The following is a 121,021-nucleotide window of genomic DNA, read 5'->3' as shown; positions in this document are numbered from 1 at the left end:
ACTGATAATTATAATCAATTTGCTACATTTTCACCTGCAAAGGCAGACATTCAGGCTTACTCAATGCAATAAGAATAGGTATAAAGAACAGCATTAATGCACAACAGGTGTGTTGAAATCTGGATTTAATTCTTAAAAGTAAGGTCATTCTCACCAACTTTCCATTTACCTGGAATGCCGCAGGTGGTTTTAACCCTACCAGCCTGGTTCCTGGGCTCTACAAAATTCCATTGTCATTTGCCAGAGTAGCTGCACTGAAAGTGGAAGCATCTTTTTAACATGTAGCTAAAATACTATACAGGGAAAGGAGAAAGAGGACAGATACTAATCCCCCCCCACCATTAGAGTGTTCCTTGCAATTGGGCCCCCGTGAGAAGAATAGATTGGGGGAGTAGAAGAAAGTTCAAGGATTAAAAGATTATCATTTGCTTTGCCTCATTCTGATTTCTGGAAAAGACTAGTGATCCAATAAAGGAGAATATTTGGAACTCAGGGATGAAATGTGGTGTCCTTAGGGTCTGAGTTGGTTGTTTTCTTGCCTCTTCAATGCACTGATGATCTTACCGAATTGGAGTAATGAAACATCTGCAAGAAAACAACCAAACTCAGAGCACCAAGGACCCCCTAAGACCCCTTTAGTGATGGATTCCTCACATTGCTTTACCTCCTGATGATCAGTTCATCTTCATCATTCCTTATAAACATCCCTTCTTTCCAAATTGGCCTTTCAATTTATGTGTCTCCAATTTGTTCTCTCAGGGCTACTCTTAGCGCCAGCATCTGGGAGGAGGACAGTGTGCAGGGGCAGAAAGATGGAAACCAAATCAGGCCTTTGTGACACAAGCACACACATTTGACATTGCATTGTTTTGCATGTACCTATAAAAGGGGGGAGCTCACAGCACAACAGTGCCACACTACTTAGCCATTTTGACAAAAGCAGCAATCCTGTAAATATCCAAGACTACAGCATCTTGGATCATATTCTGTTCCAAACAATAAAATTAGAAGCTCTTCAAAAAACAAACTAACAGGTATTTAAAAAGTATAACTTAGAAAGCTCCAGCAATAATTTCTATATACTTTGGCTGCTCTTAAACATATTTAAAGTACGGGTATGTTTTATAGATGTAGATAAATTGGAAGTGTTAAATCAATAAAAGCTCATTAAATCTGTTGTTGATAATTAAGGAAATATTTCCCTGCCAAACAGAGAACACTGATGCAAGAAGATAGCTGACCTTGAAGCCTGGTCTGTCTTGCCGCCTCCTTCAGAATACAAAGGATGCTTTTGTTCAGGGGGAGGCATGGCTAGCTTCAATCTGTTATCACCATTTTTTAAAAATAAACACAGGGCCCCACGACTCACATCCTTCTACCTATGATTCTGCTAGCCTTCAGAATAGACAAGTATCAGAAGCTTTATGAATTGTCTAGCAATGCTTTGCCAGAAATAGTCATTTTGTATACACTACCTATTTTTCATAGGGCTCAAGGTTTAGAATCCTATGTAATAAAACATAAGTGTTGTAAGGAGCCCATCGGCCTCCTGAATGATCTCTGAGTAAAAACCTGCTTTTAAGGTCCTTAACAATCAGGTTGTCAGGACAGCCACCAAGTAGCCCTCATGGGATGGGAATCTTCAAGTCCTTTCTATATGGGTATGGTCTTGTGGGTCCTATATGTGAGGGAGACCAGAGCTGTCATGCCACTAAATGCTGGGACCAAGGCACAGGGCCTCCCTTCTGGGCCTAGGACAACTTCCTATGGCCAACTCACTGCAGCCAACTCACTATGGCCAATTTGCCATAGCCAACTTTCTGCACTTAACTCATCACAGTCAACTCGCCGCAGGACAAGAATTACAAAATATTTAAGAATTGGTGGAATAGAATCATTAAAGAAAGGATGCAAAAGGAAGGACAAAATGAAGTGCAAATGACAAAAATTAAAATATTTTTAAAAATTATTTTAAATTAAATTGAATTGTTGAATTGTCCCACAGCAAGTTGTCCCTGAGTGAGTTGGCCTTGGTGGGTTATTCCGTTCCGCTCTCTTCCTTAGCCCTACTCCTCCTGCCTTTTCCTCTGTGCTCTGCAGGGAAAGAAGTCTCGGGTCTTGGAAATTATTGCTCTTTCTACATGTGCAGATTAGATCACATAAGTGATTAATTAAGGGGCACCATTTAACACAGTCTCTTAAATAAAATTACCAAGTCATTAACTGAATTCATTATTCAGATTCCCAATATAATTTGACCCACAATGTACAAGTTGAGCCCTTTTTCATACTTTCCATCTGCCCTATATTTCACACTAACATTTTTCAGTTGTGTCTCAGGAAAAGTGCTACAATTCACTCAGGAAACAATGATAATCCTGTGCAAGTTCTGCAAAATTGAAAATAAGGCGAGAAAACACATCATCATTCACTCCTAATGTTATAAGGTTGACTATCTCCCCATATCAAAACAAAATAATGCAGCTATCGGAAAATAAGTTTTATTTCAGGAAAAGTGATGCTGTATTAATACAAAGACCAACAAAATAATAGTTTTTTTTCAAAATGCAATTTACAAAGTTTTCTCTTTTCATAAAAGAAAATACACAGAAAATACAGAGTATGAACCAAAACAGAGAGCATAACTTCTGGCAATTTTTGATCAGTACAGATTAAAAAAAAAGACGAAAAGCAGGCATGGAATGTGTTTTGTGTTGGTTCACATGTGAGGCTTTTTTATATGACCTGTAACAAGTACAAGTTATTATTTAATAGCACCATGGTGACATACACTTATTAAATGACAAATTAAAACAAAAATAAAAAACACACTAAACTAAATGCCAACACATTGTACAAAGGTAACTTATAAAATAGGCTATGATAAAACGAGACATATTGTGTATAACTACAGCATTAATGAACATTCTTATTTTCCAATATGTGTTTTTTCCATGCAGCATGAATAGTGTACACATATGACAATTCTGCAATAGCTCAGCCATGTTTATTTCAGGATGAATTCAAGCCAGCACCACTTAGAATGAAACAGATGTTCCCTTCTAAGAATACATGATTTGTAAATCAGCTGCCTACAGTAATGCAAATATGTCAAGCACCTTTTGTTGTAGTTAATGAGGTTTGTGTGATATAGTGAGGTTACCTGAAGGAAATACAGTACGGGTTGGCTTGTGATACCAAGGATATTCACAAGCATTCCAGGTATTTTGTTACAGTGGTTGTGCATCATTTCTGTGAATAGTCTTCTCTGATAGAAAAATCTAGTTTGTATGATGTGCATGTTGAGTATCAGCACCAAGTTTAAAATTGAAATTCTGATCATGGTTATTTAAGATAATGCATTATTTATCTTGCCTAGGGAAAAGAAAGCCCTTGGGTATTATATTACAGTGCTCATTTGATCACGTGATTTTTTAAAAAAATGCTTTGTGGATAATAGGCACAAGACTGAGAGGAAACTTTTTCAATCTATTCGTTTGTTTTTTTCTAAAATACCTAATATATGTAATAGTTCAAATCCATAAAATTGCAAAGAAAAGCAAGTGCTTTCTTTTTCCTTTTTAACACAGATTGTTAATTTCTCCATATATTATTGCATTAAAAATAAATAAAATCTCTATTTTTAATTTAGGAACTACAGCAAAATCATCAATATGCTAGAGTGCTTATAGGGAAAAAAAAGTAACTCACATTTTGTGCCATTTAATGCCATATATGAATTTTTAAGCACCACATTTTCTTTTTTTAAAAAATATATATTTAAAATTGAGATTATATAGACAATATAGTAATCATGATTGTTGGCATTGTTATCAAGGTTTTGGTAATAGAAAGGTTGAGGTCTGTTCTTCAGTCTTATTCAGGACAGAAGGATGCAGAGGTCACTATTTGCAATTTTGGGTCTTCTGAAAAAGTAAGTTACCGACCCCTTTAAAGCTTTCAAAACCAAAGTATATGATATGATGCGTGAAGAGAAGGGAATCCTTCATGATGGGAGTGAGGAAGGAAGGTTTTAATAGAGTTCAATCCAAAGTTTCATTTTAAGAGCTTCTCCAAGTTCTCCTAGGAGGTAGTTGTCCTCGTTGCTTTCTTCCAATTTCTTTAGTTCTTCCTTTTTGTACAGAGGAATGCTAACTATTTCCAGTGTGTAAATACCAACTGTGGCTTTTTTCTTAGCAACCTGAAGATAACTGAGCCCATCTTTCTGGTGTATCCGGAAGGTGCTGTTGTGATTACCAAAGGAGATAGCGTAGCGGTTGTGATTTGTGAGGCTCTGTATTGCAGGCATGAGATCTAATATATGTTCTTTATTGCCAAGGCCAGTTACGCTAAATCTCATCTTCAATGGAAGATCAATGTCCAAACTTTCCAAACTGATCTGTTAAACCAGAAAGCAAAGGTAAGGGCAAAAGGTGTAGGCAAACCTCAATATTTCTGTTTAGACTTTTTTTTTTAACCATAGATCATTAATTATCTTATTTTCCATCATTGCTGCTATCTGGCTATAGAATGGTACCAAGACCTCGGGTCCAGAATCTGCATTTCGGACCATGTATGGCCCATCTAATGGACATCTACCATTCTTTCAGAATATTTCATCCAACATGAATTTTACAGAAATAAGTCTAAATATCATCTTTTGTGCTCTACTAATTTACTGGGTAATTTATTCAATAGGAAAATATAGAATTTGTGTAGGACCTGATCAGAAATACTGATCAACACAGAAGCTGAAGAAGCTTCTTGGATGAGAAGTGAAACGTTTTCAAGGAAAAAACAAGAAAGTCCAATTGCCTTTTGAAAAAGCACCTTTGGGATAATCGTGACCTGGATGTTTGAGAATCTCCAAGGACACTGATCAACATACTTTTATCATATCACCAAAGCAACCTTCCTCACACACAGGCCTTCAGATGTGTGAGATTTCATTTCTTATGTTTTGTCAGTTAGTAGGAGCAAAGCATACATGGTGTTAAATATCAACTAAACCAAGTGTTTATCTAGAGGAAGGCCAGCATGAAGTAATTCCCACCCCAGATGAGAAAATCTCATTTCACTGTTCTTTCATTTTAATAAAACAGTTGTGGGGAAAGTTTGTGTGATATCCACAAATATATGATAAATTGGAAAGTTTATCACTATGGAGGTTTACATCATCTGTGATGACATAATCAAATGGCACAAAATCTTACTTTGCGTCACTTGTGTGATGATTAATCTCTGCACACATTAAGACATTTATACCATTACCATAATTATAATTAGGCAAATTATATAAACTGCAGTGAATGTTTGATCCATTGCATACAATATCTATTCCATTATGAACTGGAATTTCATTGCAGTAATAATGATTAATGACTAATGGTGAGAATAACCATGAAGCATGAAAAAACAGTCAAGAATTGAGAGATTCTGACAAATTCAGTGGATGATATTGTTTAGATCTGGTTTTGGAACAGCTAGTGCAAATCAGTTGGGCAGTTTTTGCTTACCTCTACAGGCTCAGATTGATTGAGGCTTCTTTTCTTCCTGCTGTCTTTTTGGGAATATCCATTAATTTTACACTCATAACATGCTTCTGGGGACAAAGCATTCTCTTCACCTTGATCCACTGGTAGATACTGCCCTTTACTAAATCCCATACCGGAGACACAGTGCCTGGTAAATAATGTCATAATATTAGCACCTGGAGAAAGAAGCCTTTTTGTTGCCAGGTTGATAATTCATAAGAGAAAAGAATGATTTGTTATGCAGATAAAAACACAAGCTGTAATCATTTTGTACAAACAAAATGTATATTTTAATTGTGCATTTCCTTCTCAATGTTTTCAATCTTTTACTTTTCACCTTTGTTAGTAACTTAGCTTTAGGAAGGGACTTATTCCTTTCTAAACTTTTTATGTATATTACATACCTATTAAACAAAACAAAACAAAACAAAACAAAACAAAACAAAACAGAACAAAACAAAAGCAGTGACACTAACACAAATAGAACAAAAATATGTAAGACAAAGGAATAAATTTCCATTTCTTTCTGCAGAGCGGCAAGTCACTGATATATTTAAAAAGGTAATGTAAATGGAATTAAATATATTTTTATTGTCAAGGTTCTCAATATACATTACTGATATTTTATATATGAAAATAAGAAATTGTATAGTGTCGTCATTCAAGGTGATGTGATACAGTAAATACCTTCCTGGATAATGATGATATATTCCAACATTAGCTTTGGAATTATGGTCATAAGTTATGGTGGCCGTAAAGCAGGTCACCACATGATCTGACTCAACTTTATGTCTGCACTCTGACTTTCCAAGCTGTGGTTGTTAAGCAAACGAAGCAAAAGAACTACCTGACCAAGGGGGACAGGCAGCTCCCCTTTGTGCACAGAAGGGAATTTGTTAGCTTCTTTTTTTCCAACCCAGTGCTGCAGTTTCCCTCCTGTTTGTCAAAGAGACAAGCAGCATTTTTTTTCTCTCAAGGAGCTGGCTGAAAAAGGTCTGTCCTGAAATCCACTCTTAGATTTTGGATGGATCTTTTTCAGCCAGCCTTCAGGAACCAACCAGGCAGCAACAGCTTGAGATCTTGTAGACTTTCTGGAAAAGCCAGCAGGGAAGTTTGCCGATGGCAATCACATGATTGCAGGGCACTTGACAAACCGTCCTAAGTGTGAATGAGTTGCCAAGTGCCCAGATCACAATCCTGTGTCTGCATGGGTGCTGCAACAACTGTAAGTTCGGGCGCTGTTCAAAAATCTCTTTGTTCAGCGCCGTAGTAATATTTAATGGTTGCTGAACGAATGGTCATTAAATGAGGTCTATCTGTAATTGCAAGCCAATTGCTAACCACTAAATTGTAATCAATGACTGTGGGCATGCTGTAAGGGAAGCAACTTCTAGGATCGGATCAAAATGATTCAACAACGTTGGAGAGGAGGCATACAATACCACAGAAAATAAGACTATTATCTCTTACATAATTAGGCAGCTGAAAAACTCTACTGATTAAATCTACTCCTGCTGAAAAAGGCTATTCTGTCAGTGGTGGTTTTACTCTGGATCCAGTTCACATATTTAATTTTCATTTAATCTGAATTACACATTGTAAACTCTGTATAGTTCCAATGTAAGCACTACGGCTGCCATCTTATTCAGTTTCATAAATATTTTATGTTTAAACAAGAGGTATATGATTTGTCTTACAAAAACCTAACTGGAATAGCCTAAATTCAGTGCAAGTTGGAGAACAGTAGAGCAAATGAGTTGGTAACTGGCTGGTGGTATTGCTTAAAAAAGTGATGATAATCAGCACTGAATTGGGATTGACTAGAACAGATGTTACAGATACATTCCTTTTTTGCGGAGGAACACAAATTATAGTTTCTCTCTAATAACTGTTTTAAACATTCAATCTTTCATGAAAGCATAATATGAAATCATAGATCACAGATCACAGACTTCACTAGTAGAAAATATTAACTTTATTAATGAATTGAGATTTGACTCTTCCAAGATAATGGAAATTGCTTCATACTAAAATATGTTAGTTCCTCAGAGTTTTGTAAAAGATGCAGGAAGTCTGCCACCATCAACTACTTACCCTTGCCCTGCTCTGTAATAACCTGGAGGGCAGCCACAGAGGTATCCGCCTTCAGTATTGGAACAGCCATAATTGCAGGGATTCTTAGTAGAAGAACATTCATTGACATCGTGGCATGCGCTATTGAGCTGATCATAAGAAAATCCAGAGGGACACGCACATTTGTAGCTTCCTAGAGTGTTGTAGCATGAAGCTGAACCACAAATGCTAGGATTTGAGCATTCATTTTCATCTGTTGGGCAATTAAAAACATACTTTTTTAAGTATACAGATTTTATCAAGGGAGAGCTTGTTACAGTAGTGACTAATTTCTAAGGCTAATAAAAGTATTTCCTAGTTTTCTTTTTTAAGATTGGCATACAGAAATTGGTGTTGTTTTAAAGAACCTGGAATAACAAAATAAATATATTTCATTTTAATAGCAGGGGTTGGTATAACAACTAGCAACATGAAGGATTAAATGATATAAAATAAACTAATTTGGTGTTTCTGTACACCATTTTTATTCTCTACCTTGTATCAATTCTAGCACTCTTTATGTAAAGTGAGTTTCTTACCCACACACTGATTCCACTGATAATGCTGGATATATCCGTGTGGGCAGCTGCATCTGTAGCCACCAAGAATATTTTGGCAGCCATGTTGGCATCTGTGATTTCCCTCACACTCATCCACATCTATAAATAAAGATATTAAAACAAAGAAAAAGATAAAAGAATAAAGTAGTAAACAATTTACTAAATTTTGTGTATATACGTTTAGAAAAACAATTCCATATCACACAATGACATTTTATTCTGAGTTAACATGCAAAGGATTGTTATTATTAAAGTTTTTATTAGTAGAAAAGTAGATTCAAGCTGTAAAAATCCTCTGCAACCATTACAAGCCAGAGAAAATAATGCTTCAGTTTTCTCTTGCTTCCCACTTAAGGATAATTATGAATCAAGGGCCAGGAGGGAAGCCCTACCAGTAGCCATTCAGTATTTAGGAGAAGTGGCTGCTTTATTGAGGGTGGGTATGGGAATAATAATTGTACATGGTTAGCTAGAAAGTTCAGTTTACTTGTTGGCTGTTGAGAAAAGGACAAAATAGGTCCTTTTTCAGGTAAATGAAAGGATGGAAGATTTATGACATATTTTGTACATTTCAGCCATTCTTTTTTATTTTCCCTCTTTTGTATATTTGTTTGTTGAATTTGTAGGCCATCCCATTCCAGAGGACTCTGGAAAGCTTTATGAAATTAAAATAACAGCAAAATACAAAACAATTAAAGCAATCCATTCAGGAAGCAAAAACACTCTCTGTTCCTCACAGTGCTAAGACCAACAGCAATGTGGATGGACTCGGTTACAGTGACAATTGTTAGAAGACCTGAAGGAACAAGTTAGGGATAGATTGTCATCTATTTATGTGGTAGAGAAAATCTATCTATGTGGTAATAGGAGCTCAAAACAACTTGATGGCACATAATCAATCAAAAATTGAAAATTGTCCTCCAATCTATATTTCAGTAGCTCTGCCACACATAAATGACAAAATTCCAGTAATACTAAGAGTTAAAAGAGTTCCTGTGAATAATAAAGATGCCAATTAATCACATGATAAGTCTAACAGATACAAATATGATTATTAAATAATGATTGGCAATTTCCGGAAATATCTCTTTGGTATGTAATTTATGACACTCACAGTTTTCACAATTTATTACCTTCACAGTTCAATCCAGTGGAATCTAAAGAGAAACCTCTTTGGCATTCACAGGCAAAACTTCCAGGAGTATTTTGACAGATTCCTTTTGATCCACAAAGTGAAGGCTGTGATCCACATTCATTGTTATCTACAAAATGACATTTCATTTTTTTATGAATCAGATACAAAAGAAAACTAAAGAATGCTATGTATGATTTTTTTTTTTGCTGAATTGTATTCATAATTGATATTCTTAGTATCATAAAGACATGCTCTCAATTTCAAATATTATCACGGCTTTTAGCTTTCATTATAATATACAATGAAAACTCTTTGTACCTATTGTATACTATCAATGCAAGCAATATAGGAAAATTATGGTTTCACTTTGAGAATGTTTCACAATGTCCCTCTACGTGAAAGAAGTTGCAAATAGCAAGGGATATATGATAAAGATCAATAAATGGAAAGATATATGTCAAATGGAATTGATCAAATTCTCATCTTAATCTTTTTCTCATTAAATCATATTAATCTGATTATTAATCTTATTAGACCTGTTTGTTGCTAAGAAGATCAGAGAAATGTTACATGTTTTTCATGAAAAACAACAACATTAATCTCTTACCTATACAGGCCGTATGATGTTGAGTGAAACCTGGTGGACATTTACATGTGAATCCCCCCAGAGTATTGACACAAAGGAATTGACAGTTATGTTGTTTAGTTTGACACTCATCAAGATCTGAAAAAATAAGGTTTATTTCTTTTAAAATGAAGGCAACATAATTATTTAATCTAATATTTAATAACACTGTTGGAGCAATCAAAATTGCTTTTAAATGCAGTGAATTAGCTAAAAGGCTCTCTTTGATTCAACACAAAAAATGCCATAGTATAAGTGCCACCCCTTACAAACATGCATGCAGAATCACAATGCATATAATAAAAAGGTGGAGCTTGTCCTACAGTTGTATGGCACTCATGCATCATTTGAGTAGCCAACCCCACCCCACCATAGACATTTGTTCCTTATCAATTTTGCCTAGAAAAATCCAATCTCTTGCTTTCTCATAAATTGTCCTTTTTTGGAATTCTCAAGATCCTAATTTTGTTAATACCCCATATTCTGTGTTGCCCTGTATTGTTTTCAGAGAAGTGGATGCTGGCAACTGGCCTGTCCTGCTGTCATTTGGACAGATAGTGAGTTTGGTGAGCATTTCCTTTATAATGGGTCAGGATGATGGGAATGGCATCCCTGCAAAAGCATAAAAGATCAGAACTCCCTGAGTAATGCTTCCTTAAGGATTTGCGTGTAGAGAAAAATCTTCAAAAACCCACAAAAAAGTTCAGTAAGAATGGAATAATGGCACGGTCTTTACTCATTTGCCCATAGAACTGGAATATTTAAACCAGGGGTGTCAAACTGGATTTCTTCGAGGGCCGGATCAGCATTGTATTTCTCCGCAGGCTGGCGGGGAAGGGCAGTGGGCAGGACAGATGTCTTCTGCAGCACCCTGTGGCCAAAACAGGGCACACGGGGTCCGCTTGTGGCACCCCTGTGCCTCATTTTCACTCTCCATGGCCCCCTGCAGCAGTCTGCCAGCCATTTTCGGGTCCATTTTGAGCCCGGTTTTTTGGGGCCCTTTTTGGTTTGTTTTTCACCCCATTTTTCAACCCCTTTTTGGTTCATTTTTCAGCCTGTTTTCGGGTCCAATTTTGGTCCATTTTCAGCTGGCAGAGTGCTGCAGGAGGCCATGGAAGGTGAAAATGAGGCGCAGCCCATTTTAGCCGTCAGAGGCAGTGTGGGCCGGTCCTTTGATATTTCCAGGCGGCCTCACGGGCTGAATTTAAGCACCCCTGATATAAACAATCCAATATAGGTGTAACTGAACTCCATGATTTTATCATTATTTTCTTTGAAGACATTTCACTTCTTATCCAAGAAGCTTCTTCATCTCTCTGAAGAAGATGAAGAGCTGAAGAAGCTTCTTAGATGAGAAGTGAAATGTCTTCAAAGAAAGTCCAGTTGCCTCTTGAAAATGACCTTTAGGATTGAATCCAAATGGGCCACATTTAATATTATTGTTTTGATAGTTGATATAAAACATGATTGTATCACATAATAAATTAATTGGGTAGAAAATCTACTAAGTTACTCAATCTTTTTACCTCTACAGGATTTTCCATCATCTTGGAGGATATAGCCACGTGGGCATGAACATTGATAGCTTCCTTCAGTATTCTTGCAGATAAAATTGCATGGTTTGGGAGACTGGGAGCATTCATCAAGATCTAATTACAGGAATAATTCATATTCAAGTTTAATTAATTCCACAGTATTGGATTCAAAATAAAACTGGGGGACAATGCCTAATAGACTAAAATTTATTTAAAAAACAAAATATGGTTAAAGACAAGATTCATCATAGTGCAAAAAGGCCAACCAACCTGATAGGCAATAAATATTTTGAAGTTCTCACTTAGTAATGGGAAAAAAAATCCTTTAGCTCAATTTAGAGTTCAGCATTTGCAATCAAATTTGTAAAACGATTGAGAAAAAATATTTCAAGAAAGTTTAAACTCACAATATCAAATTTACAGTTCATATAGGAAGCTATGTAAGTTTAAGTCCCAAATTCCCACATGATAAATCACAGTGATATTACTACTTTCCAATCTTCATAAAAAAATACATCCAAAGGCACTGGAAGGAAATACTATCTTGCTTAAAGTAATTTATGACATTAATCCCACTTCCCAATTCCAAGCTTTGGCTCTCTACAGAACAAGAACACCATTTTTGATCATAATACAGGGACTATATTAAAAGGCATTAAGTTACTATTCCTATTAACACAAAAGAGTCTTGAATCAGGAATATAATTGAATGGAACTTTCTATATCTGATGAAAAAGTAAATACAAAGCTTGAGGCTGTATAGCACAATATTTTAAATCACAAAATGGAAAATGTAACGAGTTATAATATAGATATAATAATATACTACAATATAGAAGTAACCATAAAGGCTATAACTTACCCACACAAGAAGTACCACTTATATCAGTAGTATAGCCAACTTTACAAAAACATCTGAAGGAACCCATGGTGTTTATGCATTGGCCATGTGTACATAAATTTGGCATGACCTTACACTCATCAATATCTATGGAATAAAAAATAAAATGTATTTTTTTATTTTGGCATGTAATTGCTTACTGTTAATGAAATACATGCCATTAAACAATTATAAATTAATTATATAGCCATATCCCTATAAGTTTTTTGTAGGTATCAAAGTGTAAAATCTTTCTATCTATGGACAAAATGATTCACCAGCAGAGAAGCCAGTACTGTTTTAGCCAGAATGAAAATGAGGATGTACTAAGAGTTAAAAGCTACTGAAAAATTCAGAATAATTTTTTAAATAAATGTGTAAATAAGCTGAATCTCGGTATAATTGTCCCAACAGCACTTCAAAGTGTAGCACCTATCGTAATCATTGTTCTACCCACTGCTCTCAAATGCGAGAATTTTTCCCCATAAAAAAAGAAGCCCTACAGCACCATCCTTTTCCACCAAACCTCAGCAGAACTTTTCTACTTCTGTCTCACTCATAGCCAATAGAATGTCCTAAATTGTTTAAGCATTTCACTTTATAGTATTTCAATATGATGCCTACTAGTTTTATTCGCAACAATTAGTATCGATTGTTTCAATGTTACTAGAATATTAAAACTTGGTAGAGATGTGCAAAAGAAGTGCCAATTTTTGGATGGTTCACTTCTATACAGAAACAGCATGTTTTAGGCAGAAGTGATTGAAGGGGAAGAAAGTAGGGAAAAGCCAAGACCAGTAGCAGCAGTCTACTGTCTAATCTATAAACATTTTGTTGTATGTTCTCTTGAGATTGGGAAGGTTGGACAATTTATTAACAATGAATTTTCTAGCTGTTTATCAATGAATAATCTCTATAATCTAAATCAATACAAATAATCCATTTTAATTATTAACTGCATAGGAAAATTTCACTGCACATGAAATTGTTTGCTAAGCAATACAGCTAAAATATACCACAATATTCTTCTATTTTCAAAATCAGGGATACAAAATTTAGGGATACTAAGGCAATATTATATATCTTCATCTTCCTAGTTAGAAAAAGGAAACTTGTCTGAAGATTCCACAAAGAATACCTCTTCCATCAGTGGTGTATCCTGGACCATGTGGACACAGCTTTTTGTACTGAGTTGTTACTAAGAGTGGGCAAATCTCACACTGATTGCCCCATCCTCTTCCACCATCACAACAGCATTCTGATTTGGTGACAAGATTACGGCTACTGGAAGCCATTTGACACATTGTCTGCAAGACTTCAGCAAAGCAGAAACCTTGTCGGTTGTCTGTGTAATGAATGTGGAGAAATAACATACGTTTAAGTAAGAAGCATTTCATTCTGTTAAAATAATTTCTCATTTTTCAATCATGATTCTAGGGTAGTCATATTTTGGAAAAAATATTTTCATAAAAATAGCATCTAAATATATATTTCATGAAATAAAATGAAGATTTTTAGCTATGATAACGGCTTAGCACTTCACATATAGTAACTTTTAACTCAAAACATTTGATTGTTTATTTCAAAACATTTGATAATTTATATCTCTTACATCAAAGTAAATTTTTAAAAATGATTGTAACATTCTAATAATAAAGTTAGTAAAGATTGCTTTTTGTGAAAAAACAACAGCCCTATTTTAAGTTGCAAACAGATATCTTTATTCTTGTCAGTAGCACCTACAAACTATAGACAAACAGACATAGAAATTAAGGAATATAAATTTACTTGCCAATGCATTCAGTTCCAGATGGGCTTGACTGGAAACCTTCATTACACTCACATATGTAACTTCCAATAATGTTTATACAACGACCATTTTCACAGATACCAGGCTTACTGTGGCATTCATTTTCATCTTGATTACAAGAAAATAAACAAACAAAAAATGAAATAGCACAAAAGCAAAAAGAGTAACAGTAATTCCCACAATTCAAAATGAAAGCTACACTTCTGATGATAGCCGATTAAAAAAAAATTTCAATGCTAAAAAGTCCTAACCTCAGAAAGACAGTTATATTGAGTGCCAAAAACAAAACAAAACCCCGATATGATTTTAATTCTTGTAAGCTTGCATTTCTAAAATATTTCAATGCGAGGGGGTTTTTTTTGGGAAGCAGAGAGATAAGAATTACTGCATGACAGGGATCTGCATCTGTTTTGATACAAATATGTGTTAAATTTCTGAAAAACTGAAATGGTAAATAGAGATTCGAATGAAAGTATGCACTTATTGAATAACTATTTGAAGCTTTAGCTGGATTGAACAAATAGAAATTTTGTTTTAGCATACAAATAATATAAGATAATGTAATTTATAATAAACAAACATAATTATTTCAACATTGACAATTCTTCATATTTATAGTTATGTAGTAAAAGTAGTGCATTTTACATATTACAAAATTTTCAGGTTTATTTTTTCCATGTGTCTTAAACTACAAATCTACTGAGAGCTGATAAAATATGACATCTTAGTTTGTTTGTTTTCCCGCAACACTACCTTGATAATGTAATTACTATTCATTCTCACATGACAATTTATAATGACTCAATACATTCTAACCATAATATATGTAACCCTTTTATTATGAGATCCCTTTGTGAAATATAGATCATTTATGTTTACAATTCTAAATTGACTTGGCAATGTTCTCCTCTCTAGTAGTCGTGGAAATTAAAATGTCAGAGGTTGTCAGGCAGAATTATATATAGTCCTGGCATGAAACTCTATATCAATGGATTCATTTATACCTTGTTAAATCCTTAAGGTCTGGTCTTAAGTTTCTGGGATGTGGAAGGTAAATACATCCTGTGTAACCTGTAGAAGTCCTGTTACCAGCTTCTGCCTATGAACAAGCCTTTTTTGCATTTGTATTACAAACCCTTATTTGGATTCTTTAGCTGTTTCTCTAATAATCTGATGACGACTGTACACAATTACAATGCCTAACAATAAAATACGCAATATTAAAAACTACCACTGTCTAAGAATGAATTATTAAATAAAATTGTTTGCTTTTAAGTGAATTACAGAGAACAAAGTAAAGTACCTAGTTTCGGTACCTACCAATACAACCTTCTCCATCTGGTCTTCGAGTCATTCCAGGGGGACATATGCACAAGAAGGTTCCAATCAGATTTTTGCACATCATGCCTCTTGATTCACAGTCATGTAGACCCTCTGCACATTCATCAAGATCTTTTCAGAAAGCAAAATAATATAAATGGTAGAAAAACAAATCTATTTTTTTTAATACCAGAGTTAAATTGGAAATTGAATGCCATCCCGATTCTTGTAACCTTATCAAAAGCCAAATTGAAATGTAATATAGCAATTCAGTAATTTATGAGGCACAACATTTTTAATAATACCAAATATTTTATTATTTTATACATTCTGCATACATTCTTTAATGCTCAGTTCCATCTTTCATACAAAGGCGATCAAACCGGTCAGTCCTAGAGGAGATCAACCCTGACTGCTCTTTAGAAGGCCAGATCCTGAAGATGAAACTCAAATACTTTGGCCACTTAATGAGAAGGAAGGACTAACTGGAGAAAAGCCTAATGCTGGGAAAGATTGAGGGCAAAAGAAGAAGGGGATGACAGAGAACAAGGTGGCTGGATGGAGTCACTGAGCTTAAATGGACTCCAGAGGATAGTAGAGGACAGGAAGGCCTGGAGGAACGTTGTCCATGGGGTTGCGATGGGTAGGACACGACTTTGCAACTAACAACAACAATCTTTCATACAAGATGACATTATATCAATAGCCTTCTCTTCTATAGTAAATTGTCATGCTTCAATTTCAGAAACTTTACAGAATACATTATTCTATAAAAATTGTATTGGCAATTAACATGCTAAAGAGATCCTTACCTTTGCACATTTTTTGGTCCTCTCTTAATTCATATCCCACTGGACAGGTGCATTCATAAAAACCATAAGTATTTATACAGCGAAAAGCACAAAGCAAAGGATTTTGTGCACATTCATTTATATCTAAGCAAGACAAAACAGAATAATATACTTGCATTTAATAGTATACTTATAATTTATAATTAATCATTTTTTTTCATTTTTCTTAATGCTGTGGGTGGTGCAGTTATGTGTGGAAAGAGATTGGGATAAGAATTAATGAAGTCTTTTCTCAACAAACAAAATTTAGTGTACTGGTCATACAAGGATTTTTTATTTCTAAAATAATTAATAAATACCTAAAATAATTATCATTATTATTATTATCCAACAATATTTAAAACAATAAAACATAATTAGAACAAAGAAGAAGGGAAAAGGATGTTACCAAGGTCAGTAAAATGAGGACAGATTGTTGGGGGCAATAAGCTGACTTTCTAAACCACTTAAGAAAGGGCTGTAAAGCACTGTGAAGCAGTATATAAGTCTAACTGCTATTCTAATAATAATGGAGACACCTCACTAGTTCACCAGTGCCCAGACGTCCCTAGGCCTCAATGCATCAGATGAATATATTTTACTTTCTCAAGCCCACTCTACACGCAGGAACACACAGACATGCTGTTGTTTGTGTTCCTGCTATATTGTGAGGGTTCTGGCCGTCTTAAAGCTGAACTGATTAATTCCAGGCAGTTAACAATACAATTAACTGAAAACTTGCTACAGTCCTACCATCTTCTTTTTCTCTTTTAAAAATAAGTACCCAGAGCAAGCTAGTTGTTGAAATACACTCTTCAAGTGTATAAAAAACATACTATTACTTACCCTCACAATTCATCATTGGCCCAGGTTCAAATCCATCCAGGCAATTGCATTCAAAACTACCAATCACATTGGAACATGTGCCATTTCCACAAGGATTACCAATGGAACATTCATCAGTATCTAAAATATAATAGGCCGAACAATTTTATTGTATTTTAAAACTGAAATTCAAGCCAAGTTTATAAACTTTAGGGGTTACAAAACATGCAATATATAAACAACGTGCAGTACAGAATCAGCACACACCTACACATTGCACTCCAGTGTAGTCAAGGTTGTACCCCAAGGGACATTCACAACGGAATGATCCATCAGTGTTTATGCAGTGTCCATTGGAACAAATACCAGGATTCTCCAGACATTCATTGACATCTAAAGGAAAAAGTTATGCCAAATCTTTAGAGGCAGAGAAGCTTTCTTGAAATAAAATTTATATTCACTTCCCTTAATTAAGTATATAAATCCTATTTTAAAAGAGTTCCATCCTATACACAATTTCCTTTATTATATAAAACAAGAGTGATTTAGTGGAGCGGTAATGAAGGAAATTAATACCTTCTCGTGTATCATCTATTCCAGGTATTGTTCCATGGCCAAATGGACACAGATCCTGAAAAGCAACTGTTAAAAGAAAATTTTTGAAACACTTCCTAAGGAGAGAATATACAAAGCAATATTTTAAACTCTCTACTGTAATTTAAATAACATTTTCAACACATTCTATCAAGGAAATTTTCCAATTACTCTTGTATAAGGAATTCAGCTAAGCAGAGAGTACGTCCAAAATGTAATCAGTAATTATAGCTGTAATACTGCTCAGCATTTAGTGTAAGACAGATGAAGAAAGTTTTTCTATGATAGGTTCCAACATGTTTTTCTATTCCAATTTCATATATGACTTGATGAGTGAGATCCAATATTTTAATTTAGGATGTGGTTTTATAAATGGAGACACTATGTATTGGCTTCATGTTTTGTTTTCTGTTTGTCTTGAAAAGCTTTGCAATGTTTTTACTACCTTCTTCTTCTTTAGGACACAGTTCACATGGATCACCCCAACCTTCTCCTGGCATCTTGCTGCAACAACATTTTGCCTTGGTGGTATTAAATGCTTTTGGCACAGAGCACTTCCCATTCTCAAAGTTAGTGAAGCAGAAGCTCTGTCGAGTATCTAAGAGAAATCAAAAGTCATACCACTGTAATTAATCCCACATTAAGAATGAATTAATCCAGGCTTTTTACTTGGAAATATTCCAATTTAGATATTTTCATCAGTAGGAAATAGTAATTCACCTTACATTGCCATGTTTTTGATCAAGCCTTAGTGTAGATTACCAATAATAATTTTCACTAATCACAATTCTCTTTAGTCCTAGTTAGGGTTAATTAGTACATACTTAATTAGCAACATTTACTTTTCTATTCAACCCTATATCATGAAGTATGCTGTGTTACATATTGAGCGTAGTCGCTAGTCCTCGACTGGATGGCAAGGGGCTGGCCGCCGGGTCCATACTCCGAGGAACTGAAACCGTTTGCGGACAGGCAACTCGATTTTGTCGACCCAAAATGGCTGTTTATTGTGGGGGCATCGGGTAGTGGTGCCAGCCCCTTTACGACGCACACTGTTATCTCAACTCCATCACGGTCACCCGGGCATTGTCCGTATGAAAGCACTGGGTCAATGTTATATGTGGTGGCCACATTTAGATAAGGACATTTCGGCGTGGGTTGCCAAATGCCCTCAGTGCCAGGATAGTCGCCCAATGCCACCTAGAGAGCCCCCAAGGGAGTGGGAAGAGCCGAGGGCCCCCTGGTCTCATGTACACATTGATATCACGGGCCCACTCCATGGGCAGTCATTCTTAATTGTGGTGGATGCGTTTTCTAAATGGGTCGAAGTGATCTTGATGCATTCCATCACAGCCGAATCTGTAATTAAGGCTCTCCGACGGGTGTTTGCTACGCACGGGTTGCCCGACTTAATGGTGTCGGACAACGGGCCCCAATTTACGGCCGCTCCCTTCGAGACATTCATAGCAACACACGGTATCCGACACTGTTTGATAGCCCCATTCCATCCGTCTAGTAACGGATGTGCTGAGAGGGCCGTAAGATCAGCCAAAGAAGCATTACTGCGGTTGGGTCCTGGGGAATGGCAGGAGCGAGTGGACAACTACCTGTTTGCTCAACAAACCACACCATGCCAAACTACAAATAAGACCCCGGTGGAGTTACTAATGGGCCGGAGATTGCGCACAGTGCTAGACCGTATACACCCCCAACATTACCCGACCAAGCCCATTGACTCCAGGAGCTGGCATAAGGCATTCCAAATAGGTGACCCGGTATACGCCCGGAATTACGCTGGACAACCATTGTGGCTCCCAGGGAAGATCGGGGGCATTGCTGGCCCTTGCTCGTACCGTGTAGATATGGGTCAGGGTAAGACCTGGCGGCGCCATCAGGACCAACTGCGCACAAGAGTCCCAAATCCACGCCAACCAACCGAAGTTCAAATGGAACAGCCCGCCGAAGGGACCCACCAGCCAATTCCCATTCCCACACCTGACGAAAATAACACTCCACACTTACCTGATGCCAGGGAGGCCGATGTACTGCCAGGGGGGAATAGCACAGAGGCGCCCACAACTAAGGGAGATGAGGCACTCGCTATCCCCTTAGGGGAAATAGCGCTGCCAACTGTGCCCCGACGATTGGATTAGGCGTCGGCCTGCTTATTTAAATGACTATGCATGCGCATGCTTGGTGGGAAGGGGTGTTACATATTGAGCGTAGTTGCTAGTCGGCTCCCCCTAGCGACAAGCAGGAAAGTTGAAACTGTTCTGATTGGTTACCGGGGTTTTGACAGCCGGTATAAAAGGAGCTGTCAAACGCGGGAATGTTGTTCTTGTATTGTGTTATCGAATAAAGGTTGCGTTGAACATTCCACTCGCCTCAGTCAATTCTGCTAAAGATCCAGATATTTAATATGCTGAGATTTCTTTTAAATGTTTATTTGCTTAATTTTTAAAAGGCATGTACAGCTGAATTTGTTACATTTACTCTTCATATCTACATAATTTGTTATTTTAATGACCCTTTTAACTACTCTGATAAAATTTTAAATGGAAAGGGGAGATAGAAATGGTTTTATTCAATAAAAAACAAGATTCCATATTGTTAATTTAATCACTCATAATATTTGAGTTTATTATTATTACCTGTTATAACCATTATACTTACCAAAACATCTCCTACCATTGTCAGATATTACAAAACCTGGAGGGCAGATACACTGAAATCCTCCTGGAGTATTAGTGCAGGATCCAAATAAGCAAATGTTTGGATCCTCATTACATTCATCAATATCTGAAAATATAATTAAAACATTACATATTTCCTTATTGGAATCCTTTGAACCAGAGAGTGGATGGAAGATGTTGTAATTCTCAAGGTATCATATGTTAAAAGAAATTTTAAAATCACATGTTTCTTAGATTAGAAAACATTTTGTTTTTATTTGCTTCAAATACTGTTTTGATAGATAATTATCAAAGACACTTTTTGCTGAATACAAAAATAGCATCCATCTCAATTTTTTTTAAAAAAATGCAGGTCCTGCATTCAAGAGGAAAATTTGTTCATAGAAACCAATGCAGATGTTTATAAAATATATAGTTATATAGCCTCCTGAGTTCCAAAAAGTCACCATAAAGAAACAGGCCACCTATAACTAATGTGAGTATATAGACCAAACAGGAAATGTGTGATGGTCCAAGGCTTGCTGACTACAATTTCTATAAGACTTATTCAGCATGGGAACAACATCTGAAAGATCATGTTACTTAAACATGAAGGTCAGTTTGTTTCTGGTATCACAGATCACTCACACACACACATACACACACAGACAGACGTGTCTGTTTGTGTGTGTAGCACAATAATTAAATTTTATTTCTATAAACAGTTTTGTTACCATGCAAATCATCTCCAGAAAGAAAAGGCAGCCTTACCAATGCAGCTTTCACTTTTTACTTCATATCCTGGTGGGCAGATACATCTGAATGATCCTTCCAAATTTTGACATGTCCCAGGAAAGCATGAGCCAGGAAGCACTACACACTCATTAATATCTCAATAGAATGGAGGGGAAAAAGGGGCAATTTAAGGATTCTGAATTGAATTTATTTCTTACATTTATATTGCCATCATAGAAAGCAAGAGTCATTATTTGTCCATAACAGAAGCAGGCATAGATACAGCTGACAGACTGTCCCATAATCACTTAACGGCTCTCATAGATATGGATAAATTTTAATTTCTATTGATAGTTCAGTACTTTTATTACTGCAACATAAAATTTACAAGCACAATAGGCAAATTAGAGGGCCCGGGACAAGGGATATTCCCCTGTCTTGGTCCTATTAGATCTCTCGGCGGCCTTCGATACCATCGACCATGTTATCCTGCTGCGACGCCTTGAGGGACGGGGGGTGGGGGCACTGTTCTACGGTGGTTCTCCTCTTACCTCTCGGGGCGCTCACAGGCGGTGTTGGCAGGGGGACAGAGATCGGCCCTGAGGCCCCTCACTTGTGGGGTGCCCCAGGGGTCGGTGCTCTCTCCTCTTCTGTTCAAGATCTATATGAAGTCGCTGGGGGAGGTCATCTGTGATTTCGGGGTGAGGTATCATCAGTATGCTGATGATACCCACCCCGAGCCAGCCCAGTGATGCCCTCGACATGATGTCCCAGTGCCTGGAAGTGGTACGGATCTGGATGGGGAGAAACAGGCTGCGGCTCAACCCTGCCAAGACCGAATGGCTGTGTGTACCGGCATCTCGGCTCGAACAAGATATTCCATCTCTGGCTATAGGGGGTGAAGTGTTACCCCTGTAGACAGGGTGCGTAACCTAGGCGTCCTCCTGGATTCACGGTTAAATTTGGAAGATCATGTTATGACCGTGACCAGGGGGGCATTTGCTCAGGTTCGCCTGGTACGCCAGTTGCGCCCTTGTTTGGACCGAGATGCCCTAAGCACGGTCACTCATGCGCTTGTCACCTCCCGTATTGACTACTGCAATGCTCTCTACATGGAGCTGCCCTTGAAGACCACTCGGAGGCTTCAGCTAGTGCAGAATGCGGCCGTGCAGGTAGTGATGGGAGTGTCCCGACACTCCCATGTTACACCTGTCCTACGCGACCTGCATTGGTTGCCGGTTGCCCTCCGGGTGAGATTCAAGGTGCTGGTAATCACCTATAAGGCCCTACATGGCTTAGGCCCGGGATATTTGGCGGATCATCTGCAGCCAGCAACAGCTTCCCATCACCCGGTGCGCTCACACAGGGAGGGCCTACTCAGGGTGCCGTTGGCCAGACAATGTCGGCTGGCGACCCCCAGGGAGAGAGCTTTCTTTGTAGGCACACCCACCCTTTGGAATCAACTCCCTCTGGAACTCCGGGTGGCCCCCGACCTTCACTCCTTCCACCGTGGGCTGAAAACATGGCTATTCCATCTAGCCGCCCTAGACTGATTGGGTTTTTAATAGAATTTAATGGGGTTTTATTTAATTTTTTGTCAATTTTATCATGGACTTTGTTTTTAGCGGTCTGTTTGTTTTTGTTTATTGTTGTGAGCCACCCTGAGTCCTGCGGAGATAGGGCGGCATATAAGTCCAAACAAATAAATAAATAAATAAATAAATAAAGTACACAAATTCATTGAACTTCCCCCAATTTCTATCACTAATTTACTGGATTCTTTTCTAATAGGTTCATCTATATAGAACTGCTATCTTCAAGAAAGTGTCATGGCTGAAAGAACCGTTAAATCTGTAGATGAAAAAATTATATCTAATGTTAAAATCAGCCCCTGCAGATAGTGCATAATCAAATCTCTTGCATGGAAATTTAATGGTATATTTATCCTACAGAAATTAAGCTACTTCAAATCTGTATCCCAAATAGCTAAATGCTGGGCAGCCAATAAATTTAAATAAACACGTAAATAAAATAATTGCACAGTTCTATGAGTGGTGCATAAAAAACCCAGAAGAATATTATAAAATATATGTAAAAGTATATTCCACAATGTCCAGTGCAGCTGATTAAATGTGCATTGCATTGTACTAGCATAGGGCACTCAATAACTGCTTTTATACATACCAATACAGTTTTTGCCATCCGGAGTAAGTTCATAACCTTCATTACATAAACATTTGAAAGAACCAATTTCATTAAAGCACCTTCCATTTCTGCACACCTGCCCAAAGAAGGAACTGCACTCATCAATATCTATAAATAATCAAGAAAAAGTTAGGTATTTCTCATGAGCTCAATACAATGAAATGCATATATAGCCAGAGTTACCATATTAAGGTATAAACACAGCTAATGGATAAAATCGTGGAAATGGAAAAAGATGGCTGGTAAAGAATGAGGTCCTTGTATATAAAAATAATAATCTCTCGAGCATTTTAAGGTATATGGATTACTTAAGAATAGATATTACTAGACATCTTTATTTTTAAATATTTCATATATCAAAGAAATATATTCAGAAAGACCAGAAATATTTGTATATAAATTTTGATCTTTATCTTTAGTGCATATACAAAAGCCAATATGGCTGCCACTGTCAATCCTGAAGCTGACCTGACCGGAGCCATATTGGAGTTTCACTGTTGCCACACTGGAGCTGAGAGGGAGGGGGAATTAGAGATAACGGGAGTTGTGTAGCCAAAATAAAATATTTTCTCTTGAGAACCAAGGACATTCTCACACCTGGACTGTGGAAGGAGAAGTGAGGTCACCAGACAACCAGACAGCTTGATTGGGCCCTGTGACTGATTGTTTGGGGTTGCGGGAAAACTTTCTCTTTTAATTAGGTGAAAACTGTGGGAACCTTTAGTGTCGGTTTTTACCAGATTTGTGCCAATATGATTTTTCCAATAAACCTATTCTTTGAGGAATTCATCTGCCTTGGGGTTTTGTTTGCTAAGGGACTATTACTTGGAACCCTAACAATCAGACTTTATGGCAGAACTTCAAAGGGAGGCTGCTTTGACTAGGTCTTTGACTGAAGCAAAGGAACCTTTCAAGTCTTTGCACATAGCCCTAATAACTTGTACCAGCATCAGGTGTGTTATCCAATTCATGAAAATTCTAGGCACAAGAAGAGTTAAATTGAGTTGAAACAGTCCATTCATATTCACCTATTGGATAGTGGAAAATGAGAAGAGTGTTTCAGTTTAGCAGAGGAAAGAAAATCTTCCAATTTTGGGGGAGGCATTGGTTGGGCAAATGGATAGCACTATTATACTCTGGTTGATATTTTAACTGCCAGCTGGGAATAAGCTGAAGGGATATGGCAGCAAATCAGAGGATAAACACAATCACCTTGGCTAGCTGGCTGGCATACCTACAAACCAAAACATCTCAGTTTGGCAGTGATATTAAATAGATGCAACAGAGACAGGGCCTCACTGGCAATGGGGAGTACAAATGTAGTTTATGTTGATATATGAAAAAGAGGTTAATACTGTAACTCAATAGTAGAGATAGTACTCTGTGGAATTCTACAATATAGATGCCAGAATAGAAATGCAACCATGTAATTCTACTCTCTGAAACCATCACAGTAAAACATCACAATTTTCACCACAGAAATGATTCCAAAGATTCTGTGCTTAGTGCTAAAAGTTCAAGCAGGATCAGCACTGCACTCCTTCTATTTCTCTCCAACAAAAGGAAATCTATCAGGACAATTAGGGTCAATTTTATTCTCAAATCTGTCTAACTGCAACTGCTTAGCAACCACATTCTTGGGTAATTTGCCCCCCCCCAAAGTAGACTTATTTGTATTTGATTACAAGTAAAACTCCAAATCCAGAAAAAAACATTTTTGGAAAGGAACAGAATATTTGTTATTTCAAGTGTGAGCCAACTAGAGATCTTCTGAGTTTGACTCATAAGAAATTTTGGTAGAATGTCCTCATATTTTCTCATATTCTTATCAAGAGCTTTGTTTTTTTTTTTTTTTTTTTTTTAATTTGATTTATATGCCGCCCTTCTCCGGAGACTCAGGGCGGCTTACAGTGCGTTAAGCAATAGCCTTCATACTTTTGTATATTTATACAAAGTCAGCTTATTGCCCCCACAAACTGGGTCCTCATTTAACCTACCTTAGAAAGGATGGAAGGCTGAGTCAACCTTGAGCCTTGGAGAGATTCGAACCAGCAGTAAATTGCAGGCAGCTGTGTTAATAACAGGGTGCTTTAAACCACTGTAGTACCAAGGCTTGACTACAGTTGACTACAAACTGATAGAATTGAAATATAACAATAGGCCATGTAAAACAACAACAAAGAAATAACTGAGAAATGACAACCAAAACTTATGCAAATTCTGATTAGTTAAAAATATAATCATAATTATACTGCTCAATAAAATTTATAAAATTGAAAGATTATTGTATTTTTTTCTGATTGCAGGACTGAAATAAATATTGTATCATTTCCATTTTTCTCTTTGATAGTAATATATCATCACTTTTTCTAAATGATAATATGTACTATTTATTCATTCTCTTACCCATACAGTCATTATTATGAGTTAGCTCAAATCCTGGATAGCACAGGCAGTTATATGATCCAACTGTATTTTTACAAGTTCCATTCCCACAAGGATGTCTTTCACATTCATCTACATCTATAGATAGAAAACATTAACACCAAACAATTATTCACAATACAATTAATTTTCTATTTCTTTATGTGTTTTACTAAGGCTCATATGGCTCTCAGAAAATTATTCTGCCCAATCGGGCTTTTGAGCACATGCGCATGCGCTAAACTAAGCCTCCTCTGAAAATAAGCCCTCCCTGAAAATATTTAAACACATGCGCAGCCAGTCCCCATTTCCTCTGGTTAGGGTTAGGGAGACAGAGCTGGAAATCAGGTAAGATGGCAAGAGGAACCCCATCTTTGGGGTGTTTTAAATTTCGTTTTCCGGGCCAAATTATTTAATTGTATTTTAATGCTTTTTAACATTTGTATTATATGTCTTTTATCTGGCTGTTCACCGCCCTGAGTCCTTCGGGAGTAGGGCGGTATACAAATTCAATAAATAATAATAATAATAATAATAATAATAATAATAATAATAATAATCATCATCATCATCATCATCATCATCTTGCTCCATGCGCCCCAAAATAATAAGACTTCCTCAAAAATAAGGCCAAGCTCTTATTTCGAGGTTCAAAAAAATATAAGACAGGGTCTTATTTTCGGGAAAACACGGTATCTTATACCTCAAGAGCAACTCAAAAACCACGCATCCCCGAAAGTCTTGTAGAATACCCACACTTTAAATACTATTCTGAAATAGTAGCTATCAAAGAAGTCATCCTTATTTCCATGGGTATGCTGTTCATGCAGTCATGAAACTGGGCCCCGCAGTAAGACTTCTCTGCTCAGTCTTATTGGGTAAGCAGATTCCACTGAGAGGTGGTGGTCCTACAGATATATTTGTATTGTACAAATTTAAGGCTTTAAATTTGAACTGGATCACCCTAGTATTATGAGTCTGTAGGACTATAGATGTTTAATACAATGCCTTGCTACAATGCTTTGTACTTCATTGAGGTTTTAGCTTGATTTAAATCTAGTGTATAAATGGGTTGTATTAATTGGATATTTTTATTTGCCTTATGCTTTTATTTATATTTGCCTTATGTAGAACCTCTGGACTGAACTTTCTATCTGTGAGGGAATGTCTTCCAGAGTAATTTATGGGTACTTACGGAAAACAAATGATCTCAGCTGCCATTTTTTGATTTTATCCGCTATTGCTGGCTAATTGCAACAGTGCTGACAGAGGGTGCCATTTGTGGTCTATCAATGGGATGTCAGGATCTTATAGGACAGTACATTTGGAAGGTTTCCAATTTTTGGATTTCTGGCTGTAGAAGCATCCACCAGTTTGCTTCTTAGAGTAGTATCAGTGACTCAATAAATGCTGAAGCCTTCTAAGACTGATTTGGATCCCCTGGATTTGGGAGCTAGAGTATTTCTGACTTTGGTTCTGAATGAAGTGGTACTGTCCCATTCAGACATGTGCAATCTGGGATTTCTCAGAGAGCAGGTGGCAATTATGGCTAGTGGGTCTTTTCCACAACTATATCTTGTATGCCGGTTTCATCTGTTCCTAGCTTGGGAGGCCATACTTATATATTTAGTTGTTTTTTGATTGGATTACTGTAACATGCTCTATATGCAGCTGCCCTTGAAGACCATCTGAAAGTTTTAGCTGGTTCAGAGTGCAGTGGCACAGGGTGGCATAGCTCATTACATCCATGTAACACTGCTGCTCTGTAAACTCCGCTATCACTTTTAAAGCCCTACATGGCATAGGACTGAGTTACTTGCAATACTGCCTTCTCCCAAGAACCCGATCCATACTCTCTCATGAGAAGGGTAGGGTCCAGTTTCCCTCTTTTAAGCTTTGCTATATTAAAATGTTTGGATGAAATTGAGTGGACTTCCTTGTGGTTCTTCTTAGTGTGTCTAGTCACTGTTTGACATTTTATATTTATTCCCTAATTATTACCCTATTTATTTATTATTCCCTAAGTAGTGGGGTTGTATGAACCAACCATGACACCCCAATGACTATTCAACTTGTTGCATTCTCAATCAGAATAGCTTCTGAATGGTCTTCAAGGATAGCCTCATGCACCAGTCTTGATGTAAAATAGTCTTTTGCAAAATTTCTTGGCCCAAGAATGGTTGCAGTAGGTGTACAATATGAGGCTGTGCAAAGGTCAAGATCTCCACCTGCTCTTCTAGCAGGAATCATGAGATCAAGAACAACTGCCTAGTTGCTTCATATAAGGGAACACAAAAACACACAGGACCAAAGAAGAAATGCTATTAGAAACTATGGTATTAATTTCTGCATCCATAGCTATTATAGCTTGTAGGAATTGAGGATAAGCCCATTCCTTCTCCCTTAAATCCTCCAAGGAAGACTAAGACATAATTTCAGCTGGATTCATAGTTATGTCAGACTGTGTAACTGGGTATTATATTGATCTTCTCATGCCAATTGATGTTCAGTTCCAACAGTGTTATTTGATTTTATTCATATAATACAGTCTTAACCAATATTTGTCTATCTGGGAATTCTGACAATTGTAATCTCTGTACCCCTGGTAAGTAACAAAGCTTGACATATTAATTATTACATTTTATGTGTGCATATGAAACTTATACTTCTCTATTATACTCTATTGTTGCTATCCTATCTTCAGCATAGCAATACTGTACTCTAGATTTATAATTTAATAATTTTATATATTTCTTCACATACCCATACACATTGTTTGATCACGGGATGCCTTAAAACCATTTTGACAGATGCAATAGTAACTCCCCTCTTTATCCACACATGTGCCATGACTACATACATTAGGTATTTCCTGGCATTCATTGCGATCTAAAACAAAACATAAAACACATGATGCATATATTTATCTATGGTGTTATGATTTATCTATGATTCGTAATTCCACTTTTAGAATCTGTTAATGATTATTAGAGTCAAAGCCTACTCCCTGGACAAAATTGTTCTACAAAAAAGGTCTATTCTCTGAATCAGCAATCTTTGAACAAGCTTTATTTTCTGTGCATGTTAAAATCAACATATTAGCTATACTGAAGGAAATTACATCACCAATTTCCCTACTACATTTTTCTGTTTATGTATTTAAAAAAGGGGTGAATGAAATGCAAATTCAGTATAGAAAACTGGAAAATACGTAACTAAAATGAAAATTAAGCAACATGCTGACCATAACTGACTCCTTACCAATGCAAGCACCATTGGGTGAAAGTTTGAAACCTGTAGCACATTCACAGCGGTAACTACCGGGGCTATTGATACAATCTGCATTTCGTTGACAGAGATTATCACCATTGCTACATTCATCAATATCTGTAACATCAATAATCCATGATTAAGAATCAATATATGTGTTTTATCACAATTAAAACTTCAGATATTTCCTATATTGAACAAGGAACAGTGAATATGAATCAGATAAAGGATGTTTATATTCCATTAATTTTAATCTTGGTAAACATGTATTTTACATTCCAGCTGAAATCTAAAACCTAAATGCCTTTCGAATCAATCTATCTGCCTAGTATCTTAGAGTACCTATATGTTATTAAGATATAAATATTTTAATTTACTTGTTAATTAAAATACCACAATGTCGTCAAAAAGGCAATACATATGTTCCCAAACATATATTTAAAATAATAAATAAAAATAGTATTAGAAGTTTATCAGTATTAAAAATTATTGACTAAATCTATAATTTTGCTTATAATATAGCAAACAATAGGAAAATCAACATAACATTTCATAAGCAACACTGATGCTTATAAAGAGGGCCATTATTCTCTTTTTTCCCTAAGTAGAAGATAAACATTACTTCGTGCAATAAGTGAAAATACAGTGTCTTTATATTAGGAAAAGAATTGTAACTCAGAATAAGATTTAAAATTTAACAAACAATCTGAAGACTAATATTCTGGCAAAAAGCAAGCCAGAAATTCAATGAAATAAAATAAAATAAAATCTATTTTTCAAAGACAAGCTTCCTTTGATCTTTTCAACAAACAGAAACATTCACAAAGTTCCAAACTATGGAGGAATATGCACTAACATTCCACAGGTATTTCATCTTGTGCATTTTTTTCTGGCCCACTTAAACACATTAGATGATTGTGAGATAATGGTAATTTGGCAGTGCAAGTGTATAAAATCTGCAGACACTTGTCAATGCATACACTCAGTCATTTGCACCAGCTTGAAACACATACAATTGCTGTAATGGTCAGGCTATACAAGAAAGTACATCACCTTCACAGACCAAGAGCAGATCATTGTAGCTAAATCCTGTGGGGCATTCACAACGAAAACTTCCAATCTGGTTGATGCAAACACCATTTGCACAAATACCTGGAATCTCTTTACATTCATCAATATCTGAAAAATGAACATTAATTAATGAAATGTATTGAGCTCATATGCTAGTATACTTTTATTTGTTTAAAAGCTTTAATAAAAATTATACATAAAAAGTAGAAGTATAGGGAATCAGAGTAGGTTTTCCTTTTTTAATAATTGTTTAAATACATGCAGAGATGCATATACAGATGTGTTTTATTTCAAATGACTCATTTTAATGAGGGATGCTAAGCTGACAGACACATGCATGTCTATGTATGTAAATATCAGCATGAGAGTTTATCTTCAAAATACAATTTGGAGAGATTCTTGAGAAAACATTGTAATTTCCAAAACAGCAGGCAACAGAAGTCAGAATTTTATTATTGACTTGACTTTTAAAAAGTAATTAAAAATAGGTTTGCTTATTACTGTCTTACATTATTAATCATGTAGTTTAAAAAACACACAGCTTTCAGACTTACCAACTGCTTTTCCAGTATGAATGTCAAAGGTGAAACCAGGAATATTTCCACATAATGTTTTGAATTCAACTTAAGTAACAAAAAGGGGAAAAACTTATATTTATTGCAAGTCTTTTAAAATTACTTCATAGTTTGATTTTACAATCCTTGTATTTAATTAATAACTATCAAATGGTATCAAAATTCCTCTGAGCCAAGCCTGAGTATATATTCCAGGGACCTGTAGAAACTCCTATCAAATAAAAGCTCATCTTTAATCCTCAAATTCTTCTCTAGACTGAAAGCTTTTTTCTGTTCTTTCTCTGCTATTGTACGGCTGTCATTTATCCAAGTTTTGAACTGATTTGAAAAAAAATGTCTGAGTTATTTGGTATGAGAAGAAAATAAGATTATATCCAGAATAATCCAAAGTGATTATCTTTGAGATTTGTGATGTTCCATATATGAATAAAGCCAACAAGGACATAACTTCTGATTGTATATGTATATTGTATTTATTAATTTATAAATATAACTAATTTTAAAGAATTATTTTTGCACAATATATTATCTTATAAAACCACTGCAGAGGATTTCCATATTATTCTTATGATATGCCAAATTCACATCTGTATAATATTTTATTCCTTATTCTTTGTTCAAGCCACTTATAATTCTTTTTTGTTTATAATTAAAATGATTTATTTTATTTGTTACAAACACTAACAAAGATAGTATTCCCTAAGTTAACTAAAATAACATATTTAATATGCCAGAAAATAACATGCATATTGCAGAAAATAAATAAAATTCACTGCAAGACTTAGACAAATATACCATTATTTTTAAAAGTAGTACAATTATATTTCAATATTTTTTTAAAAAAAATAGTTGCTTCATATCACTAATCTAGTACTTTCTTGCCTAGATTAGCAAAAGAAATACCAGAATCAATAAGAAAGGAAATGTAAAAACCAGTAATTCTGAAGAAAATATTGCATTATAAACTTCTGCCTTCCATATAGGAATATTTCCTTCAACCAAAATAATCCAGTTATTAACTACTGATTAGACACTGCAAGATAGGATTGTAGAAAGAGATAGTAATTGTGAATTCCTACCTTTTTTGAATTATTCAGTTTTCCTATCAAAATACAGCAATGGAGAGGAAACCATTAATCCTGCTCTCTGGAATATCTTACCTCCATACAGTGAGATCTGCATCTACTCTTCTATCCTTCTGCAAGACACCTGACTCTGCCAATTGGCCTGAGGACCCAATGGCACAGTACCATACTGGAGGTGGCTACTAATTTTCCCACCTTCCCCCCGCATTCACTGATCCCATCCAGCCATCGTTTAATGTCATATTACTGTATTTTTATTCTTTATTTTATTGTTTCATTACTTAGCTACTATTAGGTTTACATTTCTTTTCATTTCTCTGTTTTTACTATTGTAAGCTGCCTAGTAGCCTCACGGCGAGATAAGCAGCAAATAAATTAACAAACAAATAATTAAATAAATAACTGAAGGAGAACAGCCTTCTTCACTGCTATCTAAAAATTAGAACTTTTATTTTAACAAGTTTAATTGTACATGGAACAAAACACAATACTGGAGAGAGAGAAAAGTTTTAGAATTTACTTTCTTCCTTGCTGTGAAATTGAAAGTGAGGCTAACATACTAAAGCTACCATGATACCAACCTGACACTCAAATGTATCATTTAAATATAAATTGCTCAAGAAAACGTAAATAAATTGTTACCTGTCCCTGGAGCTGGGCATGGCTCACACAGCTTGTTCCAGGCTTTCCCAACATTGTAAGTGCAGCAACACATTCTCTTGGTAATATTAAAGGGCAGTTCATTATCACAAGATGTTCCATTGTAGCTTCTATAACAAAAGCTCTTTCTCATATCTAAACATATAAAAATCACGTGCTTTTAAAAATATCTTGACCAGTACAATAAATGTTTAGTTCAGTATTTATCATGCTAAGAGATTTTGATCTAAGAAAACTCAATTTTATATGAAACAGAGCAGAAAATATGTCAGCCGTATTTATATCCCATGATTTATTAAAGCGGATGAGGAAAAGAACAGGAACAAGAAACTTAGCCATGATAGAGATACTGGTTAATTTTTGTTCTGAATTTTCAGAAGAAAAACAAGATCAAGGAAGCTGAGATTCATGTGACTTTTCTTTTTATATTGGGTCAATCTGGCCTCTTCTAGCTCAAAAATTTGGCTTAATTACAAATCAGAGAAAGTAGGAATAAAGAATGAATTATAAATGCATCATTAATATTGGACAGTTTATATTATAGACTCTACTTTAAATGTGTTTCTTCCAATACTCATTGTTTCAAAAGTAATTTAGACAGAAGTAAGTATAAAATGTTTTAGTTTGGTTTAATTTATAAGTAGGATATCTAAAAAAGATATGAAGTTTGGGGGATACCTATATGTGTATGTGCACATATACGTTTGCACACTAATTAATAATAAATATGAATAACACTATAAAATATATAAAACCTTTACTTTACAAACTATTCTAAAAATACGAGTTCCAGGTATATTTGTAAACCTTTACTATATATATACCTTTATTACACCAAGGGACCATGGTTCTAATTTTGCCTGTGATCTTGGGCTAGCTATCTCTCTCAGCCTGAGGAAACAGGCAATGGCAAACCACTTCTGAAAACTTGCCAATAAAACTTCAGGGACTTGTCCAGACAGTCACTAGGAGTCCATGCCAATTCTAAGGCACAAAATAATAGTTTAGTTGACCTTAAATAAGATTTTCCACGTGATGCTTCTATATATTAAATATTTTGCTTTGATGCAAACCTTACTTATAGTCTCTGCATGTACAACGTATGTTCACCGCCTTGAGTTGTTTATAAAAAAATAACAATGGCAGGACATAAATAAGATGAAATTAAAAAATGCACGTATAGAAATAATTATCAATGTATACTGGCCCTATATTTTAAGAGTTTAAGAAAGTAAATATAGTACATAAATGTGAAAACATACCCATACAGTTGTGTCCTCCATTCACCTGCATATATTCCGGGGGGCAAATACAGGTATAATTTCCTAAGGTGTTATAGCATGTCCCAGGACCACATACACCAGGATGTGCAACACACTCATCAATATCTGGGGGGTGGGGGAAATCAATCACCAAAATTAATTTTAATAAGTAAAATGACAAATAATAACAAATCAGCAAAATTTAAACATAGAATAGATTGAAGAAATGAAAACTTCCACACTCTATTACAAAGTTCTCAAGGTACAAATAATGAATCTCTTAATCCTGTGTTTGAAATTTTACTCATCTTTTAAAAGTCAACATTAACTAAATGATCCACAAAGTACATCAATAGTACATTTTCCCTATGCTACATTCTCACTGAAAATGACTATGTGAACCTGACAGGTATGTGGTTGGAAAAACGTTGACTCAGGATACAAGTTTCCCTCTCTGTTACAGGCCTTATACAGGTATTCCTCAATTTACAACCACAATTGAGCCTGGAATTATGGTTGTAAATTGTGCTAATCTTTAAGCGGATCACCATATGACTGGACATGTTAAGTGAATGCCACATTTGTTAGGTGACTCTATTGTCTGCAATGACATTTTTTGCTGAAAACCAGCTAACCAATGAATACCAGTTTCCATCAAAAAATGTTATAAATCATGGTCATGTGGACATAGGACACTGCAAATGGCTGTAAATGAGACTAGTTACCAAGTGCCCTAAATGTAATCATGTGAATCTGGGTCATAAATAACTCTGAGGAGGTCTGTTGTAAGTTTGTATGAGTGCTAAGCGATCGATCCTAAGTCAATGACTACCTACATAGATCAAGTTGTCATTATTTCAAAACAGAAAAAAGAATTCAACATACTGACTTTGAATCAAATAAAATTAATTTAGAGTTTGTATAGTAATAGATTAAACTTAAGTATATCAATTGTGGTTTATAGTGAATTATACTGCAATTACTATAAATTAAGAACTTTAAGTCCTTTGAATCTTTCTTAAATTATTTAAAATCTGTCTTTCTTTGCATACGACAGTGATCTAAATACATTTTTGAACTTATTGCTTGAACCTATTTTTGAAGAAATTTCATGGGAAAGGGCATAATTTATATCCCATTGGGTTATTTGAGTTAATATCAGAATACAAAGAAGTCAGGATTCAATTTTTATTATTTATAAGAAATTCAGTAATGGGATCTGCAGAATAGCTAGAACCCACAAGCTTTAATTTATGACTCCACATTAAATACATATAGAATATTCTCAAGAGGAAAATGGTTGTGGGACAAAATATTGCTTAAGAGTATTGTTTTTCCATTCCTGCTGTAAGGAAAAATAAGAATTTTCACCTTCACAGATACGTGTTTCTTCACTGAGATAGTACCCATGGGGACATTCACATTGGAAGCTGCCAAAAGTATTGATGCAGTTTCCACCTTGGCATAGACCAGGCAATTCTTGGCATTCATCAATGTCTGTGAAGAAAAAGAAGGCCATGTTTCTTGGCTGATAAAAATTACATGAAAGACTACTTTTAAATCATTAACTTATGCTTTTAGTTTTTATTATAAATCTGCTTACTTTGTTATTACAAAGATCTGGGGGGAAAACTGCAAATAAATGATTACCCATGAAAAGTTAAGAAAATATTTAACTCTCATAATCTTGGATGGAAAAATATAAGTGGTAAGTACAATATTAAAATACTGAGCAAATTTGATTTTCCTACCAAAATCATTAGAATTAAATCATACTTACTATTAATTTCTGGCTTTATTAATTTGATTTAATCAATCTTAGACTGTTTGCAGTAATTTGAATACATATTCAATAACTTTTCATTTTGAGCCTTTTTCTGTCTTCCAGCAGGAACTAATAATCAAGTACAGAGTTGCCAATTCATATTTCTAATTATTCTTTTTCTGAAGGGATGATGGAAATTCCTTAGAGATACCAAAAGTAATAAAATTTGGGCAACTAATATTAACGTCCTTATTCCCTTTTAACAGTAAGACTAGGCAAATCCAACACGAAATTCTGAGGGCCTCAGCATTCCAAAAGGAAATTGTGAATTGATGGAAAAATTATATAAATGGAAAAGGTTGAATTATCATCACAAACTTTTATCAATCTTCCCATCTATATTTAAAAATGTTATTGTAAATTTATTCTAAATTTGAAAGTACTTTCTCTCTAACTTCAATTTGCAAATCTCCCTTTTATAGATAATTGACTAATCTGACTACTGTCAGCAAAACCCATGGTGGTTATATTGAAAGAAACAAAAATACCTTCTAAGATAATTGTTATGGGATTTGGTCTGAAGCCTTCACCTCCTGGACACAAGGTATTATATTCACCTAGGGATTAAATAAAATAACCAAGAATAAAACCAAGTCATGAAGATTAATTTGACATGTGATAGAAGCATAGCAAGGAACTTTGATAAGGTGATGTATCACCTCAGAAAAATGTTTGATTCCTCATAAGCACTGGTTTATAGAAAGCCTTATGGCTTATGTATATAGCCATTTTATTTGCTGTATTGGTTATTGTCCTCCCATCTAACAGAGTCATTTCCTTACTGCTATTTACAGGTGGGCATGTCTCACAGGGATTCCCCCAGGCTTTTCCCAAAGAACAGCAACAAGAAGAACGACTGACTCCAACACCAATTTCAGTACTGCAGGACAGACTTCCATCACCCCTTGGTCCATATTTCAAGTAACAGTTGCCAACTCTGTTATCTGGACAGAACAAAAGAAAATAAAGAGGTGTTGATCAGCATGTCATTAAAATGACACTGTAGAGAGCAGTGAACAAATTTAAATAAACAACAAACAAACAAATAGCATATGACTAAAGTGACCAGTTCTAATTATTATTATTATTTCAATTTAAATCCAATTAAGTTAAATTAAAACTTCTTAATAAGGCTGTTAATACCATAAATATTCTTTACTGGGTTGAAGGCAGAATGGATGGATGGATGAATTCACATTTATTATATACTGTAAATACTGGCTATCTTCAAGATATGATATTGAAAATGATAACGATATATTTTACTCCTACAGCCCCTCGTGTGCTCCATTCATATTAAGATGCAATAAATTCATTTCATTATTTCCATAAGCTTGTGAAACAAAGTTTAGGTTTTATAAATTAGCCTATGTTTATCAGCGAAATGTTGGAAAATGACTATGGGTAATTCCTAGTTTGGTTTGTACCCAGCACACTCTCAAGTCCCTAAATCAAAATAACAGTCTACATTTTCAGTACTTATGTATTTATCAAAAGGAACTTTCTATAGCCATTGGAAGTAACATTATGGGTAATTAGCCCAAAGAAAACAGCATTTGGTTTTTCTAGCTACAGCCCTAACAGCACCAGAATAGAGATGGAAAGTAGAACACCAATTATGTCTCCTGTGTTCTGCACCATGAAGGAAACAATTTGGAGGTAGGGAAATGTATTCTATATAGAAAGGTATTCCACAAATGTTTTAATTCAAGAAGACTTACATAAACAAGCTAAAGTACAGCTTGTTTATTGTAATGGCTATGAAGCACTGACTATGACTATCAGGCTGTTTTTTCACCTAACCTAGATTCTAAACCTAAAAATATGTTCTCTTTCATATTTTTAGGTGGTACCTCGCTCATTAGTAATAACTGTGAGATAGTTACAACTGCCAAAAAAGCCAACACAGTTCTAAGCTGCATTAACTGAGGGATAGAATCAAGATCACGTGAAGTGTTAATACCACTTTATAATGCCTTGGTAAGGCCACATTTGGGATACTGCATCCAGTTTTAGTCACCACAATGTAAAGATGTTGAGACTCTAGAAAGAGTGCAGAGAAGAGCGACAAAAAATGCTCTTCTCTGATTAGGGGACTGGAGGTTAAAACATATAAAGAACTGTTGCTGGAATTGGGTTTGTCTAGTTTAATGAAAAGGACTACGGCTGACATAATAGCTGTGTTCTGATATCTGCCACAAAGAAGAGGGAGTCAAGCTATTCTCCATAGCATCTGAGAGCAGGACAAGAAGCAATGAGGGAAACTAATCAATGAGAGAAACAACCTAGAACTAAGAAGACATTTCCTGACAGTTAGAACAATTAACCAGTGGAACAACTTGCCTCCAGAAGTTGTGAATTCTCCAACACTGGAAGTTTTTAAGAGATTGGACAACCATTTGTCTGAAATTGGGGGCAGGGGGTTGGACTGGAAGACCTCCAAGGTCCCTTCCAACTCTGTTATTCTATTCAAGTAAAGTCATCACACCATGTAATAAAGCTGTATTTGTAACACAAACATACAGTATATAACATCTCGAAATGTGTAGTATTTTACGTGTAGAATAATATATTTTTTAGTTTTTTAGTTTTTTTAGTTTTTAGTTCAATTACAGTGCAGTCATAAGCTTTACTTATGGTTATTTCTAGTTGCTTTATAACCTGCTATTTTTCTACTTGTTAATTTGTTCCTCAAGAACCAATTTGAACACAATGCTTCACTTTTAGAAATTAACCTTGTCAGCCAATCCCACTGGATTAGCACATTTAATGAATTTGAATCATCTGCATCATGAAACATTTGTTGTCATTTTTGTTCTTGTCCCCATACCGACATCCATATGATAGTCTTCCTTCTCCATTTAAATAAAATAATTATATGTGTAATTCTACATACCAACACAGCCAACTCCTGTTGGGTTCAGCTGGAAATCTGGAGGACAGTTACATTCATACCTTCCGGGAGTATTTACACAAAAGCCATTGACACAATTTATAGGATCAGCACACTCATCAATATCTAAAGTAAAAAATGTGCATCTGAAATTAATCTTAAGCCTTTATATTCATTTCATTAGGTTTTTTTCATAATAAAAAATAAACACACTTCCTTCTTAACTGTTTACTTAACACAACCTATTAATCTCAACCAGTTTCTGAAATACTGAACCAATCAACATTTCATTATTATTTGATTTCATGGCTATATTCTAACAATGATTTTTTAAAATTATTTTTATGACCCTATTATCCCTTTTATTGGGGTGGACTCAGGGTGACTGAATGGAACTGAACATTTACTGGTCAGATGCCCTTTTGATGCCTATGTGGAGTTTGCTGCAGATATTTTCTCTGCGTCCTGATTGAGAAACATCGGTCACTGCCTAGCATTGAATCTCAACCTCCGAGCGGGAGGTGAGTATCTTCACTCTAGGCCACGGCACCACTCATATTCTAGCAATGATTAGTATAATGAAAAAACAAGTCAGAATTCTTTCTTTTAACCAAAATCTAATTATATAAAATATAACTGAATTTCATAGCTATTATAGTATTATTATAGCGTATATATAATTATATGTTTTTCTTTTAGCCAGGTTTTTCCTACATAGCCAAGATTTTTCTACAGCCCTAGCTCAGTGGAGTCACATCCACTTGATTCTGGGCTTTTTTCTTCTGGCAGCCAGCAGGCCCTATGCTGCTTTTTCTGGCTATACATAAAACCAACGAAAAGTAAGAAAATAGAAAATAGAAATTATACTTTAGTACATATAACTTTTTTATGCTGGCATTTTTCTTTTGAAGATTGTTTATAATTATGGCTTTTACCTAATCTGTTCATAGGAAGAATATGTAATTTTGTATTTTTGGAAATATTTGCTGACAGTCCATATGAAAAAAAATGATCAATGAACTGTAGTCCAGTGGAAATAACTTTCTCTTTGTCTCAGTAATGTTCTTGTTTTGACTTCTTTACATATAGAATTGGTTATACACATACTTCCATATATATACCTACTGCACCCAGAGACATTTTTTTTTACCTGTACAATTTCCTCCAGTTCTGTCCAGTTCATAGCCATCATCACAAATACAGTGAAACATGCCAGGTAAGTTATTGCAAGTACCAAACACACATATATTCTGAAAGGCACATTCATCGATATCTGAAACAAAGGATAATACCCGAAATGATTAATTACTATGTATGAATACAATACATAAACCCAATAATTTATTTCTTAATAATTCATCAAATGCAAACCTATATTTGAAAGATCTAAATCTTATATGTATACAGTTCCCTGTAGTTTACTGAGAAAGTTGGTATCAGGCCTCGTTGGAGGTGGTACTTGGAACCCTGACAGTTGGCTCTATTAATTTTATTATACAATAAGAAGATAATGTTATGAATGAAGGCAAATATATGTATTCCCAGGATAATGTTGCAGGATCCAATCTGGATCCATCACCAGGACCAGAAATTTTGTCTTCTGAGTTTTTGGATTTGTGCTAGAGCCCATCCTTAGTGAACTTCACACTCTGCCAGAGAGAAGTTCCCTGAAGATGAGCTCCAGCCCTAGTCCTAAAACTTGGAAAACAAAACCTCTGCTCCCAGTGGTCAAGCCAGATTGGATCTGCAGAAGAGAATGTATATATCTTAGAATACAATATTTGTATATAATGGGAACATTTAAAGGAGATCATTTGAAAATATTTGCATATCACATTGCATTGCAGGAGCTAGGGTGAGGACAAGAGCTCATCCCATCATGCGACACTCGGGTCTTAAATCTGGACTGTTGACTTTCCAACCAACAAGCCCAGGGTGTTAACTGCTGAGCCACTGCTCAGTCGTAATCCAGATACTCAAAATGAGGTTAGAATTACCTTGGCAAGTTCGGCTATTGGAAGTTGAAGTGAAGCCCATCTCACACTCACAACGGTATCCACCAGGAATATTAAGACATTGTCCATTGTCACACAGATTAATATTTTCTGCACATTCATCAATATCTATTGAATTGGAAATGTTAAAGCATTAAGCATTTATAGATTAGAAATTCATTTCATTCACTTTTTCTTAAATTTATTAGTAGAAAAAAATCAGTTTTATTCTCCAAGAAATATATACACCATTTTCAAAACAATCTGTATTTCAAAATGATGTATCAGAAATTTTAGGACTTTGATGAAACTCCATATTCAGGTTCATATAAAAGTAAATGCTGAATCGATCTGTTGTCACATGAAGTTCTGAATTCAACTTCTAAATTACATATAATTCTTTCATAAAATATGTTTAAACTTTTTCTCACCTGAACAAATAAATCCATCTCCAGTAAATCCTTCTGCACAGGTGCAATGATATGATCCAGGAGCATTCACACACTGAGCATTTATGCTACATTGATGTGTTCCATTAGAACACTCATCAAGATCTATTAAAGCAATTAGTAAGAAAGAGAAAAATCAAACATATTGATAGTAACCATTATTTGGCTTTACAGAATTGACAGAAGCAAATTGCTAGCAGAAATTGGCTTAACAACTATTAGTACTGGCTTCAATCATTATGATGTAATTCCCTTGAAAAAGCAAAAAGTTTAGCTTGATATTTATTGTTGAAACATCAGAAAATTGATGAACTGGTTAAATGAAATTTCAGGTCTTCTAAAAAGGCCTTAAAAACGTTTGGTGAACTATGAGAATAGCTATGATCCCACAAGGTGGTACCCTCTCAGGGAAACACCTGAGATCATGAAAGTTTCACTGATTGTCTTGTGGATAATGGTTATATTTGAATAATAATAACAGTGAAATATACAGATGTACGTTTAAAGTAACTGATGAGGATAGGAAGATTTGGAACCAAAAGAGCATCTGAAATTGCAGAGAAGATGCTGTAGAAAACAACAATAGATATAATTGATTCCTATATTGGGAGATAATGGGGTTGGTTTACTAAAATTCTCAGAGCTACATTTTAATTTTTGCATAAATACACAGCCTAAGCTATATTGGGAATTGGGAATGAATTTACATCTGACAATGAAGGTCATTGTTTTTATAGCAGTTGTCTGAAATTATTTTTTGGAATAGGAAATCCTGATAAATATAAAGTTCTAAGTGATAGTTTATAAAGTTTGCTCTTAAAATAACCAATACATCCAATATGTAAAATGGAAGCATTTGATATAGCCTATATGGAGAAGAGAGATTCTATCTGAAATTTGTTGAAATTCTTTTAGAGCCATTTCCTAACAGTATATATACAACTGATTCTGTTACTGTGGTGTCAGTTAGCTACTTATCTTATTGATAAAATAAACATATAACTTACATTTGCCTTTTTATGAGGCAAAAAACCATATCAATTTATCTTTACTCACCTATACACTTAATTCCATTTCCAATCCATCCTTCCTTACAGCTACACCTGAAGCTTCCCGGAACATTGAGACACAGACCATGCATGTCACAGTTGTGGGCACCAATCTCACATTCATCCACATCTAAACAAAGAAATGTTAAACATTAAAATATTGAAACTTTCAACTAACTTGTTAAGTGTTAGCTAGATTGGTAATACAAAAGTTGCAGCAACCTGTCATGTGACTGAATTTGTGATTTTCCCTGCTAGCTTCCTACGAGCAAAGTGAATGGGGAAGCTGGCAGGGAAGGTCACAAGTCACCCCAGCAAGTAACTTGCATCCCCCCCACAAGCATTACTCACTGCCCTCGCCCAGTCGCATGGCACTGAATAAGCCACTTGTGTACCCTCCCCCTTCTACGATCAGTCATGCTCACACTATGCTTATCCATTTATCTGCGGAATCCCTCTTTTTTAGTAGCATGAGAAGGAAGCTCAAATCAGTAACAACGAAAAATGTTCAGAACCTCTCCACAAAGGCAAATCTAAGTTTGTTTGTTGCTTGTTTTTTAAAACTGGTATTGTAGTATCATACCTGTGCACCCAGTGGTTCCTTTCTTGACAGAATAACCCAGTTGGCAATGACAAATGAAGGATCCTTTGGTGTTCTCACATTCTCCAAACATGCAAATGTTTGAATTTAGATCACATTCATTCACATCTGTATAAAAAAGTAAAATGTCTTCTATATTTTGGCTAGCATTTAAAAGAGCTTGATTAGCAAAAACATTTAATAAAGAATTGTTATATATTTTATAACATTAGCTTATAAAAGCGAACCTCTGAAATCTGTAATTATCTCACATACCAATGCATATTTTCATGTCAACAGAAGCCATGAATCCATCATAACAAAGACAACGATATTCTCCTGGAATGTTAATGCACTGTCCACCATCACAGATATCTGGGTTACTGTCACATTCATCAATATCTGGAAAAAAAAAATCTCAATATTTTTCATTTGCTTAATAAATTTGATAACTTTTTCCCAGTAATAAAATTGGGGGGGAAAATGCATCATTATATAATCTGCTATGAAGTATTTGTCGGGGCACACATTTTTTTCAGCATAACTGTAAAATGTCAACATTTGTAGTCTTTAGCTGTATTAAAGTGCCCAAAATTCCCTTGTTTCCAGGCATATTTTATTTTCTCAACTTGCTGCCTTGCCTACATTTCTGCATAGTGACTTTGCCATAGGATTTACTTATTCCCTTGGACTACTGTAAAACTCTTACCATCATCTCTATTTTATTCTAATATCTAGGGATCTGAAATCCTTTGCCCAGGTCCAGCTATGTTAATCTGGAGTGATTCTTACACTGTAAAAATGCTTCCCCTATTCCTTTTATGTAGCAATCACTAATTCAGCAGCACCATGTAAAATCCTGCCATTCTACATATCTATTTTTATGTTATGCGCATAAAGAGGCAGAACTTGTACGTCGACTGTGTGACATAGTTTTTGTCATTTTGATAAAAGCAGTTGAAGCTATGGCTGCCCATGCATTTAACCCATGGCCTATTTTCATTCCTGATTTGACTTTCCCTGGTACTTCAGTACATTTTTCTGATGCCTAAAAATAATTCTCTTATGAGTTTCTTGTTGAAAATGAATAGTTCTAATGCTCAAACTGAAATTTGTGAGGAAACTATTACCTTAGATATTAAGCAAACTTTCCTTTTCAGAAGTTTAAAATCTTTCCTAATTTATAGGTTTTAATAGAAAGATACCGTTTCCCCTAAAATAAGACATCTCCTGATAATAAGCCCAATTGGGCTTTTGAGCGCATGCATTAAAATAAGCCCCCCCCTGAAAATAATTCCTCCCCAAAAATATTTAAACGTATGTGCAGCCGGTCCCCACCATTTCCTCTGGTTTCCTCCATGCACCCCAAAATAATAAGATCTTCCCAAAAATAAGGCCAAGCGCTTATTTCGGGGTTCAAAAAATATATGACAGGGTCTTATTTTTGAGGAAACACAGTAGAAGGAGAGAGATTTCTTCATGTTTTTTAAAGCATCATTTGATGCTACATATGAGCTTTGCAAAGATTGCAAAGACTTGCAGAGATTGTCTTTCCTTTCTGTATTTTTATTTTTTTAACCTGATATTTTGTGTATACTGCTACTTTGTTGTACTTTACTGGCACCATACATTTGTTAGAATCATAATTCATACTAATTTTACTGTTGAAGCTAAAATCCTAGTGTGATCGCTTAAAGGCAAGTAAGGAAATTAATTACTGAAATTATTGAAAGAATTGGGCTGCATATCAAGGTTATATTTGATAACAGAATATAATAAGCATAATATAAATCTAACAAGTGACCATTATTTATTTGCTTTATGCTTCTATTATTCAATCAGGAGCTCAAGCTAATGTACATAGCATTCCCTCCTCCAATTTTCCCCAGAACAATTGCCCTGTGTAGTAGCTGGACTGTGAGAAAATGACTCACTGATGTTCTTTAATTTAGGGTGGATTAGAACCTATATCCACCCATTTCTAGTCCAGCATTTTTACCACCGCATCACCCTGGCTTTAACTTTAATGGTTCATGAAAGGGGGTTCTAAGCAGTGGTGAAATCCAAATTTTTTTACCACCAGTTCTGTGGGCGTGGCTTGGTGGGCGTAGTGTGGCTTGGTGAGCATGGCAGGGGAAGGTTACTGCAAAATCTCCATTCCCTCACCACTCCTGGGGGAAGGATATTGCAAAATCTCCATTCCCACTCCATTCTGGGCCCAGCCAGAGGTGGTATTTGCCGGTTCTCCAAACTACTCAAAATTTCTGCTACCAGTTCTCCAGAACCTGTCAGAACCTGCTGGATTTCACCCCTGGTTCTAAGCCTATTTATTGTAGAACTGTATAGACATTTTCTCATTGTTCCGTGGATGCAGTATAAGGAATAAAGTCAAATTTCTTTATCTTACCTGCGCAACTCCTCATATCTGGCATCAGAGCATATCCATCACTGCAACTACATTCATAGCTGCCTTCTGAATTACTGCAGTGAGTGTCACAGCCTCCATTCATAATCATGCACTCATCAATATCTAGGAGAGTATATTTGGGACAGATGAGACATGTATCTTATAAAGCATCTCTTTTTTTGTTTCTAATAATTGCATTTTTACATTTACATTTAATGTAAAATTACATTTTACATTTATTCCCCAGTTTTCACATTTCTTCCCTATCTCTATCAACAAAAGAACCTAAATGCTTTTAGGAGTCAATATTTTGTGATATAATTTATCAAACTAAACTAAAATTAGAATGTAAAATGTAGCTAAATTAACAAAAGTAACAGAGTGCAATTTTTGTACTGAGGTGTACTCAGGGTGACACAGCTTTTTATAGATCTTGAAGCTACATCTTATTTTTTATGAAGTTGAAATTCTGAAAAGAACACATTAAAAATATTATAAAACTGTACAGTTTTTAAAATTTCTAGTACTCACCGATGCAGCCTTGCTTATCTGGAGTTGCCTGGTACCCAGGATTACAGGAACACTGATACATTCCAATCACATTCACACATTTCCCATTTCTACATAAATTATCGCTAAGAGAACATTCATTGATATCTGAAAAAGGAAATTTGCTTGCTTCAGCTCTTGTCTTTTTTTCAGGTTTTCAATGGGGAAAAATCTAGCAATATCACAAAAGGAGGTTCTGATATGAAGTTAAACTTTTCAACATCTAAGGGCCAGTTGTTTTATGCTTTAATATTACAAGAATGCTAATATTACAGTCATAGAAAAATAACAATCACATTATTGATATAATGCAAATTCCAGTCCCTATATACATAAGACACATACACAGAGAGACACTGCATTTTACAACATCCAACCATATGAAAGCAATTAGTCAGTGGCAGATTGGAGTCTGCTTATTGTCTACTGAAAAAGACAAACATTAGTATAGCAACAATTTGCACAATCTATTTAATTGTTTAAATATTTTTATTTCATCTTCTGTAACTCATGTTGGTTAAGAAAACCAGAAAATAATAAACATACAAATACTTCAAGAATGTGAAAGCAAATAAAAATGACTTAAATGCTCACAAAAATAACAGAAGCAACAAGTACCTTACCTCAGTGTGAATTATCTTAAAGGTAAACTGATTATAGTTATCAAAGTAGAGAAATCAATTTTTTTTATTATTCTGTTTACCATTTAGAAATTCTTTTTGTACATGGGCAGCTATATAGATTTGTTTAATAAATAAATGCTCCTTATTTGCAGTGTTGTCTTTATCAATGTTTATGAGATCATATACAGTGATCCTTGTCCTTGGCTCCAATTAGAAAATGTTTACTCATATCGCAAGCTTTTCTAGCAAATGTCTAGAAAACAATGCCTAGTTTCCTTTTCCAATCCATCCCAATTTGAATATCTATAACCTTCCTTAATATGTCATCAGTTTTAAAAATAAAATTGAGGCTGATCCTTGTATCAATTATCTTCTCAATCCAGTGATAAGAACCCTGCCTCCATGTTCTAATTAAAGTCACACTGTTTGTTAATGTCTGCTCAACAACAAATGAACAAACTGACATGGGAAACTGATGCTGGGAAATTTAATGATTTTGGTCAGAAAATTCCAGGGACTTCTGGTTCTAGTTGCTAAGCATGCATACTATTTCTTGGAAATTTGAAAAATATTTATGTAGTTTTGCACATATCTGACATAGCTATTATATAATATCCAGCCTTTCCATAGGGAAAAAAAATGCAAGTGCTCCTTTAGATTTATTAATTAACAAAGATAAATGACAATGTTATCAAATATTAACTAAGTATTAATAGCTTAATATTATGAAAATGTGCACATGTATCTTCAGGGTTGATTATTCAGAGTTATCTCTAAGTAAATGTGAAAAATTTAATTTCACATATCTAATCCAAAATGTGAAAGGAAGCGAAAGGGGAAAGCTGTAACAGGTATCAATGAAAGTGGTCTGACCCTGCATAATTAGGGTATCGAATACAGACTCGAGTTTCATTACAATGAAACTGCTAAAAGCATGAAAAATATACTTGATATAAGTTTTGCTTTGGATTAATATAAAAGCAGGAAGTCATACATTTATGACAATTGCAAGTTATTCACCATAGAAAGGTGCTAATGGAAGTATGAAGGATCAGTTTGGTGAAAAAAAGTTGTATAATGTTTGGAATGAATGCAGTATCAAAGACAAGTTATTATTTTGGGAGGCATAAATAGATGGGTTGAAACAAGAGAAGAGAGTAAACAAAAGGTGACAAGGCCATTCGGTAAAGTAGGAAGAATTGATAATGGTTGCATATGATTTTTTTGGGGGGGGGGCACAGATCTGGGAGGAAAGGAGCTTAGAATGAACATTTTTCCCCTCAGAATTATTTTGTACATCCCAACCATGACCTATGTGCATTTTACCTTACTTTTGCTGTTTCTCCCACCACATTAAATTTGATCATGTTCTGTTCTATTTTCAGGCAGTTATCCCATTGACAAAGAAGCTATAGTAAATAACCAGGCAGACAGAAACCTCATATCCTTTATGTATTGTCTGAGAATAAAATGATGAGAAGAAAGTTGTAACTGAAATAAAAATGTTGCAAGTGTAATTGGCATAACTACAGAGGTGCTAAAATACGAATGCAGTTTGTTTATGCCATAACTATACAATGTATTTATGTTTGAGGACTGCACCTTAACTGAAGATGGAACAAAGATTTAAAAGGAAAAGTTAGGAATAAATGTAAAAAATATATGTTGTTATATTTTTAAGTGTAACTGGAAAAGATGTTGGGACAGAATTGTGATTAAGAAATGACTAAACTTTGGGAATTGCAATGAAATATTATACCGGGCAGATGCACTGTATCTGTACATGATTTTGTTTTTCAACAGGTCATTGTAAAATGTTTGTATAAATACAATTATACACAACTGATTTAGGAAAATTATCATAATTAATTAAGAGAAATAATTGTATTTTTTTAGATTTAAGACAGGATGAAAAGCCTAAATTATAGAACGATATGGAGCTGAAGGTTGGTTAATGAGTGGGGTAAAAGCAGTACATAATGGAGGTAAAGAATGTATGAGGGAAAATGGAATACTTATCTCAAAGGTGCTTTTTCAAAAGACAGTTGTTTTTTTCCTTGAGGAAGTAGAAAACGACATTTCACTTCTCACCCAAAAAGCTTCACCAGTTGTAACTGGATGGTGGGTTTAATAACTACTACAAAAATAATGTTTATACAGGCCAAAGACAGCCAATGAATTGGTGGTGCATGGCATCCACAATAGAAAATTATTGAGAATCATAGTGAATGGTGTTAGTGTAAACTAGATTAGTTTATTTTCTGCTATATCTTGCCTTTATTTTCTTTTGTTTGTTATTTGTTTTTTCTATTCTGAAATTTGCATAACACTGCTTTCCTCAAAAGGAAACAGTATGATGGGTATGTAGGTAATCCAAATATTCCAGGTAAAACAATTTTTAATGCATTAGGGCAGTGGTCCCCAACCTTTTTATCGCCGCGGCCCGCAGAGCGCGCGCAGGGGTGGGGGCACGGCCCAGGAGCTTTTGCGCACGGCCCATTGCGCACGGCCCAGGAGCCTTTGCGCTGCAGCGTTCATGTCCCCCGGCCGCTGCGCGGCCCGGTGCCAGGTACTCCACGGCCCGGCACCGGTCCGCGGACCGGGGGTTGGGGACCACTGCATTAGGGGACAAAGTTATATTATACTACTGCAACATCATAGATGATTTATTCACACAATAATGTATTCATAAATGTATGAAACTTACCCACACATTCTTCACGTGATGAAGACAATTCATGCCCAAGAGGACAGTCACACTGAAAGCTTCCTTCAGTATTCAAGCATTTCCCACCTCTACAAAGAAGGGGGTTACGTTCACATTCATCTATGTCTGAAAAGATATTAAAGGACATGTTAAATGCTAATACAGGGAAGCAACAAGAAACAATTACATTCTAAGATTCTGTTTATAAAAACAATGACAATTTATCTCCTCTACATTTTGTAATAATAATAGAATCCTTTATTTGACCAAGTGTGTTTAGACACACAAGGAATTTGTCTACAGTGCAGCAGCTCTCAGTGTACATGCAAAGCAACAGAATAATGATATTACAGGAATATGGGTAATTTGGTGCTTATAAAATCGTATTTAAACTTTTAAAACCCAAAATATTAATATTTCCTTTTACTGCTATTTCTGAAGTTCTTTTATATATTCTAATATGTGCAAAAGGATCATGTCCCACCACATTTTTTAGAGTTTTGTTTTAGACTATAAACAGCAAAATAGATGCTAAGGCTCATGTGCTTTTCACAAGTGGTACGTGATCTTTTGGTATTGCTGAAAAATCTTTTTTCTATAGTTAGACCACTATTTATTTTAATGGATTTCTAGTTGTTCTGAAAAAGAAAGAGAAAGAGAATGAGTTTTATGATTATATTCAGTGTTAGTGGCTTCCATTAGTCCCATAGCACTTACTTAGTACTATTATGGAATACCATGACTGAATAGTCTACCAAATCATCAAATAAAAATAGCACATATCACTAAAGCAAACTAAAATAATTAAATGGCAATTAGGATTAAAATACATGTATGCCTTATACTTATTTTGTAGATCTTTTCATCACAAAATATAGTATAGTGTAGTATAGTACAGTATAGTATAGTACAGTACAGTATACTACAGTATAGTAGAATAGCATAGCATAGCATAGCATAGCATAGCATAGCATAGCATAGCATAGCACAGCATAACGTAACATAACATAACATAACGAGTTCCCCAACCTTTCCAGATTTGTGGCCCAGAGGGGGTGGGGGGAGAGGGAATGGGTCTGTGAGGATGGCGGGTATGCGTGCAGCTCCATTTGCGCAAGTGGTGGACATGTGTACCCACCGCTCACACTAATGGAGCATGAATGCATGCATTTGCTTTCTGCTCGTGCAAGTGGGGATGCGCACTTGCGCACTCGCCCACCAGTTCCACAGCTCAATTCCGAATGGTTGAAGGTCTGGTAGCCCAGGAGTTGGGGAACCCTGTAGTGTAGTGTAGTCTAGTGTAGTGTATTGTAGCGTAGCATAGTATATAAATATGTATATATAAAATTGTTGTACCCCAATTGTAAGAATTTTCAGTCCAACATATGTGGAAAATTTGAAGCTGGAAAAAAACTGCACAAAAACTTCATCACTCACCCATACAGTTTTTCATCATCATAAATCCACTTTCATAGCCCTCAAAGCATTCACACTCAAAGCTTCCTGGAGTGTTGACACAAGTGCCACTTCCACAAAGATCAGGTGAGATACGGCATTCATCAATATCTAGTTCCAGAATAAAAAAGGAAACAATATGTTATTAACACAAGCATCAAATAAATTAGTTCTTCAAAGAACAGAGACAAGAATACAGTTCAAATGCAGAGGCACCAGGATCCTTACAATTATTGAAACCGATTGGAAGAATGATGACTGAAACAAGATGATGATATTTATATAATGAAAGGATGCACTGCTATAACTAGTAATTTCTACAATAATTGACAATCCATCATTCTTTAGCCCTTCTCATTCTTCTCAAATTTCTCCCTCTTTCTACTGGAATTATTTATAAGAAAATGACCTCTTCTTATAAGGTGGATAGAAGTTAACCTTACTGGGTTCCTAGGATACTGTCTGCACTGTGGAAAATAATACCACACATATCCCAAGAATATATATCATGGAGAGTGCAGTATGGGTGGTCTTGATCTATGTTATGCCGTCCACCTTCATAATTAAAGATTATATTCTGAAACTGGAAGCAGATAACATGAACTGGTGTTCATTCTGGAGACTCTGTTAATGTTAATCAACATTTGAATTTACAGTAACCACAACCAGAATTATGATTTGATTTTATGTTGATACTCATAAACTTTTTGGTACTTTCTATCATATCTGTAATATGCATTTTAATTTTATAACTTGCTCTGTATGGATGGGTGCATGTACGGATTGATAGACAGACAGATAGATAGATACTGCCAGGAGGAAAACCAAAGGCCTGATTGATTGATTGATATTGAAATGCACCTCTTTCACATTGCTCTGAGATGTCCAGAACAGTTGACTGGCAAGTATGGCAACCAATAAGCCTTCTCTTCCAGCATTTTCTTTTCTGCTTCAAACTGCAGAAAAAAATAGCAGAAAGCTTGCCCACCCTTATTAATGAATGTATAGGAGGGCAGGCACATAGTTACTTCTCAAATTGGCTGGACTGGAAAGAAAATGAGACAAGCCAATCAAAATTCTAAGACTGAAGGAAGGTTTCAAGTACATTCTTGTATATTCTTCGCTATCTAGCAGCAGAATAGGAAGAAAATTTTAACTTATGCATGGTTCTGACACAAAAAAAGAGCAGGAGGCCTCCCAGGAATAGCATACAAAGCTTCTTCCTGACTTACTCAGTTGACATTCTAATCTCTCACTACACATTATGAGAAAAAAGAAAAGAAGGTAAATGTGATAGCGTGAGTATAAACTTATGTGGGGCTCTATTTTTTTTTTTTTTATTTAACTTGACTGGGAAATTGGCCTTGCTCCCCTAATGAGAGAATTGACCTTTCTTCTAGTGCTGAGGTGACTCTATGTCAGAGGAAAAGGAAATTCTCCTGATACATGATAGGCGTAAGAATTCAGGGTAACATTTTCTTTCCAAACATTAAGTTAAGTTTGGCAAGAACATTTTTATGAATGCAATCTTTATAAAAACAAGGAAAACAATCATTATATAAACAAGGAAATAACTGCTACAGCAGCATTAATACCAAGAAACCTTGATTTACATGTCTTGCCACACACATTTTACATTACTCTGGTGATTTAATTTCTACCGTTCCAGAACAAACTTCTTTTCACTTTAAATGTACAGCCACCCACAAACAACTACGGCATTCTTCACAGATGTATAAAGTCACTAACTAAATCTCAGATTTTTTAGATGATAAAGAATTATTTTTCCTTTCAGAATAATGTTGGACAGTGATTTATTTAGAAAGGTTGAAACCATATTTAAACAAACTTAGCCAGATGATGATAATTTAAATAACCTGCCTTTTCTCTTGACTCCCTGAAAGTTTTCCAATTTTTTTACATTACTATTGTTATTTTAAATACAGTAGTACAACTGCATTTTAAGAAATCTTTCCAAGCTCTACTGTCAACAAGATTCTTACTTATGCTTTTCTCCTGACAGTAAAAAAGATGAGATCTGTACAGGTAGTCCTCAACTTACGACGACAACTGAGCCGAAAATTTCTGTTGCTAAGTGAAAATTTTGTTAAATGAGTTTTGCGCCATTTTACAACTTTTCTTGCCATATTTCTTAAGTGAATCACTGCAGTTGTTAAATTAATAACACAATTGTTAAGTGAATCTGGTTTCCCCATTGACTTTGCTTGTTAGAAGGTTGCAAAAGGGGATGACATGACTTCAGGACCCTACAACCGTCATAAATGTGAGTCAGTTGTCAAACAACTGACAAATGTAAATCACCTGACCATGGGGATGCTGAAACAGTCATAAGTGTGAAAAATGATAATAAATCACTTTTTCCAGTGCTGTTGTAACTTTGAATGGTCACTAAATGAACTGTTCTAAGTTAAGGACTACCTGTATTTTTAAAAAGACACACCAAGTATATTAGTGACAGAATGTTGGACCTAGGACTACAGTGCAAAATGGGCTTAGCATTTTTAAACTGTGGCATTGTGTATTAAAATAGATCGAGATAAATATTTTCTATAGGCATGCTTCAGATTAGCATAATCTATCAAAAGAACTATTAGCATAATCTATCAAAAGAACTGGAGAAAAAATGGTTTCTTCTGTATGTTCTCTCATTAATAGTTCAAGATCAAAGAATTAACAATGCCTGCAGACAGAAGACAGAGCAAGAAGGTCCCAGGGCTGGGGGCTAGCAACTATTGGGACGTAAAACTTGCTGTACCACTAAGGCTGAAATGATTTGGAAGAAATTCTTTTCTGCTTTTCATTAAAGCACCCCGACTTTCCCACTTTTACAGCAATATGCTCTCATGAGAGTCATGAAAAGTTAGCCTGCTTTAATGAACAGCAAATAGGTTGTTTACATGAGAGGTTCAAAACACTTCTGAATCATTTCCAAAGCATGCACAACTTTATTTACAAACATCTAATTCCCACATTGTAGATCTTAAACACCAGTGGGCAGGCTATTGCATAAATATTTTTCAAAATATTTCTAAAATGAAAAGTATACAAAAATTTGCTAGTTTTGGTAGAAAAATGGAGGGTGGAACAAAACTACTCAAATCTTTACTATTTGGTTATTTAACCATTCAAAATGACATACCATCTAAATTTAGATTGCAGGAATGTTGAGAAAAACAATGTTTTAGTTTTCTAATGAACATCAGAGGTTGAAATCAATACTTTTCAAGCTTTACTTATTGCAAGATCGATACACATGTTCAGTAGTGAGAATCTAATGACAGCAATAGGAGTTTCTCAACTGATAAAGCAGTGAAAGGCAATCCTTTGTATGTAATCCCACCTCAAATTTACCTGTACAGTTTCTCTCTTCCATATCAAGTGCAAATCCATTATTGCATCTACATTTGAAGCTTCCAATTGTATTTCTACATTTGCCATTTGTGCACATGCCAGAGAACATTTTACATTCATTTATATCTGCAACCAGAAAATAAATGCATACTTTATGGGTTCAAGAGGTTATTTATCAGATAGAAAAATGTACTCATACAACCTTAAAAACATCATAAAGCACAGGAATACATTTGGACAATGATTATAAATATGTGATAAATGGTTTTAATGCTTCCATTCATTTGGATGCCTTATACTTATTTTGTAGATCTTTCCATCACAAAATAATTCTCCAAAGAAAATTCAGACCACTATGAATTTGTATGAAATCATATTTTCTCAAAGTGCATAGTAAACTCTTTCATTTTTGCTTTAATATGATGAGCAAGAAAGATATCATTGTCTGTAATTAGGAATTGTGCTTCTTTGTGTCTGGCAGTTAATAACATGTCACTTAGATTAAATAAGAAAAGATACAGATTTATTTGATGTAGGCAATTAAATCATTAAATTACCAAGCAAGTTTGTGAAGTTATAATTAAAGTAATAATAACATCATGTATACAGAAGGGATGGTCTTGTACAACAAACCATTTCTCAAAATATTGCCTAGAAAACTGCCCATGCTTGTCAACATAGTTAGCAGGAGTTAAGGATTAGTAAAACGCAAAAACAAACAAACAAAATCCTAAGGAATGGCAACTTGGTTTAATGATTAAAGCACTGGACTTGAGTGAAGAGACTTCAATTCTAATGCTGCTTTAGGTACAGAAGCCAAATGAGTGATTTTGACCTCTCAGCTGTAGGAAGAAAGCATTGGCAAAGAATGTCTGAAAATGCTGCCTGGAAAAGAAGGACAAAGGGATAGATTAAGGTTGCATGGCCAAATCTTGCGTTTCTGAGAGGGCCCCTTGATTAGTCAGACAGTAATCTGGGAATTATAAATGTGTATTACCAAATAATTTCACTCCTTCACAGAAAATTAGGCTCAATAATTCAGTTGATTGTATAAATAAATATTATTGTATTTATGGTTATATTTGATTCAAAAACCCAGGGACAAAAATACTGAACTGAACAAAATCTCTTGGGCTGCAATTCAATACATAAAGACTTGGATAAGTGCTACTGAGTGCCATGTATAGGACTGCATAACACTTGCATATTTCAAACTTTTGAAAGAACCTTTTGTCATCCTGGATACAGTGGTAAGATGTACTTTCCACACTCTCCTTTCAATTATACAATGGTAAAACTAGACCTTACAAGGCAGAGTATTTAGTAGTTTCCTGACATCTGTAACAAAAAACATCTGTTAGGAATGCTAAGCAAAAGAGCTGCTTAAATGTTTCTTCTCTAACCATTTTCCCAGTCAAAAGCACTTTTCGCACTATTTCTCATTTGAGAGACAAAATATATGGTTTTGGAATATGATTTTGAGTGGAAAATATCTCTAGGGGAAAGAACTTTCATTCCTCACCAAATTCACAATCCTTTGTAGCTGCTTCAAAAGAAAAGAAAAAAAAATGCTTATTTGTTTTTGCTTGAATAATTGCCTCATATACTGTATATAATATTTCATGTTTTGGAGAAGATTTTCCAAGCACAGCAAAGGAGGGAAGAGCCTTATGTAGATTGTTTCAACAATTGTGTATTTCATATGAGGATTTCATTTTTCTTATCAAAAGTTATCTGTTAAAATTGTACAGGTAGACCTTGACTTACGACCATAATTGAGTGCAAAATTTCTGTTGTTAAGTGAGACATTTGTTAAGTGAGTTTTGCCCCATTTCATGACATTTCTTGCCATAATTGTTAAATGAATCATTGCAGTTGTTAAGTTAATATCCTGGTTGTAAAGTGAATCTGGCTTTCCCATTGACTTTGCTTGTCAGAAGGTCGCAAGAGGGGATCACATGACCCCAGGACATTGCAATCATCATAAACATAAGTCAGCTGCCAAGCATCTGAATTTTGATCACGTGACCATGGCGATGTTGTAATGGTCATAAGTGTGAAAAATGGTCATAAGTCAATTTTTTCAGTGTCATTGTTAACTCTGAACGGTCACTAAACGAACTGTTGTAAGTCGAGGTCTACCTGTAGTTGCTTGATTATGAGTCCTTGTAATGGAATTAAAAAATATATATATTAATGAAGCACATAAGGTTTGTCTGAAATATTATTCTTTACCTTTGTAAAATGGCCTTCCAGTTAAAATATCCCCACGGTTGGAGAAGCCTGGACCTCTGGGGCATAAGTCTTCATATTCTTTTGTGCCTGGCTTGGGGCATTCCTCGCAGTCTGAACCCCAAGCAGCACCTATAGCACAGCAACACGTGTCCATGCGGAATTTCCCAGGTACAGGTTGAACACAGTCATCTTCATCCCATCTCAGGTAACACTGTTCCATTCGGATATCTACATGTGTCGTTAAAAACAATATCACATATGTAAGTGTTTCTGCTGCATTTATTTGTATATGCTGTAAGCCAGGGGTCCCCCTGCCCCAGTACTGGACTGTGGCCCTTTGGAAATATTAAAACTATATTCAAATGTGTTGATTAGTTTACTGCCAGTTAAAAGTAAGAGAATCAGCATGTGCATTCACATAACGGATATATATGATGCTCATTATGTGAGCAGATATGAAAATTAATATGAAAGATAAATACAAAAGATTCCCCTTTGTACTTAAGTCAAATATAATAAATATTAATTATAATTAATTCAAATTAAATAAGAATTCAAAAGAACACTATTTCTTCCACATGCTTGAAAGTCTTTCTTATGGATTAAAAATAGTAATACATTACAGGAGATTGTCTTCTAAAAGAAAAAAGTCTTCCCAATATCATAGAATTTACTACAAAGCAGCATATACACAAGAGGGCAGAAGGATGAAAACAGCATGATAGATTTATGTTGTAAATTTTTGTATATGCATTATAATATTGCACGCATGTACCAAAGGAACAGAACCTGCAATTGTAACACCACCATGTTGCTTTCTTCATCCTGACAAAACTCCTGCAGAGGTCTATCTTTTTAGAAGTAATTTTAAATGTAATGTCTATTCTGAATACATTTTTATACTATAACAGAGTTAGGAAAGTTATATATGTTATTTTGTGGTGAGAGAGGCATAGCCCTGTTTTTAATTTTATTGCAATTTAGTTGTTTTGTAAAATTAATTCAATATGTTTACAGATGCATTACAAAATGCTGGCATCTAACAAGTACAAATATAATGTGAAATTCTAAGAAGTGGGTGGAAAGTACATCTGCAAATTAACCAATTAAAACAAAACAGAGGCTATTGCATTATATATTTTTTCCTGAGCATTTTGGTAATTGTGTGATATTGAGAAGATGTCTTAGGTGAAAACAACTTCCATTTAATTAACAGACGTCCTTTTCAATAAGTATGATCAGTATATCCCAAAGGTGCTTTTTTCAAGAGGCAACTGGACTTTCTGGTTTTTCTTTGAAGTAGTTTTGCTTCTCATCCAAGATAGAAGCTTCTTCAGCTCTGACTGGATAGTGGAGAATGGAAGGATTTATACTCCTTGCAGACAGCTGATCATTTGCATTCTTTTAGTGGGTTATTTTTTTAAAATTTGATTTATATGCCGCCCTTCTCCGGAGACTCAGGGCGGCTTACAATGCGTTAAGCAATAGCCTTCATACTTTTGTATAATTATACAAAGTCAGCTTATTGCCCCCACAATCTGGGTCCTCATTTTACCTACCTTAGAAAGGATGGAAGGCTGAGTCAACCTTGAGCCTGGTGAGATTTGAACTTACAGTAATTGCAGACAGCTTGATGTTAGTAACAGTGCTTTAGTCTGCTGCACCACCAGGCGCCTATTTAAGGTCATTAAGGTCACCTGGAAGTTTATCTGTGTCATGAGGGTCACCTGAGTGGTGCAAAGGGGTGTGGAGCCTCCTTGGAAGTGTTGAAAGGACTATGTTGTAGACTGGAGATAAATATTCATAGTCATAGTCATAGTCATATTCATAGTCCTATTCCTCTTCCTCTGTTGAGAGAGGACTGTACAATTTTGACATAGATGGCTTCTTTAACCCCTCTTTCAAACCCATGGTCCTCTCTGTCCAAAATGTGGAATTTGCTGTCTTCGAAAGAGTGGCCTGTAAAATCCTTCCATTCCCCACCACACAGTCAGAGCTGAAGAAGCTTCTTGGATGAGAAGCAAGATGTCTTCAAAGAAAAACCAGTAAGGCCAGTTGCCCCTTGAAAAAAAGCACCTTTGGGACAACATGACCTGGATGACTGAGGATCTCCATAGACATTTATGATCAATATAGTTGCATGTGTGTGGGTGTGCATAATTCTAGCATGTAATTCTTGTATTTAGCCTCTCTGAATCTGAAGTTAAACCTGAACAATAAATGCAAAAAATACCTGCTCTATATCATTTTTCTTCAGTTAACAAAGATGTCTAAGATTCTGAGACTTGCAGATATATAGCATTTGGATGATAACAGACTAGAAAAGGCCAATGTGTGTGAGTGATAAAAGCTGAGGATCTCTTTCACTGTGTAACTTGTAGTGGCTTATATAAATAGATAAAAGCTTAAGAGAAATATCTTGAATACTCACCTAAACACACCCTGCCTGTTCCATCCAATGTCAAACCGCTGGGACACTCACAATGAAAAGAGCCTCTGCTGTTGATGCACCGCCCATTGGGACACACCCCCGGAAAAACTTCACACTCATTTACATCTGACATATACATAAAAGCGAGTTGACAATCTATTCTTATAGGCATACTGTATATCAGAAATATGAAATAGTATATTTCTTACAAATAAGTTACATTTTCTTTATACAGCTATATTTTTGAAGTAAGAAAATGCTAGTACAAATAAGGCTACAATGTTATGTTCACCTTTTTTTGAGTAAGCTCTACTGAGCAGTGAAACTTTATTTTGAATATTTAGGTGTAAAACTGCACAGTCAAAATTGAACTGATTTATTTTTTAAAAATGAGAGGTGATAGTGAAGATATCTGTTGAGATAAAGGCTAGAACTTTGTTGGATTCATAGTTTTTTGTTTTGTAGACAACAGCTGAAATCAGGATTCAAAATGGATTTTTCATATAATTTTTGAACTGTAAAGAATTTGGTTACATACACTTAGGAAATATTTCTTAATCCAAAGAATAGGTAGCTAAAGTAGTTTTTAAAATGTCAGTCATTTAAAAGATTTGGTCCTCCACTGGAAAAAAAGGTCTGGACAGCTGATCAAAAAGTAAAAGCCTTGGATAGGAGATCCTTTTGATCAGCTTTGGCTAGTGGGTCCCTTGTGGCTCCTTCTATAGCCAAGAAACTTCTGCAACAGTGACTTTTCACCTTACATCTTAATATTAGAAGGAAAAAAAAAGATCATTCAGAAACTACAAATAATACAGAAGGTAGTTGCTCACATGCTGACAGGTGACAGTTGCTTTAGCTGATTAACCCCAGTTCTGTGGGTACAGCAGAATTCTGAGGGCAATTCAAAGTGGTAGGGTAGCACTATAAAGCCTTAATTCCTTGTTACTGTTGGAACCATCTCTTCTGAATAGAACACTTCTCTGCAATTCTTTAAGTGATGCTTCAGGATCTGACCTTATAAGGAATATGGAGGTCTTGAGCCAAACTTCGTTGCTCCTCTATCGCTATGGAACAGTTCGCCCAAAAGTACAAATAACATCTATCCCACTGAACTTTCAGAAAGTGGTTCTGTTTAACTGAATGTTAAGAAAATGAGCCTTGGTGGCGCAGCAGACTAAAGTGCTGTTAAGTAGCTCCAGCTGCCTGCAATTACTGCAAGTTCAAATCTCATCAGGCTCAAGGTTGACTCAGCCTTCCATCCTTTCGAGATAGGTAAAATGAGGACCCGGATTGTGGGGGCAATAAGTTGACTTTGTATAAAAAAGAACATCGCTTGGGGGGGCTGAAAGCCCTACTAAGCAGGTATATACAAAAGTATGAAGGCTATTACTTAACGCATTATAAGCCGCCTTGAGTCTCCAGAGAAGGGTGGCATATAAATCGAACCAATAAATAAATAAATAAATGTTTACAGCTGCCTTAGACTAGTTTTGGAGAACATTTTCACATTTATATTTATTTAACTAGCTGGTTTAATCATTTGATTTAGTTTCTTTATTGTATGGTTTAATGTTTTTAGTACTTAAAGACTTGGGATAGAATAGTATACAATTTCTTCAATAAACAAACACTTAACTAAATAAATGCATTTGATGTAATGGTATTATTGCCTTAAATCCTTCCACCTCTTCCAAAAGAAAGAGCTTTCTATCATGAAAACAATTAAGAGGGCAAATAAGCTTTATTACTTCCAAAAGTAAGCTGGAAGAAAACAGTACTATGGACTTCCATACCGCTAACAAGAAAACTGCATGGGTGTGCTTTAATAAGCCACCATGACTTATTTAGTATAGCAGTAGAATGTAGCCAACCATGGTTGATCTCAGAAATTAAGCAGGATTCGATCTGGTCCATAATTAAGTGGGATACAACCAAGAAATATCATAGCTCTAGGCTACACTGGAAAGTTGGAGAATATTCCCAGAATATTTCTGTTCTATTGCCGGAAAATAACTGTAACCTGAAGGAGTTGAAATCAACCCAAAAGAAAGTTTACAACAGTATTATTCTAATAAAAAAGCTAGTGTTCATTGGAGAACAATAAGTAGATTTCAACAGCAATATGGATCGTATAAGATACTTTCATTTTATTTTGTTAATTAAAATAATTCAAATAGTTAACAAGCTTACCTTCACAAGAAACACCTTTGACTCTTGCAAATCCTCTAGGGCATGCAGTATCTGTAAGAGAAAAGAAGAAACATTTGGAAAAATACACACACACATACACAAAATCACCCAACTTAGTTTAGAATAGGATAAACCACCGTTTTAAAAAGGGAAACATTTATTACCAGCTGTATTAAAGAAATATATACTTAGAAAATGATTGTTGGAGTAGTAGAAAATAAGACCAAAACTGCAAATCCCACTACCCCAATAACAAAATATTACATGCTTTATGAAATAAAGATAGATTAATAAATCCATGTCAGATTTACATGTATTTACTCATTATCCCATTTCTCCCATTTCAAAATCCGTGGTTTTGGGGTGAAGTACCATCAGTACGCGGATGACACCCAGCTGTACATCTCCACCCCGGACCACCCCAACGATGCCCTTGAAGTGATGTCCCAGTGCCTGGAGGCCGTACGGATCTGGATGGGGAGGAACAGGCTCAGGCTCAACCCATCCAAGACCGAGTGGCTGTGGTTTCCGACGTCCCGATATAGTCAGCTAGTGCCATCGCTGACTATTGGGGGCGAATCATTGGCCCCCACGGATAGGGCTCGCAGCTTGGGTGTCCTCCTGGATTCACGGCTGTCGTTAGAAGAGCATGTGACGGCCGTGTCCGGGAGGATTTTTCATCAGGTTCGCCTGATCCGCCAGTTGCGTCCCTATCTAGATCGGGACTCCCTACACACAGTCACTCATGCCCTCGTTACTTCTCGTCTGGACTACTGCAACGCTCTCTACATGGGGCTCCCCTTGAGGTGCACTCGGAGGCTCCAGCTGGCGCAGAGTGCGGCCGCGCGGGTGGTGATGGGAGCGACATGGAGTTCCCATGTGACACCTCTCCTGCGCGAGCTGCACTGGCTCCCGGTGGTCTTCCGAGTGCGCTTCAAGGTTCTGGTTATCACCTTTAAAGCGCTCCATGGCTTAGGACCTGGTTATTTACGGGACCGCCTACTACCACCAATAGCCTCCCACCGGCCAGTACGCTCCCATAGAGAGGGGCTCCTCCGGGTGCCGTCGGCCAAACAATGTCGGCTGTCGGCCCCTAGGGGGAGAGCCTTCTCTGTGGGGGCACCTACGATTTGGAACGAGCTCCCCCCGGAGATACGTAGGATCCCGGATCTGTGCACCTTCCGCCGCGCGCTTAAGACTTTTCTATTTTATCAAGCTGGCCTGGCCTAAATCTTCCCCCTTTTTAAATGTGGAAATTTTAAATTTTTAAATTTTAAATTCGTCTTATTTATAGGGGTATGGGTAAGGCGTTTTAAATTGGGGAGCCATTTTAGATTTAATTCTGTTTTAAACGTATTTTAATTGTTTATATTGTATGTTTTTAACTTTGGCTGTTCACCGCCCCGAGTCCTTCGGGAGAGGGGGCGGTATAAAAATCTAATAAATAAATAAATAAATAAATAAATAAATAAATAAATAAATAAATAAATAAAAGAAAAACTGGAAGTATATTCAGTATTTTCTCCTAAATACATACATTTTATACAATTTTATCAAAGACAGACTTTTATAAGTATGGGTGTTCGTAAATGCATACCTGTACATATCCAGATTTGGTAAGACTTCACATTCAAAGAGAAACAATATTTATTAAATTTATAAATATATAACATAGAAATATAAAAATATCATCTAGACTACAGCACATGACTGATATGCAGCATATGTCAATAATTCCTTAAAGCAGCTGCAACTTTTATCAGGATCAAATCCTAGGAAGATGTTTTTGATTTATGGAATTATTGACAAATGCCATTTTCCCTTTGAATGCAAAATTCTGTATACATACAAACACACAAAAACACACAAGCTCTGGCAATGGTCATTCATGATCTTATCAGTCACCCACATAATACACTACGCGGGCCTGAAGGCTATTCTGAAAATGCTAAATCTATAACTGTGACTGCATGGAGGTCAATTAGGACTCTTTAGTATAGCCATAAACTTTTGTAAAGGAGACGTTTTCTTCACTGCAAATTGGTTCAACATACAAGTGCCTTAAGTTTGCTGACAGTCACCATATCCAATCAGATTCAGTGGAAAGAACTTGAAAGACAAAAACTTTTCAGGAATACTCATACATCAGAAATAAGACCCGTAGCTTCACTCCTGGTACTTAAGATGCTGCCAAAACTGCATCTTTTTTAAAAAGCATTTGGGACATTTTGATATTGCTGTACTCCAGATAGTCCTTAACTTATGACAGGTCACTTAGCGACCATTCAAAGTCATGACAGACCCCTCCAAAAACTACTTACAGACTAATTTCAAAGTTACAATGGCCGCACACTCCCCCACGGTCCTGTGATTTCATTTGGGTCCTTGGCATCTGGATCACCTTTATAGTCATTTGCAGTGTCCTGTGATCACATGACTGCGATTTTTTAATTTATTTTTTGCAGATTTCAGGGGTTTACTTCTGGTTTCCAGCAAAAAAAATCCCCATTGGGTAAAATGGATTTGTTTTATTTGATTAATTATCACTACAAAAAAATATAGTGTCTTGCCTAACAATCACAATCCTGTGATTCTGGCCTCAATTACGGTCCTAAGTCAAGGACTTACTATAAGCTGCCAAAAGTCAGAATGATTAAAGCAGCATAAATGCACTTGAAATAACAAAATATCAACACATAAAAACTATAGGTAGTCCTCAACATATGTCTTGATACTTAATAACTGTTGAAAATTACAATGGATACCCCAAGGTTACTTAAAACCTATTTTTGAATTATGATGGTTACCCCTACCTCAATAACATAATCACATTTTGGGCACTGGGCAACCGTCTTATCTTTATGGCCATTTGCAGTGTCTCGTGGTTATGTGAACATGTTTGCAGGTTTATAGCTTTTTTTCTATAGTTCCTAGCATTTAGTTTTGGTTACCAGTAAAAAAAAACCAACGGCCATTGGGTTAGGGTTCACTTAACTACTGCAAAAGATGTAAAAAAAATCTAGTGCAGTCACATAATGCCTTCACTTACAACCACAATGACCTACTATTCCTGGCTCAATTATGGTCATAAGTCGAGGACTACTTTTATTTTAATTTGAGAATTACATTACAATATTCCAAGAAGGATAAATAAAAAGTTTATTTTAATCTACAAAGAAATCTAAATTGGAATTACAGTATATGTTTAAAAACGTAGGTAAAATGAAAGTATTCCATTATACTCTTACATATAATAAGTTTGTTCATTTATTAAATTTATCTGTGCTACCTATCACATCAGAGATAAGTTTGGACAGTCTAAAAATGTTGAAATTAGTATAGATTAAAGTAATAAAACAAAATAACAACAATAATAAATAATTTTAACACAAAGTAAACTCTGTCATATACATGTTCCACTAAAGCTGAAGTCTAGTTACACACACAAATATGTATGTAGGTATGTATTTTAGAAAACATTATGAAGTAGAAATCATACCAAATTCACAACGCTCGCAAGGACTACCCCAAGCAGCTCCCAGAGTAGCACAGCATTCTGATTTCAAAGTAGCTCCATTAAGGTTCACTTCACAGCGATTATCTTGGATGTTCAACCAGCATGTTCCTTTCAGACTATCTACAGTAAATTAAAACACAATAAGGCCTTCCTAATTCTTCTGTGGTAAACAATATTCATTATGAATAAACACAAAATAACTACTGATTTTGTAGAAATTTACTGCTAGAGCCTTTCAAACTGGCTTGTCAAATTTTGCTGCTTATAGTACTGCTGTAAATGAGGCAATGATTTAAATACCAAAAATATTTGGCAAAATATATCTAGCAATTTTGTCTTTTGAAAGCCCTTTCCTTTACGATACTTTCTTTTCTTTTTCAGCATAATTACAAAAGCATCTGCCCCTCTCCCAATTAGGACACAGAATATATATTATAATGGGAGAATATAAAAAATGCATTTATGCCTTTGACACCAGGGCAAGGTCTTGAACTTTTAATTTTATTTTCAATAACATTAATGTTTGTTCATTATGTAGCATATTAACGCCTTAATATAATTGTGAGAGATCAAATACAGAATACAGAAAGTTGGAAAGGACCTTGGAGGTCTTCTAATCCAACCTCCTATCCAAGCAGAAGACCTATACCATTCTGGACAAATGTCTGTCCAATCTCTTCTTAAAAACCTCCAAAACTGGTGCACTTACAACTTCTGGAGGCTAGTCATTCCATAGATCAATTGTTCTCACTGTCAGAAAATTTCACCTTTGTTGTAGATTGAAACAAATGGAATGAAGCAAGAGGTCTTTACTCCTTGTAAAAACTAAAACATCTTTATAATTCTTCTAGAGAACAGATTTGGATGGCCTAACATTCTTCTGTTGTTCAGAAGAGCCATGAAAACCAGGATCGTTACTCAGATCTTTGGTATGGGACAGTACAACACCTTGCTTCATTCTACCCAGCTTGTTCTTCATGCTATTTTTAAAATATTATTTATTCCCTTTAATTGGTTCTTCTTATAATTTCTTGCTTTCAATTATTGTGAGCCACCCAACTGGCACAGTTCATAACAAGACTTTATCAGTAAATTAGAAAAATCTTAATTAAAAATTAATTCTTCTATTAACAGCAAACAATTAGGATTTTTTAAATTAGGAATGTAATAAATGAACCAACCATGAATTACAGCTTATTTTTATCTGGGGTACACTTAAAATTCACTAAATAAAAGACAAATTCTTTTTGTAACATTATATTCTGAAACTTTTTTTTGGAAGTTTGATAGCATTTTCTTGATGAAAAATGAATTTTAATTAGAATGTCACCAGGTAAGATATTGTATGGAGTTCAGCTATATTATTTTTTGGATATTATCATATACTCTTCTTTTCTCTTTTAAAAACTATTGTGTAAATACAAATGAAAAAATTCATACTTTTTAAAAAAAGAAACCATTAGACTCACCAATGCAAATGAAGCCCGTAGAGTCTAGTTTGCTGCCGGATAAACATTCACAGATGAAAGACCCAAGATTGTTCCTGCAAGCACCATTGACACAAGGGCTGCTTTCACATTCATTTATATCTATAATCCAGAAGGAAACATGTCAGACTCACTGTATGTTTCTGGAAAATATAATAATATATGAATCTTGCCATGAACAACATTATGCCAGAATGTCTGGAAAATTCACTGATCTAAGAAAAGAGTTAAATGTCTATAATGCAGAGAATGTATGGCAGGCAGATAACAGTGCCTGCATAATTTTATAAGTGATAATTAATTGGTTACCTCAAATAACCTAGAAATATATAAGAATTTCAACTGAAGCAGTTTTCCAGAATAACTGTCTTGTGAGAAATCAAGAATACTTTTTAATGGAAGCAGCATGTTCTGTGCAACAATATATCCAAAAATTGTTTTTTTAAAAAATTTATGGCTCATAAAGCTTTAAGATATTTTTAAAAACTACAGAAACTAAATGTAATTGTGTTGTGATTCCACTGACTCAGCCAGAGTTTGGAAAATATTACTGTATAAGAAGGTAAAGGGTGTGATTGCAATAATCTATACCGTGTTTCCCCGAAAATAAGGCCATCTTATATTTTTTTGAACCCTGAAATAAGCGCTTGGCCTTATTGCCATGCACTGAAAAGCCTGATTGAGCTTATTATCAGATGACGTCTTATTTTGGGGGAAACAGGGTATTTTCTTTTTCACATTTCCTCCATTTTTTCCACAATTGTTTTTAAGTAGTTCCATGTGAAGACATAGCATCTGACAGTTGATATTAATTGCAGTAAGAGATAAATAAGGGGAGTTCTTAGTGACTTTATGAACATTGTGTAAATGGTATATGAAAAAGACCTTGAGAAATAGGGCAAAGAGATACAGCCTAGAGAATAATCAGATAAGAGAGAGCATAGGCCACAGCTACATAAAGGATGGAGAAAGAGGCTCAGAAGACACCCTCCTTAACTTTACAGGCTTCAAAAGAAACAGTGGAGATTTATACATTCAGACTTGTAAGATTCTGTTAATTAACATTACAATATAGTAGTAGTTCATCTGGTCTGTTTCACACTTGGTATACCTAAGAAGGTTAACACACTGTTATATGATTTTATTGGCAAGAATACCTGTACCCCTTTTCAATATGTTGTTCTGACTTCTAGATTGAACATGTCTATAATAGTCTACATAATTAAATGGTACAATGGACAACTTTCAGACATTCAAATTGGGGACAACCTGTAATGGTATGTGAGAATGTGTTTGATGAATGAGGGAAGGAGATACTGTCTAAGGAACTATCAGACAAGACAAGGAAGAGTCCCCAATGGCTTAAAGATCAGAGGAAGAAACCTAGGACTTCCCATTGCTTTTAACTGCCTGATCAGTTAGGGCAGATCCTGTCCCATTTTATCTTGGGCTTGTGTGAAATTCTAGACTGTGGGGGGAAGAGGATTTCTGAGTTTAAAATCCTTGAAACAACCATTTTGAATTCAGAATATTTTGATAAACCTTAAATGACAATGAAAATGGAATACAACGAATTTATTATTTAATGTACCAGACATTAACACATCTGCCTATCTACCCATCCCTAAACTCTAACAGCAATTCAATCTGGAAAAGAAATTAACTTGGACAAGCTGCTGAAAAGTCTGTTTTATTTAAGCTAAATGAATCTGAATTCTATAAAGACTGTATATCAATAAAAATGCTGGCAAATTTCTCAAGAGGGTAGGTAGAAATGGGGAATCTGTATTTATGTCCTGTAGTCAGATCTAATGATTAGAAAATGTGTCTTGTGACTTTGGCCAAGTAGCCTTTTTTTGGGTGCCAAATGAATAGAGGTTTTTTTCAGTCTTCTCCTTCTCTCTTCTGCTAACTTTACACATGTTTAGTGTTTAGAAACTCTCATAAATTTAAGAGGTTGCCAGGGGCATGGAGAAAACTTCCCCTTTTAAAATATGTCCACTATTTAAGTGAACTGTAAATGTCTGTGTTATTGTAACTTTATATTTCTAGAAATATTATTAATTATAATAAACCAACTAAGTCCAAGTGGCTGGTGGTGTTAGAACCAACAAGATCTAGGAATATTCCATGCTTAGAATTTTCCCATTCAAGGGTGATCAGACAAGACTTTTGCACAGTTTCATCTGTTGCGCCTAGATTGTAGTAGGCCTTCCAGACACTCATGCCCTGATCATCTTACAGCTCAACTACTGCAATGCGCTCTAATGAGGCTGCCCTTGAAGACCATTTGTAAGCTTCAACTGGTCCAGAATGCAGTGACACGGACAGAGATGGACATGTCTCTATATGCCCATGTAACACCTCTGTTTTGCAAGTTGCACTGGCTGCCACTTTGCTTCTAGGTGCCATTAAAGATGCTGGTTGATTATTTTCAAAGGTTTAATAGTATAGAGCCTGGTTACTTGAGGGACCCCTGTGTCTCATGATATCTGCCTGCTTGATTCAAGGGCTGGTACACTGCAGGTTCCTTCTGTTAAACAATGCCATCTATTGGGTGCTGGAAACACACCTTCTTCTAATAGCACCTGCCCCCTGGAATGACATTCCTCTAAAATTCAAGTAGTCCCACTCTTCTGGAATTTTGAAAGGCCCTGAAGATATGTTATCTTAGCCATCTTTGTACTCTTTTTGTTTTGTGAGGTTTCTTGTTTTAAAGTTAACTATTTCTAAACCCAGAAATGCTGGGAGTTTGGTAACATATAAATTTGATAAACTATGGTTTGTCACACAGTCAGCCAAATGTTTAGACTGGATTTGAGTACCCAGATTGTTGAAGGCAATATACTGACATTTGTAAACACTATGAAGCAGTATATCTAAGAGCTATTGCTATTTGGCATTTTTATCCATGTATTGAGTCCTTCCCAAGGACCTGGGATAGGCAGATGTTGATGTCTGATGGTTAGAGATATCACTGCAGGATGTAAGCTGTTCCAAGTAGAGCTACTACTATTATTATTATTATTTACTATGGGCAATTGTATGTAAATCGTTTTAAGACAAGTCCTATTCTTGTATGGTTTGGAGTGGACTATAGTGTTACATTTTACAACGCTCTATTTTCTTTGTTTTAATGCCCTGGAGTATTTTATATATTTGCTACAGCAGTCTAAGAACTAAATAACATTATTTAAAATTAAAAAATTATGATAACTTTCATTTCTGTTTCTCATAGATTAAGCCCAGATTATTCAAAATTTTAATATGCTTATAGGAGTTTGCAATCATCTGGATTTAACTTTGCTTAGAACAGGTTTTAGGGAGTTTTTTATCTATTAAAATGTTAAAGGAAAAAAAAGATTATACATTAAAAACTTAGTTTAGCTGAATTTTCTCATTCTATAAAAGTAATTTGTGTTATTTTTTTCTTCTTGAAAGTCAAAGCCAACATCTGAAATGTTCCTTGTGATTACATTACAATGATTTATGTATTGTTGTTTGTGTTCTGGATTCATGTATAACAGCGTGAACATGTTTATAGCGACAGCTGTTCTTTGAAGCTAAATATCAAGATAAACAGATATAGTTAGCATCTCTTTGTTGTACTATTTCAGCCTTCATTTTTTAATAAATTCTCCATAGTACTAAAATATTAAAACACATAAGCAATCATCTGAACTCCCGACAAAAGAAAACTTTAAATATCCTGCAAACTGATTTCCCTTAGTTCTTCCTCCTTATTGTCTTCTACATGCAGCAAATCTACCCTGGAAGTTTTCCCCAACTCTCTGAACCAGATTTGGGGGTCTATAAAGAGAATTTTATCCATCTGGTGGACAGCTTTTAAAACATGACATGCATTACAATGCTAAGCATGTTTATTTAATGCAAGCCTTCCAGGGTTCAACAGAATTTAGTTCCAACTGAACAGAATTGTGTTACATAAAATAACCCTTGCTACAATGTTATTTGTTGCATCAAAATATTTTTACACATATATTTATGTATCCCGATTATACAACAGAAATGTGATTTTTAAAAAAAATACTAACAAGATTTTCAATAAGTGTTCAAATTATGTTGACTATGATGGAAACTGGTTGTTTAGAGTGAACCAAAATGTAGACATGTAGAAAAAGTATATGTTAACCATAAGATATGTGGAAATCAGGAGTGAAGTTTTCACTGAACTTTTGGGAAGGCTTTGAGAAGTGCTGCTTCATTGGGACATTGATAAAATTAAAGTGCCCCTGGAAGTGAATTGTGGATTCTATTGGCTACAATATGTCCCTGCTAAATAAACTGCTCTTTATTAACAAAAAAGTAGATTCCAATAGGACATTTTCAATTTGTTGCAGCATGGTATGTAACAGTGATAGCAAACCTTTTCGGCACCGAGTGCCCAAACTGGAATGTGTGCACGCGCATGCATCCATGTGCTGGAACCCTGGAAACCCGAAGACCAGCTGGCCGGTGCGTATGCTGGCCACCTTGTCTTCAGGTTTCTGGTGTGCACATGTGTGCCAGCCAGCTGGTCTTCGCACGCGCCGGAGCACCAGAAACCCGAAGACCAGGTGGCCAATGCACGCATGCGCAGTGGCCAGCTTGTCTTCGGGTTTCCGGAGCTCCGGCATGCCACCTCTGGAATGCATGCCATAGGTTCACCATCACGGGTATATAAGATTATGATTCCACTGGTTATCATTTCAGACTAAGAAATCATTTTCTTTACAAATATAGATAATCTTATAGGAGCACGAGTTCCTGCTTGGCTATACATACTTTTACCTGTGCAACAAAATTGTTATACCACCACTTCATTGAGTTTACCATTTCAAATTTTGCTGGTTTTCTGCACATTTATCTGCATACCCAGAACACATTTCTTCTGAAACTGGACAGTGGGCAAAGTGAAGAAAATCGCCTCATCATTATCAACCAGAGATGCCTTACTTTTCCATAGCAATATACATAGCAGATCCGTTAATCAACTGGAAGCAGCACTTTTCAAAATTATTGTTATGTATATGTATAATTCAAATCACATTTTGCTTTGCATGCAGATTTTACATGTTGTAAAAGTTCAGCAGATGTTAATGTTAGATAATAATTTAGAAAGTTATCAAGATCAGGCTAACTTTGTAGTACATGATAATATTTTTCAAAAGGTTATAGCCCAAAATTCAAACCCAGTAATGTAGTTCTCATTTAATAGCAGAGACACACTTCCAGAATATTTAAGCAAATATGCCATACGCCACCATCACAAATAGCATTTAGAGGAATAGTCTGTAAAATATCTGCCCTTAACAACTAAAAAACTGATGAAACTTTATAGTTAGCTCTCAATTTAGCTCCAGATATGCCCTGTTTGTCTAGAAAAGTTTATTAGAATTTAGTGAATCAGACTCTAAGATTTGTCTATTTTAATGTCTCAAAAAATAAATAATTAGCTTACAATTAAAAATTGTAAGAATGAACAGTTTTGGCACTTTACATTTTTTAAAAGGAAGAGGTCCTACTGTAATCAAGTACTTTACCTCTACTAATATTATCAATTTAAATTAATGAGAGAATTGATTAAACAACAGAATCCCTATTTTTTAATTAAAAATTATTACCTTCGCATGTGTCAGTTTCACTGCTGAATATATATCCTTTTGGACACACACAGCTGTAACTTCCAGGTGTATTTCGACAAAGGCCATTGTCACATAATAATCGATTCACAAAACATTCATCAATGTCTAGAAAAGAAATGAATAATTCAAATTAGTTTATATGCTAGAGAATGTGTTCTTCTATGAGCAAGCTATACCTACATCTCATTTTCACATTACTAAGTTTTTCAATCATAGACTGTCTCACTTTATAATTGTGAAAAGAAAAGTGTATCTTTTAATCTAATTAGTAATGATGTACAAAGTTAGGGTTATTATTTGTATTATACATACATATTAACCAAACTAGCTGTTATTGCAGTAGATATTATATAAATACATAAACTAAACAATTTTTCATGAATAGGGTTCATGAGTTCAAAATGTAGAAAATATGACTCAAACGGTTGACAAATAGTGTGTTTAATATATTATGCAAATTAAAGGAATTTTGTTTCTAGAAATAGAAATTTACTGAAGAAGAATAAAATTTCAAATAAATAAATAAATAAATAAATAAATAAATAAATAAATAAATAAATAAATAAATATTACCTGGATCCCTTCCTCAAATATTGAGATTTACCATGGTTTGATTTTTCTCCCAATGTGTTAAAATATAGCATTACAACTCAATATATGTAGGACAGCCTGAAGGCCCTTTTGTATAAAAGATTCTGAGTAGAGAGAATGGAAAGATCTAGCCAGTAGCCAATAAGAGGAATAAGCTTATAAAAATTATAATTTTCCATTTCCTCTGATCCATTGCTGAATCACATTTCCTGCTGCATCTCCTGCTTTTCCATAAAGGTTATATATAAAAGACCTTCAAAGGAAATAAATCTTTTGTTCCCTATCTAAAGATAGGATTACTAGTTTGCATTTGCTACATTTTTTCACATGAGAATGTGATATGTAAGTAGTTCTTCAGTCCATACAAAAAAGAATATCTGGAGTCAATTAATTATTTCCCAACAGCATTGCCCTCAACAATTATAAGTGAGACTTCTACCTAGCTATGTAGCTGAAAAAAATTAAAGACAAATACAATTAGTATAAACATAAACAAAAAATTTACATAACAAAAGATTATTTAAGGCATGATGGTCATTTCCACTGTACAGCTAAAGAATGTAGGTACCTATACTGAGTAGCAGTGAGATAGGATAGCAATATAGGAAGATGCGGGAGTCACAGGAGTCACATTAGGGACAATAATGAAGCATCATACTGTGTAGAAAACTATTTCTAATTTTTACAAAGAAAACCTCATAGATAGAAAACATAAAACATAAAATGAATGACAATATATTGTCGGATGATCACCTCCTCAGGTTGGATGGTACTCAATATGCTACTGAAGGAGGGCTGAAGATTTTTCAGAGAACTAAAGATCTGGCTAAATTAAAGTCTTCAAGGTATCTAATTGTCATACAACAGGCATGAAAGAAGATGAATGTGATTTTAACATTTGGAGAAAGAAACATCAATAATCAGTGTTATGCTGATGACACTAACTTGATAGCCAAAATGCAAAGAATCAGTATCTCTACTAATAAAAGAAAGGAACACAGTGAAAAGATGGAAGTAAAATTAAACATAAAGAAGACAATGGATACAACAATGTGCCGTAGAGCAGACAAGGTAGATACCAAAGTGGATGATAGCTTCTGTGTTTTAGGATCAACTATCCACAATAAAGTAACAAATAGTCAAGAAATATGCTGCAGACTAGCACTTAGTAGAGGAGCCACGAAGGCCTTGGAAAATAAATTCACATATTGTGCTGCATCTATTTTTACAGAATTCAGAATAATGCACACAATGGTATCTCCTATAACATTTTGTATAGAGGAAAGTTGGACTGTAAAGAAACAGGATAGGAAGAGTTCTAAAACTTTTTAGTTTTGGTGTTGGAAAAGACTTCTGAGAATACAAGTTGATCATCCCAAAAAATCAACCCAGAATTCTCATTTAAGGCACAAATGATCAGTTTCAAACTACCTATTACATTTCAGACACATTGTGTGAGGACATCCCCCTCTGAAAACATCAGGGAGAAAGATGACCACAGTTACTGTGGCAATGGATTAGAAATGAAAGACTAGGACCAGGCTAGGGACAGAACGTCATGAAGATAATAACAGATTGTGATGGAGAAAAACTATCTATATAGGGGTTTAAGTGGTGATACCAATTTGATGGCACATAATCAAAAATAACAATGATTTTCTTATTTTTTATTAGCCTCTAAAATGCTAATAATGGATTGACAAGATGTTAACTATGATTTTAGAAAACGATCTCATATTTTATGTATAGGAAATGTATTTATAATGCAAAAGTCCAATAAATAGCTAAAGTAGCAACATATTTCATAATTCTCACAAAATGGCAATGTTTAATAGAATAAATAAAATGAGTTGCACAAGAAAATGATTCCTTATAATATTGGAAAGTAGATATTATACGGTTAAATATATTATATGTAATTAAAAATTGGTCATAACTGTTATATGATACATAGTCAATAACTAATTGATAGTAAGTGAGGACATATTAGAGGGCACTATTCTTTCTGTGTATCAAAATCTTAAGGTATTGGAACAGTTTCAGAATGAATATTGTTCATATAACATACCAACACAATTTTGTCCTGAAACATCCGATTCATATCCACTGTTGCAGTTACAACGATAGCTGCCACGTAGGTTTTCACAAACCCCGTTAGAGCAAATATCGGGATCTAAAGCACATTCATTTATATCTGCAATAATAATATAATCTGTTAGAATATATTCTGCAGTGCCTTTTATTAAATAGTAAGGATATATTATTCATGAAGGTCAGCACAGGCTTATGTTCAATATGAACATTAATAGATAAAATAAAAATCTTGTTTAGAAATCTAGAGACATATATACATTGTTATTTAAAAATGGCATTATCAAAATATCCAACATATTACAATGTATTAAAACAGAATGAACCCAATACTATGTGGTTCTAAAGAAAAGTCTGTAGTCATTAGAACAGTTTACAAGCACTAAAATACAGGTAGTTCTTGACTTATCACCAGTCGCTTAGTGACCATTCAAAATTACGATGGATCCCAAAAAGGTACTTATGACCCGGATTCAAAGTGCTGACAGCCACACCTACCTGTGGTCATGTGACCACATTTTGGGCACTCAGCCACTGGATCAAATTTACAGCTTATTGTAGTGGTTTACAATATATTTTGCTGGAAACCAGCATTTATTTTCAGTTTCCAACAAAAATGTCCATTGCTCATAATGGGTTTGTGTAATGACCATGGCATTTACCACAAAAAAGTAAAAAAAATCAGGTGCAGGCATGTCATGATCCACTTAATGGCCAGCATAATTTATGACTATAATTTGGAGCTCAATTATAGTTGTAAGTCAAAGACTAGATTTACTTAATGTTATTTTCTGTATATGCATATTTTACCTCTTCCATCCACAGTAATTCCTACTCCTCCACTACAAAGGCCATGGAACTCAGCTTCCCATGAGAAAAAACGAAATAGTGAAACACAATATAATTAGAACGACAATATTAAGTTTTAATATTTTAAAATATTTTATGAATGTAGTTAAAATTCTTGAAAATTCTGCTCTTGTTCATACACACTTCAACATAATTAATTTCATTCTCTTATAAATAAAATAACTTCAGAAACACTTCCTAAAACAACAGCAACATAATTTGGTTTAATGTTACTATAGTGACTATACTATATTTACTGTTTCTAAATAAGATAAATGTAATCAAATTTACACACATTACTTAGATGGAAACAAACCTTCTATTACAATCATTACATTATATCTTCATTTACAGTACAGAATACTATCTTGTTCATCTTCACAATATTATTGTGTGCTATATACCACCCACCTTCACAGATTCCAAAATTCCTGGACAATTACACTACATTGTAATAGGGCAGTATCTCAACTAACAATTTACCATTGGCAATGTTGGTAAAATATGCTTTTCTGGAATAAAAACAAGTTGCAAAGTATTGGTTTTATATTCAATATCCTGTATTTTTATATTTATTTGCATGTTACAGAATATGAGCAAATAAGCTTTTTGGAACAGAATCCAGCTCAGCATTTAGATCCAATTAAATTCAATGTTTGGATTGATTTATTATGAATGTCCTCTGTATATACACTTTGCTTTCCACATTCTTATTTTGTGCTATACAGTATATTTTTTTTTATTTAATGAAATTGAATTCAATCCATTGAGATTTTTTTATGCAAAGCTTTTTTTTTGGGGGGGGGGTATATAAGAGAAGTGTAATGCTCTCAGTAATATAAACCTTAAAGGGGAACAGGGATCTATATTATCATCTGTGGTTTAAAGACAAATAATGTTTCTTAAGAAAACATACATAAGTATTAAAACTCCCACTGAAAAACAAAGACTTTCATCTGAAACTGATTTGAAATACCATTAAAAGCCCAGCAGAAACAAATGTCCTAGACATATAATATAGTATTTTGGGAAACAGAAAAAGGCAGCTTTCCCTCTCTTTGTTTGCAGTGCTACCAAAAATGGTGTAGGTTTTTCATAATAAAAAACCCCTGCTTTTAAAAGACAATGGACAAGATTTATAATCCATCATTTGTTTACAATTTATTATTTATACCAGTTATGTAGTCCAAAATTACCGTATATCCCATTACCTGAATTCTTGGCAGGACATGGGTGGCATGGTTCACCAAAGCCATAGTCTAAATTAGCACAGCAACATTCAGATTTTGTCACTGCTCCAGGAAAAGGGCGTACACATGCCCCCTTTTTGATTCCACCATAGCATGTGCTTCGCATATGAGTATCTAAGAAAAGATGTGAAAACAATATATAAATTCTTACTCTATAATGATATACAGTAAATAAGCATTCTCAATTAAAAAATGAATCCAATTTTTACACCTAAAATTTATGGATTCATATGGTATCCAAGAATTTCCGTAAAATTCTATACCAGTCAAATATTAACATCCAGTTGTGGTTTATATTATTACTGTTTTTAAGTGGGTATTCTATCTATGTTACAAGTTATTTCTTAAGTAGCATATTAAAGTTTATCAATTAATTTCTTGGAGAAAAACATGCTATTTCAGATATGAATGAATCCATGTTCTACTATCTGTAACATTACTTTTTTTAATCTAAGACATATTTGCTGCAACAGGTGATAATATTGAACTGAGCCTGATTAATTAAAAAACAGGATAAGCAGGGTTGGATGCAATTAGCACTTGGATGGCAAACCACTAGTAAATCTCAAGACTATAGGTTAGACCTAAAATGTTTTCTTAAAGTGGAAAAAAAATACTAACCTACACAAACTCGACCATCAACTCCAACAGCTAGTCCAGGTGGACAATCACAACGAAATGATCCTTCTGTATTAATGCAATGGCCATTCATGCAAATACCTGGAGTCTTGCATTCATCAATATCTGTTAGAAAAAGTAAATTGTACATATAATTTAGTACTCCCTATGTGAAAGGCAATAGATCGTATTGCTTAATCAAGAATCCTATTAAGTAGATTGCTTGATAAACAATTACTATGGCTTTATTAGCCAATGAATATTTCCTTCCTTTTTAAAAAAATATTTGCTATGCTACATTCACAGTCATATAACCCAGTGGTCCACAACCTTTCTGGCTTCATGGACCGGCAGTGGCAACAGCAGGGGGGAAGTGATGGTTTCGCGTGTGCAACCTAGATCCTGTGCATGCACAAATGAAACTTGATGCTTCCATGGCCCAGTTCCCAGCAGGCCACCAACTGGCCCCAATCCACACTCCGGAGCTGGGGACTCCTGATATAACCTACACTCTAATGCAGTTGAGCGCTTGGGGACCACTTTTTTAAAAAACTATTTTCTGCAGCCAAGAGCAAGTTCATATTATCATGAAGGAATTAGAAACCAATGGAGCCATTTTTCTTTCTTTCATTTGTTTGATGTTTATCTGTATCCAACATCTTCATGTATTTTGTTCACTACCCAAAAGAAAAAACTGATTTTCTACTGAATTTTATTAGTGAGATAAAATTGATGGAATCCCAGATAGTCCACAAAAAGGTTGTCTCTGTGAAATATTCTTACTTATGTTATAAATGAGTATTATGTGTAACTAATTCTCCATGATTGTTCAACAACTATTATTGAGAACAATCTGGCAATATGTGTAGCTACAGTGATATGTCTGGTTTTAATTCTGCAATTACATTAAAGATTTTAACAACAAAAAGACAGCATATGCATGCTATAAATAATAAAGATTTCCATTACACTTTCAAATGCAGAAAACACATCACAAACTAGAGTTGCTAGGAGTCAGGCAGCATTGAAAGTTAAATTTAGTATAAGTTCTAAGTATAGAACTTTTTATACAAATACTGGTCTCATCAAGATAGGTATAATATATATATATATATACCAGTACAGTAACGTCCATTAGGAGCCAGGACAAACCCAGGTTTACAGATGCACTTGAAACTGCCATCCTCATTAATACACATTCCATTCAAACACATGTTGGTAGTTGTACATTCATCATGGTCTGGAAAATAAAGCATTAGAGATTACAACTGAAATAATATTTAAAATTCTAAATACCAAAAGATTTGTTTTCTACTCAGAAATAGAATTCTGATCTAATGGAAACTCCTGATGCAGGACAAAAAGGTAGGGTTTTGGTTTTTTTAAACTAATTTTCCTCCATGGAGTACATCTTTATCAGGAGAATTTGCAAGCTTTTCTCAGAAAATTTGATTTTCCATTAGCAGTTAATTTGAGGAATTATAAGTAAAACAAACCATTAATTCAGAGCTCACAAAAAAAGTAAAATAAAATAAGAAATGCATACCAACACAGTTTTTCCCATCAGTTGTTAGTTCAAAGCCAGCATTACAAATGCACTGGAAACTACCATCAGTGTTCACACAACGACCATTCTTACAAAGGACACCATTCTGAATACACTCATCAATGTCTGAGAAAAACAAATAAAAATAAACTTTTCAATAACCAGCTATTATTTTATCTGCAAGAGTTTTAAGACGACCTTCGTCTATAAATCATGGGAACCTAATTATTTTGTGACTCAAGAGCCAGATGTGGACAGAGGTGAGAGGTGGAGCAGCAAGAAAGAAAATGAATTTGGCTAAGTATAAAATGGGTATTTAATATAAAAAACACATGTTTTAAATTTTTCAAATAAATTTATTTCTTATGTCTTCCACTTTGTCACTATCTTTAAAACCACAAATTTTAAAACCAATGACCAAAAGTTACTGGCATTAACTACAAAACTAAGCTATGACCCCAACCAAAGATTAAGACAATCAAGACTCTGTTCTCCACATATCAGTTGCCTTCTTTGCCTTAAAAATAATGTATAGTTGCATGGGATATCATTAAATTAGGATTCTTTAATTCACACCCAAATTGAGGCCCTAACTTGGATTGCTACATTTCCCCCAAAATCATTCAACTCCCAGTGGAAATAATAGGCTAGGGGCTATTTTGAACAAGTATTCTTGTCTTGAACAGGAACTTCTGCTGAACTTTGGCAAGTATGAATTCTCCTCTGGCTATAATTTCTGGAGCAAAATAGAGAGCCATGTTTAGAACAATTTTTGTTCTAGTAACCATATGCTTGTATTGTATACACACCAATGAGAAATTATATTAATTGCAAACCTCCAGAATTAATCATGACTGACGAAAAAAGAAGCTGGATATGTAAACATACAATTTATTCATTATTTTTCATTATCTAACCAGAGCATTCAAGCATCAAGAGGGTTACAGCTTTTCATGTTTAAGCCTCAGAATATCCTGGATATGTCTGAGATCATATACTGAAATCTGAGCTTTCCTAATCAGCAGAATACTTTTTATCACCTGAGTTCAATAGAATCCAATATATGCTAGGAAGCAATAGGCCTGTGGACTATAATTTTAATGCTATCATTAGGATCAAAATGGGTCTAGAAGCTTCTTCAGATTTTTTTTAGTGCTTTTCTGGCAAACGTTAATTTGAAAAAAATGAAAACTGTGTTTGGAAAAAAAGCTCATTGAAATTTTGTTAACAAAACCAGTAACTGTTTTATTAGAACTGTACATGTGCAATGTTGGTTTATCCTTTCATGGTTCATTCTCAAAATGAGATACATGTGTGTAGGCTCACCGGAGTTAACATGATACAGTTTGTCAAATTTTGCTTCACTATACCATAAATTTAATTAAATACCTGTAAACATTAAACCATTGTCATGGTTTATTGAAGAGACAAAATAATCTTGTTTTCAGAGTTGAATAAGTATCAAACTCAAATCAAATATAAGCATACATTGAATTGATAGATTGCAAATAACATTTCCATACCAATGCAAGCCTGCTTAGTAGGTGTTCTTTGGAAACCTGTATGGCATTTGCAATAATAAGAGCCAGGTGTGTTCACACAGTCTCCATTAGAGCATGGATTTGATATACACTCATCAACATCTGTTGGCATCAGAAAAGAATGCAATCAGATTTCATAATTTATACATAGTAGTTTTTTTTAATAAAATACAGCATTTCATAAACAAATACAATTAGCTTACATCAATCACAAACTAATTCAATTCCCCATTTTAAAAATATAAGAATCACAATTCTCTAACTAAAATAAATGTAATATAAAGTATAAATCTGCTTTTTTAAAAATAGAAAATATTTAATTCCATGCAAACAAAATCTTCAAAAGGAAATAATTAAATATAGACTTTTACATACAACTAATTAGTAACATTATTACATTCCCATTTTTTTGTTTTGACTCTAGTGATCTTGTTATAGAGATTTAAATATACTGAATTTTTTAAATATGATTAATAAACGAACCAAAATACAGTATCACAGAAGTCAAGTACAATAACATTAAAGTATTCCCTAGTCATAGGTCCTTATTCTATAGGGAAACTATTGCTCAAGTAATTGTGAGCTGCACTGTGCTTGCAGACACTTCCTTATGTTACTGTCATGTTTCCTGCTCCACTTGACTTTAAAAAAATTAAGCTGTTTTATTTTTTAAAAAAGTAAATGAAGCAACTAGCATTCTGCAGAGCAAACTGCAGTTATTAGAGAATCCAACATTTTTTTTTCCCAACAGTACTTTTGCCAAGAAGCACTATGGAACAAAAAATAATGGCCCCTTAGATATTCTTTGGAAGTAAAGATTACATGTGACTAGCCCAATGCTTTGTTTGGCAGTGTGCCCATTTCTAAATTTCTAAAGTATGCTTAGAAAAAAATAGTATGTGTGTTAAGTCCAAAAAGGGGCACACTATATGCATAGTACTTTATCTCTGAATTTAACAGAAAGAATATTTTCTTTCTATTCAGATCAATGCATACAGAATAAAATCAAACATTGTCTTTAAGTTAAAAAAAAAAACCCTTACCCAGAAAAAAATTGTATGAAATCACACTGTGTTTGACATTTTTGTAATTTCTCAACCATACTACTCAAACTGCCCTATGATTGTTCAGTGTTTTCTTAACACTTTCCTCCCAAGTACACTCTTTAATATTTTAACTTACATGGGAATTTATTACAAACTAGGTTATTTTGTTTTGTCCACAGAAGGCAGTTATTTCAGAACCAATACTTCTACGGAGAATTTATAAATGAATTCATAAATTTGTAGTTGGAAATTTGGAGCTGGTAACTGAAATATGTATTAGGAGTTGTTTCTGAGCATATTTTAATAGTTCAGTATATGCTGCTTATATGAATTTGTCAAGCATTTGATTACCTAGATATTGCAAAGGCTTTCCTATCATTTTTCTCTAAAAAGTCTTGAGAAGCAAAGGGCTATACTCTAATTATACTTACCTAGCAATTATGTTACTAATTATATACATTTTGTAAAAAAACAAACAAACAAACACCACCTCTCCAACAGGAAACATTTCCTTTGATTGATATGTCTTTTAAAGGCTTTATGTTGGTGAGATGAATACAAATAAAAATCATTTTATTGTTATCAGTTCATCTAAAACATATCAATCTACATTTCAGATAGATCAGAGCTTACAAAAATGCACCAGAATCAGAAACATGACATTTCTAAAAGTCTGATTTTTAAAGAAGGATATAATAAGATATATAATAAGAAAAAATATGAAATTGGAAGTTGCACTCACCAGTACAGTCTCCATTGGCATCCTGCTTATATCCCATATTGCATTCACACCGGTAACTGGAAATTGTTGGGATGCAACGCCCATTTAAGCATAAATTTGGATGATGCTTACAGATATCTATTGTCTGATTGAGTACTGCTATAAAACAACATGAGTTTTGGATTATTACCTCTAAAGTTCTTATTTTTAAAAAAAAACTACTATTTTTTAACATTAAATAAAAAAGTATTGTATTATTAGGTGAACTCAATGTTCTCTGAAGTCAATTGCATTGGTGGAATCTGTTTTAGAATGGAATGGAGGAAGATGCTGGAAACATTTCAAATTAAACTTGACCAGACAACAAGGGTTTCAAACAGCTCAGCCAAGGTAAGGGCTTGTTGTTTATTTCAGGAGTTCTTTTTGATGGATATAGGATTTCTTTGTGAAAGAAAGTGGTATTCTCACAATCCTATAGAGAATTCTATTTCAAAGGAGGCTTCATGTTACGGAGGCTCCCTTTTCCTTAAAAATGGAGATTTCCTAAGGATTTCAAGAAAAGCACATGCTTGCAGAATAACAGGAGGCTACAAGGCTTCCTCTGTAGGAAAGCTGAGCTTCACATCTGCTGGGTGCCTCTCTCAGAAGTTGCAAAAGGAGAAAGATGAGTTGAGTGCTGCTGGGTCCTGAAACTGGCTGAAAAACAGGCCAAGTCCTGCAAAGCCGTAGGTGGCTGAGTGGCTGATTAGGAAACAAGCCCAAGGCCTGGAAGCTTCAACAGCTTCGCACACATTGTAACCTCTGCAACCGGCTTGAGGCTCCCTGAGTGGCTAGCTTGGGAGCAGGGAAAAGGCCTGCAGAGATCCAGTGGGCCAGGATTGGTGAGAGGGATCTATGGGGACAGCTCTGCAACATACCTGCATTCAATCATAAGGGTGAATGACAACAGGAGCACTAAAGTGGGCATAACTTTGAAACCAGGTTGCAAGTAGGTTGGGGGCAACTATCCTAACTTTGGTCACTAAGTGACTAGTTGCACATATGTATTTTCCTATTAGTTTTTGTTTGGTTTCTTCTTAATTTAAGCAGAATTGCAGATTTCTCTCACATAACGTTGAGATTCATCATTTTTCATTCCTTACATAACTTGGTTGTACCGCAATTTTGGAACTAGAAATCAGGTTCCACTGGCATCCACCAGTGGGGACTGATGAAAGCAATATCACAACATTGCAATACAAGAGTTGTCTGTGTTTTCCCAGATGCCCAAAAGAGGTACACCTTTCATTGGGATACTTCTTTCATTAATCTAAAGAAAGCAGCTAGAGAGTGTGGGTGTCACTGCCAGTTTCTGTTCCCTATCAAGAAGAAATTGGAAAGAGAACCCATAATGCATGAAAACATGGAAAGACCAAAAGTAGATCAATTAATGTTTTTTATCAAAAATTAGTTAGAATCAGGTGGGTTTCAGCAAGTTCTGATCAGTTCTGGAGAACCGGTAGCAGAAATTGTGAGTAGTTCGGAGAACTGGTACTAAAAATCCTGACTAGCCCCCATCTATTCTCTGCCTCCCAGGTCCCAGCTGATTGGGAGGAAATGGGGATTTTGCAGTAACCTTCCTCTGCCACGCCCACCAAGCCATACCATGCCCACCAAGCCACACCCACAGAACCGGTAGTAAAAAAATTTTGAAACCCACCACTGGTTAGAATATATAATAAATTTGAAATTTTACGTAAGATTAAATTAGTCATTGGTTGTGGATATAGGCTTAAAATATAAGAAGATTTTTTAAAAAAATTGAGGATGCATAATACTGCACATATTGAATGGTTCATAAGTGCAATTGGAGTATGCTGGGAATGTGAAGCAACTTGAGAAGCAATGGAAAGAAATCACATTTACTTTTTACTGAAAAAAAAAAGTTTACATTGTTAGCCATATTTTATAAAGTAGACATAAAAAATCCTATTAGTTTTAAGCATGAACCAGAAAAGGTTTACTGTAAGAGCTTTCAGTTTTATAATTATGCAATCAAGCAACTTACTTAGTCCTGTAATGATGGGGCCATTTCCTGTGGGACCTTGGCCACCAGTTCCTATTCCCGTTCCATGCACACCTGGGGAAAACCCATTTCCACTAGGAATAGGGATGAATCCTGTTCCTGGGCCAAAGCCATTTCCTCCTGTGCCACCAGGCCTGGAACCCCCTATAACAGGAATGCCATCTATGCAAAGCCCACGATATTCATCTACAAAAATTAAAAACATTTATAATCACGTTTTTCCAAAAAATGCAAATTATAAGATCACACATCTTTCAAAAAAAGCATACAGACATCAATGTATTTGAAAAACAGGATTTCACGTAAGATTTACTATTCTTCACATACAAAAATGAGTAACTATTGAGTAGATAGTACTCAAGTACTTGAGTATAACATTTTATTAGATCTAGTATACATTTTATTTAGTTAACAATTTAGATTTAATTTACTATATGATAAATATTGGTGATAACGGTGAACATTTACATAAAATTTAAGTCACTTCCAATACAATCACACTCTAAGTCAACATTTCTCAGGAAATGATGTAGGCTTTTAATAAGAAAAAGATTATTCTAATCAAAGTAAATGAAATAACCAAAAGAAAAAATAAAAGCTAGTTCAAATCTACATAGATGCAGATAATAGAGGCAACATTAAAATGAAGAATATCTCTGAATTATTTCCCACATCAATATTCTCCATCAGCCACTACAAATGTTGTTGTCCTACTCAGCAAGTCAATGAGCTACTAACTGAAGATGTTGTATTTCAATTAGCTTAAAGGATAAAAGGACTTCTATATAGAACAACTCTTTAGTGCAATATAGGAAATTATCATTTCTCTATGCAGACAAGCAGCTCATATAAGTAAATTTGCTTGATGCTTTTTTATTTCAGAAACATTCTGTTGGTTGAAGCTTTCTGTATGTAACCTCACTCTTCGAGGATCCAACAGAATAAAGATATAAAAAATTGTTATCATTTTAATTTAACAATGTAATGAAATGAAAGTTGCTTCATTAAATCAAAATGATTAATAATTCCCTCAAATAAATTTTGTTTTAAAGAATTACTTCAAATAACAATGGGAAAAACTGGCTCGATCAATAACAAATCAGAAGCAGTGGGGCTTAATTTGATAAATACTTTAAAGTAAGCCTTTTCATGATTTCAGGATTGATATTAAAATGAGTTTTTCTAGTAATTTTAACAACTAAGATATTTACCAGAGCTTCTAACAGGACACATTTCTGGAATGGATCCAAGAGCCCAACACCGTCCAGACTCACAACAGCACTGCATCTTGGTAAACCTGCCTGGAAGGTCTTGTGCACAGCGACCATTCAGCAGACTGGAGAAACAAGTACCTGCTCTTTGATCTGGATATTAATTTTGAAAAATTATTAATGGAGCATTTAGTAAAAACATTTTCTTAACTATTATAAATATAATCAGTGAAACAGGCAACACTACCCTCTGCAATTTGTGACCCACCATTGTTGTGAATATAGCTAAGAACATTTGGGAAGGCCACAGACAAAAAAAGAAAAAAGTATGCAAATAAATTTATATCTATATCACAAATCAGTCAAGTGACTCCATACTTAGGCACTACTTCAGACTTTTCCTCTTTCACTGCAACTCACAGTGGGAAGAAGAAATGATTTGTTTATTTAGTTACAGCACTTACCGGTATATAGACATCCATTTTTAACAAAGTGACCCTGAGTGATATAGAAAAGTCTTCTATTATAAATACAAATCCTCCCCCTTTTCCTCAAAAACCCCCACACAGTACTTTAAAAACTAACTAGAACCATAAAATGTATTTATTTATTTTTCAAATTTATATAGCTATCCATCTCCCAAAACAAGCAACTTTGGGCAGTGTACAATAAAGTTAAGAAACAATTCTTCACAAATAATAATAATTATTATTAAAAATATTAAAAACTAATGATCACTAATTGAAATGGTGACTAGACCAAAATATGCTGAAACTTAACTATTGGGACTTCAACCATCTGGATTCAAAGGCATGAGGAAATTACTGTGAGCTGTCAAAATAACCCAGTGTTATCTGGGAAATTCTGGAAGTTGAAGTCAGGGATTTTAAAGTTGTCAAGGTGAGAAATATTAGAATAGCAATTAGCAAATTAGCCACATTTTATAAATTACTGATTTGTGAAAAGTGTCATAGGTTTAAATTGGCAAGTCTTGTGGGAAAAATGAGTCTGGTCAGAATAGAATATGTGTATGCTTGGATTAAAAAAGTCATCACTTTTTACCCCTCGCTTTTAATAAATTGATTCTTCACCCAATACATTTATCCTCTTCTGCCTTATTTAAATTTAGATCACAATTTAATTTTAATTTTCTAAATGAAAATCAATGATGGATGAGGCAGGTGCTATAGATTTATTTTCAATCAAGAAAACTATTTACAGAATAACACATTCAGATCAATCTTTAAAGAGACATTTGAATGCATCTCCATAATATTTTTAATATTAATTACATTTAATTATCTTTTTATAATTGGCATACTAATCTACTTTTATTTTGTACATCTTTTGTTGACTTAGATTATCAAGTTTGTCAGATGGATATTTTCAGGAATCTTGTGGCTAGAAATTAACTTGGGGTTGTGAATTTGCTACTTAGTATTTGTATCTAGGACAGTGATGGTTAACCTTTTTGGTGCCAAGTGCCCAAAGCATGCATGCGCATGAATGCATGTGCGCGTGCCTGAACACCCAAAATGCAATGTGAGTGCCCCACACACATGCGCCCCATACACACGTCCCCACATGTGCATGTGTCCCCTGCATATACGCCCTGGCCCCCCTACATATGTGCTTCTGCCCCCTGCGCCCTGTTCTGGCTTCAGGTTGGTACAGGAGGCTTTCCAGGCCCAAAACGGGGCACAGGGGGCCTCACACCCCATTTTGGGCCTGGAAAGTCTCCTGCACCAACCTGAAAGCCAAAACGGGCCACGTGGGACTGCGTGAGGCCCCGTGCCCCGTTTTGGCCCTGGAAAGCCTCCTGCACCAACCTGGAAGCCAAAACAGGGCGCAGCGGGGGGGGGGGTGTCTCACACCAGGTTGGTGCAATAGGTTACGTGCAATAGGTTTGCCATTACGGATCTAGGAGATCACTTGGATGGATTAGCAGGCATTTATAAGAAAAGGTCTGTAGCACCTTTCTATAAGGCTTATGTACAAAGAAATTTCCTTGTAATAAATAATTTAATTGTGCCTTCTAAGCTCCCAGGGAAACCATGACAAATGTGGCCAGAAAGTGTATCTTTATTGTTCAGCAGAAATGATAACCATATACAGTAAGATAGATGGCAGTTTCTGAGGAACAGTACCATAGAATAGTGCCTCAGAATTTACTCTGAGTTTCTGTGCCCTCTTGAAGAACTACCCCCCTTTCAGAAGAAAAGCTTTGGATTTCTTCTCTTGGCCTCCCCACTGTCTGTTTATGATGGATGCTTGTTTACATTCATGAATTTTTCTTTTTAGTGCAGAAAATCTCACCAAGTTATTCTGAAGTCTTTGAGCTACTAACTTGATACCTAGCATATTCCCGGCTGAGTTGATTTTCTGATATAGGATAAAGAGTACAAAATGATCTCTTACAAAAAAAAGTGTAGAAAAAAGGCAAAAATACATAAGACCATAACATTTTCTCTTCCCAAAATAATTGAGAACACAATACTGCATACCATCTGATACAATGTTCTCTGAACAAGATCTTCAGAATCAAGTAACTTCCACTGCAGAATAGGGTAAAGATTAGAAAGTTACTTGAGAGACTAGTAACAAATGAAATAAAAATAAAAAAGAAAAATCCATAGAAAGGATCTTAAAAATTGCTACTTTGGGGTATGGTAACTTACCAATGCAATGAGAGCCATCTGTGGATGTCGCAAAGCCACGTGGACATAAACAAATATAACTTCCAACTGTATTGGAACATTCACCAGCATCACAGATTCCTGGGATGAGGCTGCATTCATTAATATCTACAGATTTAAACAAATGAAGAATGATTCTCCACAAAGAATTATATTTAATTAGAATTAAATTTATATTTAAATATATTTATGTTATTAAATATGATATCCATGAGTGCACTATCTTGGGCTCTATATGCAAGCTGGAATTCTGATTATTTGATATATATCTACAAATATTGAATTCTCCTGCACTTTTATATCTAATTTCCAGAACTAATATTAGCATATTTAAAAAGATATCAAGTAATGGGGCATACTCAATAGAGTATAGGAAATCCTATACTATATTTGTGATCTTCAACTGTAACAAAATGTCATTATACTATAGAAAATGTATATAGGATAAAGCTAAACTGTGGGGGGGGAGATAAGACACTTCTTTAACATAAAATGGATATTAAATCTCATCAACAAAAAAGCATCTCATCTATGTAAAAATCCTACACTGATACAAAATATATAATTATGAAAGATGATAAGCATGGGGGAAAGTCTCTTTTGTTAGAAAAAATTAAAACACAGTGTTTTGTTTCATTAGCCAGGTGTAAAAACAACAATGTGGCTGCAATTTTCAAAAGACAAGAAGGCTTTTAATAATTCAGGTAAGAGGGCAGTGTGAAATCTATTTATTTTTACTACCGGTTCTCTGGGCATGGCTTGGTGGGCATGGTGTGGCTTGATGGGCGTTGCTGGAGAAGGATACTGCAAAATCTCCATTTCCACCCCACTTCAGGGGAAGGATACTGCAAAATCTCCATTCCCACCCTACTCTGGGGCCAGCCAGAGGTGGTATTTGCCAGTTCTCCGAACTCCTCAAAATTTCCACTACCCAGAATTTGTCAGAACCTGCTGGATTTCACCCCTGTAAGAGGGTCAAAACACTATAGCTTTCTTGAAAATAATGCCTTCAGTTTATTTATATTTCTGTTCCTCTATGTTTTAAAAGATGTTTAGACTACAGAAATCCCACATGTACATATCAAAAAGATTAATGGAAGACAAAACAATGTAGTGAAGATCTGTCAAGAAAGAAGACTTATCTATGAATCTCAGAACAGAGATACATACCAAATTTCTAACAGCATTTTAAACTGAAATTTTCTGAAGAAAGTATGTCAGGGCAGCTGTTACGATTCATGTCACACTCTGTTGGCTATATCACTTTAATAAAGCACACACATTTTGGAAAGTGTAGGTCAGAAGGGACCAATGTTAGAAAGGATGCTTTTGTTTAACATGAGGTAAGAACATCACTGTTATTTGTTTCTGTAGCTGTCAAATGTTCTGTTGGACAGTCATTTTTAATACCATTACCTATATACAGAAAATGATACCTGTGCAGAATTTTCTGGAAATCTAGATTCTTCTTTTGGGGAGGGGGGGGACAGTCCTGCTGGATACTAGAAATATGCATATGTAAGTTTCATACATATTATTTTTCTGATAAGTAAGACTTCTTCTTTGTAATCAAGCTAATCAAGTAAATACTTCAGATCTCTCTAATTACTATTCTTTTACACACTGGATTATACAACATGCACATGTTGCACTCAGCAGTACAATGTACACAGCACCTCATCCCTATGCCCAAATTGATAGGACAGTACATATTTCTTATTGTATCAGATTGAAAGTATGTCCATACTTTTTTGTAAGATCCAGAACTTATATTCAATATCACTTCAGGTAATACAGCAGATAATCATATTTCTTTGACTTGTTATGTTCACTTTGAGCACAAAAATGGTAATGGAGTATAATGAAAACATGTATTTGAAAAAGTATTTCACAATTATTTGAGGCCAAGTAGAATAACATTTCTTCTATTCCCATTCCACCCCAAAACACAATCTATAGGAAGGTAGAGGACTACCATACTTCAATATGTATATTAATACTCAGAATTCTAATCTTCAGTAGTATTACTACAGTGATAGTATCATTTCTAAAGCAATAATACTAAAGAATACTTCACATTGTAAATCATGCATAGATTTATTAAATATAATTACATCTCTATTATAGTAGATAAGGAATTAGTACATGCTATATAAGTTGTAAAAAATAGCCATGAATGAGAAGTTCATCTCAGAAGCAAAGATTTCTTAATAAAATAGTGATGTCCCACTCCAAATTTTGACCTGACTATCCAAATTACATTTCCTTGTGTTTTGAAAATTGCAGCCATCCTTATTGATTTAAACAAAGTAGTGCATACATGCATTGTTGCTTCTGTACCTAGATGATGGAAGGAAACACTAAGTTGCTGTAGGATTTGGAAACAAAGCTGAGAAAAAATATTTAAGTTTCTGCAGTACAAACTGCTTCTATTTCCTTCTTCAAGAAGTATGTATAATCACAACTGAATCAATGAAGTGATTCCATTAGAGTAAAAGTATAGTCTTATTCTCCATCCCGACCTTATTCTTTTATTATCTTTCTATTATTTTGTTCCTTTAAAAATGAGAAAAATCATATATAGTTAGCCAGTAATTTAACATGTGATAAAGTTCAGAAGGGATATTTTTTTTACTTAACAGTATTTTTGAACCACCACGTAGTACTAAATGCACTTAAAAATTTTAAACTTTAAAACAATAAATTAGAAAACCAAAAAGAATTAGAAATTGTAATCTGTAATAAAAATACAATAAAAATAATAAATTAAATAACAAACATCTATATATCAAAATTAATAAGGAAAAATTATTAAAAATAGTGTTTATACAGTTAACATCATTTAATAAAATATTAAACTCGTTATAAAATGAATTATGCAAAGAATGTAAAACCAGAAAAGAACCTTGCCCCATATTCTCATAAAGCTAGCCTTCTTAATGGCTAGAATATATAGAATGGAATATATAGAAGAATGAGCAATACATATCTTATTCAAGGCAGATTCATATGGAAGATTGTTTCTATAGTTAATTTTATAGTCCATTATTGCATGAAAATAAGTTGATTTATAAATATGTAGAAGGCATATTTAAAGTAACTTCAGACAAACATATCTTACTAGATGCACTTTTTAAATTTTACCCTTCTCTTTCAAAGGTTGCAGTGTTCACTTAAAATGTGTGATGTAGAAGTAATAAATCCATTAGCTACACTAGAAGTGGCCCCTAGCAGATGGTATGATTTTTTTATTCATCTCTACAGTACCTCCAAAGTAAATGTATATGGAACTATTTATTAAAGATTAACAAGGATACAGAAACTTTTTAACTGGAGAAAACGTAGTTGTGTCATTGTTTTAAGTCCTAACAAGGCCAGGGAAGTAAGAACTGATATTTAAAGACCAGGCATCAAAAACAGGAGTAGACATAGCTATAAAACTGATTGCCAATTCCCAGCTATGGAATAAATTAATAAAAAGCCAGCCTGCCAGGAAAAACAGTTTTCCTCCTTGTAAAGTAAGGAGAAAATAAAGGAATACAAGGAAGAATGCATCTATTTGCTAAAATACTTTCATCAAATAAGTATCTAATAAGTATCTAATAAATAATTCCACCAATATACCAGAAAATTTTTGCAGATGCATGCAAATGAATAAATGTTCTTTTTTTTTTTTTTTGTTATTGGTATTATTATTAATAAAGCACTTAAAACTGTATGATCTTGTGTTCAGAAGCTTCTAAAAAGCCTATTCTTATAGTTCTATGCATTAATAAAACCAGAAAAGGAGCCACCCAACATTCTGAATTTGGTTGCCCCTAGAAAACATAACTAAAACATAACTGAAACTGCAAGCCTCCCACTTAAGAAACATGGATCATTAATATGTTAAACCTGGCATGTTGCCTAGATATGGCCTATAAGACTTTTGCCCCTTTGCAATATTTGAACTGGCTTTGTGCACGTATCAGGAAAGGAAGGGAGTAGACAGGATTCTTGCCAGTGAGATCAGTTACATTAAGGAAAAAATAAATATTCATCTATTGACTAAATACTTCTCTCACTCTTCTCTCAATCCCTGAAAATGGGAGATCCATTTAAAAAATGATTTTTTTTAACCTCAGTCTCCAATTATGTCAATGTTATATTTTCAGATTTGTATTTTAAAGCAAATGATATTTTTGTTTGAAGAGTATAATATGCATTAAAAAGATTTTAAAAGTTCTTTATTGTTTTTATTTAACATTAGGAATCCCACAATTGCTATTTTGGGTCAAATAACATGAAAATTGTAGGGTTTCCATTGTCTATGCTTTCAAAAGGCAGTATAGTGCCAACTACTATAAATTATTTTTTAAAGTTATTTCACTTACCTTCACATTTTTGAGTTGCTTCATTCTGTTTATGACCAGCAGGGCATTTGCATTCATATGATCCGACTGTATTGATGCAAGTTCCCCCCTGACAGATTCCAGGGATAGCCTGACATTCATCTATATCTGTAAATTAAGTAAAATAAACTCTAAAAATTTATCTTCCATTGTTCTTCAAAATAAGCCTTATTTGACCGCAAGACATTCTAGATAAAAGATTTTTCTGCTGGTAACAACTAGAATACAGAACTCATACAGAAATTTCTTGAAAGGTCAATGGAAAATTTCTCCCTTTTTATGATCCTGTAATTTCAGTCCGGGCAACTGGATGGAGCTAAATATTTACTGGCCAGATGCCTTTCCTGACACCATGCAGTTTGCAGCAGATATTTTTTCCTTCTGTCCTAAAAGAGAAACATCTGCTGCTACCTAGGATTCAACTCTCAATCTTCCATGTAGGAGGCGAGCATCTTCACCATTAGGCCACCATGCTGCCCAAGTTCTAAGAGCTGTGTTGGTGCAGTGGTTAGAGTGCAGTATTGCGGGCTACTTCTGCTGATCACTGGCTGCCAGCAGTTTGACAGTTTAGGTCTCACCGGCTCAAGGTTGACTCAGCCTTCCATCCTTCCGAGGTCGGTAAAATGAGTACCCAGATTGTTGGGGGCAATATGCTGACTCTGTAAACCGCTTAGAGAGGGGCTGTAAAGCACTGTGAAGCAGTGTCTAAGTGCTATTCCTATTGCTATTACTATAAATCTTAGAAAAAATACCCTTGCAAGCTTTTTTTTTTTTTTTAGTTTTAGAAAATGCTATTTGTTTTAAATTTCTGTGCACATGTATCCTGAAATGTACATTTGGATGGATCCAACTCACTTTCCCTCAGTTACTATACTTTAATATTAAAGTAAACAAACTTATGAAAAATAATAATATAGAAATATTTTCAGAGATCCAACAATCTGAAAGAATATATACTGTGGAAAAAAAGGTTTGGAACATCTAGCACAGCAATGAATATCAAGTTTTTAGTATAATTGCAGCAGGAGTGGGTTCTACTTACCTTTACTACCGGTTAGCAATGGGGCCGCGCGCGTGCTTCGCTCGTTCTTCTGCGCATGCGCAGAAGTGTTTTCATGACATCAGGGTCAGTGGGTGGAGCCTCCCGCCGGTTTTACTACCGGCTCTATAGAATCAGTGCGAACTGAGGGCAACCCACCATTGAATTGCAGGAAGTATTTATGTTTTACTGAATTTATTTAAAATACTTTAGCTTCTATAATGTATCATTTAGATTAAAACTGAGATAAAGCCATGTTCATATCCTGTTTTCTTAAGGCTTACCATTTTAATGTATTTCCATTTTGGTGCACAGTCTAGGCTGTTTAATATGCTTCAGAGTAGATTAATAAAATTAATATACTTTCTAAGAAGAGGATTTTACACATGGAAGTAGTCTACAACAGAATTATCTGAAAAAGCTTAATAGCTCTTCAATTAATGAGTTAGTAGTTGCAACAGTAATGATTCAATAAACATTCCCTTTACCATAAAATATCTGGAAATATTGATACCAAGGTCTTCAGAAATATGAGCAATATTGGTAATTTAATAATTAACAGTCATTGAGCACCTATGAACAGCCCCATTTTTCTCTATTGTGTCTGAAAAATGAGTGCAGTTTCATATATTCTGCATCTTGTCAAAGTTGATATTTATTTATTTATTTATTGGTTTGATTTATATGCCAATATAATAATGCAGTGGGGTAGTATCAATACCATTTGGACCATTATTTCCTTGGATTGCTTTCAGTTGTTCTATGTAGCAACAAACTGGAAACAAGATAAAATCATGAGCAAATTTCTATGATTCCAAACATGCATGCTTGTTTATCATTCAAAAACTAACAATTTATATATATCAATAAACACCAAATAGTAAATGCACAAACAGAATTTTCCTGTCACCTGAATGTTTTAATGGATGGAAAATCACTGAAATACAGGTGAAACAATCAATGGTGAAACAGCATTAAACAACAAAATGGTAAAAGGTGATGTTTGTGCATTTAAAATACTATAAAATACAATCCAGCCCAACTTGATACTAACTGAAGCATAGTATTTGTAATCATTTCAATATTTCTAATTTATTAATTAATTCTAATAACCTTTTCATTTCTTAAATTATGTTCTATTTTGGACTCATGCTTCAATGGGCACTTAATACATTTAGTTAATGAGTATAAGTACATTCTTTATCTGCCACTGTTATTGTTCAATTTAGCCAAGTGTGTCAGGAAAGCATTAGCTAGTACTAACAATTTACAGATGTTTTTAAGTAGCAAATTAATGTGCAAACAGCAATATATGAACTCTCTAGTGACAATTACTTTACAAAAAGTCTCTGTCTGACTCCCTCACAAGAAGCTGTTTCACAGTTGAATGAAATGAAGTAATTAAGCAATTAAAAGGAATTCTCCTACTTATGGCCTTGAAACAGAGATAAGCACCGCCCCCTATAGTTGGCAACGATTAGCAGAGTAAAATCTGCAAGCACCCCTTGTACTCACAGTAAACAAAAATATGCTAAGTTTCCCTTTCTCCTTGAAATAAAAATATTTTTTCCATTGAAGAAATGTTAATGATTCTTAATCTATGACCAAATTATAAAAATAAAAAAAAAATGTTTTTCTAAATGTTTTTCTAAATGAAAAAAAAGCTTTTTTTTTTTTTTTTGCTTTTAAAAGAAAAAAAGTCTCTGACGATTAGGCAACTCAGTTGGGATCATCAGAGCCTTTTAAAAGCATTTTTTCTACAACCTCTTCGGCTAAGGAGGTTGTAAAAAAATGCTTTTAAAAGGCTCTGACAATCAGGCAACTCAGCTGGGATTGTCAGAGCCTTTTAAAAGCATTTTTTCTACCGAAGGCACTGACGATCAGGCCAGTGGTGGGTTGCCCCTGGTTCGACCAGTTCTATAGAACTGGTAGTAAAACTGGTGGGAGGCTCCGCCCACTGACCCTGACATCATCAGAAGTGATCTGCACATGTGCAGAAGGCGCATGCGCGAGCAAAACAAGCAATCCCGTTGCAAACCAGTAGAAAAGTTAAGTAGAACCACCCCTGGATCAGGCAACTCAGCTGGGATCATCAGAGCCTTCTAAAAGAATTTTAAATGCTTTTAAAAGGCTCTGACAATCCCAGCTGAGCCGTGTGATCATCAATGCATTTTTTTTTTACTTTTAAAAGCATTTTTTCAGCAAAAGAAAAAAATGCTTTTAAAAGTAAAAAAAAAAAAAAAGCCTCTGATGATCATGCGGCTCAGCTGGGCACGTGGGGGGCAGGGATTTTTGTTACTGGTTCTCTGAACCACCTACCGCCATCGCTACTGAATCGGGCAATCCGGTCCGAACCGGGAGCATTTCACCCCTGGTTTAAGCATATCCAAAATGATTGAGATAATTTCAAATACAAAAAGTTGTTTCAAACTCAAGATCATAGGTAAAACCTGAAATGGATCATTTGCATTTGAAACATTTTGAAAGTTCCTAATAATTAATATCCAAGAAAACTGTACAACTTTTTAATGTAGAAATTAAACCCGTGTCTTAATTAACAAATGTACAATACAGTACTTTTTGCTTCGTGTTTTCTTTGTAGCATGTCATTCTTTCCCAAAGACATTAATTTTATTGTAACATAATGCAACCTAGTAAGTATTAATACTTGCACAAATATTTGCTATTTTGAACATATAGTAAACAGTATACAAAAAGGAATAAATATCATCTCGGCTGGATAATTTATTCTAAGATATAGCAGGGAAACTTTTAACATTAGCAAAGTACTTTGCTCACCTTGACATGCTCCAGTGCGGATGTTTGGAATGAAACCACGACGACATGGTTGAGGTTGAGCAGGGCACATTTCACAAGGATGGCCCCATGCACGTCCAATAGTTGCACAACAAAGTGTCTTCGTGCAAACAATACCGGCTAGCTGACCTTGACACATCTGGTTGTTGACTTGAATAAAACAAGGCCCTGTTCTATAATCTGGAAATTAAAAGGAAACAGTTTAATGCACAGGCAGTGTTCCTCCATCCCATCTGTTTAAACACACAGGAATTTTCCAATCTAGTTCTGTTATCCAATGCAATAATCTGTTCCCCATTAATGCTCTTGTCCCAATAAACCACTGATCTCTAAGGTCCAAGGGCATGATTTTTAAAATATTTTTTATAACCACCAAAAATATTAAAACTGAAACTCTAGTCTTAGAGTATCTTGTTTATCTTTTCAAATAATAGAAGGATGTAATAAAAATCTCTACTATACAATATCCTATTATGAGAGACATTATACAACTGACAGTATGCCAAATTTCAGAATGCTGCTTTTTTATTATTTCAATTTACAGAAAACGCACACAAATGTAAACAGATTAAAGATAATCCAGGTAAAGAAGGTATTTGAGAAAACGATCATATGCAAAAAGTTATCACTTAAGGTGGGGGGGGGAACATAGTATAGCCATGTTATTTAAATATTTGCAAGACCAGAAATTTAACAAATAAACGATTATATATTTACTTCTGTAAACATTTGTTTTACAATTGTAATCAGATTATTTTAACCTTCTATCCTGTTCCTGATATTAAAAAGGAGTTAAATTCAATTAATAACTTAATTGAAATACATTCTCCTCCATCATTAGATGATGTCTGTATTCAAACCAACATGGAAATATTTCCCTGGGTGATATCTCCCATGATTAGGCTTATAATAAACTGAAAGTCACATTATCAGATTGGATTATTCAGTCTCAATTCCCCTTTTCGGTGGTTATTCATTTTACTGAATTATACCATTTGAATAATCTTCATTTATTTTTGAATGACTAGCTAAGCGTCAAGACTTGTAAAGTTCCATAGAAAGTCCTAGTAAATTGAGGGTGTGGATGTGATTTCCTAACATTATTCTCTTTAGCTTTTCATTTGAAAAACACTTTTAATATTATATTAAAATATACATTTTAAAAAATTAATAGATATTAAAGTTTTGTAAATGTGAATGCATCATAAAATTATATCAAAATTGAACATGTAGTCTAAAGCCTTCTCCGGGCAATATGGATAGACCAATTAGAACTTTATGGACTGAATGAGGATTGTCAATCACATGAAACACCTTTAGGCTTTCTTTCCTTCTTCAGGTACTCTGTCCTCTAATACATGAGTAAGGACAGCAATGCAAATTATAGCTGGGAACTAGTTAAGAGTCTATTCCAGGTATACTAACAATTACTGTTAGTAATTTTTAACAAGACAGGGCTTTATTTAATGTAGCAGCTCCTGGTAGCACTCTTCTGTTTGTCACAAAACTTACTCTGCTGATTATCCCTGGAATCTTTGAATTTAAGGAATATGTATTTTGTCCATATGCAAAATTGATTAAGGGAAAGGACGGTTTCTGACTGGAATTGTTTGTGTCCATCTGTCAAAATAAACAAACTACAAAGGACAAAAAGCCAGAAGAGCTGAAAAAAGGCTCCTCATCATACTAATAAATTCCAAGTCAATATATGCCAAATAAAATAAAATAAAAGCACCTACATATATATTATGAATCAGCAAGACACACACATACACACACACACACACACACACACATTTCAAAATAATAGGACATTTCACTCTACTCAACTTGTGCAGACTAACCACTGTCTTCAGCTTTATCATAAGGAGTTGGATGGCTTTACAGAAGGTAAATAAGGAAAATTAGAGGATTATAAATAATAATTATGAATATAGATATAGAACTTGAGGAACAAAAATGTTTCAAGTTGCAAACATTAGTTTTCTAGAAATTCTAGGTTGTATCATTATCATGTAAGGATAATTATTTTACTCATTAAACTATGTTCATATAAAATTCTTAAATATTTATTATGAAATACAGTTTCCTTAATTTTGTTAAAATATATATCTTATGAACAGAAAAGTCAATAAAGGGTACTGAATATCTGTAGTATTTTAAATTCAGAAATTCCAATTATTTACTTAAAAATGATACACAGAAACACACATATAAAGTATATATGCTCACATGCATTGGGATCTCAAGCATTGGAAAAACAAAATGATAAAGAAATATTTCACAACCTTTAATGACTGCTATTGATGTGTAGATGGTGGATTCTTTATAGTAAGATACATAACTGGGCTGAATTATATTGAGTCACAAGCAGCCAATATAAGTAAATGCCAGAAAAGGCTTACTGAAAACAAGCTAAGAAACAACTAAAGAAAAAGCTTTTGAGGGTGACATCCCACTTATGGAATGTCTTCCCTAAAGAAATGTATCTGGCATCTCTATTACAATCTTTCTGGCACCAATTTAAAACCTTCACTTTCCCAAGCAAATTAAAATGGGAAAAAAATGCCATCACCTTTTGTTATTTTCTCATGATTTAAATGAAATTTACATCTTACAAATTTATATTTATAAAATACATTTCATTTAAAAAGAATGTTTCCATTTTGTTCTAGGTTTTATTCTAAAAAAAACCAGAATGTATGTCTTTTACACCAGGAATAGAGCTAACCACAGGCAACTGTACAATAATGAATATAAATATTTATATAGAAAAATGTACCTAGGAAAGTTCCCCAAAACTACTTTCTTGTAACTTGACAATTAAATATATTGTAATAATTTCAATGGTTAGTTACTTTTCACCCTTATGCCTTCAGCTAGCTACCAAGATAGCTGAATAAGCAGTCATGCTTTATCATTCTAAGATGCTATTATGAAGGAAAACTACGTATGTTATGTATTAAGTAAAATAGTTTATTCCAATTGCCTTATAAAATACTTAGGTTTTATATTTACATATAATATATAAATGTTGATATGATAAATTATTTAAATTTACAATTCCGAATACAGATATTAAGAAGTAAGCAGAGCATCTTATAAAATATACAAAATTATACTTACACACATTGTAATGTACATTACTGAGTAATAATATACTTAAGTTACCAGCATAGATTTACTGTCTGTTTAGCACTTAGTTTCACTGCTTTGTGTAATCTAACACAATGGCCTCCAGCCTTTTGGGCATCAGGGACCAGTTTCGTGGAGGGCAGTTTTTCCACAGACCAGGGCGCGTGGTTTTGTGAAGTGCCTGGATCCTGCACATGTGTGAATAGGGCTTTACTCGCTTGTACAGCCTGGTTCCTGGGGCAGCGCAGACTGGTGCTGGTCCAGGGCCCAGGGGTAGGAGAGCCCTGATATAAAACATACATCTTCCTTTAGGAAAATGCACAAATTATTGTTGAACTTTGTTACCAGACATACCATTCTTCTTTGCAACTTAGTAAGACTGCAAGCCTAAGTCAAAGGTATGCTGGTTGTAAGGAATTAAGGCGAGGACAAAATCCCCTTCTGCCATCATGTAAAACAAGTTTCCTTTTTCCTTTCCCAGAGATATATCAATTAAGGGTTCTGCTAGCATAGATATGAGCCTCCCAATCTTCTGTTGATGCTACAGTAACAGGATTGGAAAGAATGTAGCTGGGGTTTTCTTTGGTATGGTGTAGGATTTTTAACACTGAGTATGGGACAAGGACCAACTGTAAGGGAAACCATTGCCATGATTGACTTTAAGAAACTTCTCAACCCTCTAGAATATGATGCAGCCTCCCTTTTTTCTACTTGAACTATGCCTTCCCTGAAATAACTTTGCTTAGAGTACAATAAAGATTTATTTAGCTTCCTGTTGGCTTAATAAGCTCCAGGGCAGGGTAGAACAAGGCAATGAAGGGAAGGAAAAGCTTATTAAGTACAACAAAAAAGTGACTGTATAATTCACTAAAAAATAAGTTCAGAAGTATATCATAATTGTTTGTTATAACACTGAACCAAAAGGAATTGGTGGAATGCATATATAGATAAATAAACTGGGGAAAGGTGATCAAGAAAAATGCCACCAAATCTAGTGTTTGGCCTTTAACAGTCAACATTTTTATTAATTACAGGTAGTCCTCGACTTACAACAGTTCGTTTAGTAACTGTTCAAAGTTACTGAAAAAAGTGACTTATGACCGTTTTTCACACTTGCAGGATTGGAGGATCCCTACAGTTGTGTGATCAAAATTCAGACTCTTGTGAATTGAATCATACTTATGATGGCTGCAGTGTCCCAGGTTCATGTGATCACTTTTTACAACTTTCTGACAAGCAAAGTCAATGGGGAAGCCAGATTCACTTACCAACCATGTTACTAACTTAACAGTTGTAGTGATTCACTTAGGATCTATGGCAAGAAAGATGGTAAAATGAGGCAAAATTCACTTAACAAATGTCTCACTTAGCAACATAAATTTTGGGCTCAATGGTGGTTGTAAGTTGAGGACTACCTATATTTAGATGAGATAAAAACAGTTACAAAATTTGCAGACAACACAATATTGGGAGGGATAATTTAGATGGTAGAAGAAAGTAGAATTCATAACAGATTTTGAATAGAAATAGACTGAAAACAGTAGAATGAAATTTGACAGTCAACACTACAAAATTATCCATGTAAGTAACCAAAATCAAATAATAAGTACAGAACAGGTAACGGCTAGCTTTACAAAAGTTATTTTGAAAAAGATCTCAGAACAATAATTGATTATAAAAGAATATAAATCAACAGTGCACAAAAAAAAAGACAAATGCTGCTTTTGGTTATATTCAAAGAATTCTAATTTGCATCTACTTTATTCTGCATTGATAAGACTCTACATTAAAAAATCAGTTTGAACTCCATATTATTAAGGAGGATTCACATCAACTGAAACTATTTCAGAGAATGGGAATAAAAACCATCAGGAGACTATATATTAAATTCTATTAAGAGAAATGGATGGACTAGGAATGTTATGGTGCATGATACACTATTCAAGGAATGTCACTAAAAGCTAAGACCTCTTCTTTATTATCCTGGAGTATAATATGTCAAATAACAGACTTAACTTACTACATTTGAACAGAATGAAAGATTTTCTGGTAGCAAGAGAAATTCAGCACTGGAATTAATTATACAAAACCTGAGTTTTGCTCCACTGAAAGATATATTCAAGCGTAAGTAGTCGTTTCTCAGGAATTTTTTAGTTTGGATTGCCGCATGGGGCACAATACACTGAACCATAAACTAACCAAGCATGAAGAGTTCTAATTCAGTTATATCTTTACTAATATAAGCAGTCCTCAACTTAGGGCCACAATTGAGCCCACAATTTCTGTTGCTAAGCAAAACATTGCTGCAATAGTCATTAGTGTGAAAAATGATCCTAAGTTACTTTTTTCAATGGCATTTTAACTTCAGTCACTAAATGAACCATTATAAGTAGAGGATTGCCTGTATAGCACTTAGCACTTAGCCTTATATATCACTTTACAGTGCTTTACAACCCTCTCTACGTGATTTACAGAGTCAGCATATTGCCCCCAACAATTTGGATCCTCATTTTACCCACCTCGGAAGGATGGAAGGCTGAGTCAACCTCAAGTTTGGTGAGATTTCAACTGCCAAATTGCAGGTAGCCAGCAGTCAGCAGAAGTAGCCTGCAGTACTGCACTCTAACCACTGCGACACCGCAACTCATATACTGACCCATTCCAATGCTCAGATTATTGTACAACTCTATTTTATCTTGCTTAGCAGAAATACAGAGAACTGCTATCTGCCCATTCTTTGAAAAAATCTTAAATTCCCAACTGGAATAATATCAACTTCATATTACAAACTGCTATTCTAATTGCTTGCAAACAGAAGTGATATCCCACATGCATCTTATTTAGCACTTCAGCACTTAACGGGAAACATTCAGATTTTGGGTAAATTTCATTTTTATTTTGTAGTTCTTACCTCTTTCACATTGAGGGCCTGTGAATCCATATACACATGCACAACGATTGGGCCCGATGCAGCGACCTCCATTCTGGCATCCATGTTCACAGACAGCTGCGTTTTGAATAAAAATATTATATGTATATAATAAAGTGAAAATAGTCACTTGAGGACTATTAAAAAACTGGATATTCACAATAATCATTATTCCTAATTGAGAAGGCTTAGAAGAAAATGAATTAGGAAATGTACCTGTATTAATTAATTAGTTAGTGAATTCATACAATTTTAAGCCTGGGACAAGGCTTAAATTCTTTACCAAGTCTTTAATTCTTGAATATTCTCAGATTGAGAGCCATCTAGGTCTTTGGCCAGTTGTCATTCCAGAGGTAAAGTGCTACAACAGAAAAGGCATGATTCCTGGATCCCACTAGATGACACAGCTTCATTGATGAGTCCAAAATATGCTACGATACTTTGTACTTGCCCTCAACCAATACAAATGTCATTTGCAGTAGGTGTTGATAAGACTTAATTGAAAATGTAAATGGATTTTTGAGGAACACCTAAATTAAGATTCTTCCTCATGACCACATTAAAATGACTGGCAGATGTTGTCCCTATAATTTTAATGAGGGATAAATGGAAAAAAAAAAGCAACTGGTAGATTGCCCTGGCTTTCTCTCCACTCATACTAAGCATAACTTCCTGAAGGGAAAAATAATCACCAACTGCTCTCATGAACCTGAAGGATGGGTAGGTGGAAGTCAGTTGTTTTAATGACAAGTTTAGTTATATAAATTGTGCCTAAAGCTTTGGGAGAACAAAGGTCATACATGACGGTTGGAGAAATCAGAAAATATTTAAATGTTAAATAGATATTGAAAACCTATTCCAAAACATGACCACAATGTCTTTAAAACATTTAGGCAAATGGCACTACTTATTCAGAAGTGAGCTATATAATCAAAGAAAAGCAGAAGAAGACAGTTTTAAACCAAACATTAATTGTAGCAAAAAAGAAAGAAATGAATGTTATGCTACATTAAAATATTCTGCTTTCAATACTAAAATATCAAAATACAGTTTCATTGAAAATCATATTCAAATATATCACTTTTTAAATATAACATATAGAAATTACATCTGCCAAATACAATCTGAAAGGATTTTCTGTAATAATGGATTTCACACATCTGTCTGAAGTAAGAATTTCTACCATACAACGATTAAAGCACCATTTGTTATGCTTTCTATATTCCCTAAGATTTTTGACCTGGCCTCTAAGAAAACAAGCATTTATATTCAGCAGAACCCACTCCCTTCTCTTCCAGATCTAGACATCTCAGGGGACATGACATTTGTTTGCAGTGCCACAGTGTCTGGGAAAAGAAGGGAAAAAAGCATACATCCAGATAGTTAGAGGAGACAAGTAATACTCAAAGTGAGGGAACTAAGGAAAAGATTGTGTTGAAAAGATCAAAATGCGAAAAAAAGCAACGTAATTCATCTACAGTGTTGAAAAAATAATGGCAACAGCTTAAAGACTTTTCTATCATACGTTTTGAGGCTACAAAACCTTGAGATTATGTATGTCATCTGTAAAAAAGTGCTTATAAAAAGAGAGTGAAAAATTACACTGTCCATATTATACTTGGATAGTTGTGTTTATGTATTTTATTTCATATGTTTTTGTATCAGGGTAATTGCATTATTTTAATGTTTCTTTTATTTAATTGGTTATCTATTAGTAAAATAAATATATTTCATTGCTTACTGTATTATTTTGTTAGTATTTTTATATTTTATAAAAATACACTATAGAACTAGTGTATTAGTTCTATAACACACTAATCAGGCTGAAAAACTCCTGTATTGAATAGATAAAAATATAATAAATACATTTCTTCTCTTACTGGCACAATGAAGTCATTAATAACTAAGATAAAATATTGATGTCTCTTTATCTTTTAAACTCAGCGTTAATTTTACAATGTGTGGGAACAGTGGTATAACTGGATAGAACAGAGATAGATTGAAGATAGATAGTTATTAAGTACACGTAATAGATAAAATAAGAATGTAAATACGCACAATTTAATTTTTGTAAATAATGCACGAATTATTGTCACAAGAAAAACACAATTAGCTGTTGTTGAGTGAAATAATTTTTTATGTTTTTAATGTAATAAAAGTTTAATAAAGTGTTTATTAAAAAAAATAACTAAGATAAAATCTTCCAAAGCAAGGGTGAGTAAAATTAATGAATATACAGAAGTCTAAAAACATAGATTTACAAACAGTGTTAAGTATATGTAGAAACCAGTGTTAAAATGGTCAACACATATTCATTCACAGATGGTCTGGTTAATTGTGAATTTAAAAAAATACAAGTTTTGAACAGGCATCAGTTTTTTTCCAAGTATGTATATGTTAGCTTATTTAAACTTGAATAACAGAACTTGACAAATTTGTATTACTTCTATAGCAGACATATGTTGCATTCTAAGAGATTTTGAAAAAAGGCAATACTTGCCTATAAATTCAAAATTAATCCTTCATTGCAGTATGCACAATTGCTCCAATAGTCTACAAAGTATGAAAAAATGATGCATACATAATAGTTGTATTTCACTGTTACAAAACAGATACATTTATAACATGTTTATAACCTCCTTAAGAAAAAGCTAACGGTTATTTGGTTTGAGTATTTTAGGCAATTTTCCCAATTAAAGGCTCAACAGCATATGGTCAGCTATTGAAAGCATTCATTTTCTTGTGCCAAAAGAACAGATAAGTAGAAAGGGGGGGGATCATTTAAGCATGGAAAAAAAGAGTCAATAAATATGATCTCATTAAATGAATGATTACTGTTTGGTAATTACAATACAATTATTTTTTATATATACAGTAGGATAGTGAACTATGGCAGCAACTGAACAATTTATGTAACAAATAACTATATTGTCATAATCTAAAGATTATCTCTCTAAATACTTGTGAACTAAAATTCAATGATTCCAAATGGAAATTGCCACAAAATGTTACAATGTAATTTTAGCCTGACTTCATTTTAATCAGACATGCCCTTCTTCAGGATATTCCATTCTTCTGTAACACGACTATACCAAAATTTTAAAGATAAACCATGTTCATTCCTCACTGAGTTCTCTTCCCTTAAATAATCTCCTTGAACTTCACAAAGCCCCTAAGAGCTGGCTCTGCTCCCAGGCCTGGGTTAATGTGTTTTTTAATGCATATATGGGGCCCTTCTTGCATTGTATGGTTTATTGTTCTGCTTGATTTAGTCTGAGGCTGTCTTTTATGCATGTTTTTAATGTTGTGTTTTTTGAGAATTCTGTTAGCTGTCCTGTCTAATGGTATAGAACCGTGATGGCGAACCTATGGCACACGGAGCCATATCGGTGGGCACACGAGCTCAGCTCCAGCCCGCTGATTTTCAGGCCTTCTGGGTCCACCAGTCGGCAAACAGGCCATTTCCAGCCTCCGGAGGGCCTCCAGGGGAGTGGGGAAGGTCGTTTTTGCCCTCCCCCAAGCTCCTAGAAAGGCTCTGGAGTCTGGGGAGAGTGAAAAAACGGGTCTACCGGACCCACTGTGCCATCATGTGCCAAAAACGGGGGGAGCATGGGGGGGTCGCGTGCACATGTGTGTAGGGGACAGGGCGCATAGAATTATGGGTGTCAACACGCGCACGCGTGACCCCCCATGTTCCCCCCGTTTTTGGCACGCGATGGCAAAAAGGTTAGCCATCACTGGTTTAGAAGGTCATAATCAATTTGGTAAATTAAATTAACGACAATTCACAAACTTGTTAAGGCCATATCTGTGCAATTTTGGTACATTTTTTCATTTAAAAAATGGTGCTCCAACTCAAAAGAGCAAAAATAGGATATAACAGTAGGAAACAGAATGTAATGAAATGATGCACAGTTTAATCAGAACCAAGGAACTAGTTGAGAAACATAGCATGAAACAGCCAAAATAAAAAAAGTGGGAATGCAAATATTATGCCTAGGAAAAGAAAGAAGGCTGAAGAAAAAGCAACAGATATAAAAACAGGATCTTCTGAGAAAAGAAATAGATAATTGTATTTTGCTTGCATCATATATTTCTATTCTTATAACTAAGGAACAAATTACCAACAATAAACCATTAATTGGTTTTTTTTCAGAAACAAAATCAAGACTTTGATTTAAAAAACCATCTCCATCTCCCAGTCTTCCTCTTTTGCTCCATCATTTCTACAATGCTTTTCAATTTTTGTACACAGATTATTTGCCACTATTATCAGAACCTGCAAATTATTGCTTTATAACTTTAACTTGCTCTTAAAATGTGGGCTGGAAATCTGGCCTAACGGCAATTAATGACTGATCAAGAATCTGAAAGGAAACATTGAATTTATAATATAAAGAGGGAGTATAGGACTTTGAAACCATGTTCTATTTATTGAGGTAATATCTAATCATGGCTTGGCATTATCTTAGAATATACTTTATAAGTCCTGCTTACCAAATTTCATTGTAAAGAAATGTTCTAGAGTAGATTTCGTTGCTTTGCTCTACACAATCAGCTAAGCAAATACTTCAGAAAACATTGTACATTCTACAAAATTAATTGCTACCAGATTAGTACCTCCTATATTAGTTTTTGGAAACTTTTAAATTTTATATCCTTTTTGAGAAAAAAATGTCTTTTATTATTTCATTAGTTATTAATCACTAGCTGTTTCTAATTCAGTAAATGAAGAAACACTCCAATTTCCTTGTGCTTCCTTAAGTCACAGTTTGTCATTTGCAGCAGGCAGTAATTTATGAAATGTAGAGTTTTCAAACTTCCATGATACTTATTTATACATAGCTTTATATGTTCCAAAGAAATGAAAACAATCACACTTCAATTATTAGATTCATCAGCAGTACATGTAGCTATTGTAGTCATTCCTATTTCACTATACAGGTAGGTAGACATTAAATGAAGATTACATGTACAGTATGAGTGCCATAAGTTTAACATTTGGGGCATTTTAATGCAATCCACATCCCAAATCTTCTCTGAAGGAAAAGCCTGTTACATAGACTTTACAGTGCCATACTGACAAAACCAAACCATCAGGGCTTATTTCTAAGATCATTTTTCTGAAAAACACCAGAATGTGAAGCATGGCTGTAATATTTGAAGTGAATAGCAGAAATTCAGATGAAATACTTATATACATAAAACACAAAATATATAACGTTATTGTTTTTACATATAAAGTAAAGAGTCTGCTTAATTAAGAACTCCTTAAAATGTAAAAATTCATTCAAAATGTTCCTGCTTACTGCCAGCACTTTACTTCACAATTCTAACGGTGCTTGAACAAACTAATACTATTACTGCTTCTTATAAATACATATCTGTATTTTTATAATAATTACATCTGAGAGAAATATGTCTTCCCTGTAGCTACCCTATCTATATAATACATGTTTTGTTCATGACTATCCATTGAACCTAATAGGTGAAAAATGCACTCAATTCACAATTCCCATATCCTGATGAAATAGCAGCCATTCAAAAATATCAGAAGACTATGCAATACCTATGCTACATCCATGACAGGAATTATTCAAATAAATCACAGCTGCCAAATGTCTACTTACGTTGCCCACAATAATTGCCAATATATCCTTTTTGACACTGGCATTGGTCATCTAGACAGGTACCACCATTCAGACATCTGATGTTACACTGTTGTACTACAGAAAAATGCAGACAATTAGTTATGCATTAAATTGTCATTTTATTTTAGGTAGCAAAGACACAAATATTGAGAAATAATGCAATAATATAGACATAATAAATCATTAAAATACATCACGTAAAATATATAACATATATTAGCATTTTGTGCCCTAAGATTTCACTTTAAACTGATTTGAGGTTCTATTATAAGTGACTCATAGTTAGTCATTAAAACAGCAGGCTAAAAATCAGGAGACTGTGAGTTCCAGTCCTACTTTAACCATGAAAACCTGCTGGGTGACTTTGGGCCAGTCACCTCAGAGAGTTGATGTTGTGGGGGAAATAGGAGGAAGAAGGAGTATTGTCTATGTTCTCTGCCTTGAGTTATTTATAAAAACAATAGAGGCAGGATGTAAATAAATAAATGCTTCTTTATAAATGCTACTGTACATATAATTTTGAGGACTATCTATTCAGCTTTTTTGTGCATTTTTCCTATTAATGTCTCTTTCTTATTCTTCCTCAGCACACATACATTTGTCCTTAACACACACTTCCTCTATTTGTTTCTCAAATGCTGTTTCAATGTTTCATTTCTTTGCCAAAATACTAGAGTATCTGAACTCTGCATTAATAAACTCAACCCAACTATAATTTTTCTTCTATATTTAGAATATGGTTTCCTCCACTAATTCCTTTGACTACATTATCTTGATCTCTAATATTCTCTAATTTGTTCCCTATTAGTGCTTTGAAGCTTTATATTTATTACATTCATTTTATTTTCAAACTTTTATCATTCTGATTTCAATTAATTTCCACTTCGTTTAATTAACTTCACTCCAACATACATCTAAACTCATGTTATTGCTATTTTAAGTATACAAGTTACGTATTTTAGTTGTTTATCACATAACACAGTTGATATCTTATTTTTCAATCAAAAAAACAATGTGGCTCATAAAAATGATAAACTAATATAAAAATGCAGTAAAACAATGGGATATTTTTAATGATCACAAGCAAAAATGAATGGGGTCAAAACAACAGGAAGGAAAACTATATGGATGCTTTACTTCACTTTGCTTTAAGAAGGAGGAAGAGGATATAGTCCATGAGATAACTTCAAAGGGGTCTTTCATACAAACAAAACATGTGTTTGAAACTTTGCACAGCCCTACTATTTAGGTAGTTAAACATAGCAAAAAGTCAACATCATCTTGCTTGCAATGGTTCTTTGCGATCAAATATACAGATCTAGGAAGAAGCTAGGTAATCAGTGAAATTAGAATTAGAATCAGACCATGTTCATCCATATTTACATACTGTAAAGCAGATTGTTTGCTTCTGATTTAGTGTATCCACAGTTGTTTCTCAATCATGATTTAGTAATTATTGTAGTACAAACATAGCTATTTAAAATTTTCAATAAGCTAACATTATATCCTGACCCAACATGATCTGTAAACAAATCCAAATAATGTGTTAAGCTTTTTGTGCTTTTATGTACGGATAATCAATGTGCAAGTTTAGCCCTTGCTTCCAATAGGATTGCCAACAGAAGAGACACAACTGAAGGGTAGGAAAACTGTGGACACATACCCGACGTTTCAAAAGATGGTAACTGGATTTACTATTTATCTATTTTTAAACCGAATCCCAGAATAAATGCAATCTCTCTGACCTTAAACAGCAAATGCCTTTATTACGTGTAATAAAATGAAAAGGATGCTATTTAAGCCTTACTAGATTTTGGTCCACAGCTTGGCAATATCTGTCCATTGGAGCAAGTGCACATATTAGGACGAGAACAAAATCCATCACCACAACTATTTCTACAAATTGCTGTGGAAAAAACAATATATTAGATGACTTGCAATATTACATTGTTAAACAAATAATAATCATATGTTTAAGTTTCAAAATTACAGAACATAGGCATTTTCCTTAATTATAGTAGGATTTTTTTATTATTTTGCTTTCATTTATAATTTCTTTATTGCTCCAACAAACAGAATGAAAATAATAGTCTTCATTCAATATCTTTACAATGTTCAATGTGGGACAAAGCACACAAAATTCTACTTCATGCAAATTATATATAGGTAATACAAAGTCGATATAGAAATCAGAATCATCCAGATCATCTATATGGATAAAAAAAGGCTATCAAGTTTTTACTGTCAAGACAATTTATGAGTGAGAGATATGGGGAGGAATGTAGGGCAGGAATATCTACAAATAAGCCTACCCTAAGCTGCTACTGTAATCAATGAGAGGCAATGGAAGTTTCCCATTGAACACCTTCAGGAGAAAAAGATTTCTAACAGAAGTGGGATATGAAAGGTGGAAATCAACTGAAATCAGTTCGCATTTATCTGAATTCAAGTTCTGTTTCTCCACACAAGCTCATAATTGCTAATTTGACAGATTTATTGATAGATTCTTGCATTTAGCATCACATCTGTATTAGCCTTGCAGGACTAAACTATTGCTTTCCAGCTGATATATTTAAAAAAAACAACCTTCAGTAATGTTATTTTCCTAACTAAAGCATGTGTTTTTGAGATATGCTAGGTTTAGACATTGTTTAAATGCACTAATTGCAAATTCATTTCTAGCTTCACTTCAAAGAACAATATATTTTTCTTAGTTAACAGGCTGTACTTACAAAAATACCAAAATGAGATTTTAATTCTGCTTTAACTGCCCCTTTGCAAATTATAAACTACCAGAGCTAAGGTGATATATAAATGAACACATACTACAGATACATCCTTTCTTTTACAGCTGATTTCTTTATTTCTTCAAAAGAAATTTATTAGTTCAAAGAGGTTTATTTCAAAATACCCCTATGACAGGAATATTTTAATTAAATGCTATAGACAATGAGAGCCACATTAAGAGAGTAATGACATCCAGCAAGTTGGCAAGGCTGGTATTTTGGTGGAAAGAAATTATGGACATTTGTGAAAAGGTTGTTCTTCAAATCTATTTTGAGAGCCAGGCTGATGTAACAATTAAAATGCCAGGTTAGAAACCAGCAGACCATGAGTTCTAATCCCTGCTTCTAGACAAAGCCAGCTGGGTGACCTTGGGCCAGTCACTCTCTCTCAGCCTTAGGAAGAAGGCAATGGCAAGCCACATAAAAAAAAAAAAAAGATTAGTCCAGGTAGTTGCCAGGAATCAATACTGATTTGAAAGCACATGAAAGAAAAAAAAAACTATCATAAAATTCCACTTTTGTTGTTGTGGTGGTCCTATGCTAAAAAACATAGACCCAATTTCTGATGAGGCAGAGCCTGAAAAAAGAAAAAAAATGTAGAATATATATTGCAAGCCCTTGTGTAAATCACATTAGCTTCAATTGACAAATTATAATTTAACATTAAAAAATAAGGAAACCAGAAAAAGGAATGTATTGTCTAAATATATCCAATGTGTATATAACTAACTGATGGTCTTTATTAACAATGATTTATCTATATTCCAAGGATAGTCTACAGATGAATTGTTCACCATGGATTACAAAATATGCTGTGCTTCCTTGTTGTTTGTAAATTGTTATCACGTTTTGGTATTTTGATACGTGCAGTTATATAACTGCTGTGAAAGCTTGAGATAAATCTCAATTTATCATCCCAGATATTTTGAATATTATTTAATATCATTATAGGTATTCTCTGATTTATGAGCACAATTGGGACAAAAATTTTAGTCATTAAAAGTCATTAAAAGAGTACCATGTGATCAGGCCCAACTTTATGACTTTTACCACAGTTATTAAATGAATAACATGCTTGTGAAGTGATCCACACAGTTTGGCTTCCCCAATTGACTTTGATTGTCATAAGCTGACAGAGAAAGTCACAAATCGTGATCACATTACCACAAGATGATGCAACAGCCATAAATGTGAGTTGGTTGCCAAGTGCTCTAATTGTGATAATGTAACCGCAAGCGAGATACAACAGTTGTAACTTTAAAAACTTTATTACAAAAGTCATTTTTCTAGTCCATCATAATTTTGAACCATTTTTAAATGAACAATTATAAGTGTAATCGGTAAGTGTGATCTATAATCTTAAAATCTGATTAATATTTAACATCAGAAAAGTATTATGATAAACAAAAAAAGTGAAATATATGAGGTAGGCCAGAATGATATCCATTTCTTTCCATAACAGTTGCCTAATTGCATGGAATATCAAAATGTGAGATATAATAAATTTGCATGATTATGCCTACAAAAGGTATAATCCTAGGGTTTCTCAAGAGTTGTTGGAAATATTTACACTGAGGATCATTATTGCATCTTGGTAAAAGAAATAAGTGTCTAGGAAGATCAAAGTTATAATCCACCCTCATTAATTTATTTGAAGCCATGTCTCATCCCTCTGCCAACTAATCCAGGGGTGTCCAACTCACGGCGTCATGTTATCATCACTGACATATCGTGACTTTTCCCCCTTCACCGGGGTGGGCATGGCCAGTGTGTGACGCATCTGGTTCATGGGCCACGAGTTTGACACCCCTGAACTAATCTCACAAGATTGCTCTTTCAAAGATAAAATTAGAGAACTAAATGCAATGGGCTTCTGGAAAAAAGGCGAGCTTATAGATTTTATTTATTTATTTATCACATTAAAAGGGCCCATCTCCCTCACACTCTGGGTAGTGTCAGAGGGATTCTGGGCAATAATGAATGAATGATTTGAATCTGTTTCTGTACCTGGAATATAATGTTCACATATGTACATATGCTCATAGATAGTTTTCTTGAAACCATCAGGTTCCATCTCCCTCATTTTTCTATTTTTATTTTATTAACCGGAAGGCTCCAGTGCATCCTTTATCTCAACTTTGGGTGGCATAAGTATTGTTAGAAAATAAACTCTGGATAATTGGTGTTCAACACTTTCTTCTGAATGTCTACAGAGATTCTCAGTCATCCAGGTCATGGTTGACCCAAAAGTTAGCATTTCGCTTCTCATCCAAGGAGGTTCGTGGATGAGAAGTGAAATGTCTTCAAAGAAAAAACAAAAAAAGTCCAGTTGCCTCTTGAAAAAGCACCTTTAGGACACTTTTTTTAAAAGTATACCCAGATGCTTGAAGGGGAGAGTACTTTTAGTAGATTAGAGGCTGTTATATGGCATTGCACTGAGCTGTATGTTTTTTCTTTCCTGGTGATGGATCTTTTTTATTGACATTGTAAGGCTCTTTGAGGTTTATGCATCACTGTACATGTGTGATTGTTAGCTATTTGATTTAGGGTAGTATTAGGATTGTTGTTAGATATTGACAGTTGCATAGTTTTCTATCTGGTCGGTTGTTTGAGCGGGAAGAATACTCAGACATGATTGGCTGAGCCCTCTGGCAGCTCCCTATATAAGGGCGAACTGTCAGAGAGGCTGGCTGCTGGATTGTACATAGTTACTCAATAAAGAGCTGTTGTCTGAAGCCTGTCTCCAGTCTCCTCATTCTCCCAACTTAACACGAGGATGGGATTCGGAGAGGAGAACTGAAGCAAAAAGAGCTGATAACGAACATTCAGCCAGGTGGATGTCGTGGAACAGCGGCCATTTTGTGCGTGAAATTCGAACGGAAAAAGAGTGGCAATGATGTCTGCATTCCACCTGCCTACGCCCTTTGATCCAGCAAAAGAAAATTGGGATACTTACATGACCCGATTCGAGTGTTTCATGGAAACAAATGATCTTCTGGGGTTGTCAGACAACCGGAAAAAGAGCACTATTTCTCAGCCATTGTGGCCATGAGATATTCAACATGGCAGAGTCCCTGTCAGATCCAACCCTGGTACAATCGGTACCATGGCAAGTTCTTCAGAACGCGCTAAAGACACACTACACTCCGGCCCCATCAAAGATAGTACGTCGTTACAAATTTCGGCATCGAATGCAGAAAAACGGCGAGTCTATCAACCAATACATGGCAGTGCTGCGAAAGGTCGCTGCCCACTGTGAATTCAGAAACTTGAATGATATATTGCTGGACCAGCTCATCTGTGGGGTACAAGACCTCCGTTTACAATGGAGACTGCTGGCCAAGACGAATTTGACATTGCAGGACGCCTTGGACGAGGCAAGGGCCTCCAAATCCTCTAACAGAGTGGTCGAATCGCTCCAGAAACTTGCCACAGCCCCTGCGGCGGTGAAACCCACAGTCACGGTGCATAAGGGGGACTACCAAGACAACGAAAGCAAGGACGAGGTCTACCAGACTGACAGAAGAAGGGTCCCGGAGCAAGACAGCAAAAAGCCATTTTGTGCCAGCTGCGGGGGTCAGCACCCACGATCCTCCTGCTGATACCAAGATGTCATCTGCAGAAGGTGTGAACGGAAAGGGCACTTGGCTAGAGTCTGCCAGGCACCCCTGCTCAGCAGCCGCTGGGGCACCCCAGAGACTGCCCTGCCAGAGGTGCTGAAACCGTATAAATGGGACTCGTGGAAGCCTAAGCGGGCAAATAACAAGACAAGAGTTCCAGACACCAACCAAACAAGAATCGGCCAAGCCAGCGCACCATCTCAAAAGAAGCTAAACATATCAATATAAATTGAAGGGTCACCATGCAAGATGGAGATAGACACAGGGTCCTCATTGACCATCATATCATGACAGGCATTGAAAAAGGCGGTACCTAGGTTCCAGAAACAGCAGCTGACCCAGCAAAATTTAAAACTGAGCGAATACCAAGGAAACTGGATTCCGATTTAGGGGATGGCCTAAAGGCCTAGTAGTGCAGAATTTGCACCATTTACTGTTAAGCAGCATGAACTATCTGCTCAAGAGGGGTGTTTGCTGTGGGGTGATCATGTAATCATACCCCCCCATTTGCGGAATTCTATCCTGAGGGAATTACATGAGGGCCATCCAGGGATTGTCCGGATGAAAGCCCTAGCATGAAGCTTTGTATGGTGGCCCAAAATGGACCAGGAGAGACAGGAGTGGGTAGCTACATGCTAACCATGCCAAGAGTTACAGACAGCACCCCCAAAGGCACCTGCCTTGGAGTGGGAATGACCCCGATCCCCTTGGTCTAGAATTCACATCGACTTCACAGGGCCATTTCATGGCCAAACATTTCTCGTCATTATAGATGCCTATTGTAAATGGCTAGAAATTATTTTAATGGGCACAACCACTACAAAGGCCGTGATTAAATGCTCTGGAAACTATTTGCCACCCATGGCCTCCCTGACATAGTTGTTTCGGATAACGGCATGCAATTCACTGCCACCCAGTTCAAGAGGTTCTTGGCAGACCAGGGCATACGACATGCCCTCTCGGCACCCTTTCATCTTCCCAGTAATGGTATGACTGAAAGGATGGAAACATCTGCCAAGGAGGCATTAGGGAGACTAGGGCCAAGTGATTGGCAAGGCATGGTGGACAAATTCCTTCTGTACTAACAGGGCTGCCAGCTCTGATCAGTACTGGACCAGCTTCACCCACACTATGGCCCTGACATAACAAAAGAGCCAACCATCCACACCAGGTCCTCTAGCATTGGGGACCTGGTGTTCACAAAAAACTTTGCTGAGGGTTCCCTATGGCTACCAGGGAAAATAGAACAAATAATGGGCCCTAAATCTTATGTCGTGAGGTTAGACGATGGGGGCTATGGAGGTGGCACATAGATCAAATCCGCAGCCGCCTCTGTCCTACCACTAACGATCTTGAGAACGCCGAACTAAAATATACTCCCTCCTTAGCAGACTCAAGCCCGATGGAAACAGAGTACGCACCTAAAGAACCGGGAATCCAGCGCAGCGAACCGGTTCCAGTCGAAACCAAGGCCCTGCCCGAAAACTTCCAGGAGTTTCCACAGGCAGACTAAGAGGCAGCAGCAGGCACTACCTCTCAGGCCGCTGCCACCACACTTACTGAGCTGCGCAAGTCCAAAAGAACCTGTAAATGCCCCACCTACTTGCGTGACTACGTATGTAGATTGGATTGTTCCAACTAAGAAAGGAGGGATGTTAGATATTGACAGTTGCATAGTTTTCTATCTGGTCCGTTGCTTGAGCAGGAAGAATACTCAAACATGATTGGCTGAGCCCTCTAGCAGCTCCCTATATAAGGGTGAACTGTCAGAGAGGCTGGTTGTTGGATTGTACATAGTTACTGAATAAAGAGCTGTTGTCTGAAGCCTGTCTCCAGTCTTCTCATTCTCCCAACTTAACAATTGTGGTAGTATATGAGCTTATTTATTTATTTATTTATTTATTTATTTATTTATTTATTTATTTATTTAATTATATTTCTATACCGCCCTTCTCCTGCGGGACTCAGGGCGGTGTACAGCCAGGATAAAACATAGCATATAAAATTTAAAAACATTTTAAAAAACAATTAAATAATTTTGGCCCGAATTTAAAACAATCCAATTAAAACCGAAATTCGATTAAAAACTAAGAGGATGGGATCAAGCCAGCCCAGCTAGATGGAACAAGTGTGTCTTCAGGGCCCGACGAAAAGTCCGGAGGTCTGATATCGTGCGTATCTCAGGGGGCAGGTCATTCCAGAGGGCAGGCGCTGCCACAGAGAAGGCTCTCCCCCTGGGGGTCGCCAGCCGGCACTGCCTGGCCAACGGCACCCTGAGGAGCTTAGTATGTATGTATGTATTTATTTATTTATTTATTTATTTATTATTTATTGGTTCGATTTATATGCCGCCCTTCTCCGGAGACTCAGGGCAGCTTACAATGCGGTAAGCAATTTACTTCATGAATTGTTATTATATTGGGTGGAATAACTGGTAGGCCTCTCTGATAACCACAACAATGAACCATAAAAGCAAGCTAATTATACAATGTGTTAATTGGGTAGCACACAAATGCCTTTGGGATTTTTATTTGTCAACTAGAAACCAGCATCATATAAAGAAGATTAATCCTCTCAAATTCTACATTTCTGAAAATTCACCTTTGTGTATGTATGCACACATGGAGGTAAGATGTTTCACTGGAACCAAAGGAATCTTTGATTTTAATCTTCATGTATTTGAGGTAAAGGTAAAGGCTGTGGGAAAAACTTCCCCCACCCATGCAGTGGCCTTGATCTAAGTCAATCCATTGTGTTTATTTTTTTTTTAAAAAAAAGGAGAGCAACCACATATTCATAATTTAATATACTCCATTGTTTGTTCCTCAGGCATAAGCCCTATTGTATTTAATAAGAATTACTTGTAAATAAACATACATAGGATTTCACTAATAAAATTCAATTTATCCCAAAATAGATATAATTTATATATAATCTACAGTTAGTAGATAAACAGAAAAACCAGAAGAGATCAAAAATATTCTGCTCAATACTTTTTATCATTTTTCAAATGTTCTACAGTTGAAAGCTGATCTCAACCACAGATTGTAGAGATCTAGCTTGGTGAATCCCAGGCATAGTACAACTAAATTCCATTTTGCCAAGACAAATCAGTAGTCACATAATATTGGCCAAACAAGACTGTTAAGTTATGAAAATATGCTTATCACATCTAATGTAAATCTATTGTAACTAAAGTACAATAAAAAAATAAATATCTGAAACAATTCTTATCATTTATGTACTATATTATTTATGAATTTCATATGAGTTTTTTATCAAATTATTTTTGAACTTTAGTATATATTGCCAGTACTTTTGTTTTAAAAAACTGTTAAGCAATTGCTATTTCTTAAATTCAAAGTTGAAGCCTAAATTTAGCAATTAATCTACCATAGTGTAAATTCATATTTTTGTTTAAATGTAAGTATCTACTAAAAATCAATATTACAAACTCTGAAGCCAAAACACTTACGAACAATACACTGATTTCCCCCAGGGAGTGTTTTCCATCCAGGGCAACAGTAGGAGTGGAATCTGGAGCCACACACATTTGGTCTGTTGCATGCAAACAAATACATACAGAAAAACACAGGTCATTTGGACCAGCCATTCAAATATTTGCTCCACAGAATAAAAAAAAATATTGGCTACAGCAATGACAGACAAATTCAGACAGGTTTTATATTTCTAAAAAAAGTTTCCTACAAATTCTTTTAAAAATTAATAACCTGCTTCTTAGAAAAAAAAGGGGGAGACAAGCAATATGCTTTCCATTTTAAACCATTCTGTGAATGGATCAAATTCATGCATACTTATTAAGAGTGAAACATCAAAGACATTTGACAAAACATTTCTATCTTAAGAGAAATGTCTATCAAACTGGTATGCAAGTAAGCAAAGACTTAAAATGGAAAGGATTTGTGACATATTTTATATATTGGCACTTTTAAATTTCTCCCCTTAAATTTGAAAAAGCATGTATCTTTATCAGCTTTTAACTGAAATGATTCTTCAACTTTACTATAAAACCCTTTAAAACTTGATAATGTCTGCTACATTTGGTACTCTTGTTGGTATCACATTATATATGTTTAGTTTTTAAAAAGCCAGTTGTTTTTTTCAACTAGCTTTTAGAAAAGTAACTGATGATGTTACCTAGTTTGGTTAATGAAACATCTGCAAGAAAACAACTAAACTCAGAAAGCACCAAGGACCCCTCGGTTGTAGACTAAAAGTTTAAAAAGGGAATATATTAAGATATGATGCATTTTACCTGAGAAAACAAGTAAAATAAAGAAGTGGATGTTGTAACACAATTAAAATGAACACAATAAGCAAATAGGAATAAAGGAAAGGAAATTATATATGGAACTTCCAATTTAAACTTGTGAGCAAGCTTTCTACTTAAGTACTTTTAAAACAAGGAATTGTGCTTATTGTATGTAATTCTATGGGACAGTGAAATAAGAAAGAGAAAATAATTATTTTTAATCCTGTAGGATTCTGTCATGAAATCACTCAAATACTGAGTGAAGTATGGCAAATGTTATGGCAATACTTATTTAAAACCTAAGTACAATCCAATTTTGGACATACAGATTTGTTAGAGAAGCAAGGTGGAAGTGTGTTTTAAACAATGTGGTTTTGCCCCAGAATTGATGCCACCTGTGGGTAAATGAGTTGTTTGGACACAGGTTGCTGAGGTAGTTAGGTACATAGACATTCCTGTATCATGTAGGCCTAGCCATGATCTTGAGAAGGTTAATAATCAAATCAAAGAAAGACAATGGGTTTAGAAGTAAAAACATAATTTGGCAGAAATGTGACATCAAAACAGGCTTATGGACTAGTGTGTAACTACTGGTAGATTTCAAGACTGCTTTAGTCTTTAAGGACACAGAATAAAATAGTATGCTGTGTCTTTAAAGACTACAATCTTGAATTTTAGCCAATGAGGATATACCTGAAACACAGACTTGATCACAGGCTTACATGGCTAAAGAATGAATATGGTCATTGTATTTCAAGCAGGTGAATTACCTGCCTAAAGCTATGGAAAGTTGAAGAAAAGTTTTAGAAAAGTGGAAATAGATGAAGGCCAAAGTGTCTGTCTATACTGTCTATACCTCCTTTTTTAAAGAAGGAACAAAATTAGTACCTGTACTATCTTGATATTGTGGAATAAGGCTTAAAGGTGGAAGATGGCTAGTTACAGGTATTACAGAAGCAGAAAAATGACAGCATCATTTCATCTCTGAGTTACCTTCAGATATTAATATTAAGGCTTGTACAGTTCATATCTAAGCTTAAAAGATGTGGTCAACTACATAATTGCTGTTGTGTAATTATATACATGTGGCCTATTTTTCCCCAAACAGCAGCTGAGGAAGAAAACCTGTGGCTGAATTGTACCACTTCAGACAACCCTTTCAGAGATGGAGGGTCACATTAAGTGGAAGGGGGAGAGCAGAGCCAAGACATTCCTGCGCATAGCAGCAGAGCCAAGAAGGGTAGGTAGACTACAGTCCTAGTCCCCTCCTTATCTTTGATCAGGGATTAGTCGATTTAATCCCTGGGAAGGCACATTTCAGCATGCCACCCCCCTACCTGCCGTCTGTAGTGATCCCATCCAAGCGCAGGTTTATACTACCTTCCGCTGCTGTCTGCAGGAAACAGGCCTACCTGTGCCGGACGTGGGTGCGAGCAAAGGTTGCTTTCCTACCCCCTGAGCATGTCCTGTTGGCCTCTCCTGCGGACGCGGTTGGCGGCGGCGGCGGCGGACGCTGTGCCTCCTTCCAGGCTCCCCATGATAGAGTAGCGGCTAGTATCCGCACCCTCCGCCGGACGACCCTGCCGCTGCTGCCCAGCGGATCCATGCGCCCAGAACGCCACACACCCCAGCCAAAGGAAATAAGGCTGCAGGCAAAGCGCCCGCCGTCTCCCCATCGCGGACGGCAGGAATTCCTGAGGTGTCGGCACCGAGTCCGACTTGTTCCTAAGGGAGCGCCCGCTGCTGCTCCTCTCTCGCCCGCTGCCCTCCTCGGCGAAGCGAGCGTCGCTCCTGCTGCTGGCCCTCCGCCCCCTCAGCGAGACGCCTTGCGGGTCGTGGCGGTCAAGGGGACTGCTGCTCGCCTTCCACGGTGCATCTTTCTCACTCCCCCCTTCCCCCTTTTTCCTCCTGAGCAACTGGAAAGCGCGCAAATTTCAACCCCCCACCAAAATAATAATAATAATAATAATTGGTCAGAGCGAAAAGTGAGGCTTCCAGTTTCTTTTGGGGGAACCGGGGGGGGGCGAAAAAAAGGAAAAGGCAGGAGGGCGGGAAACGTTTTCTGAACCAGTCGTTTTACACTAACTGAAAAGAATCCTCAGTGAGCCAAAACTACTCTTTGCAAAGGAAAGAAAGAAAAAATAAAGAGAATTGTCCTCCTCAAAAATAAAACATTCAAGTTACTAATAACCACAGCGGACACGAGCCAACTTCACCCGGACGGCGAACCCAGGGACAAAAAATTAATAGTAATAATTCAGGAACTCCTTGCTACGCTGCTGCCGCCCGAGGAGCGAGGAAAGGCGGCGATCCGGTGTACGGAAAGAAGAATGAGGGGAGGAGGAAAGCGCGGCTCGGCGAGGGAGGAAAGAAAGGGCAAGGGGGAGGCGATTGCCTGCCTGTCAGTGGGGAGCAGCAGCGGCGCGCCAAACACGTGGGAAAGGAGCCCACTGGAGGCGGGAGGGAGGCTGCGCCAAGGGGGCGCCGAGAGTCGGGTGGGGGCGGAGGATGGAAAAGAAAAGCCCGCGCGGCGCTGGTAATTGGCTGAAAGGAGGGGGAAAGTTTTGGAAACCGGGATGCGAGAGAAGGAGCTGAGGCCGGGAAGTTGGAAGGGGGCGCTGGAGAAGACTGACGGAGGAGGAGGAGGAGGTGGGCGCCAGTGGTACCTTCTCCGACGGCTCTTGGCACCCTCTTTTTGTACCCAACGAAGGAGCTAAAAGGAGGCTTTCGTCCGCTGCCACCGCTTCCTATCGCAATTCTTTTAGACCCTCGGAAACAACTGCCATAAAAACAAAAAAGACGGATAGGATTGGTTGCCAGTAAAACTTGGTGTTGCCCTTCACTTCCTGAGTTTGAAAGAAATATGTTTAGGCTACACAAGTGGCTTATGGTAGTTTGTCAGCGTCTGTGTGTCTCTTTCTGACACGCACAAAGGGATTTCGTAACAATTCTTCAGTAACCTGACAGGCTCAAGATATCGTCCCTTGCCACTGATGTCAGTGAGAGCACTGGGTCAGCTTTGATCAGT

General features: G+C 35.3%; 1 protein-coding gene across 2 annotated transcripts; it reads right to left on the bottom strand.

Annotated features, from left to right (window-relative positions):
- Window positions 1-4,033: 4,033 nt before the first annotated feature.
- FBN2 (fibrillin 2) lies at window positions 4,034-119,669 on the bottom strand. Of its 2 annotated transcripts, none has more exons than XM_070935681.1 (65): window positions 119,446-119,669; window positions 117,196-117,278; window positions 109,122-109,220; window positions 107,294-107,389; window positions 101,646-101,741; window positions 95,582-95,779; window positions 91,726-91,851; window positions 87,335-87,460; window positions 84,657-84,809; window positions 83,428-83,631; window positions 81,402-81,539; window positions 79,596-79,715; window positions 78,073-78,198; window positions 77,644-77,766; window positions 76,530-76,652; window positions 75,870-76,022; window positions 74,620-74,673; window positions 73,787-73,912; window positions 71,107-71,232; window positions 65,465-65,584; window positions 63,978-64,115; window positions 60,479-60,529; window positions 58,289-58,414; window positions 55,858-56,085; window positions 53,623-53,748; window positions 50,233-50,361; window positions 48,796-48,921; window positions 45,448-45,573; window positions 44,917-45,039; window positions 42,786-42,911; window positions 42,513-42,638; window positions 41,937-42,059; window positions 40,863-40,985; window positions 40,435-40,560; window positions 39,588-39,710; window positions 38,441-38,563; window positions 36,327-36,488; window positions 36,033-36,101; window positions 35,091-35,216; window positions 33,720-33,845; window positions 32,440-32,592; window positions 30,692-30,760; window positions 30,120-30,245; window positions 29,058-29,183; window positions 28,560-28,685; window positions 25,779-25,895; window positions 23,352-23,480; window positions 21,204-21,323; window positions 20,434-20,559; window positions 18,206-18,358; window positions 17,743-17,808; window positions 17,434-17,559; window positions 17,188-17,307; window positions 16,324-16,446; window positions 15,512-15,643; window positions 14,174-14,299; window positions 13,520-13,726; window positions 12,364-12,489; window positions 11,493-11,615; window positions 9,949-10,065; window positions 9,340-9,468; window positions 8,186-8,305; window positions 7,629-7,860; window positions 5,513-5,682; window positions 4,034-4,404 (listed from the first exon to the last, which is right to left on the bottom strand). In XM_070935681.1, exons 1-65 carry the CDS (start codon window positions 119,667-119,669, stop codon window positions 4,034-4,036), a joined length of 8,673 nt encoding a protein of 2,890 aa, XP_070791782.1. The 2 variants fall into 2 exon arrangements, with proteins under 2 accessions (XP_070791782.1, XP_070791783.1); XM_070935682.1 differs by having other exon boundaries at window positions 4,034-4,399; window positions 5,517-5,682.
- Between the last annotated feature and the right edge of the window lie 1,352 nt (window positions 119,670-121,021).

This window comes from Pituophis catenifer, unplaced genomic scaffold, assembly GCF_029215685.1.
Source record: "Pituophis catenifer annectens isolate HBS135680 unplaced genomic scaffold, rPitCat1.0.hap2 SCAF_2, whole genome shotgun sequence".
NCBI lineage: Eukaryota > Metazoa > Chordata > Lepidosauria > Squamata > Colubridae > Pituophis > Pituophis catenifer.
Note: the sequence above shows the minus strand (reverse complement) of the source record. Positions and strands in the feature narration are given on the sequence as shown.

Excerpts from the sequence above, each read along its gene's own strand:
- FBN2 (XM_070935681.1), bottom strand. The coding sequence starts at position 119,669 with ATGGGGAGACGGCGGGCGCTTTGCCTGCAGCCTTATTTCCTTTGGCTG. Across the intron at positions 53,749-55,857 it reads TGGAAGGCCATTTTACAAAG|ATATAAATGAATGTAAAATG; the intron begins GTAAAGAATAAT and ends TTCTGGTTGCAG. Across the intron at positions 36,489-38,440 it reads AACAGGAGTTGGCTGTGTTG|ATAACAGAGTTGGCAACTGT; the intron begins GTATGTAGAATT and ends TGTTCTGTCCAG.